Raw genomic sequence first — 127,618 nt, forward strand, 5'->3', positions numbered from 1 at the left:
GCACCGGGGCTGCCTGTCCGGCGGGGCGGGGACCGCGCACGGGGCAAGCTCTCACGGTTTATATGGTTTATACGGTTTATACGGTTTATACGGATTATTCGGTTTATATGGTTTATATGGTTTATATGGTTTATAGGGTTTATATCCGCGGTTTGTAGTGCGGCCACAGCGCCGCCCGCAGCCCGGCGGGGCGGCGGCAGCCCCGCAGCTCCGCTCCGCACCGCACGGCTCGGCTCGGCTCGGCTCGGCTCGGCTCGGCACGGCTCGGCTCCGCGGCACAGCGGCGGGCGCTGCCGGCCGCCCTTCCGCCCGCCCGCCCTTCCGCCCACGGCGGCGGCGCTCGGCGGAGCGGCGTCAAAAGGCGGCGGCGGGGCCGGCTCGGGGCTGCGGGACCGGCACCGCCGCTGCAGCGATCGCCGGTGGAGCGGGAGCCGGCGCTGCCCGGCATCGCTGCGAGCCCGCTGCTGCTGCCGCCCGGCGGGGCCGAGGTGAGCGATGCGTTCCGCGGTTCCGCGGCCCCGGGGCTCTGCGAGGTCTCGGGAGTCTGAGCACAGCCCGTCTGTCGTGATGCTCTGTCCGCCGGCGGCCCTGAGCGTTCGGTTCTGCCCGGGGGGTGGACTGGGGTATCGGTGGGGCTCCCCGGTCCCGCAATGCTTAGAGAAAACCGCTTGCAATCATGCCTTTTTTTTTTTTTTTTTTTTTGTGTGTGTGTGTGTGTCTGTGGATTTTTTTTTTTTTTTAATTTTTTTTTTACTCCCCCTCTCTCCCCTTCCCCTTTCCCTTTTTTCTTCCCCCTGGGAATCCAGCAGCTGAACCCTTCAGCTGTGTGTTTAGCCAACTCTCCCTTGGAAGCGCTGGATAGTTCATGAATATTCACGGGGAGATCGTTTCCCGGGAGGCTGCCTCTGTAACAAGCTGATTGAGCTGCGCCTGCAGCAGGGCTGCTCTCCTGGGGGAAAAGTTGGGTGCCAGAACTGAGGAGCTTTTTGTCCCTGGCTTCACGGAGGCTTGGCCGGCCTCCCTGAGGGGGAGCAGAGTCAGTGGGGTATTGGCCGTACTCAGGGCTGTTAGCAGGTCCAGCCAGGCAGGATCCACATCTGCTGTGCGTCCAAAAGATATAAAGAGTATCATGTAGCTAGTACATGTCACAGCTTAAAGAGAACCTTCCTGTTTTATACCAGCTTGTGTAGAAATGGACTTTTCCTGTCTAAAAACACTGCACCACTTAATAAGGACATTTCATTGCTTAGCAACAGTCCCAACTTAGCTTGGTCCTTATGGCTCTTGCCATTCAGAGTGGTCTCCCAAGATGTGCCAGTAAAACAGCCACTGTCCTGGAGGAAAGAATCTCTTCTGTTTCTTCCTTGGTGCTTGGTGATGACCAAGCCAAACCAGCAGGGGTGGTTGCTACTGCCCAAGAATTTAAGAGCCCTTGAGAGACTGGGAGCTGAGTATAACTGAAAAATTCCAGGCCAGACACAGCTGGAAGTGGCCGGTCCCTCAGGCACGTGTGGGACCTTGCAGCTGCCTTGTTGGTGCATCCTGTGTCTCTGGCACCTTTGTTTTGTGCACAGGCATAGCAGCATGCTGGTTAACAACCTTCACTTATGCAATGATTAGAATAGTACTTTGACAGCTGTGCAGAGCCTGCTAGTGTTTAATGTAATAAACAAATAAGTTCCTTTAAAACAAGGCTGATGCATGTCCTCGTCATCTGAGGCAAGACAGACTAGTTGAGTGGGGTGAGGACTTGTGCTTTAGAAGAGCAATTCAAATGACAAATAAACACACAGACCTTTTGCTCACAAAGCCACATCCTGATACACATAAAATTTGCTACCTTAGAAACTCAGGCTTTTAAGAACAATTTCCCCATGAAAATTTGTGTAAGCTTTTGAAACTAGCTGTCTGTTCTCATCAGAACAACTTTGCTTGGGGACAATATTTTTCCTTCTTTCTCACCAGTAACCTTGTGAAGTGTTGATAAAGATAGAACCCACAGCACCAGCTTCCTTTAATTGCTCTTTTAGACTGTGTATCTAGATGGAAACCTAGCAACACAACAACTGTATTGAAGGAAGATGTTTCACTTCTTTTATCACCCTGGATGCATCTTCAGAGGTTAGACTCATCAAGCTAGTCTTTTTACCCCTTGGAGCCTTATAGCTTGATTTCTTAAGCCTGGAATAAAACAGAACTGAGCTGCTGAAAAAGACAACAAAGATGGAATGGAAATGCTTAATGTGATAAAAGATCCATTCTTCCTTTCTTCCTGCTGCCCCTGTGAATACCTGCAGTATTCCCATGGGGAAGATATTCCTCTACAGAGAGAGAATGCTTGTCTAATAGAAAAATTATTTAAGGGGAAGCTACCCATCAGCATTTGTGTCCCTTTCACCTAGAGGCACCAGGGGAAAGCTAAGGGAGTGGCCCAGAGCAGTGTGGAACAGTGTAATATGTGAGAACTGGACTGGGAAGAAGCATCAGCATCATCCAATCTCCAGCTGCCCACAGTGGGGACCACTGTAATTCAGTTTCTGCAATGTACAGGGCAAATTCATCCTCAGGGGCAGGAAAAAACCCCAAACCACCACCCTAAACACAAGCTGAAGTCACTGACACTCTGTCCAGATTTCCCTCACTGGCTGTAGTGTAGTGTTTTTAGCTATATTGACAAACACCCCTGTTGTAGAATAGGGCACTAACAGGGAGTCAGGGTGGCAATATCTGACTGGCTCTTTGTAATTTGGGGGCACATAAATGAGGGATTTCACACTGTTGAAATTGCTGTTAGGTTTTAGATGTTTGAGGGAAATGTGCTTGCTAGGTGCTAAAAATTCTTTCAATATCTAGTGTGTCCTTGGCTGTGCCTCCCAAGATCTTGTATTTTTTTCAGCATTAATGAATTAAACATCACAAATGCCTTTGTCACACCAACAGAAGAAGCAGTTAAGTTCCAGGAAAACTCTGACCCCTTCTGTACCTGTAATTTCTGAACTGCCAGTGAAGTGTTGTTGACAAGCTGTATTTTGCAGGAGTTTATGGGGTGGCTGTGATGTGTGTGTATTGTCATCAAATCACAGAGAGCGACAGGATGGGTGCATGTCAGTTGGGCACAGGGAGAGGGTATGCACAAGATGTTAACATTTAGCACCCAAAAAAGCCACAGCACATCTGTAATCCTCTTGTGATGCCAGTGCTCCAAGATAAGTGCAGCTTATACAAAGACTTGCCTGTTGGGGATGAGTACTTAATAAATAAGCTTGAGTGAAACTGGAGTGGGATAGAAGTTCATACCCGGGTGCATATGGAAAATCTGGATAAGCTGTGATTTTTATTTCTGAAGTTTGAACAGGTCCCCCTGTGAGTCACAGGGTCTCTGGGTGATGCTGCTGTGGTTTCTGTGCATGCACACGTGCAGGAAATCCTGGCAGAAACTCTCTTCAGCACAAAGTGCTTAGCATACAATTGGTTTAATCCCCTAATCTTATCAAGCACTAACACAAATGAGAACTGAACAAATTCATTCATTCTAAAAAATCAATTCCCATTATATTTCTCAGTGTAGTGCAAAATATTTCTCCTTTTGCTTACCTGGTTGGCTTATTTTTTTAATCTGTTGTTTGTTTAGAGGTATCAGACTACAAATTTGGGTTTAGTGGTGAAACTTACAGGCAGTCGGGTCTCCCGTGGTGTGAGTTTATCTGCGATTTGAGCAGCTGGAGGGGATTTCAGGGTCAGAGCAAGTGGTGTGGCCTGAGGGCCTGGTTACTGGGAGGAAGGAGCTTCCACTGAGGGAGTGCTCCTTACCTCTCTGGCAGTGCACCGTGCTGTGCGCTTTTTATTGCGTTTGTGCCAGTCAGAAGAGAAGAAGATGTCTGATAAAAACGGGACCAGGCTCTCGGTACTGCAGTGATTTCAGCATTTATTACCATAAGAGAAAGGCCCAGAGCAGGGCCCGGGCCGGGCAGGAGCGCTCCCGCCGAGGATGCTGCAGCGCCGGCGCTGGGGCTGCTCAGCAGCGCTGGCCCCGCTGGCCCAGGGGAACGGCACAGCTTCCCTGGCTCAGGTGCCCCTTCTGATCCTGCTCTGGGTCCCTTGGATTGGTTTCTGGTTGGATCCTTCATTTGCAAGAAGGTTTTAGGCCTTGATTGGCCATGACAGCTCTGTCCAGGCTGGCTCGTGGTGCACTTCACTGAGCTGTGTTAAGGTACCTTGAGTACCGCATTTCTGATCACTGCCCTTTTAACCCCTTTTACAATATAACAACCAAGCTAACAGTACAAGCTTAACAGTTATCAACTATTTTACAACAGTTTCTAACCTATTTTGAACAATGTCCTTTGCCTTCTTCCTTTGCACACACCTCGCTGTTTCTCTCTCTTTAGAGGGGTAAGCAGTCCTCACCGAGGCATGTGTGAAAACTTTCTTCGGCTCTGTGAATGTGTTTTCAGACCTCGTGATGAAGTTGAGCAATGAAATATTAGTTTCTAGAACTCAATCTCCCCCTGCTAATATAAAATTTCAGTAGCCAAACCGAATTTTATTTCTGTATCTTTTATAAAGCAAGCAAGCAAGCGGCACTGGGTGGCCGGGGAGTCACCGCTCCTCTCATGGCACACACCTCTACAGGTTCACCAGAGTATATATACTGGCTTTAAGCCTACAAAGCATTTTCCAGTGTGCTTGTGTTAGTCCAAAATCAGCAAATATCAATAAGCTGGGATCAGCAATTTCCTAATCTTTCCAGGTGGTCGTCTGGAGGGAGGCCTTACACTGGTATCTGCTACATGATTCTTGTCAAGTGCATCAAGCTTTTTATTATACATAAGCATTTGTTGCAATATCCCTTTAGCTTTACCACTACTTCCTCTATTTTATTCTAAGCATCAGTCATCTTGCTACCTCATCTCTTTACTCTACTATGCTTCTACTATTTTATTCTAAGCATCAGTCTTGCTACCCTCTGTCTTTATTCTACTACACTTCTATTTCAATGCTTTATTTGGCCATTCAGTCAGAAACTTTAAACCCTTTCTTTGCAGTTATCCCAGGGAACTGGGAACCACTTTTGACACAGCAGATACAAGCATTTGCTGATTCCCTTGCCCATTGACACAAATCACAAAAACGTTTTTCACACCCGTGATACCGCAGGACAGGCTATCTCTTTAAATGATTGATTGAACACAGATTTACCCGAGTTCATTCATCTTGTTGTACCTTTACCAGGGTGAATTTTCTCTCAGTTCTCTCCTTGCCTTTGCTAAGGGCTGGGTCCTGCCTCTCTCCTCTTTCAGAGCAGCACCTCATTTTGTGAGTAGCTCTGTTGCCTTCAGTGAGGCTGTTAAAGAGAAATGCTGTGGTGCCTGTGACTCAGACTAATGCAAATCAATTTAAAGGACAGATTAAGTGCAGTGTGAGTATGGATTGCAGTGTCTGGCCCGTAATGAATAATTCAGGAGTATGGAGGAGACAGTGTAAGTGCTTAATCCAGCTCTAAGTGAAGTCAGCAAAAGACTTTCCATTGACCCCCATCCGGGATATGTTTCAGCAAAGCTTAACTACGTGTGAATTTGTAAATTTTCCCATTGCTAGCAGTGTGCTTCAGGCGTGGGCTACAACAACTGCCTGCATTAGCACCCAGCTGAATGTTATTTATGACTCCCGTCTGCTATACTGTCATTGACCGTCCTCTGCAGCACCTAAGGGAAGCTTTCTGAGGTCTGAGCACGGCTATTGAGTCATGCTTTTATAGCACTGAAAACCAGAAAAGATTAATAACTGCACTATTACACCATTAACAGAGGAAAATACAGACACAAAAAGGTTGGACTAAAAAGCTTCAAAGGTTTAGTTTTGGTTGTTTAGAGCTAGAAATGGTGCCCTCCTCCTGCAAGAACAAGGCAATTGGGTGTGATAGGGATCCCCCCACGACTGGACACTCTGCCTTTCACAGCTCAGGAGTCCTGAGCTGCCAGTAGCCGAGTGTGATCAACCTTCCAGGGGTGAATTGAACCCCCAGGGACTGCAGCTGCCCCCGGAAGACCTGATGTGGGAATGGCAGAGCAGTTCTGCTGGTGGGAACCAGAGGATGCTCTCTCTGCACCTGCAATTTCCAACCTCTGGGCATGACAGGCTGGGCTTCTTCAGGAGGCACAGGGCACCTGTCAGTGCCTTGGACCTGCCATCCAGCCTGGACTGGACATCTGGAGCGTCCAGTCTCTGGATGTGTTTCCCAGGGAGTGTCTCACAGTCTGATGTATATGCTGCAAGCCATTTCTTTCCACATCCAAACTGAATTTTATTTCCAAGGCCATCCCTTCTTTTTCTCCCCATCCTAACCCTTGCTTCTCAGCTCTGCCCCTTCACACAGGGCTCAGGGATGGGTGTGGTATTTTTGGGGTCCCCTGTGGCAGGAAGGAAATGATGAATCTGACTCCATGTTCTTAGAAGGCTAATTTATTATTTTGTGATATTATATTATATAAAAGAATGCTATACTAAACTATGCTAAAGAATAGAGAAAGGAGACTTACAGAAGGCTTAACAAGATAATAATGAAAAACTTGTGACTCTCTCCAGAGTCCTGACACAACTGGACTGGGATTGGTCATTACATAAAAACAATTCACACATTGGATAAACAATCTCCAAACCACATTCCAAAGCAGCAAAACACAGGAGAAGCAATCAGATAATTACTGTTTTCATTTTTCTCTGAGGCTTCTCAGCTTCCCAGGAGAAGAGATCCTGGCAAAAGGATTTTTCCAGAAAATATGACAGTGACAGATGGGCAGCTGAGCTGTGGTCTGGGCTGGTCTTTGGTCCATTGCATGCTTGTCTCTGGTATCAATGTGCTTGTGCACAGAGCCTGGCAGAAAAGCTGCAGCATGACAGAGAGCTCTAAAACACCAGTCTGTGACAGCTGGAAACAAGATATATCAGCAGGTAAATGTTTCGTCCCCTGTGGCAGTGCTTATGCCAGAGAAGCAAAGCTTCATTCCTGTAAATCTGCTGGCTGGAACCACGTCCTTGGTGCACATTTCTTCACAGTAACTGCAGAGTTCATAGCATGGGTTTGTGTGTAAGTGGCACAGGAAAGCATCTGGCCCTGTTTAGATTCCAGTAACAGAGATCTCTACTGTAAGTAGAAGACAAATAAGTTTTTTATGACGTTTCCTTTACAGACCTCTTGCAGTACCTTTTAATTCTGATGTGTTGTGAAGGAGGGAATTCCTTCTGGATCCAAATCTTGGCTTCTATGCAGCTAAATTAGTTCCTGCATATACACCAACCTGCCTACATGCTCTTTTATTTGGTTATGTTGCAGATCCTGGTACTGTTTGCATCTCCATTTCTTTGGCTGATTCAGGAACTGCCTTCAGTTACTTTCCTCTTGTACCCAGACAACAGCCTGGTTTTCAGAGGGCCAGACACAGTTCCATATCCACAGAGGGCTGTGGAGTGTGTCCCTTTGAAAATCAATTTACAAATGTCTTTTCAAAAACAGTCTGTGTTTCCTTGTGAAGGGGAATCCCAGGAGTCTTTAGAACAAGGCATGTTGTGAAAGGATAGAAGTCTCAAACTCCAAAATATGAGAGCAATTCAGAGCAGGTGATGTGCTTTGCCTCAGGAAAGCTGGGAAAGCTAACAGTGGAGCCACAAATATTTCTTTCATTTTAGTGTTTTAACTGCAGGACTTAGTCCTTAGAGATAGCACAAGAAGCATCTCAGCCTGTGAACATCTGTCTGAGAGTGTGGGATGCAGTAAGAAACAGGGAACAATTGGCTGAAATGCCTTGGTCCTTCCAGGTGACAGTTCTTGTCCCTTTGGGTTGGCTGCTTGCCACTCACAGCAGCTCCTGAGGCTGTAAATCTCTGCATCTTTGGTAGTAGAAGGGGAATGAGGACAATGGTGATGTTTGCCTCTTTCTGAGCTGCTCCAGATCACAGACTGCCAGGTCTGTGCTGGGAGGGAGAAGAGAGCAGAGAGGAGGGACATTCCTGCTGTCTCAGCTCAGTTCTGGTGGCCTAAATCTGTATCCTAGAGACGTGGCTCCACTGGCAGCTTCTGGGAGCTGTTGCAAGCAACATTTCCTTCTCTTGCACAGTGACTAACAGGAACCAGCTCGTGGGGTCCCTTGTTTGTATTGGGAAGCATCCTGGACTTTCTCTGATGTGAAAAATGCCTATTTTATGATTGGCTTTTTGCAAATATTAAAATGAATATTATATGTGTTGTGTTAGAAAGTTATGCTGTATTAATTTTCTTAAGTAGTGTGTTAAATATAGTTTTGGGTTATAACATAAGGTTAAAATAGAAACTATGCTATGTAGGATACTTTTTTTAAAGAAATGGCTCGCACTGAGATAGCAGCCACAGGACACTGAAATCTTTCAGAGAAAGAGAATTTATTGCTCCCTTATCAGAAGAAACGAACTTCTTCCTGCCTCACTCAGCCCTGGAGATGCCGTCAGGATTCAGAGGCAGAAGCTGACACTGCCCAGACAGAATCCTGTGTGTGAATGGAATTGATGCACCATGGATGAGGTGTATGAACATGCAACAGGCTGTTGCTGTTAAGGGTTAATCCTCTGGTAATGTGGGTCCTTTTTTGGGCTTATTCTGCCCAGAAAGAGGTACCCAGACTGTCCATAACTCGTTTTTATTGTCTTGTACTGTCCTAATCCCAATTGTCCAAATTATTATTTCTCTAATTACATTACTTTTTATATAACTATTAAACTTTTAAAAATTTAAAAACAAGTGATTGACGTTTTTCACATCTGAGATGGATGTGTCATTAAAACCTGTTTGCTTATTCTGAATACCTGCCCCTTCCTCTGCTAATGGTCTGCAGGGCTGTGTTTATTGAGCTGTTGTGATATTTAATGTGAGTTTCTGCATGGCTGGTGCAGCTGGCAGTAAGCTTTAACTCGTTGTACTGGCAGGGGATCTGCCAACCTGCTGCTCAGGCACTGTGGCAGCTTGTCTTGTCTTCTCATCTTCCCCTCAAGAAGTTTTCCTTCTGCTCTGAAAAACCTTGTGCTTGCCCAGGTCCTGCTCTGGACCAGTGAGCCATGTGGCACTAGAGGCTCTTCATCCTCTGGATCTTGCTCATCTGCTCCAGATTTCTCACTGATTCTTGGGAGGTGAAATAGCAGTGAAATAGTAATTCCACAAGCTCTGGGTTTTCATGGGAAGAGAGCAGGTAGCTGCATCTGTTTGGGAGAGAGAGAGGAAGTGTGGGAGGTAAGAAGGACATACCTGCTCAGATCCCACTTTTCAGCCTGCTGAAAGCCAGCCAGCTGCAAGCTGCTCTGTGAGTCCCTCCTGATCCAGCAGTTAGTTTTCCATGGGCCACTCTGACACATGGTTTGCTGCAGTTATTCTCACTCAGCTGTAGTGATTGTCAGGATAAATTCCCCCCAGAACCCACCCTCACATTCTGAGAAACAGGAGACTGTGTCTGTGCCACAGGTGACACCAGCTCAGTGCATGCAGCTGGAATGGTGCACAAGTATTTCAATATTCCTGCTGCTCCCTCATCTGGGAATGTGCTACAGATCCTCCATTCCTCTCATGATGGTGTGTGGAAAGCCCTGCTGAAAATGTGAATGTGGCTAAAATAAAATAAAATTAAAATAAAATAAAAATGAGCTGTGTCCTCACTACAGATTGCAGCCATACAGCCTCCCTGTTTCAAATCTGGCATTTTCTGATGGCAGTAAATTGTAGCAGTGAAAAATAAGACCTTTACATACATTAGATCAAAATGGGTAGCACCTGGAGTGAAACACTGTGACCTGCATGATGCCACAGGTGCAAGTGAGACTTTGTGCCTGTTCCTTCTCTTTCTGGAAGGTCAGAGCACAATGAGCAGAGCTGGCTAAGTGCACTCTTCAGGTGGAGCATTTGTAACATTTTCTTTTAACCTCGTTGTGCTTAGGGCTAGATGCTGGAGTGTGGGAATCCACATCCCTTTGACAAGTTTGTTCCCTTGGACCCCAGCAGGTGGGATCCAGGGTGCTTTTGAAATCTGTCAAGGCACCCAAGGGCACTGAGCTGAGCCAGAAGTGATCCCTTTCCTTAGCAGCAGCAACTTGCTGGGCTCCAGACAAAATCTAAGCAATTTTTGTAGTGGTTGGGCAAGTCCTTTCTGAAGCATATCAGAGCCTCAGCTTGCTTGGTACCTGTTAGCAGAAACCTGGAAGTGCCACATACCTGAGTGACAGCAGAGCTTATCACCAGCACAAGTAACTTAAGCAGTAAACAGGGCACAGGGCTGCGAGGCATGTTTTGTGAGATCATAACCAAGACGCTGCTTCTGACACCTACAATCATTAGTTACAATAACCAGGAGCAAATTGTTTTATCAGGAAATTAATTTTCTTTGGCAGCGACAAGCATGTTAGCAAAGTGCTCATGCAGGCATGCCTCTGCAGCAATCCCAGGAAGCCAGGGCACTAAATATGCATGGTTTGATGTTAGCAAATCTTGGTGACCTTTGTTCTTGAAAAGTGACAGTTGCAGTACTTTAAAGCATGTGTTTTGGGGCAATTTACTGGATTCTTTTTGGTAATATGTGTGAAAAATGCCAATCACTTGTTTTTAAAATTTTAATGTTTAATAATGATTATAAAAATAGCAATACAATTAGAGTAATAATAATTTTGAACAATTTAGATTAGGACAATATGAGACAATAGAAACAAAGAGTTAGGGACAGTCCGGGTACCTCTTTCTGGGCAAAATAAGCCCGAAAAAGGACCCACTTTAGCAGAGGATTAACCCTTAAAAGCAACAGCCTGTTGAATATTCATACACCTCATACAGGATGCATAAATTCCATTCAAACACTGGATTCTGTCTGGGCAGTGTCAGCTTCTTCCTCTGAATCCTGATGGTGTGTTCATGGCTGATCAAGGTAGGAAGAAGTTAGTTTCTCCTGATAAGGGAGCAATAAATTTTCTTTCTCTGAAAGATTTAGGTGTCCTGTGGCTGCTAGCTTGCTGGGAGTCCTTTCTTTAAAAAATATCTTACATAGCATAGTTTCTATTTTAACATTTTGTTATAACCTAAAACTATATTTAACACACTACTTAACTTCTCAACTACTTAACTTCTAACATAACACATGCAATCATAAAATACGCATTTTTCACCATGTGTATGGTGTGAATTTGGCTCTCATTGTGGAGGTTGGATATCCCTCAGCAGCACAAAGGTTACCTTGCACAGTGATGGTTATGTTTGATGATACAGCTCAAATTATACTTGCAGAACACGGGTCTGTTGCACACAGCCCCCATTTTTGCCCTCAAAAAGATTTGGTATCTTATGTGTCAAAGTAGGCACCCAAAATAAATGTCTGCTTCTCCCTTCATCTCCTGGGCTCCAGCATCTGTCAGATGCAGACTACACCACCCCCTCCCTCCCCGAGATGCTGGAGAAGATTTGGTTCAGCCCTGTTTCTTCAGCCCTCAGACTCTGTCGTGACAGGCAGAGTTAAAAAGCTCACGAGGAAATTAATAATTCTGCCTGTGAGGCAGGCGTGAGCGGCAGGCAGGAAATGAGCCATGAGACCACACGCTGAATGATGAGAGAGCAGGGCAGTGAATAACTGCTGGGTTTGGGGAGCATCATCCATTGCATGCTCTGGTGGAAGCCAGAGTCCTTGCCTTGGGCACTGAGCCTGGAAGCAAAACTACACTGCAGAGCATTTACAAAAGGGACAAATTAAGGATGCTGTATTGGGCCTGAATCTGGCATTTCCTGACTGGTGAGTGCTTGACTTTGCAGCTAATCTTTCCACACTGTTTTTGGCATGCAATTATGAGTAGATCTAATCAGTGTTTGTCAGAGCCTGGAATAGCAAGTGGGTGCATGCAGAAGATCCTCAACATTGTAGGCTGAGAGTGCTCTAAGCAGCCTTTGTCCAGTCTGGAAGCTGGTTGAGAGGTGGTAGAATCATTTAGGTTGGAAAAGATCATTGAACCTAATCACTTAAGATCATTGATTCTTCTGTTTCCAGCTGCTCTTATCTTAGCAAGGGCATAAAAGTTCCTGTAAGGTGGAAGAGGGGTGGAACAGTCAGCAGTGGAAGGGAACACCTCAGTAAGAGATGAGGGTGCATGTGCCTGTGCTTCATTTCATAAAAGCTTGAGATCAGATAATCCTCTTTGCTACATACAGCCCTGCCTATTGTCTTGCATTTTGTGGGCAAATGGAATTGTAGACTGTAGAGCTTATATATATCTATATATATCTATATATCTATATCTATCTATTTATTTATTTATTTATTTATTTATTTATTTTAAATAATTTTGTTGAACTTTCTTCCCAGCAAACACATATTTATATAATTACACTGTAATTCCAACAGCTCTGTGCTGCTGGAGCATTCTGATATCATTCTGATCTGCAAAGTGCCTGGGGTCTGGCAGTGTTTTTCTGCATCTTACTAAAGGATTTAAAGCAAGTGGAAAGGGAAAAGCAAAGCACACAGAAAGAAAATAGATTAAAGCCTTGTTGTTGTGCTGTGTTTGCAACTGGGAAAGTGAACCTGCTTAACTAATAATGGTGGAGCCAGCTCAGCCAGCAGATCAAACCAGTGCTTTGGAGCAGCATGTGCATCTCTGGGCTCGTATCCCACGGAAACAGCTTCTCTCTGTGTTGTACCCTCAGGCACAGCTTCTGGTCTGTGGCTGATTAATGTTTTGACAAGTATTATAGGAGATTCAGGGTGAGGTGTCCATGGCCTGCTTGACTTTTCCAGGAGTGCAAGACTTACAAAAGTCAGACCTCCAACTGGACAAAAATCATATCTAATTCTCCCTATTGTTTTGTTTAACAATTCATGAATGGTACTCTGCACTGGGAAAGGGACTCCATGCTCTTGGTGATAGCTGTGTTGATAAGGGAGAATGGTATTGTATTTGCATTGCCCCAGACAAAGGCAGGAATGATGCATGTGACTCCACGTTCTCAGAAGGCAAATTTATTACTTTATAATACTATATTATATTAAAGAACACTATACTATACTATACTATACTAAACAATACAGAAAGGATACTTACAGAAGGATAAAAAGATAATAATGAAAACTCCTGACTCTTTCCAGAGCCCTGACACAGCTTGGCCCTGGTTGGCCAAAGACTCCAAACTACTCCCAGCAGAATGCAATGGAACAATCACCTGTGGGTGAACAACCTCCAAACACATTCCACATGAGCACAACACAGGAGAAGCAAATGAGATCAGAATTGTTTTCCTTTTCTCTGAGGCCTCTCAGCTTCCCAGGAGAAAAACCCTGGGTGAAGGGATTTTTCAGAGACTGTGAATGCCACAGAACAGGGATTTGAGAAAGCCCTTCTTGGTGGCATTTTAGAACTAGACTTCTGGATTGGTCTCAGTGATTCAAGTGTAGAGGAGGACTGTGGTGCTGTGTCCTGGTGTCCCTGTGGAGCTCTGCTTTAGTGTGGTACATTAATGATGCCCTTCAGTTGTTCTGTGTGCAGCTCTGTGCCACAGAGATGTGGCTTTTGCCAGGACCCAGATGCTCTTAGGATAATTGGGAAGCATGAAGGCTATTTCTCTCCCCCTTAGAGGAACTTCATGTAGCTATCAAAGGGGCCTAAAGCTGCCTTTGGTAGAAACTCCAGAAGATTTCAGGAGCACAAAACTGCTAGCCCCGCTGTGAATGCTCTGCACATGGGAGAAACCAGTGTGAAGTTTGATTATTATTTTGTCAATGAGAATCTCCTATATTACAGAAATTGTCTTACCCTCCCTTCTAGTCTTGAGCTTCCTTTCCTTTTTCCTTTCTACCTTGGTGTTGCACAAGGCTTCCTTTTTCCTGTAGGAAGGAACAACTGGGTAATTGAAATGGAACACTAGTGAGGATTTTTTAATGTGAAAGTCAGCATTAATTAGTCAGGTCGGGTGTAATTAGCTTCCTCATCTGTCACTGCTTCTCTCCAACTTGCCAGTGACTTTCTTCTAGATGTCACTGAAAAAGAACTGTCATGTGGGATCTGCATGGGTGTTTTTCCTGGTTGAGGTGCAAGTGAATGACAATCCCTGTGGGGCTGTTGGGGTTTGAGCTGGATCTCGCTTGCAGGAATCCTGTTTGCTTTGGAAATAGCAGAGGGAAGCCCAACAAGTCTATATGCCTACCCAAACCAGTTGAATCAATGCCTCTTCTCTAAAGAAACAGACCCAGGGCTCCAAGGAGTTCTCTAATCCTCTGCCTCTTTCAACCTGGTGCAGGCTAAGCTTGCTCAGAAGTGAGGCAGAGCTTTAATGAAGGCTGCAGGATTAAGTTCTCTGTGTGTATCCTGGAGCTGAAAAAGTAATTGGGCCATGATTCAGTGCTGAGAGTCTCTGGATAGCATGAGAAGTGATGGAGGGAAAACAGGCCAGCCCTCAAGTAAAATTCAAGCATAAAAAAAATGCATTTCAATCCCTTTCTGGATGATTTGAGGGTTTATCTCCCCCACCAATTCAATCTGCCATGTTTTGGGTTGGATAGGCTGTCATCCTGACCCAGGCAGGATCTGAGGGAGGTGGCAAAGCCAGATGAGTCCCAAGGGCAATGCTGAGTGTGCCATGTGTGGCTCTGGAGCTGAATCAGCTCTCCTGAAGGGGGTTCAGAGCTGTGGATGCAGGGGTACCCTGCATGCAGAGGGAGGCTGGCACTGCTGGGGACAGTCCAGGTGCCACCCACCCTGCCCATGCCACTGTCCCAAACCAAGTCTTGATCCTTCCCTGACTCAGTTCTCATGTGAGTGCATACAGGGGCTTCTCCAGAAATTTCTGTGCTGGAGTTCACACCAGTGCCAGAATTTGTGCCAGTCTGCAGCTAGAGTGTAACACATGCTGGTCACCAGACATTATAGGTGCCCATGTGTTACAAATTGGGATTTGCAGTCCAGACCATGACAATTGATGGACAAGTCAGAGGGAGATGTCTTAGAACTGATCCCATCCTTGAGCTGAGGATTTAGCTCTTGGTTAAGAAAGAAGATGGTGTAATCCCTTTTCTGCTGCCTTATTATTAAGTTGCTCTCTCTCATTTCCCTTTCTTGTCACATGCAGGCTCTTCTGTCTCAGGATAAGAATCTTTTCCCTCCTTCTCCTCAGTAACTCAATAAAATGGGAAATTATTATGGCTCTTTACCTCTCTTTCTAAAGAGAGAATACATATCCTTTTTCAGATCTCACAGTAACTCCATTCCCCAGGCCAGTGGGAGAAAAGTCAGGGGTAGAGGGGAGGTAACTGCAGGTACACACCAACCTGCCCAAGTGGGATGGGTGAAGTTTACACCTGAGCTCCTGCAGCATCAATCTACACTAATGTGGAGTTCCAGCTTGGCTGTCCCTTAGAGGCTGAAGGGTAACAGTCCCTGGCAGCTGAGTGATGGATGGGGGTCACACCCCAGCCATAGGAGCATTATCAATAGATTTCCCCAGCTATTTATAGCAGTATTCATCTTCCCCACGAAGCGTGCGTGTGTGTGCACACTGAGCCAGAAGCACACAGCCACACCTGCACACCATGCTTGCAACATGTCAACCCCTCTGAAAACTCACTGGATGCCTGGCAAAGGTGAGCACTGTGAGCTGGGGCTGACAAGGTGCTGTGTTTGGGGGGGCTGGTGAGGAGCAAAGCTATAAATAGCTGGGGGAAGTCTATTGTCAGTCCTAAGGAGAGGAGGATAGTGCTCCTTTGCATTTTGTATCTGGTAGCATGAACCATTCCTGGATGTGAGAACCAGGTTAGCTAGTTAAGTGTTCATGCTGCTGCAGGGTGAGCAACATACTGTGAATCCCTGCAGTCTCCTTGCCTGGTGCTCCTGGAGCCATACAGAGCCTTCCTCTGCCACAGCACTGGGCTCTGGGACTGTCACTTGAACTTCTCCCTCTCTGGTTCCTCTGCCAGGCAGAGTGGGATGCCCCATGACAAGGCTGTTGTTTCAGTGGCTGCAGCAGATCTGTGGGGCTTGGAAGAGAGTGATGCTTTCCTCCTGAGGGAACTGGAGTGTCCTGGCTCTGCTGCTGTGCGTCTGTGGATTCACAGCTGTGCCTGTGACACCACTGCTGGGTCTTGCTGACTGCTCTATCTGTGTGCAGGTGCTGGATATGGACACAGAGGATGACCCATTGTTACAGGATGCCTGGCTAGAGGAGGAAGATGAAGAGGTGGCCTTCAGCTCCCGGAAGAGGCGAGAGGGTGCTCTGTTGTGTGGGAAAAGCCCGTGCAGAGTCAGGCCCCTGTGTGTCACACTGCCCATGTCTGGCTTCTGGAATATTGTTGGCTGGGTGTTCACCAACCCGTACTGTGCTGGCTTCATACTTTTCCTGGGCTGTGCCATCCCTGCTGTGCTGGCTGTTGTCATGTTCCTCCACTACCCTGCCCTGGATATTGACATCTCCTACAACGCTTTCGAGATCCGCAACCACGAGTCCTCGCAGCGCTTCGATGCCCTCGCCTTGGCCCTCAAATCCCAGTTTGGCTCCTGGGGGAGGAACCGCCGGGACCTGGCTGACTTTACCTCGGAAACCCTGCAGAGGCTCATCTTCGAGCAGCTCCAGCAGCTCCACCTCAACGCTTCCCAGCTCGGGGTCAGCGCGCGCGTCAGGCGCAGCCCCGCGGAGGGCAGGGCCAGCTCCCTGCAGCCCCAGCCCCAGCCCAGCCCAGCAAACCAGACCTCCCGAGTCGGGAGGAGATCCCCACGCTGGGACTACTCCAGCACTTACATCAGTGCTAACACACAGACACATGCTCACTGGCGCATTGAGCTCATTTTTCTGGCTCGGGGGGACTCTGAGAACAACATCTTCACCACGGAGCGCCTGGTCACCATCCATGAGGTCGAGCGCAAGATCATGGACCACCCTCGCTTCCGTGAATTCTGCTGGAAGCCCCACGAGGTCTTGAAGGACCTGCCCCTGGGTTCTTACTCCTACTGCTCCCCTCCCAGCTCCCTCATGACCTACTTCTTCCCCACTGAGAGAGGAGGGAAGATTTACTATGATGGCATGGGACAAGACCTTGCTGACATCCAAGGTGAGCTGAGGGCCACGGGCAAGGGCTGGCATGCTCAAGGAATGCCTCTCCTCAGGTTCAGGCAGTCAGTGGTGTGCAGCTAAGAGGAGTGACTGCCTTGTAAGGAGAGGAAGATGCTGCTGGGCTGTGCCTTGAGGAATTGTCTTTTCTGCACCAGGGCCCCTTTTCAACCCTGCAACTCCAGTCACAGGTCACACAGACCCCCACAGGCAAGGGAGAGGGACAAGTGAGGGGGTGTCATGAATGGTACAGAAGTCTTCTGCTGATCCTTGTCCCCTGTAGATGGCTGTGGTTCACTAGAGCAATGCCAGGGGCTTGGAAAGACAAATAGGGATGAGCTTCCCTGCACTTCAGAGCAGATTAAAGAGGTCCGTGGGCTGTTCTGGCAGCTTGTGAGTCACCAACTGAAAGGTTCCTATAAGGAGAGGAGGAAAAAGGCCCTGCCTCCTCCTCCCAGCTCTGTACCTTGTGCTGTGCACCTCTAATGGAACAGAGGCTCTGGGTGGTGACAAAGAGGTGACTCATGAGGAGTCTGTGGGTGTGCTGTGGCTGTGGGATGTACCCTCCATCTGTCTCCCAAGCCAGGCTGCAGAGGGTAGCTGTCCAGGAGCCACGCAGGGAGCAAGCAAAGGATTAAGTCCATCTGCTCCAGTAACAGTTCTGCTACCAAAACAGGAAGGAGCAAAGTTTCTGGTCTTACTGGTACAAACTCTAGGGAACTGGATTTTGGGAATAGATAGGCAGTGTCTCTTAGTCAGAACTAGCTGAGTGCCTCCATCTCTGCATCCCTCACACCATCAGATGGCAGAGGTGCCAGGTCACAGCAGAGCCAGTACTCCTCTTCCATGGGCATTGTTTAGGTCTTGTGCTTCCAAGTGTAATGGAAAAAATATTGTCCCAGTGTAAGAGAAGGAAGGGCGTCCAGCAGGGATTGATCAGGATGCTGTTGCCTGGGGGTGCTGTAGCTCAGGTCAGTCAGGTGGAAGATGTGTCCCTGATGAGGAAGTGCATGGGGGAAGGAACACAGGCAGTCACAGAACAGAAGTGGGATGTGAGTCTTTGCAATCCAGGTTTCCCTGGCCCTCCTTGCTCTCTGGAAGGCAGCAGCAGTCAGCATTGCTCTGGTGAAGGACAGGATGACTCCCAGTTTCCCCGCAGCAGACGAGATCCTGTGCCTTGCCAAGACAATCAAGCAGGACCCTACAAAAGTGGCACTGCTTTCTCCTGCAGGATCCCTGGAGCTGGCCATGACCCACCCCGAATTCTACTGGTACGTGGATGAGGGCTTGTCTGCTGAGAACATGAAGAGCTCCCTGCTGCGGAGCGAGATCCTCTTCGGGGCCCCACTGCCCAACTACTACTCGGTGGAGGATCGCTGGGAGGAGCAGCGCCGCAAGTTCCAGAACTTCGTCATCACCTACGTGGCCATGCTGGCCAAGCAGTCCACGAGGTGAGGGGGTGTGTGGGCAGGGCAGGTGGGAGTGCACGAGAGCAGGGAAGGGCACAGGATGGACCAGACCTCTCCGGGCAAAAGCTCTGCTGTTGTGTTTGCAGGGTTCCCAGACGAAGGAAGGAATGATGAATCTGACTCTGTGTTCTTAGCAGACTAATTTATTATTTTATGATACTGTATTATATTAAAGGATACTATACTAACTCTTATAGTCTCCTCAATCTAGGTCTAATAAGGTTTCAGAGGTCTATAACACACCCAAGATAGCTCAGCTATCCTTGGAGGCATAAAATCAGCAGGATGGCTTCTGTTGCAGTGTTAGAAACAAAAAGGTTTATTAAAATGCAAAATAACAAACAGAGAAAAACCAAGCCAGGTGCTAGAGGTTCTTGTTCCTAGTAAAACACCTTACAAAAGTGATTAGTTTCTTTGTTCACTCCTTTTTTTAGTAAATTGCCCAGGCAGGACTTTTTGGCTTTGGTTTAATCAGCTGTCCTTAAGTTTGAAGTCCCTTAGACTTATGAAGTAGCTTTTTCACTTAATTGAGAAGAGAAATTTTTGGGCTTTTTTTCTTTTTGAAGAGACAAAAGATAGTTTTGTCACTCCTTCAACAAGAGGCACACTCCTATACTAAACTATACTAAAGAATACAGAAAGGATACTTACAGAAGGCTAAATAGATAATAATGAGAACTCATGACTCTTTCCAGAGCCCTGACACAGCTTGACCCTGATTGGCCAATAAGTCAAAACAATTCATATGAAACCAAAGAAACAATCACCTGTTGGATAAACAATCTCCAACCACATTCCAAAGCAGCAAAACACAGGAGAAGCAAATCAGATAATTATTGTTTTCCTTTTTCTCTGAGGCTTCTCAGCTTCCCAGGAGCAAGATCCTGGGCAGGGGGATTTTTCAGAAAATATGACAATGACAGCTCTGCCTTAAAGTTCACACCAGGGCAGAAGTGCCTGTTCTACTCTGGTAGCCATGTTCCATTTGGCTTCCCTGGGAAGGCACCAGGCACAGAAGGCTTGACATGCTGCCTTGGACTACTGGTCAGACTTGAACAGTGGCCATGGCATAATGTTCCAGATGAAAAAGCATCTCCATTGAAACTGGGCTCAGCCACAGAGCTGTGAATGATGGTGGGGAGTACAAGGCCTGCTCCTATGCTCCCCTTTACTGCCAGTTCCACAAGCAGCAGCATGCCAGAGACACCAACAGAGACAATGAAAAGGGGACAAAGTTTGAATCTACTGCCTCTCGTTCCACTGAGTCCTTGTCTGGCATAGGATCTTTTTGCTTTTGTCTTACAAATCCAGTTCCACTAGCTCAAACAGAACTGGCTTCCTGCTCTGAATTGGGCCACTACTGGTCTGATGCAGGGGATGAAAGTCTTTTCTCAAGGCTGCTCAACCTGTGGATCCAATTCTGCTTTTTGTACAGAGAGGCGGGGAAGAGAGTTTCAGGGCAGGATGAGTTTCAGGAAGTGCAAGCTTTTTTCACTACCAGGTCTTGCTTGAACAGAGCTTTGCTCAGTGCTTGTGAGAGAGAGAGATGATAAAATAGAGCTAAAAGGGCTAAAAGAGCATGCCAGTACTCAGGCAGTTGACTGAAGGCTGTGTGTCCCAGTCTCTGTGCCTTCTTAGACTCCAGCTTTCTACTGCCCTGATTCTTAGTACTTCCCAGAATGAAGGGAGGCTGATCTTCAAAAACAGGTTGGAGTGCAGGCAGCCACAGAGCGTTCTCAGCAACGGGCTGGGAAAGCAGGTTGTGATTCTGACAAGCCAAAAAGGAATTGAGGCCAAGGCTCAGTTCCAAAGCTCAGATCCCTGATAGCCTCCTATGGTGCAGCATTATTGTAGTCCTGGTTAAATTATGTTGGATTATTTTTGCTCTGAGCCTGCTTCCAGAGGCAGAACCTGGTAAATCATATAGTTTCTGATTAATCCCTCCCTCTGCCTGCATCCACAGTGCTAATATAATAAGCAGTGATTAGGATTCCAGATGGAATTGGCTTTGAAGGCTCCAGGAACTGTCTATTAGTGCCTAAGACCCACCATGCAGTGGAGGAATTTTAAAAATATTAGACCTACTCTTGATTTTTCTCCTTCCCTGTATGAATTGCAGTTGTGGTGTGAAGCTATATCCTGTCCCTCTGGATATAGGGATAGGATATTGTGCCAACTTCTTCCTTCCCTTCCCTCTGCCCCCTTGCCCTCTTTCTAAGTGCTGTCTGTCAAGTTCCACATTCCAGCAAGGGCGTCGTGTGATTGGCAGAAGTTCAACAGATGCTTCTCAGACCTGGGGTCATTGGCCTGTCCAGGTGTCATTGTCCCCTGAGACCCTCCCCCTCCCACCTGGTTGGTGGCTCACCTATCCTCTCCCTCCCCTCTCCCTGTGGGCTTAAAAGACACTGAAACCATGTGGTCTGGATTCTGTTGGAGCTGTTACCGAGATTCAGAGCTCTGTCACCCTGGAATAAACTCTGGATTTAACCCTCCGGCGGAACCTGCTCTCTTTCTCTTCACCATCGCCTGAACCCTTTCCACTGGAGGTAAACTGAGTTTCTGCTTTGTTTGGATTCATTCTGAGTGCCTAACTGCCAGCTAGCTACAGGCGTCTCTGAAGTGAAAAACTACAGCTGATACCTTTAGATAATAAATTTCACCTCCAGCAGCAGCTTTGTTCAACCTGCTCTCACTGCTCTGTTTTCTCAGAGAACTGCCAGGTTATTAGAGCAGTGACCTCCTTTGGCTCTGGAGGAGATACTGTGCTTTAAACCACCTGGCTCTGCTCCTTTTGTGCTCAGCTATTCCTCTTCTTTCATATCTCCCCACCCTAGCAAAGTCCAGGTGCTGTATGGAGGAACAGATTTGTTTGACTATGAAGTGAGGAGGACTTTCAACAATGACATGTTGCTGGCCTTCATCAGCAGCAGCTGCATAGCTGTCTTGGTCTACGTCCTCACCTCCTGCTCAGGTATGCTGGAGTCACAGCTCTCCTGTTCTCACACAAATCCAGATGTGCCCTGGCTCTCTGTGTCAAGGCTGAGGAGAGACTCTGATGCCCTGGCACCAGTGTGGTTGTGTGGCACAGCAGCATGCAGAAGGGCAAGCCAGTCTGGTTCTCCAGAGCAGAGCTTTATTGGCAGGGTGAGGGAAAGACTCACAGGAGATCAGGAATAAGATGAAAATGCTTGTCTTGGTAACACTGGCATAAATTTGATGTAATTTTTTGCATGAACCTCATGGGAGGGAGTCTGCAAGCATTACTCTTGCAGCCCTGAACTGTTCTCTGCTACCAACACACTCATGGGAGCCACTATCCCAACAGGGCAGATGGGAGGAGTTTGTTCTGCTGGGGGTGGCCAGAGATACTATTTTTTCCGTGTTTCTTTTCTGCTGCAGTGTTTCTGTCATTCTTTGGCATTGCCAGCATTGGGCTGAGCTGCCTGGTGGCTCTGTTCCTGTACCATGTCGTGTTTGGGATCCAGTATCTGGGTATACTCAATGGTGTGGCTGCCTTTGTCATCGTGGGGATTGGTAAGCTCATCTTTACTCCAAGCCTGTGCTTTACCTGTGCTGCCTTGCCCTGCTTCTGTCTGCAGGAGAGAAGAAGGTGATGGTGGCAAATGCAAATTGAATTTTCAGGCCCTTTTCCTGTTACCTATAAATTTAATATTTGCTGTTCAAATGTCAAGGGGGAAATCAGATTTTTAGCAGGTGTCCCCTCTGTGAGCAGAGTATCAATATCTCTGCTGTCTTTTTCCAGGAGTTGATGATGTCTTTGTTTTCATCAACACCTACCGCCAAGCCACCCACCTCAAGGACCTGCGGCTGCGCATGATCCACACGGTCCAGACAGCAGGGAAAGCCACCTTCTTCACCTCCCTGACCACAGCTGCAGCATATGCTGCCAACATCTTCTCTCAGGTACCCTGCACCTCTGGAATTTGGGGTTTCAATGTCTGCCAAAGGGCCAAATAGATCCGGAGCCTGCCAACACCATCTATCCTCTCCATCAGCACCGTGGGCTGCCAGACCTGCTCCTTACAGAGCTGTCTCTTACTTGCTGTAAGGTAGTGCATTATCCAAGGAAATACTTCTGTGCTGTCACAGTACAGCTGGTCTGTAGCTGGACAAGGTAAATCTGGCCATAACAGAAATCCAATTCAGTTAGCCTGGTTCGTTCTGGAGAAGAATTAAAACAAGTCCCTGAGTGAGCAATCATTGGTTAGATGTGAACTCAAACAGAGATCTCTCAAAAACAAGGCAACCCCTGTGGCAGGGAGGAATGATGAGGAGGATTCATCTTATCAGAAGGCTAATTAATTACTTTATTATACTGTATTACATTACATCTAAACTGAATCTGCCAAGCATACCACTGCCCAGAATCTTGTGACTGTCAGTGACAGTCCTGACACACACACACACACCTGGCCCTGATAGCCAAGGAAACAAAACCCCATCACTGTGGGGAAACAATCTCCACATTGCATTCTACTTTGGCACAACACAGGCACAGCAAATGATAAGAATTGTGTTTCCTTTCTCTGAGGTTCAGAGAATGGGAAACCCAGAAATATTCTTGGGAAGAATTGTGCCTTGCTTTTCTCTGTGAAGGGAAATGTGGCTACAGAGATCTCATCCAGTCATGTTCCTTCTGGAATGCAGACATAGCACTGCTCAGGGAGCTGGGGTGGTGTTAAGACCCAGACCAATCAGTTGTCTAACCCTGGGAGTTTTAAAGCCCCTGTTTAAGGAAGCTTCCATAATAAACCATTGCTGCTGCCACACAGATCTCTGAGGGTTTGTGTTGTCTGTCTCCACGTAACACTGTGCCACTGATCAAACAGGCTCTGTTTCAGTGCTTTACCTATCAGGTTTGCTGATTTTCATGACTGAGGTCAACATGTATTATCCTCAGGTTCCTCCAGACATCTCTTCCTTGTCTGCTGTCTCTTCAGCAATCCTGCCCCAGTTGATCCCTGTCACTGATGGTGGAGACAGGAATGCAATGTACACACATTGCAAAGTTCCCGTGGCAACAGCCAACCTTTGTTGAAGCACACCCTCTTTTATGGGGGCTTTGAATTTCCTGCACTTAGAGAGAGGATTGGACAAAGGTCAACTCTGCCCAGCTAACTGGCCAGTGATGTGGGTGCATTCCTGATTCAAAGGGATTGGCTGGGGTCCCCTTGTTTAAACTTGAATTTAGCCTATCAGTATTGTGTCCAAGGCCTTGTTTGCTTCAATTCCCTAACAAGCTAGGCTGGTTGTGTAAGTGTCTGTCATGGCCAAATTATTTGTGCAGCTGTAGACCAGCTGTAGCCTTTACAGATCCCAATCCCATGTTCTCTCTCTTCATGTAGATCCCAGCTGTGCATGACTTTGGACTCTTCATGTCACTGATTGTGTCCTGCTGCTGGGTAGCTGTGCTCTTCACCATGCCAGCTGCTCTTGGAATATGGACCCTTTATGTGTCCCCATTAGAGAGCTCCTGCCAAGCCAGGTGAGCCCTGGAGCCTGTGGGTGGGAAGTTGAGGAATTTGCAGTCAAGGAGGTTTGCAAATTCCTTCCCTGTCATCTCAGTTTATCCTCATTCCCCTCAGGCAGCTTGGCTTTGGCTCTGACACAAGGGAAATGTAAGTTCTGCCATTCCAGATTGGAGCAAAATGGAAGGGTCAAGTCCCAGTCTCATTCTCTCTGTCAGTTCTCTTGGTTGAATGCCATGGAGTGAGTATTGGACCATTTGTTTCCTTGGAACACTTAATGCACAGCTAAACCTTCAAGAGGTGGAGATGCAAGCCCTGCAAGGCAGACAGGTCCCCACTGCTCCTGCCAGGATGTGGAGATTTGTGTTTGAAAGTCAGCACATTTCCTTCTCCCCTGCTCTTTAGCACTGCAGGTGACCTGGAATGATTTTATTCGTTAGCAGGGAGATGAGCTGTAGAAACTCCCATCACTCAGCACCCAGTGTCATTGTCATGGACAGAGTGTCCAGGCTCAGCCCTGCTCTGTGTATCCAGCCCAGCCCCTGCCCTCTCAGCACTGAGCAATGGAATTTGCTCCTGGCAGTTCCTGTTGTCTTTCCAAGCAATTGGAGCAGGTTGTTCCTGTGCTCCTTGCCACTGAAGGAGCCCACTGGTAACTCTTCACGGGGTATGTGGCTTTAAACTCTTGCCTTTGTCTCCTTTCCTGCTTCAATCCAGCTGCAGTCAGAAGTGCACCAAAAAGAGTGCCTTGCACCTGGCTGAGGATCTCTTCATTGCCTCAGCAGCCACCTCCAGAGCAGGCAGAGAGACCCTTCCCTACCTTGATGATGACATCCCACTGCTCAGCGTGGAGGAGGAGCCAGGTACGTGTCTGCTGTTTGTGCCTTTAGGGGATCACACTGCCCTCTTCATCCTGCAGCTCTCCCTACCCCTGACACTGGTCCTTGCCTCAGTTCCCTGGAAACTGGAGATGGTGTCCTCATGGAAGTTGTAGGAGTCAGGACTCAATATTCTTTGTAAGTTTGCTTTTAGATCTTCAGTGGGTGCCAATGCATGCTTTCTTAGCTAGTTTGCTAATTCTCTTGGGCCCACTATGGTCTGCTTTGTCTGGAATCACTGATTGTGACATGGAAGTAGCCATGAAACATCTGATCCATAACACAGCTCACCATGCAGTAAAGTTTTCCCCTCTTCCCTGCCATTTGGAGCATTGTGTTTGGGAAGCAGGAGAAAGAACACTCTTGTTCTCCAGCATCAGCCCCTAGGGCAGCTCATTCATCATGGTATGAAGAGGGCAGTGACTTGCCTGAGATCACATCAGCAATCTAGAAAAAAACCCCAGAAATTCCCTATCTGTTGTTAGCAGGAGATAATCCTTCCAGCCCAAGAAAAAGGTGCTTACAGGGTCATGCTCTCTTGTACTTGGCTTTTAAAACTTGCTGGAATCTCTTCCTTTTAAGCCCCCCACAGCTGTGGTCAGGGCAGTGAGTAACTTTCAGGCCTAGAAGCAAATTGGAACTGGAGATAGCTGAGTCAATTCCATGGCATGTGCAGAGCCCTTGCTGCAGAGTGGGCTCTGAGATGCCTTTGACAGGCAGGCAGAGAAGCTCTGGCTCTGTGCTGCAAGAGTTCTCCTTAGTATGCCAGAGCCACATGCAGTGGTGATGTATGGAAATAATCCCTCTCTTCCCTGCAAACAGCAGAATGTTTTCCTCCAGGGCCCCTGGGCGTGAGGGAGCTGTGGAGAAGCAAAGCAGCTTGTTCCAGTCACTGGCCAAGGGTGGTTTGTAGGTTGGCTGTACAGTGTGCCAGGCATGCTTCATCCCCCCACAGCAAGTGCCCTCTTCTCACACCTAGAGAAGGGGGCATTTCCCTTGGCATCCCTGATCTGGAGATAAGAGAATCAGGGAGGAGCCAGGCTGCACTCAGGAAGAGGTCAGCTCTTTGTAATTAGCAGTAAGACATATTTAGTGGGATGGGGACAAATTCTGGTTGGCCCAAGAAGCATGAAGTGTCCCTGTGACCTTATGGACAGTGTTTGTGGGGTTTGGCAGGGCAGGGAATAGCCTGAAGCATGGATTTGGACTGAGCTATGGACTTAGATGTGTAGATGTTGCATGGCAGTGACTTGACAAAGATGCTTCTTAAAACATCCTGGAGTCACTGCCTCTGCTGGGGTTTTACTCCATCTCTGCAGCTTGAGTGAGTTGTACAGCACCTTGCACAAGATTTGATAAAGGAGAGCAGAGAGCTCTGAGAGACACTCATGGCACTGAGACTGCTTTTGATTTCTCTCTATTCTAGTCTCCCTGGAAATGGGGGATGTCCCCTTGGTGTCTGTGATGCCAGAAAATCTGCAGCTCTCTGCAGAGAAGAGCAGCCAGGGTCACTTGATAACTCATCTGCAAGAGCTGCTGGAGCACTGGGTGCTGTGGTCTGCAGTGAAGAGCAGATGGGTGATTGTGGGTAAGCAAGGAGGCAGGTTGCATCTGCATGGATTTTAGAGGGCTTGACATTTCAATCACTCTCCAAGCCTTGATTACTAGTTACAAGAGCTGGGAAAAGGGACATGGTAAATGTCTTCTACAGTGGGAGAGTGCTCCCCGAATACTCAGTCCCTAAGGGACTTTTCAGTCCCTTTCTTCTCACTCAGATCTAAAGTGGCAATTCCTGATGGAGTTTTTTCCAGGCATGGAGCTTATTACAAGAAAGCCCAGCTGCCAGTGTGCTTTAGTGGCTGTTCTTTTTCCAGCTGAAAATACCATCTTTCTACCACATGCCTGTTCTCTGAGCACATCTGGAGTGTGAAGTGCATGTAGGGTCCCATGCTTAGCCAGGTTTCTCCTTGCAGGGCTGTTTCTCCTGGTTTTGCTCCTGTCCATATTCTTTGCCAGCCGCCTCCATCCAGCCAGCCGTGCTCCAGTCTTGTTCCGGCCAGACACAAACATCCAGGTGCTACTGGATCTGAAATACAACCTGAGTGCTGAAGGGATCTCCTGCATCACCTGCTCAGGTGAGAACACTGGTTCCCAAACCATGGTGGGTGCAGTCCAGCCTGGCCTAAGCCCTGGGCTGGAGGAGCTGAAACGTGAGGCAGACACCTACAATGTTCAAATCTCTCACTGGACATTGGATGGACCCTGTGGAAAAGAGGCACACGTTGGGAATAGGATGGTTGAGTTGCCTGTAGGAATGGAGTATTTAGAAAGCTATTTCCTGCTTTAGCCATGAACTGCCTGAGTATTTCTTCTGGAGCAATCCCTTCACAGACCATGAAAACTGACTATTTTTACTCCTAAGTGCTGGTCTCATGTCAGTGCCCAGCCGAGAGACTGTGGCACTGGGTTGCCTGCTCAGGGTTTGGTATTCAGCAGCTGGGTCTGTGATGTGCACAGGCCTGATACCTCTTTCCTCATGCCATTCACTCTTTCCTCCCTGACTAACCTTGTGGGACAGGTTTGTTTCAGGAAAAGCCCCACAGTTTGCAGAACAACATCCGAACTTCCCTGGAAAAAAAGAAGAGGGGCTCAGGTTCACCTTGGGGAAGCAAAGGCAGCATGAGTGATGAAGGGCAGCAAGGTGAGTGGAGCATGATGACTCTGGCCACAACTGGGGCCAGGGCCCAAGGATCCACCGGGGTACAAACTAAACCACATGCTCTCTGAATAGCTGATGGGGAATAATTCTCTTCAGAGCCTGCCCCACTGAGCCCTAGGCTGGTGCTGGATGAGTGGGGCCTCTTTAGAATCCCCCTTTCCCTGAATACCTGCTGCTCTCTAGGACATGGTCCTATAACCCAGGTGGCAGTATCACGTAGTGTCATATCCCTCTGATCTGAGTACAGGGTGAGGAACTCCAAGCTTTCACATCCCAGTCCTGTTCACAACCTTATTGGCAGGTGATGAGGAGAGTAAATTCAGTTTGCAGGGGATTTTGAGGATAAAACAGTTACTGGGCCAGGTCCCAGGATGACATGAATCAATAAGCCATCAGGAATTACTGCAGCTCAGGATGTATTTGTGATAGCCTTTGCAAGATGTACTGTGTGGTGAGAGGGCAGAGGCTGTGCCTGGTGTCTCTGAGCAGACAGCAGAGCATTGGAGCCCTCCTTTGCTCTGGCTGCATCTGTAGCATCTGCTGGATGAGAAGTACCACCAAACCTCATGCCCTCTGTTTTCCTCAGAGCTCCAGGGGACTGTGTATATCTCCAAGTCCAGGAGCAAGGGAAGACCAGCTATCTACAGATTCTCACTCAATGCCAGTGTCCCTGCGCCCTGGCAGATGGTGTCACCGGGAGACGGGGAGGTGCCTTCATTCCAGGTGAGTCAGTCCAGGATGGTGGACGCCTCTAGCAAGAGGGCAGCACTCAGCAGGTGAGCACAAGAGCCTCCTCCTGTCTCTCCATGGGGCCCTATCTAGCTTTGGGTGACATTTTCAGAGCACTGCAGTAGGGTAGTTAATACAGAAGGCATCCAGGATGATACCTTAGAGTGCCACAAGACTTCACCTGTTGCTGTTGAGAGGTGACTATCAGTGATGGGAGCAAAACTGTGGGTGTCACTAGGGCAGATGTCCCTCACCCTGGGCAGAGCAGCCACCATTCAGCCCAGGCCACTGGGAATGAGGGCATTGAGGGGCCCCTCACACACTGGCCATCACTGGGAAGGGGCAGGCTGGGGGCTGGCTGTGCCTGCACTGCTCATTCTGTGTGGCTGTGCCAGTGCTCAGGGAGGAAGGGAGAGTGTGATGCTAATGTGCAACAGGCTGCAACCCTGTGGAGTTAAGTGTCTGTTTTCATTAATCCATTGCTTAGGTGTATAGAGTGCCTTTCGGTAACTTCACCAGGAAGCTGACAGCTTGTGTGTCCACAGTAGGGCTGCTTAAGCAGATGAGCCCCAGGAAGTGGATGATGACCACCTTGTCCTGTGACACCAAGAAGGGCTGGAAGTTCGATTTCAGTTTCTACGTGGCCTCCAAGGAGCAGCAGCGAACACGGTAACCTTCCCAACCCCCTCGGGACAGGGCAACAGAAACAGCTCAGCTAGAGGCTGACCTGAGATGCCCAATGGCCAGTGCTAGTCCTGCTCTCAATCACTGACATCCATGGCTCTAGAATTTGCTTTGCTGCATTTATGCCCCATCTCTGCAGTCACTTTGCAGGCCCATTGTTGGAACCAAGGACATCCCTCTGGCTGTCCTGAGCAGCCAAGACCCCTGCCAGGGGTCTCAGAGACCCTGGCACAGAGCTCAAGATGCCTGTGGTTTTGATTATGACCCATAGAGCAAGTTACCAGCCTTAGATGAAGATCTGCAAGCCACAACAAATTATGTACAATGATAGTGAATTAATCACTGTGTGAAAAAGTAGATTTTGGGGTTTTTAGAATGGGGGTTCAGGGGGCAAGATGGAGGAATCTGGGCATGTCCAGCCTTTATCCTTCTTATTCTTGGCCTCCATCTTCTGCTGCGATGTTGGCACCTTTAGATTGGTTTAGAGTAGAAGCTCACTGTCTAACACAGGTGATAGGTATTGGGAAGTAATTCTAAATATTGTACATGTAGTTTTTAGTGTAAAGACCTAACACGGCCCCAGGGGCAGGCAGAGTGCCCTGGACTGTCTAGCTGAACGGACCTCAGCTGGACAGGAGAAAATATTTTATAGATAAGGAACAATAAACAACCTTGAGACTGAGAACTGAAGAGTTCTGGCTCCTTCTTTGAGCACTGGGCTGGGAAAAGAGACTTTCAAACTTTTCTCAGGGTCACTGTGAGCAGTGAGAGGCCTCGAGACAGCCCACAGCATCATTAACACGCAAAAGGCTTAGAGACTGTGACTGGGGGCTTCTTTGAGTGGCAGAAAGATGTTGCTGGTCTGGTTCTTGCCCTTACCCACCTGAACTCTGAATGGGCTGAATGGGCAGCACAGAATATACAATGGCTAGGGATACAGGTCTGCAGATGTTCACCTCTCCCTTTGCTTCTGTCCCTGAGAATGTCTGTTTCCATGTAATACTTGGGATGCTTCATCTTCCCTCCCTCTGTTCCCCCATAACAAACTTTCTTTGCTGCACAGGAAACTGTATTTTGCCCAGTCTCACAAGCCCCCTTACCACGGCCGAGTGTGTGTGGCACCTCCGGGCTGTCTGCTCAGCTCTAGCCCAGATGGACCCACCAAAGGCATCCTCTATGTCCCCAGTGAAAGAGGTAAGCTGGTGAGGGCCTGTGCAAACATGCCAAGAGCCAGAGAATCAGACCTTTTCTTGCCATCTAACTGTCATGGTTTGATGCTGGCACAATGCCAGTGCCCCCATGAAAATATATTCTCCCCAGTGTCTGCTGTGAGATGTGACCAGAAATAGAGCAAAGCAGGCTCCAGCTTAGGAATAAAGGAAGAAACTTTATTAACTTACAATATGAAAAAAAAAAAAAAGGAACAAACAGAACTCAGAATGAAAACCTTCCAAAAACATTCCTCCTCCTCCCCCCGTTTCCAACACAACACAGTGAGACAAAACTTTGGATTCTCAATCAAGTTACTACCCCTCAGATAACTGACTCTCAGTTCATCACCACCCTTCAGATATTCAACCCTTCCTTATCAAACCAGGACACTAACTGTAGGAGAGTGCTCTTTGTTGATGGAGTGACAAAACTCCTTCAACAAAGGAGTTCCTTTGTCTCCTTCAAAGGACAGAAGTCTAAAAGTTTCTTTGATTAAGTGAAAAGACACCTCATAGGACTCAGGAGACTTCACCTCAAACTTGAGGATGCTAATTAGACAGAAGCTAAAAAGTCTTGCTTGGGCAATTGACTAGAAAAAGGAGTGAACAAATAAACTAATCGCTTTTGTAAAGTGTTTTACCACGAGCAAGAATGTCTGGCCCCTGGCTCAGTTTTTCTGTTTGTTATTTTGCCTTTTATTAAACCTTTTTGTTTCCAACACTGCAACAGAAGCCATCCTGCTGATCATTGTGCCTCCAAAGGTAGCTGAGCTATCTTAGGTGTGCTATGTCCTCCTGGAGCTCATTAGACCTAGCTGGAAGAAGTCACTCTAACAACCAACCATCCTTTACTCTGTATTTGACAACAGCACCCAGAGCGAAGCTGTCAGCCACATCTGGATTCAATCCCTGCATGAACACGGGCTGTGGGAAGCCAGCGGTGCGGCCGCTGGTGGACACGGGAGCCATGGTGTTTGTGGTGTTTGGGATCAGGGGCGTCAACCGCACCCGGCGCCAGGACAACCACGTCCTCGGAGACATGGTACTCGGGGGGGTGTGCTTGGGGGAGCCCCTGGCAGGGAGGGATGATGGCTCTGACTCCATGTCCTCAGAAGGCTGATTTATGATTTTATGATACTATATTGTGTTAAAGAATGCTGTACTAAACTTGACTAAGGAATACAGAAAGTGTGAAAAACGCCAAGCCCTTGTTTTTTTAAAATTTTAAAAGTTTAATAGGAATAAAATGGTTATAAAAATAGCATGTAATTAGAGTAATAATAATTTGGACAATTGGGATTAGGACAGTATGAGACAATAAAAACAAAGAGTTACAGACAGTCCAGGTACCTCTTTCTGGCTAAAATAAGCCCAAAAAAGGCCCCACGTCAACAGAGGATTAACCCTTAACAGCAACAACCTGTTGCATATTCATACACCTCATCCATGGTGCATCAATTCCATTCACACACAGGATTCTGTCTGGGCAGTGTCAGCTTCTACCTCTGAATCCTGACGGCGTCTGCAGGGCTGAGTGAGGCAGGAAGAAGTTCGTTTCTTCTGATCAGGGAGCAATAAATTCTCTTTCTCTGAAAGATTTCTGTGTCCTGTGGCTGCTGTCTCAGTGCGAGTCCTTTCTTAAAAAAAGTATCTTACATAGCATAATTTTTATTTTAACATTATCTTATAACCTAAAACTATATTTAGCACACTCCTTAAGAGAATTAATGCAGCATTACTGTCTAACACAACACATTTAATAGTCATTTTAATATTTACAAAAAGCCAATCTTAAAAAACGCATTTTTCACAGCAAGGATACTTACAGAAGGCTAAAAGATAATAATGAAAACTCCTGACTCTTTCCAGAGCCCTGACACAGCTTGGCCCTGATTGGCCAAAGAGTGAAAACAACTCCCAGCAGAATGCAATGAACAATCACCTGTGGGGGAACAATCTCCAAACACATTCCACATGAGCACAGCACAGGAGAAGCAAATGAGATCAGAATTGTTTTCCTTTTCTCTGAGGCTTCCCTTCACCCAGGATTTTTCTCCTGGGCAGCTGAGATTTTTCCAGTGAGTGTGAATGCCACACTCATGGTGTGGTGTGCTGGGCAGGCCGTGCTGGTCTGGCATGCTGGGGGCTGGCAAGCGAGGGGCAGGCTCTCTCTGGATGGGGTTTAGTAAATACCCACAGCCCAGGGTGGGCCAGCAGTCTGCACAGATGGAAGGGCAGGGGTTGTAGCATTGTGATGAGCCAGTACAGTTCTGTTTTAGCAAACTGACAAAATAGTGGAGATCAGGAAGTCCTTATTGAAAAAAACACTTCAGAGTTTTCAGAAAATCCCTCTGAGTGCAATATATAACCCTTTAATTTTGAGTCTAAACCTGGCTTTCTTGAGGATTTTTGAAACAAACCCATCTTGAGTGCAGTATAAAATCTCACTACACATTCAAGACTGCGGGAACTGATATTTTTCTATAATAAATATCTTGTTATGAACTATTAACAAAAAACAAAAATCAGTTACTCTAGGGAAAGTCACTAAACGTGACTCTTCTAGAAACAACTTATCTGTGAGATCTCATACCTTGACACATGACAGTCATTGCCTAGAAAAAATTATGCTTAGCTTGGCTGCTGCGCTTCAGCTTCCTGCTGTTCTTCCTGCTCTGTGATTTGGGGGCACTGTGCAGAATCAGCCTTTGCCTGTTTCCTCAGAAGGGGCAGTGAGAAATGCAGGCAGGGGAGCAGGCAGGAGGCTGGAGTGCCAGTTGCTGTGTGTATGTCTCACGTGTGGTGCTCTTGTCATTGTGTCTCCTTGTGAAAGGGCAGTGTTATCTACGATGACAGCTTTGACCTCTTCAAAGAGATTGGCAACCTGTGCCGCCTCTGCAAAGCCATTGCCAGCAACTCTGAGCTGGTGAAGCCCGGAGGGGCTCAGTGCCTGCCCTCGGGTAGGTTAGACAACTCCTCTGCAGCCCTGCCTGTGCTTGCTTGGGGTCCTCAGCAGCAAACAGAAAGGGTGACTGCTTCTTACTGTCTCCTTTCCTTCCCAAGGCAGCTTGACCCTTCTAGAACGTGTCATTGGTTGTGTTTTTTGGGGCAGAAAGAAAGAAAGAAAGAAAGATGGGCTCTTTAATGCCAAAGACACTGGGTATATTCTTTGGGATGTAGTCCAGAAAGATAAAGCATTTGTTCTTTCTAGTATGGGTGTTGCTTGAGGTACAATCTTTTGATTCAGTAAATATCCTCTTAGCAGCTCCTGAATAACAGTGATCTCACACCTGATCTCATTGCAGTCAGGCTACTCACTCACTGTCTGTGGCTTTGCATACCTGACCAGTGACCATCTCTCCCAGCTTCAGAGGTCACAAGCTTGTGGAGCTGAGCCTAGGAAGTGTATGTTGGCTTCAGGCTAAAAGCCAATTTCATGCCTGGAGCAAATCCCTGCCAGGCCAGGCAGAGAGCCCCTCAGCACTTGCTCTTTGTGCTACTTCCTGACAGATGGGGACAAACAGCAGTGGCACTGTCCTGTCCCATGCTGGTGACAGAGTGTCCTTTTAAACTACAGCAGCTGAGAGCTGTGATGCTGAGACCTCAAGAGTTCTGGCAAACCAGAGTGGCAAGGGGAAGCAGCTGTGGACAAATGTGTCCTGTGATTCTCTTGGGGCTCTCGTTTTGGGTTGTTGGTTGGGGTTTTTTTCATCTCTTTGCTCCAATGTGCTTCCTTCCCCTGTTCTGCCCTCCATCTCTTGCTCTTTCTTTCTCTCCAGGTTACAGCATCTCCTCCTTTCTGCAGATGTTGCACCCGGAGTGCAAGAACATCCCTGAGCCAAACCTGCTGCCTGGACAGCTCTCTCATGGGGCAGTGGGGGTGAAGGATGGCAAGGTGCAGTGGATCTCCATGGCTTTTGAATCGGTGAGCACATGGCATCACCTGGGACCATTGTCATTCTGGTGACAGCTTCATCTTGTGACTTCTGGGGTTTAGCTCTGCTCTCTCTGCACTGGCCACTTCCATTTGCAGATGTAATTTAGTGTTTATTAGCATTTGTTGCAGACAGATGCCTGCCCTCACTCACAGCTTGGTGCTTACACCACAATTAGCTCAGGCAAAAAGCTGGTGGCAGATTTGCCCAAATGCCACTGCCAGTTCTGCCTGCTGCTGCCACTTGAGCTGGTTGTTCTGCCCTTCCCCTTGCCATGCATACCCTGCCCAAAGAGCAGGACGTGAGTGATGTGTTTATCTGGTTACAGACAACCTACAAGGGGAAATCATCCTTCCAGACATATGCTGACTATCTGAAATGGGAGACATTCCTGCAGCAGCAACTCCAGCTCTTCCCAGAGGGCTCTGCTCTCCGACATGGTTTCCAGACCTGTGAGCACTGGAAGCAGATTTTCATGGAGATTATAGGCAAGTGACTGCCATGTTTCTCTCCCTGGGGAACCCATGCTCTCTGACACATCTTCACAGCACACTCCATCCCATATGGTGGGCATGGGTTATATCTGCACTCCTTTGCCACTGCTGTGCAAACTCCCAAAGCCTGTTCCTGCCCTGAGCAGTGTGTATTGTCAAAATTAGGCAAAGCCCAAGGAAATAGGTAAGGGAAGGGACTCAGCTCTGCTGCTGATGTGAGATTCAAGGAACCAATCACTCTCAGAGTCTCTGTGGTCAGGATGACCCCGGGATGTGTTAGAGTCTCTTTCCCAGCCCAGCTGAAGGAGTCAGGATTCTTCTGTTCTGGTTTTCAGGGTTGTTTATTTTCTCTTATCTCTCACATTCTTTCTCTGACCTGCTGAGATCTGTCCAGCAGGTCGGGTTGTGGCACAGTCCCTGCCCTTGGGGTCGTGTTGGCTTTTTATACTAAAAGTTATGTGTACTTTGTTTACAATAATTTTCCAATAGCTATCACCTGTGTTAGACAGTCTGTCTCTACTCTAAACCAATCCAAAAGTGCCACCATCACAGCAGAAGATGGAGGCCAAGAAGAAGGAGGACAGGACATGCCCAGATTCCTCCATCTTGCCTCCTGAACCCCCCTTCCAAAAACCCCAAAATTCTATTTTCACCTGGTGATAAATTCACTGTCATTCTACTCAAACTCTTGTGGCTTGTAACTCTTCACACAAAGTTGGTAATTTTTTCCATGGGCTAAAATCAAAGGCACAGGGGTCTTGGGCTCTGTGCCAAGGTCTCTGAGCCCCCTGCCAGGGGCTTGAGCCATCCAGGGCAGCCAGAGGGATGTCCTGGGCTCTGACAAATCACCTTCTTGCCACTTTCATTCTCCCCCTCCTGTCTTCCCCAGTGTGAGTCCCTGCCTGCCTTGTTGCCAGCAGGAACATGGTGCCTTTCCCATGGCAGCTGTCACCTTCCAGGATTCATATCAGCTGGCTGTTTCCTTCCAGGAGTGCAGAGTGCCCTGTATGGTCTTGTCCTCTCGCTGGTCATCTGTGTGGCTGCTGTGGCAGTGTTCACCACACACATCCTCCTCCTGCTGCCAGTGCTGCTCAGCATCTTAGGTAAAAACACCAATTCCATTGTGTCAGGCTTTGTTGGGAAGGATGAGAGTTTGACAAAGTCTCGCAGATATGTGTGCTTGGCAGAAAGATTTCTAAATGTAGAATCTTAAGAAGGAATAGAAAAGAAAGCAAGTTTTGATATAGAAGAATTGCTGAGCCAGTCTTACTGGATAACCAAGGAGGCAAAGGGTGTGCTACTTACAAGGGGTTTTTATGGCTCAGAGCAAAGGATAAACCCACCTCAAACAAGAAGATGTTTTTACCAAGCACAAAGAGAGCACAGGCAAACAAGTCAGCAAATGTGGCAAGTAGAAAAAAGGGCTCAGAATTTTCCACTGCAAGAAAACTGAAAAACAACTTCTAGCTTAAACTGTAATGTACTGACTTTAGTGATTGGAGAACAGTACCATGAATATGGTAATTGCAGTAGTTATGAAAGGCTATAAATGAAAGTTAAGGGATAGATTGGTTCTACTGTATGAAGATGCTCAGCAAAGAAAAGTCTATAATGCAATGTAACCTAAACTAAGGGTGTCCAGGCCTGCCTGCAGCTGGAGCTGCCAGCTGTGGGCACAGCTCTGTCACCCATGACTCTGGGCTGCTGTAACCTCATGGCTGTAATAAACTGCATCTGGAAGAGCCCCTGGAGTCCCACATCTCTCATTTAGGCTCTTACAAGGCTTTCACTTTTCCTGAAGTTGATGGATTGTGGCACTGCTGGTTCTCTGGTGATTTGGTATTCTGTGTAAACCCTTTTGGCTTTCCAGGAGCCAGTCCTGGTGAACAGACTGGCTAAGTGAACAGAAGAAACTCTCAACAAATGCACAGGAACCTCATTGGGAAAGTAGATTTGTGTGTCTAATTCCCAGTGTGTTTTATCCACGCAATCCCTTCTATTTGATTAAATAAGGGTTTTAGCTACACAAATGCCATCCCTACCTGTTAGGTATAATAATGTGATTAAGTCTCACAAGTTCTAAATAACAATTGCACTACTTTCCAAGGACCTGCACCATGGCTGCTGTTTCCAAGCAGGGGAAGATGTTAAAACCTGAGTATTTTAGCAATATTTTAGTATTTGAAGCAAAATTGTAAATAGTTTCCTCTCCTGGAGTGGTGATTTGATAATATTGTGGTCTAAATGTGTTGCTAAAACCTCTTAGTTTAAAAATCAAATCTAACATTTTGAAACCACTTAGTCTCCCACGTGTGACTCACAAACTAACAGTGCTCTTTGCCTTCAAAAATGTCTGCTCAGCCTCTGAGTAGCTGTAGCAAGCAAAACAGGCTCACTTAAGTGACACCTTTTGGTGTCCCTTAATATGTACTATAGCTATCTCTTTTAGGTAATTTAATGCCTCTAAAACCTCTAAAACAGGTTCCTCATGTACTAATCCTTTTCCTCTTGAATTAAGTAATCTTCTTCCTTTCCACATTTTTAAAGGTATGTACTAATCTAAAGGCATACCTTGAATCAGTTCCTTTATTTTGGGTTAAATATTCTAGTGCTCTTTTTAAAGTATATAATTCACAAGCTTGAGCTTACTAGTTTAAGGTTAATTTCCCTTTTTCCACAGTTTGCATTTTTTTCCCATCAACTACCCTGCATGCCCTGTATTTTCTCCTTCTGCAAGGAGTTGTGTCTCTGTTAGCTGACACAAGGACCCTGTGGTCCCTGTGTGCACACATGGACACTTGTCTGGGCTTGGATTCGTTTAGCAAGAGTTAGTCTGGATTGGCATCAGTCTGTCAGTTTGTCTGGTGGGTGTTCCACCAGGCCCAGCAGGTCTGGTCACCTTAGGGAATGGTCCCTGTGCTAAGGGAAGGTGAGGGAAGTGTTTGTGGCAGGGGGACTGTGTGCCAGACACAGACCTATGGGGTATGAGCCCAAACTCCCCAGGGACTGACTTGTATCAGCAGCCCCAGAGTCCTTTCCATTTGCCTAACAGCACCTTTCTCACCCAGGGGTTGTCTGCCTCGTGGTGACCATCATGTACTGGTGTGGCTGGGAGATGGGAGCTGTGGAAGCCATTTCCCTCTCCATCCTCGTTGGCTCCTCTGTTGATTACTGCGTGCACCTGGTGGAGGGCTACCTGCTGGCAGGGGAGAACCTGCCTCTCCACCAGGCAGAGGTGAGCTCTGTTCTTCCCACAGCCCTGCACTCCTTCCTCCTGTGCCTCCATGCCACTCAGCTGGGATGCAGGATGCATGGTAGGCAAGGGGGGATGTGTCCTGGTGTGGAACTGGCAGGCAACCCCAACAAGGGAAGAGATGAGAATCTTGACTCCATGTTTCAGAAGGCTGATTTATTGTTTTATGATATAATATTAAAAATGCTATCTAAAACTATACTAAAGAAAGAGAGAGGAGACATCAGAAGGCTAGAAAAGAAAGGAATGATAAAATCTTGTGACTGCTCACAGCCTCAACACAGGTGGCTGTCATTGGTCATCAAGTAAAAACAATTCACAAGCTGGGTGAACAGTTCTCCAATCACATCCAAAGCAGCAAAACATGGGGAAGCTGAAGGTTCCCAGCTTCTCAGGAGAAAAGATCCTAGTGAAAGGATTTTTCAGAAAATATGTCTGTGACATCCTGGCACCCTCAGAGCATCCCTGGGGTATGGTATCTGCAGCTTGTCCAGCTGACTGCTCCACACTGTGAGCTTGTGTACCTGAGTGAACTCAGCTGAGGGTTCCCAACCCACATGGTTGTCCCTTTCTTGCTGGCCACAGCTGTGTCCAAAGCAAACTGTTTTCATGTCCAAGTGAAGACAGACATCTTCCCAGTGTAGAGTGTTACAGCTCTACACTAATTCTGTAACCTCTGAAAATTGCTCTGCTGGACTGACTGCCAGCTCACCTCTGGCCTTGTAACATCTTTTGTCTCACTGGGAAGATGGAGACCACAAAAGCCTGGGATCTCTGATGCCAGGTGTAGTGTCTGCATGCAGTGCCTCTGTGCTGTAGGCCCAGCAGTCAGTCTGATGTGGTGGAAAGGAGGCACAAAATCCAGCAGCCTTTGTCTCTGCTGAGCTGGCCACAAAAATCCCCTACCATGTCACAAGCTGGGGACAGTGGCTGGACAGTGCTCAGGCAGGAGGGGACCTGGGGGTGCTGGTCGACAGCTGGTTGAACAGGAGCCAGCAGAGTGCCCTGGTGGCCAAGAAGGCCAGTGGCCCCTGGCCTGTGTCAGCAATGCTGTGGCCAGCAGGAGCAGGGAGGTCATTCTGCCCTGCACTGGGCACTGGTGAGGGCACACCTTGAGTGCTGTGTCCAGTTCTGGCCCCTCAGTTTGGGAAGGACATTGAGATGCTGGAGCACATCCAAAGGAGGCAATGAGGCTGGAGAGGGGCTGGGAGCACAAACCCTGTGAGGAATGTTTGAAAGAGCTGGGGCTGTTTAGCCTGGAGAAGAGGAGGCTCAGAGGTGCCCTTATTGCTCTGTACAGCTCCCTGAAGGGAGGTTGTGCACAGGTGGGGTCGGTCTCTTCCACCAGGCAGCACTGACAGAACCAGAGGACACAGCCTCCAGCTACCTCAGGGAAGGGATGGGTTGGATAACAGGAAGAAATTTTTCACCCAAAGAATAATAAAGTACTGGAATGCTTTTCCCACGGAGGTGGGAGAATCACCAGCTCTGGATTTATTTAAAAAAAACCTGGACATGGCACTTGGTGCTACAGTCTAGGTGAGGTGTTGCAGCACAGGTTGGACTCGATGATCTTAGAGGTCTCTTCCAACCTCATCATTCTGGGATTCTGTGATTGTAACCCCATGGCTCCTTGCATAGCACTGCACTAAATGTCTGAGCTGCACTCCAGCAGCCTCTTTGTCCTGGACTGGGATTCTATCAGCTAGGCCACCCTCTCAAGCCCTAAAATAGCAGTGAGCCCGCTGTGCCTGTCACACTAACCGTGCTGTCCCCCCAGGACCCCACGGCGTGCCGGCAGTGGCGGACGATGGAAGCAGTCCGGCACGTGGGTGTGGCCATCGTCTCCAGTGCCACCACCACCCTGATTGCCACCGTCCCACTGTTCTTCTGCATCATTGCCCCCTTTGCCAAGTTTGGGAAGATCGTGGCCCTCAACACGGGAGTGTCCATCCTGTACACGCTGACTGTGAGCACAGCCCTGCTGAGCACCATGGCGCCCGGCACCTTCACCCGCAGCAGCACCTCCTGCCTCAAGGCTCTGCTGGCCGTGCTCCTGGCTGGCCTGCTGGCTCTCTGCATCTGCCTTGCCCTGCTCAAGAGTGGATTTAAGATCCCCCTCCCCAATGGGACGGCCCTGTAGACCCAATGGGACGGCCCTCTAGACCCCAGGCCAAGAGAGCCAAGTTGCTCCTTTTCTTTTTTCTTTTCTTTTTAAAGAATATTTTTTGTAAGGAAAAAAAAGAGGAAAAAAAAAAGTCCCTTTTTTCATGAAGTTTTCCAATTCCAGATGCACTTTATTTTCTAATGAGTTTTGCTCTAAACTTGTATTTATTTTAGGTAGTGATGGATGGATGGTGGAAAGTGAGGGCTGCCCAGGGAATACCTCAGCCCGTGAATAGGAGAGGAGGAGGTTTCCTTCTCTCAGTTTTCTTTCTGCTTTCTTTTTTTCTTTTCTTGTTCTTTTAATTTACTTTTAACAGGGTTTTCTGGACCCACAAGACTAAAACGGGAGAATTTGGGAAGGTCATCTGATCCCTTCAAAAACCCTTCCCTCTGTCCTTCCCTCCCTTGTCCAGGGTCAGAATTGCAAGGATGACTCTTAGGTGATGTCCTGCCCTCACACCAAGCCTGTGCCTCCTTACTTGAGCCTTCAAGAACAGCAGTGAGCTGTTGGACAGGCCTGGGAGCAGCATTGTTGGATCCCTTTGCCAGGCCCTGTACCCATGCCAGACCAGCAGTGAACTTGCTGCACAGGAGCTCTCTTGAGTGTCACTTTGGGATCCAAACCAGAGCTGTTGGGTGCCACCACCTGCAGTGGACCTGCTTTCACGATTCAGAGAGGGTGCTGGGACACAAAGCATTCCCCTTCCTTCTGGGGGGACAGTGCACTTTGCACTGGGATCTCATGTGTCTGTCAGCAGCCATCAGGAAGCAGATGGTGCCCTCAGCAGCCTGCCCTCCTCTCCCTCATCTCAGTAGTGAGGTCAAGGCAGTTTCAATGCCCAGTGCCCCCATGTCACCTCACCAGCCACTGATCTGCTCTTCCTGGTGGAGAGAAAAGAGAGCCCTGATGTCCCTGCAGAGCTCTTTGGTCACAGCAGTCAGCTCTTGGCCTGAGGACAAGGTGACCCCTGGGGCCAGGTAGAGCCCATTCCTGGTGGTTTGCACAGCATCCTCTGTGGCAGCTCACAGACACCCTCCTTAGTGGAGACCCAAGGGCACCAGAGCTGCAGCTGCTGTCTGCTCTGAGCAGATGGTTGATATTAAAGTAAAATGAAATCACAAACTGGTGCCATTAACAAGTACATTTTAAGCATCACTGGTTCTGTTGTATTTTTAAAATTGAAATAGCTAAGTGTGCATTAATATACAGCACATCTGATCCTTGGCAGAAGGGGAGGGTCAGGCCCACTGGGAGATGCATTAGTCTTTATTTACAAGGGTGCTGACAGAATAATGTGGCCAGGAAGCAGCCTGACTCAATTTCTTTGCAGATTTCATGTCCTGATGACTTTGTGTTCTCTGTCTGGATCAACCCCTCTTTTTTAAGATGAGACTTCCAGGAAGTCCAGCCCCACTGCCAGCCAGTTTGTGGGGCCTGCACTGCTGAGAGACTGAGCTGCCTCTGCTTGGCTCAGGGCATCCCTGCTTTGATCCCTGCCAGTCTTGCACCTTCACATTGTGTCATCCCTGTGAAACTGGATCACATACTTGGTTCTAAAGTCAGTTCCCCAAGGTGTCCCCAAGGTTCCCCAAGCTGGAGAGAGGAATTCTTACTGTTTCCAGGTGGACTCCAGAGTAATCTGCTCCAGGCAGTGAGGGTCATGAGAACGTGAGTAGCCTGGTTTCTCCTTGATATCCCATGGCACTTCTGAGTTACCCCTTCCTGCAAAGTGTGAAATGTTTTCTTGGCACCTACCTCTAATTTGCACCAGCTCCTTCATAATGAACCCTGTGCCCATGAATAAATGGTTCTGTATTGCATTTGCTGGGAATGCCCCAACAAAGGCAGGAATGATGAATCTGACTCCATGCTCTCAGAAGGCTGATTTATTATTTTATGGTACTATGTTATATTAAAGATTACTATATTATATTAAAGAATGCAGAAAGGATACTTACAGAAGGCTAAAAAGATAATAATGAAAACTCCTGACTCTTTCCAGAGCCCTGACACAGCTTGGCCCTGATTGGCCAAAGAGTGAAAACAACTCCCAGCAGAATCCAATGGAACAATCACCTGTGGGTGAACAATCTCCAAACACATTCCACATGTGAGCACAGCACAGGAGAAGCAAATGAGATAAGAATTGTTTTCCCTGAGGCCTCTCAGCTTCCCAGGAGAAAATCCCTGGGTGAAGGGATTTTTCAGAGAATGTGAATGCCACAATTCTGGAAAGGATTTTTGGCTATCCTCAAGCTGTGCTGCTCTGATGGCTGCTGGGCTCAGTTGAGCCCCATCCTTATCTGTAAGCCATGCTGTTCCCTATGTCAGTGCTCCAGATTTAACTCCTGGTGGTGCCCTGAGCACTCCTAAGTGGCAGTGACTGGAGAGAGCAAGAGTGCTTATGATACACATAGAGCCCCATGGCACCTGTGTGGCTGTGCAGGTGCTGCAGGGGATGGCAAGGTACCCCTAGCACTGTGGCCAAGGATTCTCTGGCCTGTAGCTTGACTTGAACTTGGCAAACACCTCAGACCTCTTCTGGGTGATTAAAGCTGATGGATATTCCCAGGTCAGCAGACAAGAGTAAGGTACTGAGGGCACCCTTAGAGGAAGTTCCTCCTTCTATAAGTATGAAGAAACCTTCAAAGGCCTTTAAGAAAAGGCACAGATGTGCTTTGAATCCTGTGAAGTTGAAAGGCTAGGCAAGCCCCTGGTATCCTGTGTCTGTGCTCTCTCTAAAGAGGCTTCATAAACGCCCCACCTCCAGTGTGATTGTGGACATGCCGTGCTGGGAACATCCATTCAGCCACTGTGGGGAAGCAAAGATTGATTTTAAAGTAGAGAGAAACCTTGTGTGTTTCTTGGCTCTGATCTGGCAATGTCTCTGATCTGCAGACAAAAATAACAAGAGTTCTTGGCCCCTGACAGGACCCATCCTGTACTCTGAAGCAGGCAGGGAAAAGGACAAGCTCTCATTGTCTCTCCTCCCCTCCAGCCAGCCCAGGCTCCCTCTGTGCAGAGGGACTGGTGGGCACTAGCAGGAACAGGGCATCACCTTGGCTTTTGTTGCCCAAAGTGATACTGGGAATGCAGTGGCTGGAACGATTCAGAAGGAACAGGGGAGACCAAGATCAGTGCAAATCATTCACAAAGGCCTGCTGAGGAGATTGTGCCCCTCCAGGAGGGAAACTGAGGCAAGGAGAGGAGGAGGAACTTACACCAGATGTAGCAGGATGGCAGAAGAGCCAGTAGAGGATGCCAGGTGATCTGTGCTGCAAGGACTCACTGGATGTTGTAACCTGAGCCCCTGATTAAACACAGTCATGGCATTGTCTTGAGATCTAACTAGACTTTTGCCCCATCACTGCCTCACCCTGCACAGCTCTGTGCTCAGGGTTGCTGGTGCTTTCTCCACATGCAGTGGAGTGACAGAGGCTTAAAATTAGAGCCCAGCCTTCTGCCAAACACTTAAAACATCCTGATCTCCCCAGGCAGCTGTGGAGACAGCAAATGAGTAGCAGATGTATACATGTCATCCTTGTGATTGCAGAGTACTCATGTAAATTATAGAGGTAAGAAGAGGGATGGCTTTATCTGAGCAATGTGGAGGTGTAGCTGACAGCCCTGCTGGGAATTGCTGCTCCAAGGCAGGTGCTCATAGCAATAAAAAGCAAGGCTTCACCTATTTCAGGAGCAGATGTTCACCTGAAAAGATTCCTCCCACATCTTTGCCTATCTTCTTTCCCTGCCGACTCCTCTGTTTCACAGGCCATCTCCTGGACCCTGTTGTCTTGCTAAACAAGGTTCAGCCTTCTCCATGGTAGGTGTTCCTGCCTAAGGTGCTCACAGAGTCTGGACTGAAAGTGGCTGCAAAAGTCTTGAGAGTTTCCTTAGGCAGAGGAAGCTAGGGAGTCAAACAGCTTCACACAAAGCTTTCAGTTTTGATGTTTCTAAACAGAAAGATCAGCCTTACTTGAAAGAAAATGGTCTGATTTTCCATTTCAAAATGATCTTTGTGCAATTAAAAAGCATACAGGAATTTCCAGTGAGCACATGGCAATGGAATGTGCCTATTAACTGCCCACCCCTTTATTTCTAGTAAATCCTGGTTTGAGGCTTACCCTCTGAAAAGTTAGGTTAGTTTTCCAGGAGGGGGTCATTCTGGAACCATGCCATCTCCTACCAAACAGAGTGGGTCTTGTCCTGCCCAGAAGTTCTCTCCCTTCCAGTGCAGGGCAGTAGCAGCAGGACACTTGGTGCTGAAGCTCTGAGATTGATGCACAGAGCTGGTGTGACTGCTCTCTGCCTTCAGTGAGCTGCAGAGTGAGTCCAGGGCTCCCCATCACTGTGGACACTCAGAGAGAGAGCCCCTGCTCACCACAGCCCTGTCCACATCAGCTCTGGTCAGGAGGAACAGAGTTGATGTGCTGTGCAGAGATCAGCATCAGAGGAAGGAAAAGATCCATGATTCCTTGCTCTCTTTGTTTCTTTATGTTGTGGTGCCTCTTGAGGTGCTGGGTTTGGGCAGCTGGGGCATCAGATTTGGCTGCTGACCCCAGCAGTGGCCAAGGCTGCACGTTCTGAAAGGAGTCCCTGGCTGAGCTGGACTGTGTTCCTCAAATCCTGCTGGATCTGAAAATATGCCAAAGCAAAGGTGGCCTGAGAAATATCCCCAAGGAGAAGGACATGTTGACACTTGGAGAGCTACTGGGACCATTGGTACAGTGGTCTGGAGGCAGTGGTCTCCAGAGACCCTGGCTTTGCCTGCACTGGAGCAGACTGGGATGTTGCAGTGTCTGAGTCTTTTAGCTTGTCCTGCACAGAATTTCTGCAGCAGAGCTGCCTGCCCTTCTGGAAGGTTAGAAAAGGCTTTTTGTTTAACCCCATGGCACAAAGATATCCTCCCACACTGTCCACCAAGGAAGCTGTGCAGACTGATTTGCAGCCAGGCAGAACAAATTCAGTGTCTTGGTTACTTCTTCCAAAATCACTCCTCACCCCAGATAGTGTGCAAGCCATAGTTCACAGATATTTCAAAGGCTTCTGCTAGCTACTCTGCCCTGGGTTAGTGCCCAGGCTCCCAGAGCTGGACAGCTTTCAATGCCAGTCTCCACCCTGAGGGCAGATGTCTTTGGCTTTTTCTTCTCTGCTCCTCCTTTGGGCAGTTGCTGAGGGGAGGTGGGGGCAGTGGCCATGGCTGGAGGCAGAGCAACAAGCAGATGGGCAGAAAGGTTTGGAGGCAGAAGCAGAACAAATGGGAGGGAGGATGGTTCAAAGTGCAAGGGGGAAGAGGGGTGAGCACCCCAGGGACAGTGGGAGGGAGGGCAATGCCATTCCACCACGCTGTGTGCAGACCTTAGAGTGTCAGTTCTCAGAGTGATGTAGCACAATTCCTTATGTATGCGTGTCACTTTTGTAAGTCGTCTCCTACCCCCACTATTTTCAGTGTTCCTTGATTTTTGGAGACTGTTGTAAATAAAAAGATTTTGACATTCGCACGTTTGGATCCCTCTCTCATCACGACATTGCTGCTCATGTACACAGCCTGACAGCCAGGCTGCAGTGACAGCATCTGTGCTGTGCAAGGAATGCAGAGGGGATGAGGCCACAGAACCAGGCCCTGAAGTGTGCAGGATTGGCTGCTCCTGCTGCTGAAGTTGGGCCTCTTGAAACCAACTGAGCTTGGAAAAGGCAGAGCAGGAACCCACACAGGTCTGCAAGAGGACTGACTAGAACAAGAGCTTGAGCCATGGTTTGTGGAAGCTTTTCACTCCTCCATTTCATGCTGTGCTTCTTCCAGTGTGTGAAGATTGCCCTGAGCTGACTCCATGAGTACAGGGCTCACCTGCCTGCTCCTGGAGCACACAGTGTCCCACAGCACACAGTGTCTGACCTGAACTGCTGGTGCAGGTTTTGTCCCTCTGTCCTGTTGTCCTGCACCTCCCAGGACCCCACTGAGCTGATGCAGCCGTGGAGGAGCCCCTCAGTCCCTCAGCTGGGTGTGCTCACACTGCACCCAGGTACAGCACTGCTGGCAAGGGCAGCACTGACAGCCCATGGCAGCAAGAACCTCCTGTGGTCTCCAGCCCTCATTTCTATGATGAGGCCAAAATTGCTGGTGAAACCTGTTGTTATTAAGGACCAGGGAGGCTCTGGGTCATAGCCTGACACCTACAAAAAATACAGCATCCCCAGGAAGGAGGAATGTGTTTCCTTTAATGAGGAGCTGGGGATTGCAGCTGGGGGAGGGTTTATGCTTCACCTTGCTGCTGGGAAATTGCCAAGGCTGGAAATGGGTTGGGTTTGGTTGCAAATTCAAGAGCAGGTGTGACAGGCACTCCCTAACACACGGGCAGGGAGCTGTGTGAGAGCTGGGGAGCACTGAGGAGACACAGGTTGCCCTTCTAGGGCTGTGGGGCCACCTGGCAGTGGTGAGTGCCCAGGGCTGTCAAACATGAGAGTGAGGGCACAGGAATGGGGTAGGACAGCTGCAGGCATGGCCAGAGATGGACAGGGCTGCCACAGCTCTTCAGAAAACTGGCCTGAGGAAGGGTTTGGGATGGGGAAGGGCCTTGGAGGAGGGATTACACAGGGTGACCATGCTTGGCATGGCTTGGCAGGCAGAGCCACACTCCCTGTGCTCTGAAGGGCAGCAGTGGCTGCAGCCCTGGCTGGGAGCTGCTCCAGGAACCTGGCTGGGGAAGGCTGGTGATGACCAGCTGCTAACCTCTTGTGCACTTGTAGCTTGCTGTCCTGTTTGTTAGCAGTTCAAACATTTGTCTCTCCTCCAAATGGAGCGTTGGCAGCATTGGCATGGACAGAGGTGAGGACAGGCCACCAGGTGAAGTGAGGGAAAGTGTGAAGGCTGACCTGGGCACGCAGGGGAGGAGGACATGAAACTGCTCTGTGCCAGGAGACCTCACCAGGATGCAGATATTATTGTACATAGTTAATTAAGCCAGCATTGTGTTCACCGACTCTACAAATCACAACTACAAATCACAACTACAACTCTACAAATCACAAGGATTATGTTAAATTAACATCAGTTCCTCTGACTTCTGGACAACCTGCAGAGTATCATCTCTTACACTCGATGACTCAGTGTAACATCCATGCAAGTGAGTAACTTCATCCCCTCCGACCTCAAGAAACAGCTTCATAGACATCCTTAGATAATAAAATGATCCAGTTTTGATAACTCTGATATGTAGTGCTGCAAACTATTGAGAGGAATAGCAGATTTGTCTTTACCAACCAGCTGTGGGGCTGCTGGTGGATAAAACCAGCACTGGGAGAGAAAAGAAACAATGGGAAGGATTGCACTGATTGGTGAATGGAAAAAGAGATTTGCTTTTACAAATAAACTTTAGGTTTGCTGATAAATGAAATGAGACATTGAAAGGTGAAAGAAACAGTGGGGAAGAAAAACCCCTAAATTCCATAAGAATTAAAAATCAAAGGGAGGGTTGTGCATTAGAGGGGAATCTCTGGGATCAGGTGTTCTGGGGAGTCTGAACCTCTCAAGTACCTCAGAAATGGGGAAAGAGAGAAGGGAAATGTGGCTGGAAATTGGGATAAAAAGGAGGCTGGGTCCTCCAAAACTTGGAGAGACCCCAGGGGAATGCCCCATGGCCTCTGCCTTGGTTGGAATGAAGCCAAAGGACTCCTCTGTCTCCTTTTGGGACAGAAACCTCTGGTGTTTGTGGATTAATTTGCCTAACACTATATTTCTAGACATAAATATATCCTGTTTTGCATTATGCTTTTGGTATTATAACTATGCAAACAGATTCTACAACTACAGCTAAATAATGCTGTTAACATTGTATCTGTCCATCAAATAAAAAGATCATGAGCAAGCCAAGAAGCCTTTGGACAGGACAGTTTACTTATGGCTTCACTCAAGGACCTCAAGAATCAAATATTTTAAAGACATTACAAACACAGGGAGGTGTCATTTTTAATCATATACAAAGTTGTGACCTGTAAAACCCGACTGAGACCTGGGATTTTTTTCTTTTAATAGTTTTGAACTGGTTTGTTTGTGACAAAAAGGTAAATAGTACTTTCAGAGAGGTTCCATACTTCACTAGATGCAAAATGATTCCTACAGCTCTAGGGTGTGTTACACCACACCAGAGCATTCCCTCTCACCAACAGGACAAGCTCAGGGGATGATGCCACCATTGTGTGCCCTGTGTCACTGTGAAGGTGGTGGCAGCTCTCTTCCATGAAGAACAGCAGCCTCTCGTTTTTCCTGCAATCCCCAAAATCCAGCAGGGTGCCTGACTCAGGCTCCTTCACAGCAATGCAATTACCATTGCATGGAAGCCACAGCTGCCCATGCTTTAACAGCATTGCAAATTACACTCATAAATTCACAGTGCACCTAATTGTTGTTTTATGGAGTAGATGTTCTTTTGGGAGAAAAAAAAAAATCTGTAAACACTCTGATGCCCTGCTGAGCAGAGGGCTATTTATCTTGGGTGAGGAATAGCCTTCCAGAGCAATCTAAGATGGATCAGACTTTTCAAGGGCACTCACATCCCCCTGATGTGGTTCTGGGCAGGTGTGATCTGCAAATGTTTTTTTTTTAATGTGGGATTTCACCTGCTGATAGAGTAATGTGCCTGGTGATTACAGTGTTATTGCTTTTTCTGGAGACTCATCTGGCCTGGCTGAGATCAGAGCTCCCCTGTGCCACCCCCTGCCCTTGTGAAGGGGAAGGGTGCAGCTGGTTTGAAGGATTACACTCAAAGTGGAAGTGACTGGCAGGGGACAGAGGTACCCAGATCCTTCTGCAGGGGCAGTGAGATGCTGGGCAGACTCTGCTTTGTTTACCAAGACACTGCTGGGTGGCATTTGTCACCATTAGGAGGTGCCATGAGAAGCTTTCTGCTCTTCATCTGTCTTGAGCCTGTCCTGAAGATTGATGGGAGAGCCAGAAATGAGCTGCTCTGGAGACTTGGCCCAGAGCCCTGATCTTCAGTGGCCTCATCCTGCACATGAGCAAATCTGTGGTGGAGCAGCCCCCCCATTTGCCTGGGAGTTGTTTCCACTGCTGGAACAACCCTAGCTAGGTTTCATCTCCTTACATGCAGACCCTGGCACTTGTGGGTCAGCCAAAACCTGCCAGCTCTTGTGGGGACAGTCCCACTCTCAGACATGGCTCTGTCACAATACGACACGAAATGACACTCACAGCTGAGATGTCCCAGGCAAAGAAAAGCACATTTATCTCTGGACCTCGATATTTATAGAATTCCAAAAGTGAGCATGGATTGGAGGATGAAATTGCCACCTCTTGGTTTGAAATTGCCACCATAAGGTTTGACCAGTGTGGTCAAACCAAGCCCATCAGTTCTCTCCTCCTCCAGAAAGGAATGTAAAACAATCATTATTTACATGAAAAGTGCGTGAGAAACTCCATCACAAAAATGTAAACCTCAGAAGGCTTAGAAGATCTTTAGGAGAACAGGGGGACACTGCTCCCCTGTCCTGCCAGTGCCATGTTCTGCATGCAAATGTAGCCTTTTAAAAAGGCCAACTGCTGACCCCTTCTCTCTCTTCCTAATTGGATCTTTGTCTAGGTTTGGAAAGACAGGTGCCTGCTAAGGAAGGCAGGAGCCTCCCCTGAAATGGAAAATGCAAACCCTCCCCACCCCTGCAAATTGCCATAAATTTTAAATTAAGGGGCTCTCAGGCAAAAAATGTGGGAGCAGGAATAACAGTTCTTTACTAGGGAAGAAAATAAAAAGTAAAAGGATAAAATAAAACAATGCAATATGCTAGAACAGCACTGCCAGAGTCAGAACTCAACCTGACACCCTGTGGGTCAGGGTGCTGGCAGCAGTCCAGAAAAGTGGCTGCAGTCCTCCTGAAGTGCCAGGTGTGGTTCTGTTGGAGCAGGGGGGTCCTGTAGGAAAGGATGTATTCTTCCTCTGAAGGTCCAGTGGAAGAAGAGGCAGCTGCTGCTCCTCTGGGAAATCCAGTGGAGAAGCTGTGCTGGTGTTCCAGAATCTCAGATTCTATCCAGGTAGGAATGCCTGGCTCCTCCCTCTGGGCTCACATCTCCCAGTGGGATGCTGCAGTTCTTATCAGCCATGCAGGGACATTCCATAGCCTGTTATCAGCAGGTGTCCCCTCCCCAGGGAGGGGTGATTGTGATCACTCAGAGAGAGAGATAAGGAGAATTGCCCACTTGACACCAGACAACTGCCCTGCAGATGGTGATAGAATACATCCTGCCTTGCAATCTGGAACAATCTTCTATACTCAGCTGTCTTCATCTGTGGAAATGTGAGTTTTCAGCCCTTTTTTCTTAGGATAGTTTACTGTATTTTAATTTTGGTTTCAGTGTGTACTGACTTGCAGGATGTACAATTTGCCAGGAGGCAGAGAGTGGGAGGCTCTATAAATAAAAACCCTGCATCTGTTCCATCTCTCTTCGCACCCAGGGGCTGATTTTTGTTGTGCCAGGCCAAACCTGGAAAGCTTTTCACTAAAATTTAGGGTAGCAACAGCGAGGTGTGGGTGTAGCAGAGATGAGTGCATGTAGCTTGTCAGGGCTGTAGTTCTTGGGGCCCCAAGGAGCCAATCTGTGTATTTTAATAACCAGCCTTTACAGCAAGCACAGTTTCTGCTGAGTGTGCAGAATGTAAACCTGCACTGTAATAGCTGGAAAGGTTGTTTGTGGTACATCTTGATACACTCTTTGGACTGGGCTTTGCTTTGCTCCAGGAGGCTGTAAGGAGACTTTGGAAGATGGTGTGCTCGTGAAGAGTTCAGCAGATAACAGCTTGTTAAAGGTCCCTATTTGGTAAGGTAAGAGATATCTCTAAATTCAACACTTTCACTGGTTAGACCTACTCAAGAGGATGTCCTCCTGCTGCACTGGGGCACTGTAATTACAAGTAATAACTGTGCTTGGAGTTTTGCAAATGCTCTTTATAATCAAAATGCTTTTGTCCCTCCCTTGTAGTGCTGAAGTGAAGCATGTGAGGACAGGGGAAGTTTTTCCTTCCAGTGCCTGCAGACAGCACAGGGAGCTGTTCTGAAAGTGCAATCTTATGCCCAAGTCCAGCTCCAGAGAAGGACTTGGATGCTGTGAGGAGCTTTGGTGTGAGAGCCAAGGCTGGCACATGCCTGGTGCTGCAGTGAGTGCTGCTGTACAGCTGCTCTAAGATCTGACACCATGCCAAGTGGGAATCAGACTTTAAGCACATAATCTGCTTTATCAGGCTCTATCACCAGGGGACTCCTATTGTAACAGCACTCGTTTAAAGGGGAGAAGTGAGCACGAGCATTTTAAATGCAAGGGTTGAGCCAGGCTTTCATGTAAACAATGTGCCTTTTCCCTTCAGTGTGGGGAGGCTTGTTTGGAGTGCCCACTTGGCTGACAGCCCTGGAAGAGCTGGTGAAAAATGGGTATTTTATGACTGGCTTTTTACAAATATTAAAATGAATATTATATGTGTTGTGTTAGAAAGTTATGCTGTGTTAATTCTCTGAAGTAGTGTGTTAAATATAGTTTTAGGTTATAAGATAATGTTAAAATAGAAACTGTTCTATGTAAGATACTTTTTAAAGAGAGAACTCGCAGTGAGACAGCAGCCACAGGACACTGAAATCTTTCAGAGAAAGAGAATTTATTGCCCCATTATCAGAAGAAACAAACTTCTTCCTGCCTCACTCAGCCCTGCAGACGCCGTCAGGATTCAGAGGAAGAAGCTGACCCTGCCCAGACAGAATCCTGTGTGTGAATGGAATTGATGCACCATGGATGAGGTGTATGAATATGCAACAGGCTGTTGCTTTAAGGGTTAATCCTCTGTTACTGTGGGGCCTTTTTCGGGCTCATTTTGCCCAGAAAGAGGAACCTGGACTGTCCCTAACTCTTTGTTTTTATTGCCTCATATTGTCCTAATCCAAATTGTCCAAATTTTTATTACTCTAATTATATTACTATTTTATAACCATTTTATTAAACTCTTAAAATTTTAAAACCAAGTGATTGGGGTTTTTCACAAGCTGGTGGTGGGGAGGTCTCCCCAGGAGGTGCAGTGCTGTCTCACTGCTGCTGCTGGGGTCTGATCCAGCTTCAGGAGAAGCAGGAGCAAGGAGGGGTGAGAACAGCAGTGGAGCACAGGGATGCTCTCTGAGTGCAGGCTTGGCTCTGCTGCTGGAGCACCTGGGGCCTGATTTCCTCTTGGAGGAGCTGAACTGGAGCCCCTCAGTTGTGCTGCTGAGCCCAGGGCTGCTCTGTCACGGGGTGAAGGAGGCAAAGGCTTCACCTGGTGCTGTGCTGGGATTGCCAGGCTAGAGCATGTGGTAGTGTGAAAATTGTAGTGCTGGCTCTTAGCAGCGAGTCAGAATGACCTAAGGAGAGAAGGGATTGTATTTGCAGGGTGCCCCCTGGCAGGGAGGAATGGTGCTCCTGACTCCATGTTCTCAGAAGGCTGATTTATTACTTTATAATATATTTAAGAATACTATACTAAAGAATACAGAAAGGATACTTACTGAATGCTAAAAAGATAATAATGAAAACTCCTGACTCTTTCCAGAGCCCTGACACAGCTTGGCCCTGACTGGCCAATGAGAGAAAACAACTCCCACCATTAATGCATTAATTATTGTGCATTATCATGCACAATATAAAAATACCAGCATGCCAACAGCAGTGATAGTGGTCTGGATCTGAACTGGGAGAGCTGCCCTCCAGTTCCTGGCAGGTCCAGAGGCTGTGTGCTACACAGGTATGTGGAAAAACTCCTTTTGAGGCTCCTCAGCCATTCTGAGTCCTTACTGGTCCAAGGTGAAGGGAAATTGAGGGCAGCACTTCTCCCCAGTGGCTCTCTCAGCAGGGCACACCTGGGACTCTGTGGCTTTCAGTGGGAAAGGTTTGGAGCTTGAGATGTGTAGCAAGAATTAAATGCAATTTATGAGGGCATAGATTTAAATGGATTGGTTAATTTATAAAATCAGCTTCTTCAGGCTACTTAGCTGTTTGATGTCTCACCAGTATTTAATTGTCTTAACTTGGTCTTAATAGAATTATTAGGTTTTATATCTCTGTAGGTCTTGATTTATTTCTCTGCTCTTAATCTATTGGCCTGTGGCAACACTCCTCCTTAGCTTTGATTTGTAAGGAGGAGGGAAACTATTAGACCAGAAAGTTTGTTCTGTATTAGTAAAGGGAACTGTTCTTAACCAAATTGTTTTGTGATGTAGGTTAAGCAAACTATGGCAATGCTTGCCACACTGGATGCACTGATGTAATATTGATGAGTTAATTATTCTCCTTTCCCCTCTTGGGATGACCTCTGTGCCTCAATATTGCATATCTGAGTCTGAGGAAAAGGACCTTTTTCAAGCATACCTGCAAAATCAAGTTTTGAGCCAAGGTGAAGTGAGACAGAAAGATAAATATTTGAAGTTTCAGGATTTGTGTTTTTCTGCAATATTTAAGTATGTTTTAAAACAAAGTCTTTATTTTCATTCTGTTTGATTCAAACCAGGATTTTCTGGACTTGAACCAAGAGGAAATTTCCCTTTTCACCTCTTTCTTGGTCAATTACTAAGTTAAAGCAAACAAAGAAATAAACTCACTGAATCAAGTCCTTCCCCAGGCCGCCAAGGTTTTGGCTGAGAAAGGAGAGATTGGCCCTGTACCCTTGGGGGGATCCTGGAGCTTTTAGAGAAGAGGGTGGCCAGCAGCAGACTGGGGAAGGAATCCTGGCTCACCAATGAATTTTGCTCAGAATAACAGCTGGGGTCAGTGACTGCCCAAAAGACCAAGCTCAGAACTGCAGGTCAAGGAACAGCAGCTGACATTGCCATGGGAGCCCTGATAATCCCCTAATAATTCCAGCATAATGCCAGCAGCTGAGGGAGGGGAGAGCTTGGAAACCTGGATTTGCACTGGGTGTGGACTGACATGAGAGAGGGCAGTGTGTGCCCAGTAAATGTGAAGGTCTCTGAGCACAGGAGGTGGCTTTGCTAGGAAGGATGCACACCTCCATGGTTTTGTAATTACTGCTGGTTTTAACTTCTCCCCCACTCCACAGGGAGCAGTAGGATTTGTGCTCCTGTTCATGCCCTGAGCTGACACTGCAGATGCCTGCAGGAGAGGAGGAATCCCCTTGGGAGCTGGGGATCTCCACACTTGGAGGCCTTGGGATGAGAGGGCTGTGTCCTCAGGCACTGCAGCTTTGCAGAAGTGGGGAGTTTGTGCAGAGCACTGAAAATAGTGCAAAAAGTGTAGCTTGGCTCTTACTGGATGTGCTGTTCCTCTGCCCCCACTTAAGAAAATATTGCCCTCCAAATTCAATCCTGTAGCCCATTATTCATGAGGTCATTACTCTTTAATTTAATCACCAAATGTCAGCTGAATCCCATTTATTCTTCCAGCTCGCTGGAGATTTACCTATTTATTTTACATTTCAAATGAATTGCTCATTATTTTGTCATTCTGGGATTTTATTCTGTAATTTATTTTGTGAGCCCTGACAAGTTGAAAATGAACCCTGGTTCTCCCCTGTCTTGCATGTTAATTGTCAGGTCCATGGCTCAGCTATTTGCTTACAGGACCAAGGGAGCTGACCCCATATTCAGGGAGGGAGGGGAGCCAGGCTTTGTAACCCCACAGCTGCTGCTGGTGATTCAACTGAGACAAGAAGGAAATGCTTTTTCTCTTGGGTCAATGTCAAAGGACAAGTTATCCCATGCAACTTGCCCCTGAAATACATCACAGCAAATCAGAGGTGTGTGGTGCCCTGATGGTGTGTGGGTGTGTGGTTGAAGTCCTGAGAGAAAGGCTGTAAAAATAAATGTTGGAGAGAAAACAAAATATGGGGTTATTATAAATACCAATCCTCTTTTAATGAGGTCAGAGTGAAATGGTCCTCAGGGAGGGATAGTCCTTACATCAGCTATTTCTAGCTGCAGGTTTTTCTTCTTTGCTCTTGGTTTTGGCTAGTGTAGGTGCTGCAGAAGACAGACCAGTGCTCAGTTCCAGCCAGGCCCAGGGTCTGTGGTGTCCCTTCACCTGGCTGAGGTCTGGCTGCCTGCAGGGACCCTGTCCAGAATGGAACTCAGAGGTCAGCTCCTTGCAGACAAGTTGTGCTTGTGTGTTTGAGGGTGTACCAGGACTGCTGTGTACAATCTCAGCCCCATCCACCTCTTCAGTTTTCCTTTTGCAGAATGCACCATGTCATGGAACACGGATTTTCTGTCAGGATTAGTTCTTTATCTGCCAGTTGAGTGATCTGTGCTTTTCCTCAGTTCCCTCCAAGCTGCTGGCACCTATGGGCCCTGCAATTTGCCCTGTTACTATGCAGCTGAAGAGCAGCTCTTCTGTGCTGGAGAGGAGACTCGTTAAGGAAATTCACAAAAGGCCAGACAGGAGCACTAGAAAGAGCAGGAGGAGGAATTTGGAGGATGTGAAGGGGTACTTCAATCTTCAGGCTCATTTCTTGGTGGGATATAAACTGAGCATCATCTCAGCTCAATTTGAGCAAATAGCTGAAAAAAAAAAAGTGACAATCCATTGTGTTTGTCTCTGGTGCTTTCCCTGTTGCTGACACAAATCCCAAGCACCTCACTGATTTTCTGCTCTGCCCAGCCTGTATCAGCAGTATGACATTGCTCCTGTTTGCTGGGCTGAGTTACTGCCTGCTGCTTCCAGTGAACTTCCCTGGCAGGTTGTGAGAGCTGTGGGACATAAACCTGTTTGATTCTCCTTGGACACAGTGTTTTCCCACCCTGCTCAGCCTGGGCAATCAAGAGCATGCTTTGGAAGTCAGTATTTACAGGACTGGGAAAAGCTTCCTTGCACCTGCCTCGCTGTCTTGGTGAAGCAAACCAGTCCTCCTGTGTTGTATTTGCTGGGAAATGTGCCAGTGAAGGCAGGAATGATGAATCTGACTCCACATTCTCAGAAGGCTGATTTATTACTTCATAATACTATATTATATTACAAATACTATACTAAAATTATACGAAAGAATACAGAGAGGATACTTACAGAAGGCTAAAAAGATAATAATGAAAACTCCTGACTCTTCTAGAGCCCTGACACAGCTTGGCCCTGATTGGCCAAAGAGTGAAAACAACTCCCAGCAGAAAGCAATGGAACAATCACCTGTGGGTGAACAATCTCCAAACACATTCCACATGAGCACAGCACAGGAGAAGCAAATGAGATCAGAATTGTTTTCCTTTTCTCTGAGGCCTCTCAGCTTCCCAGGAGAAAAATCCTGGGCAAAGGGATTTTTCAGAAAATATGAATGTGACAGTTGCTGACAGTGGGTTGTTGCCAGCTCTGTCTTTCACAAGAACCCTTTCTTCTCAGCAGATGGAAAACCCATGACCCCCTCTGCTGGCAGTCATCTCCCACTGAAATATAATTTCAGTCAAATACAAAATTCATTCACATCATCAGTGTGAAATGAAGAGGTGAGGGCTTTCCTTGGTTTTCCCATTAAGAATAAACCTGCCCTCTGAGACAGCCTTCAAGAAGCCTCCCTGTGAGAAGCAGGATCATTGCCTGCTCTGCATGGTGAGCCATGCTGGCTGAGCACCATCCTGTCCTGCTGCTCCTCCTGCTCCTAGGGCTGCTGCTGCTCCCTCCTGTCACATTCACAGCCTCTGGAAAAATCCCTTCACCCAGGATTTTCTCCTGGGAAGCTGAGGAGCCTCAGAGAAAAGGAAAACAATCCTTATCTCATTTGGTTCTCCTGTGCTGTGCTCACATGTGGAATGTGTTTGGAGATTGTTCACCCACAGGTGATTGTTCCATTGCATTCTGCTGGGAGTTGTTTTCACTCTCTGGCCAACCAGGACCAAGCTGTGTCAGGGCTCTGGAAAGAGTCAGGAGTTTTCATTATTATCTTTTCAGCCTTCTGTCTGTATCCTCTCTGTATTCTTTAGTATAGTATAGTGTAGTATTCTTTAATATAATATAGTATCATAAGGTAATAAATCAGCCTTCTGAGAGCATGGAGTAGATCCACCATTCCTTCACTGTCTGGGAACCCCCAAATACAATACCCTCCCTGGCACTGGCACCATTCCAGCCCTGCTGCTGACACTGGGACTTTTGGTTGGCTGGAGCAGGCAGATGGTGCCAGGACATAATGCTGAGACTAGCTGAGACTTCAGAAAGAATTTTTGTTGTTGTTGTTTTAGTGAAGAAAGTGATTCTGCTGCTTTAACTCGGGGGTCTGAGGGCTGTGGGTCAGACTGATTTGTGCATCAGCTGAGGGAGCTGGCAGTGTGAGATCTGAATTAGGAGCACCTGCATGGGACAAGCTGCAGGACAGTAAAACACTGCTCATCCATCTCCTCTGCACTGTGATGAGTTTGGGATTGGAATGTAGGGTTCTTTCAGAGACACTTCCGAATCTTTGAGTTTATTTAAAATAACTCATCCCTGAGGATTATTTTTAGCATGCTGTGGCAGTGAGAAGAAAGCATCTCCCCAGCCTCTGGAACCAAGACACTATGGAAACTGGGTAATATCCTGAGCTGGCACTGCCTGGGTGTAAAACACTCTTCTCTGACATGGCCAGGATTGTGAAGGAGGGTGATGCATGTTTATACCCCAGCTGTGCTGCTGACCTAGTAACTAGGAAGTTGGGGTTTTGTTTAATGGGGGATTTTTTTTTTTGTTGTCAAAGGATGGAATTGGTCCACTTTGGGCTGTACAAAGCAGCTTTTTAAAGCTGGTCTTTCTGTGTGAGTTGAAAATGTGTTGACATTAAAAGAAACCTTAACAAGGAGGAGATCTTGAAAGCTTTATGCTAATTGTATGGATGCTTTCTGCATTAAAGCATTACCATAATGAAAATGTGTCAAAGGCTTTGCTGGAGCAGCCATTAAAGCAGATCAGTGCATCTATCTGCACCATAAAAAGGTCCTTTTAGCAGGCCTGCCCATAATTCCAGCTGTCACAAAACCAGAGACTCCTGAAATGCCCTGTGAGCAGCTATTAAAACTGGAGAAGACTCAGCCACATGATCTTGCTTTGATTTCAGTGCAAAAAGTCCTTTGACCTTTGGGCTGCCATTGCTGGGGAACATCTGCCTAGAGGAATTAATGAACCTTCATTATAGCAGGATAATAGTGCCCTCATTCCCAGCCAGCTGGGGGAGGAGGATGAGGATGGAGGAGGGGATGTGCTGTCTCAGGTGGCTTTCCCTGGTCCCCTGACCTGTCCCCACCTCCCTGAATACAAATGGGAGCTGGTCAGACAAAGGCTGGTGTGACCCAGAGCCTGAGAGGGGCAAAGCTGGGGAAAAGGAGCTTGCAGAGATCCAGGTATGGTCAGGGGCACTGGTAAGGGTGGGATGAGAAACTTTGGAGCAATAACATTCAGAACACAATGTTTTCACTGCAACAACTTTGATGTCTATCCACATCCCCACCTCTAACAAAGCACAAATTTGTGTTTTGTAAAAATAAAATCCTTACTCACCTCTGAGGCTTTGGCTTAGATGAAGTTACATTTTCACAGGAAAAATATGATGAAAAGAAATATCTTGCCTTGTTGGCCATGGTTTCTCCCTCATCCCAAATGAAGTAATGAAGATTTAAGGACAGATGCACTGCAGGAGTTGGGGAGTACCTGAGACTCTAGAGGCAGGATCTATCTATTAGCATCAGTACATCTGAGTTTCTGTCCTGGTAACAACAGCTGACACCAGCCCCCAGATCTTTGTTTTGATCCTTTTGAGCTGGGAATGTAAAAGGAGTGCTCTTCCATATTCAGGAGATGCATCTGAAGAAGGAACAAAGGGGAGAGAAAGTGCCAGAACCTTTAACTTCTTTGAGAAACTGAATTAAGGGGGGAGGGGGAAGGAAATTACCAAGGTTTAAAAATACAAGAAAGAGACAGAGGGGAGGAAAATCATAATTTTAACCTTTAACTGTCCTCTCTGTTCCTTTCCTTTGCTGAAAGCCCCAGGTTGTGTGTCAGATAAAGGTGTTTGGGGTTATCTGTCTCTCCATCCCTTAACAGATGTTTACGTCATCTGAAAAATACACATTTAGTCCCAAGCAGAAAGCCATGGCTCTTGATGGGGGAAGAGGGACAGCTGTGCTCAGGTTTGGGGTCATCTGTGAGCTTGTGATAACAGTGGCTGCTCCAGCAGGGAGACTCCATTTTTCCTCAGTGGTTTGGTTGTACCCATAACTTATAGTCCAATTTTCTACATCAAGATTTGTTGGGGAATTCTGCTTTTGTTTATCAGTTCTTTTAATGACAGTGTAGGAGGGTGAGGAGCTTTTATAGCACATGCAGCCATGGAAGTGGCCACTTGGCAGCTGCAGGGATTGCAAGGGGTCAGATTGTTCTATCAGAGATGCAAATTACTGCTCCTGTATTGCATCCTAGAGCAGGTGGGATCCTTCCTCAAGAGAAATTGCCAAGAAAAGTCACATCTTATCTTCACTATCACTGCAGAGCACTGAGCAGTGACTGTAAAGTGCTGCTGCATTTTATTTTCCTCCATTTACAGTCAGTTGACTGACCTGCACTCTCCAGGAGCAACCTGGGATTAGACCTTAATGAGTTGGTGGCCAGGGGGACAGAGGCAGGTGTCTCCTCTAAGCATGGCTGAAAGGCCCATTTATGAGCCTCATGAATTCTGTGAAAATCAATGCTTATGATCTGTTTGTGCTCCTTGGCACTGCCAGGAGAGCCAAGGCCTTGAGCTCAACTGATTTGGCTCAGAAAAGTTGTCTTGTCTTTTCTCCATGCTACGAACTGCCTTTAAATCAGTGCCCTGAGACTGGAAATTGACTGGTCACTGATTGTATGGGCTGTACAGATTTTCCCTTCTTTGTTAGCACTCAAAAGTTCTGTCACAGCTAAGTCCAGCAAGAGGCAGAGAGTACCTGTAGGTAACTGGTGGAACTGGATGAAATGGGAGAATTAAGACCTTGGAACTGACAAGACCTTTTTGAACAATGACTTGTAATTATTGTCAGGCATGACTTATGCCCTCTGAACTGACTGGACTTTCACAGCATTAAACTGCTGTGCTGCAATATTGCAATGCTTAGGGCAAGCTAAAGGATGCTTTAAGTAGGTAATAAACAGAAATATTATAGTAAAGCTACAAACAAAAAGAAGTTAATAAATGACACGGTTATGAAGGTTTCTTTTTAGGTGAACCAAGAGAGGGAATCCATAAAATTCAGAGGGTTTTGGGAAAGCTGCAGAAGGCAGGCTTCAGAGACAGCAGAACCATGATTAGAGCTAAGAAGTAGCCATAAGACTGGTCAGCAGAAAAATTATGTAAGAAGTAGAAAAGCAAGGAGAAACAGAACAATGGTCTGTGTGTTAATGTTTGTCTAGAATAACTCCTTGAGCTGCAGAAAGGTATTTCTAGCAAGATATTAGGAGGTTTTAAACTTAATAATGGAGCTCTGTGCACTGTGTTTTAAGGTTTAGAAGCAGGTATTGTATTTGAAATAAGCAAGCATTGTTTTAACCAAAGGTACGTGTACTTAATGTGGTTGGATGGAACTACTGTCGATATGGTTTTGCTTTGTGTGATTGGTCAAAAGAGTTTTAAAGTAAGTTGTAACATTCAGTTCTTTGTCTGCTGCCTGGGATGCGAGCTGCTGGCATCTTCCCATTGTCATAACCATGGAATGAGAGTGATGCTGGAAAATAAAACAGCTGAAGACACGTTCCCAGCAGTCCTGTCCCACTGGGGATTTGTACACAGCCCCAGGCTGGTGATAGAAAACCTCCAAAGTGCTCTGGCATTTAAAGGTGCTCTGTGGCTGTTAATGGTCACCCAGACAGGCACCTTGGAGCCCCTCTGGGGTGGTGTGGCCTGAGGACTCAGTCCCAGTGGGCAGCTGTCCACAGCTGCTCAGGTTTGTCCTGTTTCTGTACCAAACCAGCTTGTGCATATACAGTGATCTGCTGTGGAGTGATTCCAGAGTGGTAGGAAAGTTAAACCACAAACACCAGAGGTTTCTGTCCAAAAAGGAGACAGAGGAGTCCTTTGACTTCATTCCAATCAAGGCAGAGGCCATGGGGCATTCCCCGGGGATCTCTCCAAGTTTTGGAGGACACAGCCTCCTTTTTATCCCAATTTCCCAGCCACATTTCCCTTCTCCCTTTCCCCATTTCTGGGGTACTTGAGAGGTTCAGACTCCCCAGAATGCCTGATCCCAGAGATTCCCTCTAATGTACAACCCTCCCTTTTCATTTTTAATTCTTATGGAATTTAGGGGTTTTTCTTCCCCATTGTTTCTTTCATCTTTCAATGTCTCATTTCAGTTATCAGCAAACCTAAAGTTTATTTGTAAAAGCAAATCTCTTTTCCCATTCATCAATCAGTGGAATCCTTCCCATGGTTTCTTTTATCTCTCTGGTTTTATCTCCCAGCAGCCCCACAGCTGGTTTGGAAAGACAAATCTGCTATTCCTCTCCAGAGGGATTATTCCAGGGGCAGAAGGCACTGCCACAGACATACCAAGGGTGGTTTGTGCCCTTTCCAGCTTCACTGGTGAGGAGTGGAGCTGCACCTCACTTGCAGGCTGCCTCTGTCAGGGGGAAAAGCACCAGGTACCTCCAAAGGCAGTCAGTGCATCCTGCAGGGGCACAGTGCCAGGCTCAGGGCTCAGGGCACCCCCAGCTCAGACCTGAAAGGACCTGCCCAGCCCAGGTCTGAGGGTGCTGAATGATCCCACTGGTGCAGCTGCTTTGTAACATAAAATAAAAATCAACCATTTTCTAGATGTGAGAGCCTGCAAGGTAATTAATATCCTAGCCATTAAATTCCACTGCAGTATACTCAGTGTTAATAGTCTAGCTAAGAGCCCTGCTTGAAATTAATAAGTTGCAAATGACCTAAGGGCCACTGCTTCATGCTTGCTCTTTTCCCCATGTACCCCCCAGAATTACAGAATTTAAGTAGAGAGACAATTTTCATTTATGAGCTAGTATAATTATTCAGAACTGGAGAGTTTTAAGGAATAAAAAGCCTTTCTGGTTAATTAGAAACTCCAGCATCTCAGGGAAATTAGGAAGGGAATAAAATCTGGGTTTGACTGAGGTGCACAAATATAAAGAATAAATCAAATTGAAGGGGGATGCAGTTTCTGCAGAAATTTTAAATGCAGGATCCTAAGGGTCCAGCTGTCTGTGCAGGGAGCATGAAGTGCACCAGAGGTACAGCTGCCCCATGTGCAGAGGGTTTCCCCAACTCCTGGCTGCTCTCAGGTGAGGAAGATAGAGGGGCAGGCTCCAAGGGGGAAAGGATCAGTCTGATCACCTCTGATCTGAAAGATCAAGCCCCTTTTGCTGATCCAGCCATGCAGCTCTGGAGCTCTCCTGGCACTGACCTTTAACTGAGATGTGAGAGGTGCTTGGAAGGAGCAGGAGCAGAACTGGGCAACTGCCCTTGGAGTCCCAAAGCTGAGATGACTGGGCCAAAATCTCCTCTCTCCTTCAAAAGGAGGCAATGGTGGGAGAAACTTGGAATATTTTTAGGTATAACTGGCTTTTTTCTTTCTCACATGATGGTCAGTCTGCTGTCACCTACCAGCAGCAGAATCTCTAATAAAAACAAATTAGAACAAGAAGAACCAGAAGTGTAGCAAATTTCTGCTAATTGTGTGGCTTGTTTAGCAGGAGAGCTGGGCTGTGGTTTTGTTCCTGTCTTTTCTGAGAGAAGGTGGCACTGCTCAGAGATGCTGAGGAAAGGGAGCTGGAAACTCAGATTATTTGCATCCCTTGTATGTGTGTGGATTGCCTCTGTGCCAAGTTATCAGCCTGATTCCCATTTTCCTGGGCTTTGGCAGTTCTTTCCACACTCTCTGAAAACTGGGTGCTTCTGCTGAGCTGCTGAGTTCTGAAGCATCACTGATGTGTGCAATCTCCCAGCTGCTCATCTTTTCTTCCATCCATACCCTATCCCTGAAGGAGCAATTAGGGAAGAGCTTGAAAATTCATCATTGTGGACCTTCTCAAACCTAGATTAGTTCCTCCAGTCTATCAGATGAATACATATTTATAAGTGTGCTTAAAAATGCACCATCCTCCCCTCAATGAGGTGTAATGAATCCATCATGTAAATACAAGCTCAGGTGCAGAATGGAAAAATCCTCTGGGTATTTTTTGGGATTAATAGAAGGATGTTCTTTGAGTTGCCTGGCTTCTTTCAAAAGTGATAATAAAAGTGATTTAACCACATACAGTGCACAGTAGTAAGTTAAAAGAGCTTAAGGAATAGCTCACCTGTGCTGCTGAGATCAGACTCTGAAATTTGCATCTTCCCATTATAAAACAAAACAAAAAAAAAATCAGTTATTGATAGAAGAAATGGTATGATGATCTCCCAGCTTATTCATTGCTTGCTGGTTCTGAGTTATATGACCCACTTGCAACTTTTCTTGTCTGTTTTGAAACTGTGAAATGAGGTGCAATAATCAAGGGGGGTTTTAATAACCATCCCAGCCCTGACATTTAAGTTACAGATGGCATTGTCAATTAAACAAGCACTCTGAGCAGGTTTAATTTAGCTATCAGTTCTGCTTTGTTCTTTAAGTGTTTCCTTAAAAACAGTGATGAATTTAAAACTTGCTGCAAAGGGAGAAGAAACCAATAAGGCATTAGAGCTGACTGGAAAAGGGGAAGCCCCCTTGGGGATTGCTGGGTGTGCAGGGGGAAGCCAGAGGCTGAGAGGATTCAACTCCCCCAGCACAGACCTGGGCACAGGGTGCTGCTGTCACGTTGCTGCTCTCAGGTGTCATTCTGTGTGCACAGCTTGGTGCTTCCAAATGCACTGACAGCTGGATTGTGCTGGGCCTGACCAGCTGCAGCCTGCCTGCCTGTGTGTGCCTGCCTGCCTGCACCCCTGTGCTCCACACAGGCCCTCTGTGCAAACCCAGGGCACAGGAATATTTCTGTGTCTGCTCTGGGGTGCCCTGACCCCCAGGGCAGCTCTGACTCTGACCCTCATCCATGGAGAAAGTTTCCCAGACTTCAAGAGAGACTGGAACCCACAAAAGTGTGAAACAGATTATAGAGAGCAGTGCAGGTGTGTCACTGGGTGAGACATTGAGGGTTTGGGATTTTCAGGATGTTGTGGATGGCAGCAAGGTGGAGGGCACAGGGTGCTGTCCTGGGTTTCTTCTTCATGCCTCTTCTTCCTCCTTCTCCATGGGTTTGGGTGGCATTTTGTAATTGGGCAGAAAAGTCTGCACTGCAGCTCTGTGGGATCAGTTCTTGGGTTAAAAGGGAAAATAATCCAGGTGTCAGCTCTTAATTGGACAGTTTAGTCTCATAAGCCCTTGGACCAAGAGATTGTTGGGCATTTTGTGCCTTGTAATGAAAAGCTGCTGAACTCCCAGCAGTGAGACTGTTTGACTGATAAGAAATAATAAACACCTGAGTGTGAGCATGAACTGCTGTCTCAGTGCCTTCAGTCCAGACCCAGAGGAACCCACAGCTGGGACCCCCCCAGCCCACACTTGCCCCTTCTATCCCTTTAAACATCGATGTTCCCACTTCACCAGGGCACCCCAAATCCCCTTATGCTCATGAGCTCTCACTGTTGGTTGTTTGCTTTTTCCAAGCATGGCCAAGGCTGATTGCACCTCTGTTTAAAAACAAACGTAACAAGACCTCAAAGAACATGGTGGGAATTACTGATGTGGTTCAAAATTGTGTCCCTGCTGTCTCCCCTTGCTTTCCCCATTAGTCACTGGATGTGCTGGTTGCTGAGGAGGCAGGGAGCAGCAGAGGCAGGGAGGCAGTGTCCCCCTTGTGTGGTGCAGCTGGGGAAGTGCTGCTCTCCAAAGCCTGTGATGCCTGGCCCTCTGAATTGCAGTGGCCTGTGGGCACAATGATAACCTGCAGGGCTGCACCTTCCAAATCACTTCCTGATCTCCAGGAATGAAACCCTGCCTGGATTTTCCTGAGACAAGTGTGTTTTCAGTGCTCTATGGCAGAGCTCACAGTCCCTCGGGTCAGAAGCTCCTCCTGTTACCTCCATTCCCAGGTGAAACAGCTGGAGCTCTGCCCAGCACAACCTCAGCTCCATCTATCACTTGTGACTCTGAAGCCAAATTCAACAATTCCATTTGGGAAGGTCCTGCCTGGGCTGGAGCTCACCAAGGGAATGAGGGGCAGGGGGATGAGTTGCCTTGGGCAGGGCATTTTCCATCTGCCACTGCCAGGTGTTTGGATCCAGTGTGGTCCCTGAAGGCACAGAGGGAAGTGTGGGCAGGAGCTGAGCTCCCTGCTCTGCCCAGCCCCCTGCTCAGGGGTCCTCAGTGCTGTGTGCCCTGGGGGACACGAGCATCTGGCAGGGGTAACTGGGGATGCTGCCTGATTGCTCAAAAAGTTGCCTAGAACCTGAGAGGAGCAGTGGATTTGTCTTTCCAAACCAGCTGTGGGTCTGCTGGGAGATAAAACCAGCACTGGGAGAGAAAAGAAACCATGGGAAGGATTCCACTGATTGATGAATGGAAAAAGAGATTTGCTTTTACAAATAAACTTTAGGTTTGCTGAGAAATGAAATGAGACATTGAAAGATGAAAGAAACAATGGGGAAGAAAAACCCCTAAATTCCATAAGAATTAAAAATGAAAAGGAGGGTTGTACATTAGAGGGGAATCTCTGGTACCAGGTGTTCTGGGGAGTCTGAACCTCTCAAGTACCTCAGAAATGGGGAAAGAGAGAAGGGAAATGTGGCTGGGAAATTGGGATAAAAAGGAGGCTGTGTCCTCCAAAACTTGGAGAGACCCCAGGGGATGCCCCATGGCCTCTGCCTTGATTGGAATGAAGTCAGAAAGGACTCCTCTGTCTCCTTTTTGGACAGAAACCTCTGGTGTTTGTGGGTTAATTTTCCTAACAAAACCAAACTCAATATTGCTGAACTTCAACAGGTCTGCAGTGCAGAACTTGCTGCACAGAGAAAAGGATTTTTTTTGTTTTTATTATTATTTCCTACTTTTTTTTCTCTATTACAAGAAATAACTCACTTTTCAGCTGCTGGAGAAGGGAGTAATTGATCTAGAGCTTTGCAGTTTGCCTTCCGGAATGGTTTTATTCTTGATGTAGAAATAAAATTCTGTTAGGTCAAATACACAGCAATAAATACAAGAAGCACATTAACTTTAATATATTAGATTATTCCACTTGGTGGTGACAGGGAAAAAAACAAGATTTAATTCCCCTGGCAATGCAGGCAAAGAAAATCACTTTCCCTGCCCATGTTTTTTTCTGTTAAGTCATTTTTTCTGTCAATGCTGGTGCTGCAGGCTTTGGTGGGGTTTGATTTTACTTTTTTATTTTAACCTGGTGTGAAAGTAGGAAGTATTTTCTCCAAGTAAATTGTTCACAAATTCCCTCAATGCCTTTCATTTCTAGCTGTTGCAGGCTCCATCCCTTCTGAGCTGTGTGGAGCTCTCAGTACTGTCAGAAAAGGGGGATCTGGCAAAGCAGGGTGTGTTTTACTTCACTCTGCCTTAGGAGTGGGGCAGTGACTTCAGCACAGGGGGTCTCCTTTTTCCAGGTATGCTGGTGTTGGTTTCCTTCCTCTCTTGAAGCCTCTCAGCTAAAATAAGGATTTGCTTTTCCATGCCAACTATTTCTGTGAAAAATCACCACCCTTCAGTGCCACAACATCTGCTGCAGCTTTCCTTGTGTCCCAGTGATGTCTTAGGGCTGCCATGCAGTGCTGGATGTACCCAGCAGTGCATGAATGACTCCCAAGTGATATTCCTTTCATCAGGTCTCACAGTCAGTCCTTGTGCTGAGTCTTCCCTCATTTTTCTGGGAGAGCAGTGACATTAGAAACTTTTCCCACAGTCCTGGCCTTTTCACAGATTTCTGTTCTATATTGGGAAAATGGCAGATGAGAAGAGGCAGGAATTACTTCTCTGCTTGTCATCATGGCAGACAGGTGGAAGATGGCTCTGCTGTGGACCAGGCAAATAGCAGACAGACTGCAACAGGGATTTTGGGTGAGAGAGGAAACATCTCAGCGTGGTGGAGCAGGGTAACAAAGGATTTGCAAGGGTAAAGCCTTTCTAGCCAGGGAGCTTTGAAAAAAGACTGGACAAATCTGTGTCAGGAGAGATGCACAGGTGGGAAGGGATCTGAGTCAGGCAGGAGAAGGGGAATTGGAGCAGACAGGCTGGGGTTGCATAGCTGGAAGTTTGTGTGTTGGTTCCAAAGCATCTCTCTCCTACGTGCATGTTAGCAGGGGAGACTGGGGAAAAGCAAGGTGGGAGAGTCTGTGTGGGTAACTGAGTCTTTGCAGGGTTTTCATCTGCCCTGGCAGAGTTACCAGCAAACCAGTCTCCTGCACCAGCACACACACTCTGTCTGATTGTATTTGTCTGAGAGAAGAAAGACTTCACAATAATCCTGCTGACAATTAATTGGCTTTTGTTCAGCAAGAGTGAACAAGATCTCATCTTAATCTGTTTCATTATTTCTCCTTGTATAGCACAGTCAACACAAGATTAGGTTTAATTTTCAAACAAAATGCAAAGTCATTACTCATATCTGGATCAGGATTTTGTCTGCTTCATTTTGCAGTGCTTGGTGTGTCAATATTAACGAGAGGAGCAGCATTATGTGAGGTGAGGTAGAAATATCACTGCTTGACTTCAGGACCTTCTGAAGGATTGCAAGGAGCAGAGCTCCAATACCATCCTTGCTCTACTCTCAGCTCTTCAAAGAAGAATCTTCATGCTTGGGGAAACTTGGAGAGATAGATATAGATAGATATAGATGAAGGTATAGATATAGATAATGATATAGATATATATATATAGATATAGATATATAGATATAGACATAGATATATATAGATATATAGATATAGATAGATACAGATGATATAGATCTATATAGATATAGATTATATAGGTATACATAGATATAGATATATAGATATAGATAGATTATAGAGATATACATAGATATAGATTATATAGATATAGATAGGTATAGATATAGATTATAGAGATATAGATATACATATAGATAGATTATAGAGATATAGATATTTAGATATAGATTATGTAGGTATAGATATAGATTATAGAGATATAGATATAGATAGATTATAGAGATATAGATATTTAGATATAGATAGATATAGATTACCTAGGTATAGATATAGATTATAGAGATATAGATATAGATAGATTATAGAGATATAGATATTTAGATGTAGCTAGATATAGATATAGATTATATATAGATATAGATATAGATTATATATAGATGTAGATATAGATATCGATGATATAAATATATAGTTACAGATAGATATAGGTATAGATAGATATAGATATATAGATATAGATAGATTATAGAGATATAGATATTTAGATAGATATAGATTATGTAGGTATAGATATAGATTATAGAGATATAGATATAGATAGATTATAGAGTTATAGATATTTAGATATAGATAGATATAGATTATATAGATATAGATGATGATATAGATAGATATAGATGATAGAGATATAGATGATACAGATATATAAATATAGATAGATATAGATACAGATTTATAGATATGGATATATGGATATAGATATAGATGATATAGATAAATAGATATAAATAGATATAGATAATATAGATGTAGATGACATAGACATAGATATGCCACTGCATTTCAGGGCTTCTGAGCATGGTACAGCTGCAGGGTGCTCTGTGGGAGGCATGTCTCTGCCAAAGCTCCCTCCCCTTCCTGTCAGTGCCCAGCCAATGTCACCCTGTTCTTCCAAGCTTTCTGATGTTTACATTTTTGTAATGGAGTTCTCATGCATTTTTATATAAGTAGTGATTGGGTTTGCATTCTTTTCTGGAGGAGGAGGAATTTGATGGACTGTTGATTTGACCAGTGTCATTGGAGAGGTGGCAATTTCATCCTCCAATCCAGAGTCACTTTTGGAATTCTATACATATCAAGGTCAAGAAATAAACTTCCCTTCTATTTTACCTTGGAGGTTCCAGCGTGCATGTCGTTTTATTTCGTCTCCTATTGCAACAAGCCCCTGCTCCTGCTGCAGTGAGATGTGTTTCCCCACCATCCATCAGCCCAAAGAGAGCTCTTATGGCTTTACTGCAGCCTCTCTGGCAGCACTGATTGCACTGTGCTTAGTGGCTCTGCACAGATACAGCTCCAGATGAGTTGCTCTGAGTGCCTGCAAGGGAGGTCAGCCAAGGGCATGTGTGATCTGTCTGGGACTCCTGCCTGCTTGGGAGGGCTGCAGAGCTCTGCATGCAGAGGAGGAGGGCAGAGGGGATGTGAGTAGCTGGGCATGGTGCACTGTGAGACACAGACAGCCCTGCTGCCCTGGGTGAGGGTCTATTGTATTTGGGGGGTGCCCCAATGAAGGAAGGAATGATGAATCTGACTCCATGTTCTCTGAAGGCTGATTTGTTGTTTTATGATACTTTATTATATTAAAGAATACTAAACTATACTAAAGAATACAGTGTATGTATACTGTGTATACAGTATACATATTCTATACTAAAAAATACAGAATACTATACTATACACAGTGCTAAAAAGATAAAAATGAAAACTCGTGGCTCTCTCCAGAGCCCTGATACAGCTTGGCCCCAATTGGCCAAAGAGTGAAAACAACTCCCAGCAGAATCCAGTGAAACAATCACCTGTGGGTGAACAATCTCCAAACACATTCCAAAGGAGCAAAACACAGGAGAAGCAAATGAGATAAGAATTGTTTTCATTTTTCTCTGAGGCTTCTCAGCTTCCCAGAAGAAAAATCCTGGGTGAAGGGATTTTTCCAGAAAACATGAATGTGACAAGACTCTTCTGAGTCTTGTGGGTTGCATTAAGGTTAGAAAATACTCTGCAAGGAAAGGCATGTTACTAATTTGAGTGATACTTCAACGCTCTAGGATAGTGTTGAGCAAATTGTGCTGCTTCCACTTGAAGTTGAAAGGCCTTGGTCTGTGTTCAGGCAGCTTTCACTGCTCTGATTACTCATTGCAGTTTAAAAGGCTGCCTGCATCCAATAGAGGGGTGTTGTGTCTGCTGCCCAAGAGGAAACAATCCTTCCAAAATGTGTATAGGTGTCCCAGATGGCAGCAATAAGCATTAGGGTCTGTGCAGCAAAGTGTCTCCGTTTGGAAAGACAGGTGTGTACTGAGGAAGGCAGGAACATCCCCTGACATGGAGAATGTAAACCCCCTCCTTCTGAATTGTTATAAATTTTAAATTAAGGGCTCTCAGGCAAAGATATGGGAGCAGGAATAACAGTTCTTTACTAGGGAAGAAAATAAAAAGATAAAATAAACAATAGAGTAAACCAAACCAACCCTGCCAGAGCCAGAGCACAGCCTGACACCCTGTGGGTCAGGGTGCTGGCAGCAGTGCCATTGGAATTGTGGCTCAGCCCTCCTGCAGTGCCAGGGGTGGTTCTGCTGGAGCAGGGATCCTGGAGAAGGGTGCAGTCTGCCTCTGAAGGTCCAGGGGAAGAGGCAGCTGCTGCTCCTCTGGGAAATCCAGTGGAGAAGCTGTGCTGGTGTTCCAGAATCTCAGATTATATCCGGGTAGGAATGCCTGGCTCCTCCCTCTGGGCTCACATCTCCCAGTGGGATGCTGCAGTTCTTATCAGCCATGCAGGGACATTCAATGGCCTCTTATCAGCAGGTGTCTCCCTGGGTGTGGAAGAGATAAAGAAAACTGCCCACTGAACAGAAGACAACTGCCATCCAGATGGCAAATAGAATACAATCTGCTTGGCAGTCCAGGACACAAAGGCTGCACTGCAAGCCAGGCCAGCAGGCACTGCAAGAGAATGAGAAGAAAACATTCACTGGAGCTGAAGCTGCAGCCAGAAAAAACGAGGTGCAGGGCTCAGGAGCAGAGCCAGAGGCAGCATCCGGAGCGGTGTGATTGCATCTCTTGTGTCTCTTGGCATGGAGAGAGCCAGCCATGGCTCCTGCCTGCAGCCCGAGTGCCCTCTGCTGTCACCACCCAGGGACCCGGCCTGAGGAGTGATTTGCAGAACAAACAAACTCCACAACTCTGTGAAAGTTGTAGAGCCGGGGTGTTTATCCCAGCGCTGGATGCATGTGGGGATCGTTGCCCTTAAATGACATGCATACCTCTGGGAACTCCAGACCCTTTTTAATCTCCCTCTCTAATCCATATGCATGCAATTTCTCAATAGGTTCATACATATTCATTCTACTGATTTCGTGTTATATTTGCTGCTAGTTTTTTAATTAGAAAGAACTCCTGGGTCATCCTGCCCTGTCTCCTGCAGCTTTTCTGTGTCTGTTTCAGAGTTCAAGGGGCCCTCCCTTGTCCCTATAGGACATGAAATAACACAATGCTGCTCCCTTCAAGGTAAAAAAGGACTTTTTAATTTCTGACTCCAGCATTTATAGATTTCTAAAAGTGACCCTGGATTGGAGGGTGACAGTGCCACCTCTCCAATAACACTGGGCAAATCAACAGTCCATCAAATTTTTCCTCCTCCATAAAAGAATGCAAAACAAGTGTTATTTACATAAAGTGTGTGAGAAAGTTCGTTGCAAGAATGTAAACATCAGAAGGCTTAGAAAAACTTAAAAAACCAGGGTGACACTCCCTTATCTCTGTCCTTCAGCTGAAGCAGTTTCTTAGAGCATATGCAAGAACAGGCAGTCAGAGCAAACAGCTATATTTGCAAGCTACAGACTTAATTCAAAGATGTACATTTCACCTAAATCCAAATGGATTTCTACTCTGGAAAATTTTTACTCTGTCTCAGGAGGGTGACACAGCCCCCAGCTGTGCCTGCCCAGCTGTGTCTGGCTTCTCTGTGCCTGTGACATTTCTTCCTCAAGTGTCAGTCTTGACCATGAGCATGTTGTTCTGGTTGTCTGTGAACCTTTGATTCACACACAGGCTGCTGTGTAAGGAGCTCAGCTCCCCGAGCAATCCTTGTGCTTCCAGGTCCTGTGAGACTTTCCAGCTGAACTCACTGTAGCTGTTCTCTCTGCAATTCCAAAGTGGGTCCCAGTATGGCATTCACATTTTCTAAAAAATTCCTTCACCCAGGATTTTTCTCCTGGGAAGATGAGAAGCCTCAGAGAAAAGGAAAACAATTTTTATCTCATTTGCTTCTCCTGTGTTGTGCTCACATGTGGAATGTGTTTGGAGATTGTTCACCCCCAGGTGATTGTTCCATTGCATTCTGCTCTGAGTTGTTTTCACTCTTTGGCCAGTCAGGACCAAGCTGTGTCAGGGCTCTGGAGAGAGTCAGGAGTTTTCATTATTATCTTTTTAGCCTTCTGTCTGTATCCTTTCTGTATTCTTTACTATAGTATAGTATTCTTTAATATAATATAGCATCATAAAGTAATCAATCAGCCTTCAGAGAACACGGAGTCAGATTCACCATTCCTGCCTTCATTGGGGCACCCCACAAATACAATACCCCGGTGGGGAAGCATCTTTAGGTCCTTATTTCCCTACTAGGTAAGGAGACTGAGGCCAGGGGAGTCACTGCTCTGAGGACATCAGAAGGAACGAACTGGATGGAAGGAGAAGCAGGAATCAGGTTAGCTCAGTGCCAGGGCTGCTGACATCTGGATTACTTTGTCCCCTAAGGTACCTGTATGCTGTGGGACAGCAGTGAAGGAGGTGTGGGGGTGTCATCTTTTTCAGAGCAGTGAAAGGGTTTTGTCACCCAGTACTGTTCATTTTGTGTGCTGGGGGGTGCTGTGCCTGTTCAATAAACAGGTTCTTTCTGCTTCTCTCCCAGGAATCCTTCCCAAACCGGCTGGGGGGAGGGTCAGTGTGGGTTTGCTTTCTAGAGGGGCTCCCTTTGGAGGTTTTCTCCCAAATTCACCCTAAACCAGGACAGGGGGGTGCTAGCATAAAGAGAGAGTGCCAGGAGAAAAGACCTCAGGCAGCTCTGTTCATTTCAACAGAGCTGCTGGGGAGGCTGTGTGAGTTTAGAGCTTCAGCCTGGATAAACCCAAAGTGGGGACCATGGTCCTGCCTCATATGTACAAGGGCCACAGGATCTGAAGGCTCAGTCCTGAGGTTTATCCTGCCTGTAAGATGGTGACTTGGAAGAGGTTCAGTTGAACAATTGCAGGGAGGTGTGAAATATTGGTGCCCTCACTATACTGATTCCTTAGGGACAAATGGAGGGATTGCATCTTCTCCCCGTGGGGCAGGGAGCTGGCAGTGAGGGGAATATTACCTAAAAGCTGCTCTAAAGGCTAAGGGTGGGTAAAGCAGCACTGCATGACAGTGTGGGCAGGGGTAAGGGAAGGGGAACAGCTACATTCTGAACTAACTCTGGTGCCTCCTGGGTCAGAACTAATGTTGAACTCACAGTAGAGCTAGTGACAAATGACCTGGAAGGTGTGCAGCAGGGCTGCACTCTGTAGAAGCTTTCCTGTACCTTCTCTGTGCCTTGAATGAATTCCAGCTATGTTCGAAATGCACTTCTCTTGCTGCTACACTGCAGACCCACTGCACATTAAGTGCTTCCCACGGGTCCAGGGTGCTGGGGAACAGAGCACATTCCTCCTTCAGGGACACCCATGGAATTACACACAGCACAGTGATTCCTGCTTTTGGAGAGAACTGCCTGACACCCTCCATGTAACAGAAGATGGATGCTTGAGCACAGGGGACAAATACCCAGTACAAAAGAGGAAATCCACACACAATTGTGTCACTTTATTATGTTTGCCTGGACTGTGGCGTGTGTGTGGCACCCAGGGGCAGCTGTGCAGAAAGCCTGAGGAAGCAGCATGCACAGTGTCCAGGTGGGAGCTCCTTCCTTTGGCTGCAGGCAGTAGCAGGCACTACATGTGCAAAGGGGCACTTAAAGGCAGCCCAGGGAGGGAAGGCAGACACATGGACACAAAAATAGACTTTCTTTAGGCAACACCAGCTCTGTTAGGGGATGCTCTTCTGAGTGGAATAACTAGCAGTGTAGCCCTGTTCTAAGTTCTTCTGAGCCTTCTGATGTTTACATTCTTGTAAGGAACTTTCTGACATGCTTTTCTCTAAATAATTATTGTTTTGCATTCTCTTCTGGAGAAGGAAAAATTTGATGGACTGTTTGTTGGTTTGTCCAGTGTCATTGGAGACGTGGCACTGTCATCCTTCAATCCACTGTCACTTCTGGAAGTCTATAAATGCTGGAGTCAGAAATTAAATGCCCTTCTTTTAACCTTGGAGATTCCAGAGTGCGGGTTGTTTTATTTCGTGTCCTCTAGTGACACTAGCAGGGACAATCCTGGTTCAGGAAAGCTTAGGGGTCTGTTCAGGATGGGGCACACAGCCCTGAGGGATGTCAAGAAGCTCAAGTGGGAGACTGAAGTGCTGTCATGTGAGCAAGCACACAGCAGAGGCAGATGTGTACTTCTTGCAGACATGGTCAGCAGAGGTGGAGCAAGGCCAGCAGCTTTCTGTGTCCTGCCAGCAGAGTCACACTGGATGACCAGGATGCTTGTTGCCTGAAGCATGCAGAGGCCAGGAAGGAGTAAATGAGTTTGTTTTCATTTTTTTCTGGACCCTATCCCAAATTTTTCCTAACCCAGTTCTCTAAGTTGTTGTCATCTCTCTCTCTCTTTGCCAGCAATTACTCTCAGATGCCATCTCTCTGAAGGAGCCAAATGAAGCCCCAGGACTGGACACCAGACGTTTTTCTTCCCAACACTTCCCTTGATAAATGGATGCTGGGAACAGTGTAAGAGAAAAGGATTCACCCTTTCTTGCTCTCTTTTACTCTGCATTATCACTAAAAATTAAACTAATAGTATTGACAGCCAAGCTAGAGCTCCTCTTTGGTAAACAATGTTATCTTTTTATAAATGGAAGAAGCCGAGGTTCTCACTGCAGGTCATGGAAACAGCTGGGGACAGGACTCTGGGTTTCACTGGTTTGTTTTGAGACGCAGGGTCTGTGGTTTTCTTTATTCTTTTCTTCCCACTCTAACTTCCAGAAAATATACTTTAAGTACCCCTTCAAGTTAAGGAGTGCCCAAGTCAGGAGAGCAGGCAGGGGAGACAGCTGCCTCAGGCAGGGTGCTAGGCATTAGAGACTAAGACAGGAGCTCTGCAGGATTTTTAGGTGATCTCCTGTCTGACAGAGGACATCAGTGCAAGGGGTGAAGTGCATTCCCAAATTCATTCCCATTCTTTGCATAGTCCTCTTGAGGCAGGATGGGTGGTGGCTCCTGGCATCTCGCACACACATTCCTATGCAGAAAGGCCAAATGCTCTACAGCCAGCAGCAGCACCATGCAGAAACCATCCAAAGGCTGGGGGATGCCCTGAGGGAAGTCAACTGCAGCATGCAGGTGCTGGCTGAGCAGAGCTATGGCTCCACTGTCACGCTGCTGCTGGTGACGCGGGCGCCGTACCAGCCCTGCCAGAAGAGCGTGTCCTGGCCGCCGTGCTCAAAGCGCACAAAGCGCACCCCGGGCCTGTAGCTGGAGAAGGTGTGAGAGATCTGTGGGACAAGAGACAAAACAGTGTTAGTAAGTGTCAGACCACCACAAAGCTACTGTTGTTCAGTGCACAGAGCCTTCAGCCCCGCTGGGCACGGTCAGACCTGCCAGGCTGGGTAAGCGTGGGGGCATTTACAGTGGGAGAAGCTTTGGTCCCATTGTTCAGAGGGCACTGAATCACTCCCAGGTGGACATTGTGTGTGTCCAGTTGTGACCCCTCAGTTTGGGAAAGACATTGAGATACTTGAGCACATCCAGAAGAGGCAAGGAGGCTGGAGAGGGGCTGGGAACACAAACCCTGTGAGGAACCACTGAGGGAGCTGGGGGTGCTCAGCTGGAGAAAAGGAGACTCAGGGGTGACCTTATCACTCTCTGCAGCTCCTGAAACGTGGCTGTGCTCACCTGGGGCTGGGCTCTTTCTCCAGGAGCACTGACAGAACCAGATCACACAATCTCAAGCTGCCTCAAGGGAAATATAGGTTGGATATTAGGAAAAGTTTTTCACAGAAAGAGTGATAAAGTACTGGAATGGTCTGCCTGGGGAGGTGGTGGAGTCACCATCCCTGGGTGTGTTTAAAAAAGCCTGGATGTGGCACTGGGTGCCAGGGTTGAGTTGAGGTATCAGGGAACAGGTTGGACTCAATGATCCTGAAGATCTCTTCCAACCTGGTGATTCTGTGACATCTCCTGCATCTTACACCTGCTAGTGTGAGTTTCCTGTAAAGCAGCCTCCCTTCTCCTTTTTCAATCATAGGATCATGGCTCCAGAGAACACATGACAGAGCCTTCTCCTCCCCTTGGAGAATTCTTCTGCTTAAAAATATTCCTGATTCATGTAGGTCGGGTGTCACCTGCTGAGCCCATACCTGTAACTCACCTCAGTCCAGCTGGCATCATTTCCCTGTGGGATGGTGACAGTCTCACTCTTGTACTCAGCCAGCACATCCTCGTTCTCAGAGAGCAGCTTCACACACAGCTCATAGAGACAGCCAGCATCACTACGTCCTGCATACCTACAAGGAGACCCCAGGTGTTGGCATTACCTGTAAGAGCTCTGCAAAGGCTCCACCATGCTCACCAATTACAGCAGCCTTGCTTGGAGATGGAAATCTGCAATGGTTCTTAGCCCAGCCCACCACCTCCCCTCACTGACCACAGGAACCTGGGCTTTGGAGTTCATGTGCTCCAACAGTTTAAAGCCCATGGGAGCTGCCTGTGAGCTCTGTCCCACATCCAGGGTCCTGGCAGCTGAGGTTTTAAGGGCCTATATATATATATATATATATATATATATATATATATATATATATACATATACATATATATATATATATATATACATATATATGTATACATATATATATATACACACATATATATTTTTAATATATAGTTTTCTATATTTATCTATTTGTATTTCATCTATTTGTATATCTATTTTATCTATTTTTAATAATTTTTAATATTTTAAAATATTTTTATATTTATAGATTTATATATATCATATATATATATCTATATATGTAAAAGGTCTATGCCCTCCCTCTCTTCCTTATCTTTCTTAACCCTCTGCCTGTCCTCAGAGCCTTCCTTAATACTTACCAGTCTCTTACCATGATTTTAGGCTGGGTTGTATCCATCAGCTCTTCCCAGTAGCCCTCAGCCCTAAGGTCAATGACCTGAGCCTTTCGACACCACCTGAAACACAAGATGCCAATTGGGATCACAATCCCTCCTGGGAGAACCAAAAATGCCCCCTTTCCTGAGCAAGAGAAGAAAGCAGCCTTACTCATAAGATGTGACAAAGTATTTATGGACTTCTTCACTAGGAAATTCTTTTCCAAAGTCCCCTGGGAGCTCTTCAATTTTCCAGCCATCACCTCCATTCTCTACCTCTCCCCAGTGCTCCAAGCCTTCTGCAAATGGCAGAAAAGAGACTTGGATGAGTCCTGTGGATGTGGGGAACTTGACCATCTCCCACTGGAACCTTCCTCTGGCTTGTGAAAGTTTGATATCAGACACAGCACTGATTTCACATGTAGACTGTGGATATGTTTGTTAAACAGAGGTCAGGCAAAACCCTTCAGCCTGACTGAGCCTAATCACACCAAACTTGAACATTCCCCAGCAAACTGGCTGGGTATGTGTGGCTCTAAGAAAGTACTCCAGGGAAAGAATTTAGGTATTCTGAACAGTGCCACAGCACACAAAGACTCTGGGGACAGATGCTGATTGCTTTATTTCTAAGTTTTCTAAAGCACTAAGTGGTGTTTTCTGAAGTAGTAAGATCTTAAACATCAGGGTTTTTAAGAGGCAAACCTGGATGTTGGAAAAGCTTGCAGAAGGTCACTTGTAAACCAAATGGGGAAGCTGTGTTGATACTGCTTTGGTCTATGATGTGTGAAATTGTTGCTGCTTGGGTTGTGAGGCTTGGTTACTGCTGCTTATTGCTGAGCAGCTTATAGCTCTGGCAAGTGAAGGTCACATATTCAGAATAATGGCACATGGGGTGTGTGCCCAGTCTCTAACATGGGCTGAGGTGAGGAGAGTAAAAACATGATTGGCCTGAACTGCTCCAAGGAGAGAAGCCTGAAGGGCTTGGGGAGCTGAGGGCAGACTCACCCCTGAGCTGGGAAAGGCTTCATCTCTCCTGTCATGGCTTAGCAAGAAGCAATACAGAAACAAATGGCACAACCATTACTGTGTTGGATGGTTTCTACAAAGGACATCTTTCAGTCTCAAACATGATTTAGATCCTTGCAGAGGTTAGATAAAGTTAATGTTATGTGAAGCCCTTTGCAAAGGCTGATTATCAAGGGCCTTTGTGCTCATTAAATGATTTGGCTGCATGGATTGAGTGACTCGACTCTTGGGCAGGGGAAAATTTTGCAACCTGACAGAAACTAAGATGTATTTTCAAAGACTAGAGAAACACAATCCTCAGTGACTGTCATCTCTCTGACACCCTGAAGCTTCTTGTGATGTCTCTCAAGGGCTGATTATCAAGGGCCTTTGTGCTCATTAAATTTTTGGCTGCACAGATTGAGTGACTCGACTCTTAGGCAGGGGGAAAATTTTGCAACCTGACAGAAACTAAGATGTATTTTCAAAGACTAGACTAACACAATCCTCAGTGACTGGTCATCTCTCTGACACCCTGAAGCTTCTTGTGATGCCTCTCACCTTCACCACATGGGTTCTTGATGAGATTCTTCCTTTTCTTACTCAGGAAGTAGAAGCTTTGCCAGTTCTCTACATCTGCCTCTGCTCTGGTGAGGCCTTCCTGCTGACACTTCAGGATCCAAAGTGCAGCTCCATCGACCAGGTTCTTCCACTGGCAGCAGACCAGGCGGCACACCAGCACCAGCTCCACCGCAGGGATGGAAGCCAGGATTTGGATCAGGACTGCTTCAGGGAGGGACTCCATCCCTGGGGCTGGGCACAGCTGTCTGAGAGAGAGAGGAAAGCAATGGTGAGGGTTTCCCACCCTCAGCAATGCCAGACACTGATGCAGTAGAAAAAAGGGAAAATAAATATGTTATCTGAAGGATTTTTGATTCCTAGCCTCAAGGTCTCCTGTTCCTCATTACATTAATAGCCTGAAGCAGATTACTATTTTTATATTCCAAGTAAAAGCCCTGAATTAAATCTGCCCACAAAACGTATGTATTTGACCACTGAGTTTGTTCATTATCCAGGCTGGAACCAGTCCCTCCAGAATCTCTGCTGCTGCAAAAATCAGCTTCCTAGTACAGATTTCCTCTGCAGAGGAAGGCACATGGATGCTTGTTCTGCCTTTAAGAACATCCCTGATAACAAATGCTGCAAAGCAGTACTCAAATATCAGTGTTTAGCTTCTTGACAGCCACTTTTGCAATGGTTCATTCTATGTCTGACAGTCTTTCCCCCAGAGTGCTGGCACTTAATCAGGAGCCTGGATGAAGTTAAGGCCTGAGCATAACTGAAAATACCTCAGCTGATATTCTCTAATATTCTAATGTCTATGGCCTCATAACTGGAGGAATAAAGTCAGAAGTGTTTGCTCTAACTTCATGTGCTAATTCTAAACTCCAAACAGCTCTCTGCTGCCCTGAGGCCCAGGTGCAGGTGCTGCAGGGCTATGGAAAGATGAGTGTGCAGATTCAGAGCCCCTGGCACCCGTGAGGGATGCACTGTCACACTGCTTTTATGTCAGCTGTGTCCTGGTGCTGGAAGCTGCTGAGATTGCAGCACACCGGATGGATGCAGCCAAACTCCTCAGGAATGACTCAGTGAGCCTGGGAGAGCACTAAGAACAGAGGTGAAATACCCTGGCATGCAACTAAACAAAACACAGGGGTGCCAAACCTGGCAAGGAAGGGAAGAAACTGGGAGTCACTGCTGTAGCAGCATCCTAAATCTAGAGGTTCAGATGTGTCCTCTATCTGCACTGCACCCAGCAGGGGCAAACTGTAATTTAAAATTCCCTGGCTTTTATAGAGACAGCATTAGTGATTTCTTATTCTCCCCACACTTCCAACCCTCATGCACAGTCCCAAAGGCCAAAACGTAATTTTTTAAAAGTAGGAGGGAGGGATCATGCTGGTTTCATCTCGTACAGGAATTTCAGAAGCCTCTCCTGCTCCCTGCCTGCTGACAGAGCGCTGTTAGCCAGGCTTCCTCCCGCACTCGGGAAAGGGACGGAGGTGCCTCTCCTTTCCCACCCCAGCTAAGCATCCAAACCGGGAGGGCTTTGCATCACGGACACGCTCCCGGCAGCGCGCATCCCCTGACGTGCTCGGGGCACACGCGTGTCCCTCCTCCTTCCCCAGGAGCCAGCCCGGAAAGCCCGCGGAGGCTCAGGGGAGGCACCGAGCGCTCTTACCTGAGCCGCTGCTGCGCGGGCTGGCCGGAGCCGAGCCGCCCCGAGCTGCGCTGCGCCGGCCGCGCCACACGGGGCTGGGCGAGCGGCCCGGGCGCTGTCAGAAGGGACCGGGCCCCGCCCTGCGGCCCCGCCCCAACGCGGCCCCGCCCCAACGCGGCCCCGCCCATCTCCGCCCCACCGCGGCACCGCCCCAACGCGGCCCCGCCCATCTCCGCCCCAACGCGGCCCCGCCCCAACGCGGCCCCGCCCATCTCCGCCCCAACGCGGCCCCGCCCATCTCCGCCCCAACGCTGCCCCGCCCCAACGCGGCCCCGCCCCGCTCCGGGGCCGCGGCCCCGCCCCAGGACGGCAGCCCCGCCCCGCGGCCCCGCACATCCGCGTCCGGAGGCGCAGATGGGCGGAGCCAGGTGGGGCCGGGGCGCGGGGCTGGGGCCGGGCGGGAGTTGCGGCGGGGAGCGGGGCTGGGGCCGGACGGGCTGTCCGCGGTTCTGTTAGTCACGAGAGGAAACTGCCTTCGCTTCCGGCAGCTCGGCCCCTCGTGCCGCGGATTTCCCCTCGCCCTCCTGCGGGCCGCGGCCTGCCATGACAACCATCGGGGACCTCCCCGAGGATGTGCTGGTGGAGCTGCTGTCGCTGCTGCCCGCCCGGGAGCTGATCCGCACCTGCCGGCTGGTGTGCTCGCAGTGGCGCTACGTGGTGGACCTGAACACCCTGTGGAAGCGCAAGTGCCAGCGCGACGGGTTTTATCATCAGAGCCTGGACAGAAGCATCTCTGACTGGAAGATCTTCTACATGCTCTTCCACATGAAGAAAAACTTAATCAAAAACCCTCGTGCTGAAGGTTGGTTTCATTATTTATAATAAAGGACTAAGAGTTTCCGAGCAGTCTGAATGAGTCATGCCTCAGCTACTGCCAGTGCTGTGGGACTGTCCAGCTATTGGGTGTAGCTCTGCTAGGTCAGACTTATAGCTCAGCTCCTGCAATTTGTGGTTTTAGCCAGAAAAATCTGGAGTCATAAGGCCCCAGTACGACAGGCAGTGACAATTGTGGTATTGAAACGATCAGGGACTGGGATTAAACATTTGGGGAGCTGGAGAACTTTTGTTACTAAAGACTTGACTAATATAACTACAGGGATCCTACTTTATTGCTGCTGCTGATTTTCTGATGCAGTCAGAAATCTGCTACCTGCTGTCCTAGATGCTGAGAGACACAAAAAGGTAATGGCAGCATAATGACAGGAGTCACAGCTGTAGGAAAAATACAGTGGATTTGAAAGATCAAGTAGCTTCCTAGAATTCTCCTGTTGCTGATTCTAACAAAAGCTGAGATCCTGCTGGTAGCTGAAGTCCTAACCCTGACCTTGGCCACCTGTGTTTTTAGAGAACTTCCAGCACTGGACAATTGATCACAATGAAGGAGATAAGTGGAAAATTGAGGAGCTGCCTGGAGCTCATGGAAGTCATATGCCAGACCCCAAAGTACAGAAATACTTTGTCACTTCATATGGGTAAGAACTGGATACCAGTAATGTGGAACTGGGAAACCTGCTTCCTCCCATCTGTCTGAAAAGGCACCATGGTTAGAAGGCTGGTGGCAGGTCCTGAACCTTAGATCACCTGTGGGAAGAGGAAGAAGCTTCATTAACCCTTTATGCCAGTTAATCTAAAGAGATGGGTACTGCTGAGAGAATTGATCACAGTAGGTGCTAAATTTCTCTGCCTACCAGGAACTTCCTGTAATTTTTATACTTAGGATAATCCACATGGGATCCCTGCTTCTCCTCTCCCAAAGGTGGTAGAGAAAGGTAAGGATCTGGCAAACTCAGTCAACTGTACTTACCTGACAAGGTCAAAGCTCTGTAACCTTCAGGAGTGGTGGGTGTGTCACACAAACAACTTGTAATAAAAGCTGTCACCAGAGGAGGATCAACAGCTTTTACAAGCACTAGGCACTAGTTTCCTGTTACCAATACATCAGTACAGAGACCCCTCTTCATGCAGCTTGTAGATAACTATTCTTTTTATCTTGGGGTGAAGCTAATTCAGTTCATTTTCTTGTCAGGTTCTAGCTATGGATAAGGCAGGGTTTAGCCAGGTCAGCTTTGAGGGCCTTCAGGATCTGGGTGGGTATTAAAGCTGTCAGGGAAAGGACAGCAAGCAAGAGAGAGGTGTTCTGTAGAACTTTGAGTATCTCTATGTCTGTTTCAGGCCATGCTTCAAGTCTCAACTCATTACCCTGGATAAAGAAGGCTATTGGAATCAGCTGATGGATGAGAAACGGCCTGAAATTACAGTCAAGGACTGGTGAGTGGAAGCACTGAAAATTAGAATTTCTAGTGTTGGTCTAGAGGTAAGCTAGGCTTCTAGAGCTTTTCATGCCATAAAATCAGTTCTTTATTCTTTGGGAGTTGTAGTTCTTGAGTAAGAATAAGCTAAATCTAAACTTACTCAGTGGACTACACGGTGGCAATCCTGTGAAGGGTGGGATAGCTGTAAGTTCTAGAACTTCTCTATAGCTATGGGGATGACACTCCTTCACTCCTTTTCCTCTGCAGACAGGGATCCCCTTGGAGCCTGCTTTTGAAAAATAAAGACCACTGAATGCTGTATATACAGCCCTGCTCCTTGATTCCTCCTGCCTCTCCAGGTACGCTGCCAGGTTTGACTGCGGGTGCCGCTACGAGCTCACCGTGAGGCTGCTCTCCAAAGACTACATCGTCCTGGAGGAATTCCGTCCCGAGCCAGTGGTCATTGAGCAGTGGAGTGATGCCCAGTGGAGAGAGGTGAGCAGCAGCCAGGGGGGCAGGAGCTTTACAGCAGTGTTGTGACACTGGTGTGTTGCAAGTCTCACTTGGCCAAAAGTGCCAGTGGACTTTCTCTGCTCCACAGCCTCCTCTGCTCTATAGAGAAGGTGAGTCAGCCCTTGCTGTTGATGATGCTGAAGAAGCAGTAGTGTCCTGAATGAGACAGATACTATTTTTAGGTGCCCAGCATTTTCTATAGAGTATCCTGTGGGCTTCTGTGTTGTTTAATGCAGTCTTTTTAATTGTTTTTTAGCTTTACTTAAGATTCTGTCTAAATAATTAAATAACAAGAGCAGATTTCAGGGTTTTTTTTATCAAAAAACTGTTTTAAAACTACTGCATGGATAGCCAAGTATTGCAGACTTAACTTTTCTTAAACTGTTACAGGTGTTTAACTGGTTTGATTTGCTGTACATTCTGCATTAGATGTTACTTAAACATGCACTTAAAAATCAAGCTTAATGTTAGCTTAACACAGATAGGATTTTGGGGAGGAGGCTGAGTGAGAAAGACTTCTTTCCTCCCCCTACCACCCCCTCCTCCCCAAAAGAACAGGGTAGGTGCACTTTCAGTGAAAGCTATCTAGGCTCAGGAAGAGCTCATTCTAAGATTCACACACTGTAGTTTTCTGAGCTTCTAAGTGAGCACTGGTTTATTTAGGCAAATTAAGAGGAATTCTCTTTTCTGTGCAGATTTCTCACACCTTCCAGAATTACCCAGCAGGAGTTCGTTACATCTGGTTCCAGCACGGAGGCCACGACACCCAGTACTGGGCAGGATGGTATGGCATCCGTGTGACAAACAGCAGCATCACCATTGGGCCCCAGACCGCGTTGTGAAGCACTGTGGAAGGGTTTGCTGTTACCTCAGGACTGTAACCAAGTGGCCTCAGGTGCACTGTTTGCTTGTGCTGTCTGGGTCTGTCCTAGCTTTGTCTTGCAGCTCTTGTTCACAGTAGAACTTCAGCAGGCCCAGCCCTTTGGAAGGGTGTTCTGTCTTCATCTTCCATTCTCTTCTACCAAGGATGCTACTGCAGTTACTGGTGCCCTTCCAGAGAAAAACTGGGACAATTAAATATGAGATCTATCTTTTCTAGTTAATACATTATTATGCTAACACAGACAGTCTTAAAGACACTTTCTTGTTTATGGAACATAGGAAAGATTAGGCTAAAATGCTTAATTTCAGATTATCAATGGTATCTACAAGGACTCTGCCACAGCTTGTTCTGTGTGATATTTTCTTTCCTGTTTCAGTGTTAAGATTTATGATCTGCATCAGACCCTCCATAGCATCAGGAAACTGTCACCTCTTGTTCCTAAGTGCTGTGTCACTGGTAGTGAATTCCTTACCCTTTCTCTAAGTGTCTATGTTCAAAATGATCCAAAACAGTCGCTTGGTGTTTGAATAAACAGGTAGAGAAAGAGGAGGTAAGAAGTCCCTTGAGGCAGCTGCCTAACAACACAAGTGCCTTTTGATTGAGCTGGGCTTTTCCCACATCACCTTTGGTTTATACTGAGCAGTGTAACCCAATATAAAATGTTAAAGCAGTGCCCAGACTGGATCTATAATGTTCTACACTTGTTACTTGGAGGAAGCAGGAGGTACTGGACAGGCTAGTGTACCAAATTCTCTGACAAACAAGCTCAGCTTGTTTGAACTGTGTCTCCCACCCTTTTACACCCAGAAATGATGTGAAGGCCATGTTCCATCTGCTCTGAGAGGTGCAGGATTATTAGTGCTTTCCTTGCTTATTCTGGGTTAGGAGTAGGATACTTGGCAGGTGTCCTTGCTGGACAGACAAATTCCATGTTGCTAATGCTGCCTCTGAGTGAAAGGGGTACAGCCTTTCATAGGAATTGACAGAGTCCACATACAGGCCAGAAAAGCAGGGGAAGCTCCACAGAAAATAAAAATACTTCTTCACTGAAGAAAGGAGCCTGGTTTTGACAGAAATCAGCCCAGTTCAACTGGGGTAAAACTTGGTATTTATTGAAGACTGCTTGGGATGGTCACAGTGGACAGACACTACATAAGGCCTCACTCCCCCTTAGCACAAGTGTTGCTCTCATGGATTGTGTGACAGCTCCTAGCTGTCTATCACTGCCTGTGTGCACTGGAGCTGCCCTTTTCAGGTGAGAACTGGACTGGTAATAAAGCACTGACTCCCCAAGGATGCACTGTATCAACACCTGTACTCTCACACAAGATGGGAACAGGCTCTGGCTCCCCATTCCAAGTCAGTTCTTTATACAGTGGTAAGAGCACTTGAAATAAAGAGGCAGCAGCTGCTCTACATTCACCCAGAAGGCCAGCTGAAGAGATGGTTATCAAGATACAGTTTGTGACAGATCTCACTCCACTGGAAGATCAGATGAAGCTTGAAGGCAAGGAAGATTTGAAATCAGGTGCCTTTGTGAGCTCGCTCTTCTACATAGAGCTGCATCTGGAGAGAGAAACAAGCAACAGTCCTGTTGGTATACAGGTAGGTGAATGGAAAAAAAAAAAGCCTGCAACAGGCTGAACAGGAAGTGCTTACACCTTCCCCCATAACCAGGTTTCCTTTTTTGTTATGAGGAGTCTTGCCCTGCTTTGATTACTGGCACAGACATCTACAAGACTAAGCTACTGCTCAGCAGTATGTTTAAAGTTGTTACACCACAGAAAACTGCAGAGCTGATGTCAGAGCATTCAAAGTTCAGAACCACAGCGGGTTCAGCACCTCTTGGTCAGAATGCCCTGCTCACCTTTAAGATGTCAGATGTCATGGTTTTCAGGGGAATGAGCCGGGGGTCGTGCATGTGCACGTCTTGCTCATCAGCGAGGATCCAAGGGAAATCCTGGGGGCAGGAACACAAGGTGTTACTGGCAGAACCCAGCAGTGCTGTAAGGTGAGCTCCTCCTCAGCACTTGTTTTGTGTTAAGTTGAAAGAGAGACAGAGTGGCTGAGGGAAGGAACAGTCAATTCAAACCTTCCACAACAACAAAACTTAACACTTACACACTTGTCCCTGACGCTCAGCATAATTGTCTTCAGTTACAGCATCAAAGTGATGCCCACCGCACTTACTGCAAAGGTGACATCTCACTTCTTTAAAAGATACACTCTCAGCTGTACTGAGCTACCATGCCCAGTTCATTACACCAAGATTTAACTGCAACTCCGGAATGCTTAGGGCATGGCTTTCCATCCTGCCTTGGAAGTTTAAAGGTGGGTCTATTAAACCACAAGTTTCTGTTACTAAGCAGTGCAGAACAGACTTTCATTTTGAAACAATTTTATACTTTGCTAGCTTTATTTGTTGTGCCGTATGACACCTAAAATAACTTGACTCAGGAAAAAAATTTCCCTGTATCTAAGCAAGGATTTAAAAATAATGTTCCTTTAGAAAGTGTTCTGCACACAGTTTCCTGTAAAATACAATGTATTTGTGCCCCCAAACCTACTCATTACTTTAATCTTAGTCTTTCTTGCTCTTTATACAAAATGGATGGTGGGTGAGGGCTGCTATTTTGCTTGATTAAATTCAAGTACCTATTCTACACGCCTGAGTATTTTTAAGTGTCTGAGCAAGCACTGGACAGTGAGTATTGTTACAATCTATTTCAATTGAAGTGTCTGCAGTGGTTGCTGTGTGTGGCTAATGTGCTGTCAGCTCACCACCATAAACCATTTCACCACATTTCAAGTACAGTTATGATGTGCCTCATGTGAACCTACATGTTCAAAATAATCTCTCAGCCTTAACCTTAAAGATGCCAAAACCCTGCACTGCCCAGTCTTTGCTCTGCAGCTTCTCACACACAGTCAGGTGCCCAAGGATATCACTCACCTTTATCACCTGGATCTTTTCCATGTTGCGTGTGGCAGCCTCCCGTGTGTGAACCAGAACTGTGAAGGTGCAACCTAAGAGAAGTGTCAGGTTCCAGCTCAGGGAACAGCTCCCAGAGGATCAGCCAAGCCAAACAATGCCAGGCATGAGGCTCTTTGGATCCAGGTGACATTTACCTGGGGGGTTGTTGTCCAGCACAGCATCACACACGCTGATTTTCAGGATGAAGGCACGCAGTAACTGCTCCACGTGGGACAGCAGGGACTCAGAACTGTGGAGGAGACAGCAGTTGTTACTGGCATGCAGCAAAGGCCTGAAGTTGCTCCCAGAATATCTCTCAGAGCTGGGTGTTGGATGCCAGGGGGAAACAGGAGTGGAAACCTCACCTAATGGAAAGAAGAGGTGGCTGTGTGATCTCAAAGACAAATCTCTCCACGGGGTGGTGCTCTTTATCCAGAATTACAACCACGACTTTCTCCACATCGTTCTGCAGGAACCAAGACAGAAAAATCCCTTCCTTAATATGAGTTGTCTGATGCCCACAGCGTGCTTCACATTCTTTGATGCAGTGGAGTACACTCAGTTGTTGGGGCTCACAGCACAAGCCCTTATCCAAAACCTGACTTCAGATTATTCTTAGCAATCAGAAAAAAAATGTTTTTGCAAAGCCATTTCTTGCTGGGTGTTAAGCTGCCAGCTTGTGGCTAAGGCTGAGGGAGATGAAGTGTGCTAAATTGTATGTTCCTCTAGATCCTGTTTTGGAAATGCACAGCCATCTCACTGCATCACTCTGGGATGGACACTGATGAAATTAAGAAACATTCAGACCATTGTCCAAACAGAGCAGCTTTGTACAACCCCAATTTAGAACAGACCCAATTCCATTTTCTACATGTCCATTAAAATTGTCTGTAAAGAGCAAGGCATACAAAACCTGCCAGCAGCCTCCTGGAATGTTTCATTGGTCACACCCTTCTCTCACAAAACCTGGAGTCCAGGCCTACCTTTGCTTCCTGGTTCACAGCAAAGCATTCAAACTGGTCTGCCACAACAGGGCCTTAAACTCAGATGGATTGTAAAGCAGAATGGTAAGATGATGTAACTGGAAATACACAGACATGTGTCCTTGTGTGCTGTATGAGACAAGCAAGGCAGGGTCTTAACTGCCAGGAAAGGTTATGATGTTTTCAGTTTTGTTAGGAACTTTTATCAGCTAGTATATCGTGTATGGTAAATTTGTAAACAAATGTGGCAATTAAGATAATATTTATGTTCTCTTATTTTCTATTAAATCTACTTGCAGTACTTCTGCCCAGGTCCCCAGGCTGAGCTCACCTTCTCCAGCAGAGGCTTCACACAGTGCAGCGTGTCCTGGATGTACTGGTTCAGCTCTGGGTGGCAGGACATCTGCAGCAAACACAGGGAAGAGTCAGAGCTGTGTTTGACATGAGCCAGGACAATGCTACAAGGGAAGATTTAAACAGAAGCACCAGTGTGTACAAGGCATTCAAGTCTTGCTTCAAATAGTGCTGGAAAATGCTGAGTTGCCCATTCAAATCAGCAATTCTTTCAGGGAAGGGTTAATCAGCTGAGGCAGATCACTGCACCCATACAGTTGTTGTGTATCTGGAATGTCTAGCAGAACAGCATATTGGGAATAGCATATTCCAACCATCTCTACTTCCTAGTAAACATCATTCCTGTTACCTCACTGCACAGAGCTGGGGCAGCCTCTACTACTGTTATCCATGACCTGCCTGTCCCATGAGCATTTGCTGTATCCTCTCTTATGACAGGAATTAAGCTCTCCTCAAAAATAAGTCTGTACATTAAACAATCACTTTGCAGAGTGTAAGTTTTTTCTGCTGAGTGTTGATTGATCCTTGCTATTTTGCTTGTCCACGTGGCTGTCAGCTTCCAAGAAAATCTCCTACCTGGACAGGTACATTGTATTTTTTCCTCTTCTGAAAGATCCCAATAGGGTAAACTTCTCTGACATACAAGATGAGGTGAACAGCCACTTCCAGGAATTCTGAAAGAACATCTGCAACAACTGAAAAAGAGAAGTAAAGGATGCTGGAATAGGGTGTGGGACAGCAGAGCAATACCAGAGACTCAGGGGACCTTTTTTACAGGTTATTTTTTTTTCTGCATAAATTTCACCTGCCTCCTCTTAGCTGCAGAGAGTTTAGGGACAGAGCAACCCTACAACACTCCCCCAAGCTCAGTAGCCAAGAGGAGCCTCACCAGGACACCAGCTGCAGCTTTGTACAACACATTACCTTGCCCAAAGTTAAGGTCCTGCCGTGTGAGAGTGGTCATCTTCCACAGACCCTGGAAGTAAGCACAAAAGGAATGGTTATCCTCTGGCTCCTGTTTTATTCATCTAGTCAGCCCATGGAGCTGTACACCAGAAGACCCTGTGAGCCCACAGGAGAGGTGTGAGCACCCCCCATAAGCCCAGCATGTCCTCAGGGATTACCAGCAGTGCACAAACCAGTGCTCACACCTCAGGATGAGAGATTATCCATAATTTAATTCCTGGGGCTTTCAGTCTCCCTTTCTGGGATACAGGAAAGTTCAGACAAATACTTTTTAGTAACACAAAAAAACCTGGTTTTTTAAAGCTTCATAGTCCTTGCCTTTTCTAAGCCCTGTCTCTTAATATAACACAAGAACTTCTCAAGCTTTTGAGTTTATTCTATTATTTGGGTTTATTCTATTATTTCACCTCCATGAACCATTGCTTGTCCAGGCTTGGAGCTGCATCTTCCACTGACTCACCACCACACAGGTTCTCATTTGCTGCCACTGCCAACAACTTCTGAGTTTCTCTCTGCAGTCCCAAGGAACCCAACCCCTGCAGAGCTGCATAATTAAGTCAACTTTGTGACACAGGATTAAGGAATTCCTCAGGTTGGAAGGCACCTATAAGAATCATGGAGTTCAGCTCCCTGCTCCTCATAGGACCACCTAAAACTAAACTATGTGACTTAGAGCATCATTCAGCTGCTCCTGAAACTCTGACAGGCTTTGGCTGTGACTGCATCCCTGGGGAGCCTGAAATCTGTGAGCAAGAAAGGGCAGCACATTATTGTCACAAACTGACTTTCATGTGCAAACAATCAAAGAGCAGATGCTGGAGTTCAGGTCCCCAACAGCTTAGCAGACTCCATGCCTTACATAATTTAAGTCACAGTGTACATAATTATCTATTAGAAACTTTATTTTGTTTAATTATTTTATCTCTGCAAGCCAGTAAATTCTAACCACTAACAGCAGCACCATTCATGAACTGTAGAGGTCTTTAAATGCCTCGGGAGCACTCTGGCTCCACCAGTAACTCAGGTGTTCTACAAAGACTTTTGACAAACCACAGAAGTTCCAATAAGCTCTACAGACACTCATTTTCAAGCTGTTTCAGCTGTAATAAAACATGTTTTTCAGACCTATGAAGAATTAGTCCAACCTGCACAAAACAGGGAGCTACTTGCATCCCCAGTTTTTAAAACAGAGTTATACCCCTGTGTACAAGGGCTTGCTGGAATATTAGTGATCTGATACACTAAATAAAGTTAAGATAGTTAAGCATCTCTCTAGCACCCCAGCCACAGTGGCGCTCAAATTAGTACAAAAGATCTACAGAGTATCATAAACAATCTGTGTTTTTAGAGGTTTAGGTTCACATCCTCACTTAAACTTCATTCCTTCTTAAAGACACTCCCAAGCAACCCAAGGGATCCACCCTTCCACACAGTCACAAAGCAGGAACTAGGCACTGCACACTCCAGGACTGTGCAGGCTGGGAGATCACGGAGTCACAGAACAGTTTGGGTTGGAAGGGACCCTAAAGCTCATCTTATTACAACACCCTGCCAGAGGCAGGGCCACCCTCCACGATCCCAGACTGGTACAAACTCCATCCAACCTTGGACATTCCGGGGATGGGGCATATCATGTAAGCATAACCCAGAGCCCTCCCCGTGCCTATCACGGGAGCTCCCGCACCAGCCCAGCGCAGCCCGCACAGGCCGCCCCAGCAGCCCGGACGTGCCGTGCCCGTACCCTGGCTCCCCTCACCGCCGCTCCCTCGCCCACTCCTCATCTCAACCACGGGACCAGAAGGAACGGCGGACGGGGACAGACCCCTCGAGCGCCCCGCTCCCACCCACCGCACGGCACCGCCTTTCCTCAGCCTGGGAACCGAGCCTGGCAACCGCCTGCTCGCCGGTGCTCCCTCCCGCAACGGGGCTCCACTGCCGCCCAGCGCCCCGCCTCAGCACGGCCACCTGCCCCCGTGTCTCCCCGTGTCCGCCCGGTGCTGCTCCCCGCCCCGCTCTCCCCCTCCCGGTGTTCCCTCTCGCACCGGCACCCCCCGCTCCCGACCGGGCCCGCCGCCCCTCACGCCGCCCAGCGCGGGAAGCGGCGGCAGCGCCTGCGGATGACGTCATGGCGGCGGCGGCGAGCGCCCCCCGGCGGGCGGGAGGAGCGGGAGCGGGGCCGGTCCCGCTGCCCCGCGGGGTCCCGGCACCGCCGCAGCTCCCCCGGCACGGCGGGGCCGGGGCTCGGCGCGGGGAGCGGGGCGCGCTGAGCCACCAGCGCCTCGCCCTCCTCGGGACCATAACGCGGGGGAAGCCCGCGGGAGAGCGGAGCCCGCCCCACCGCGCAGGTGAGCGGGGCTCACCGGCTCACCCGCTCCCCGCCTCCCCGGGCTGCCACGCCTTTGTCTCCGGTCTTTGTCTGTCCCGTCCGTGCCCGGGGCAGGGAGCGCTGCTGCCAGCAGCATCCTGCGCTCTCGCACCCACCTCCTCCGTAGCGCCGGGCACCCCCGCAGCACGCTGCCCTGGCATGGCCCTGCACTCCTCCAGTGACCCCCGCACGCCCAGAGCCCCTCCGCCCCTCCCAGCCCCACCTCCTCCGGCACCATGCACCCCAGTCTCCCCCGGGATTCCCCATGTCCCCGATTCCTCTCCACATTCCCCCACTGCTTTCCCTCTGTCTCCTCCTCCTCTTCCTCCTCCTCCTCCTCTCCTTTCGGGTTTGAACACCCCCTGCCCCCCGCAGACCTGCCTCCCCTCCGCCGCTCGCACAGCTCTGCCCTGCCCTGCCCTGCCTGCCAGGCTCCGCCGGACCGGCACCTTCGGACAGGTAGGCAGCGCTGCCCGCGCCGTGCTCACCCGCCCCGGGGCCAGCGGTGGATGCTCCGCCGAGCTGATTCCCCTGTGCTGTCGCAGGGACTGGGGAGGAGTGGGGAACACCTTCCCACTTTACGTGCGCCCCGGAGCAGACAAAGACACGGACTGACGGGGATGCCCGGTCCTGCCGCCGCCGGGAGCTTTGGTTACGGTGGCATCGCTCCGCGGTGCCGGCGAGCGGAGAGCTCGGACAGCACCGGTACCGGGGCGCGGTGCCTTCGGCCGGACCTATTGTCACCCGTGCTGGGGAGCGCGCTCCGGACTCCGCGGGTCCCGCCGCGGTTCTGCCACACGGGTCGCCTCCGTGCCCTGCGCCGTGTGCCTCGCAGGGATGCGCGGTTCGGGTCTGGGACTCGACCGCCCCGCTGTGGGTCACTCCTGCCACCTTCCTCCCCAGATCGCTCTGGGAAGCAAAGTCGCCTCGGACAGAGGCACCGTCCCTCTCTCAGGGTCTGAGCCCCTCGCACACCCCAGGGGAACGTCCCGGCTCCGAGCCAGCGACGCCGAGGGGCGACAGAAGCTTTTCCCACCGAGTCATTGTGTTTACAGAGCCGTGCGCTGCCATGCACCGAGCCCCTGGCTACCCGCGGCTTGTTGTCTGTTCTTCCTCTGTTGATAAAAGTGAGGTCTCATTTCTGAATTAAATCAACTTGGCATCAGTTAATGGCTTATTGCAACTAGGAATTAATCACACAGAATTTAAGTGGCACTTATCCAATTCACACCTGAAGTTTTCTGTCAGCTGGAGGGTTTCATGGAAGTGGTTTTGTATTGCCATGTCCTCTCCCTTGAGGAAGAAGGCACTAATTCTATATATACGGTTCAAAGTGAGAATGTCATGCAAGGAAGAATGTTGAAAGCACAGCCTAACTGTTTTGCCAGTCGAGACAGATCCATGTCTCCCTCCCAGCAAAGATCAGAGCAAATCTGCCCCGTTCTTCCCTGTAACACTGGTGAGTACTTTCCAGCTGGGTGAGCAATGACCTTTCCTATTGATTGTGTCCCATTTGTCACCTGGCATCACACATGAAACCGAAGAGTCTTCTCTGCCATGCTGACAGCAAGCAACTATATCTTGGGTGTGAATCTCAGGCTCGTTGCTGTTTTAGTCTCTTTATTGGGTAGAGCAGGCTCTGTTTGATGGCAGGTCGCCTGTGATGGCTGTGAAGTCCCAGAGGGAAGCAGAGCAGAGGGTTCTGCATATTCATTCATGGGCCCCTCTTACCCTTCAATGCAGCGACTTGCTGGGCTGGCTGTCCCTGGCAGATGTTGTGTTGGGAAGCTCTCAGGGCGGGCTGGGCTAGGCTCAGGAGAAAGAGTGGCACAGCTGTGCCTAGGGGCATGTATTGACTCGAAGGCATCCAGTGACAACCAAAACCAGGGTGATGGAGCTCAGCAGGGACTCAGGCTGCTCACAAGCCTGGGCTGCAGCAGAGGGAGTTCCCTGGGCTGTGCTGTGTGAACAGATCACTTCTGTCCTCATCAGCACAGTAGAGCACAGAGAGATGGGTCAGCCAGAGGTGATGGGTGAGGGGAGTCCCAGCTCCAGCCCTCCAACTAATGTTGAGTGAATCAAGTTTCAAGTGGTCACTGGATACAAACTGCCCCAGGGAGAGGCTTTGTGAAGGCACAGGGGTAGCTACAACTACTACTTAATGCCTTGCAAGCCTGAATCCTTATGTCCTGTCTCTCCTGCCACTAATGCAATTGGTATATTACTGAATTTGGCCCTTTCTATTCTGGAGTGCTGTCTGGGGATAGCAAAAGTGAGAGAAAACAGCACAGGTAAAGGAACCAGGTGTTTCAAGGGGCAAAGTGGAGGGGGTGTTCAGGTAGCCTGAATATCTGCAGAGAGGAAATGTCTTGGATCACAGTCAGGAGGGACAAAGAAACTTTGGAGTCCAATAAGTATGAAAGGCAAGATAGGGAGGAACGGTGATGATGGAAGCAGGAAACCTAAAAAGCAGGGCAGCTCTGAAAAGGAACACAAAAGGAATGAAAATTTGTGAGCAGGGAGCTGTTCTGTCATCCCAAGGATGTCTGGAACAACTGCAAAAACAATTGAAATTCTTTACAAATCTAGTGTGCAGGAAATGTTGGAAAGAATAAAATGTTAGTACTTTTGCCCTGGAAAGGAAAAGAGAAGGGCAAATATTACCTGCCTGCTTTGGGAGACCCTACAAAGCTGGGACTGAGCTTTTAGAAATAGGAAAGTCTCTTGGCAGATTGTTTATGAACCTTCCCAGCATTTGCCTCCAGAAACAGAAAAACAGATGGAAAGAGACCCAGCAGGGAAGTCAAATCTCATTTATCTGCACAATGCCATCCTCATGGCTCCAGCCAGCTCTCTGCATGTCAGCCACCATAGAGCCTACCCCATCCATTCTGCCCCAGGCCTTCTCAAGCCCATCCATCACCCCATGGCTCCTTATTTACAGGGAGCCTGGCACACAGAGAGGGTTTATTGTCTGCCATCCCTGCCACACTGGCACATACACACAACACCCATGCAGATGCCCATACATTTTGTGTATTGCTGCAGATTGGGGTTGTCTGGAGTCCAGGAAATCTTTACACATGTCTGCCAAAGTCTGAGCTTGTCAGAGCCAAAAACAAATCTAGCCCAGCACACCTGCTTGGGTCCAGCTTGGTTCAGCCCTTGAGCATAACAAATGCACCAAAGATCTTGACAGTCTCTCAGTTCAAGGGTTTTGTTCCTCTTGGGTGTGACATGAAGAAATGTGAAAGCTAAAGCTAGGACTGTCAGATATCATGTTTTAAGTGAGACACGTGAATGAATGTAGATGATCTAATGTTCCTGTTTTGTCAAATCCAAACCAAATATACTAGGAACATTTTCAGAGTCTATTTCAGAACCAAGGTAACACAACTGTATTTATAGCAGAAAAACATGAGAGAATTTCCATGTACCTGCTCAGTCCATGGCTGCCTTGCAGGATTACGAGCAGAGAGCAGAAAAATAGCAATTATATTAATGAGTCCAGAGAAGACTTCCCACAGGGAAAATGACCCAAGATGCAAACCCCCACCCCCCCTTGATTTCACTTAGGGGATTGTAAACATCCACTAACCCAAATGGATCAGAAATTGTGGCTGGAAAACAGCACTGCAACTCACTTCCCAGCCCTGAGTCCATACTCTGGGCAGCTCTTTGCTGTACATATGTTCATGTGAGAGGCAGATTTGCTACCTCAGGTGCCTTATAATCCTGAGGGTCTAAAAGGCAGTGCAGGAAGAGGGGTGGAGCAATAAGGATGTAGGTCTGGTGTTGTGAAGAACTACAGGGGCAGCTTAACGTGGCAAATACTCCATCTACTTCCCTTGTTAATATATGAATCCTAAGAAGATGATGAATTCTGGGCTTTGTTGTAACATGTGTGTTTTTTTATAGCAATTTAAAGGCATTTTAAATAGAAAGGCAATTCCTTACAAGGCCAGACTTCTTCCTGCCTGGTGTGTGTCTCAGGCAGAATTTCATCCTTTGCAGGCTGCATCAGCAGGGTGAGAACCTTGCTGTCACCTGCATCAATGAGCCCAGGGCTAGCATGGGATTCTTTTTTGGACTGTGGCCCTGCTAGAAAAGAGGGAGAAGTTTATTTTGGTGCTCAGCCATCTGTGTGGCATTCACATTCTCTGAAAAAATCCCTTCACCCAGGATTTTTCTCCTGGGAAACTGAGAAGCCTCAGAGAAAAGGAAAACAATTCTTATCTCACTTGCTGCTCCTGTGTTGTGCTCACATGTGGAATGTGTTTGGAGATTGTTTACCCACAGGTGATTGTTTCATTGGATTCTGGTGTGAGTTGTTTGGATTCTTTGGCCAATCAGGGCCAAGCTGTGTCAGGACTCTGGAAAGAGTCAGGAGTTTTCATTATTATCTTTTTAGCCTTCTAAGTATCCTTTCTGTATTCTTTAGTATAGTACACTTTAGTATTCTTTAATATAAAATAGTATCATCAAATAATAAATCAGCCTTCTGAGAACATGGAGTCAGATTCATCATTCCTGCCTTCATCTGGACATTCCCAGCAAATATAATAAACCTGAGCACTGAGAACTAGGGATACTGTTGTGTTATCTAACTGTCTTTTGTAAGGGTGAATTCGACAGGGTAAGAAAAATGAAGGAGGTATGAAGAGTTTTCTGGAATTAAAGGTAGATCAGGACATGGAGACAAGTGGTTAGGAGAAGGCTGGGACTGCTTTCCCTCTAGCACAGCAGTGTTGCATTAACCCAAAACTTGTCCATGCACTGGTTTGGTTTAGCAAACAGCTCAGACCTCCCCTGACAACAGTGTAGCAGTGTAGGTTGTCAGGCAATGCAGGTAATCTCCATTATTAGTGCAAGACTCCCAGTGACAGTAACACCGTGACGTTAACCTGGCAGTGCAGAGATGAGGCAATCTGTGTTCCTACCTGCATTTTCATCCTGGTTTGTGCCAACAAGACAGCTGGGCTGCTTAAATAAACACCCCCTATGCTTTGAAGCAGACCTTCTGTTTAACTGCCCTGCAGCATTTAGCTGCCTCCCAGCTCCCACTGAAAATCAGAATGTGTCTGTCAGATTCACCATCAAAGGGACACGTCTGTGAGAGTGAGATTGGAGACACCCTTGCATTCTCTTTGCACTTGTTCCCTCCTCTTGGTATTTTGCCTACAGATGAAAAGGTAAGATGCTCTTTATAGCTCTTTGAGTTGTTCTGAGTGATGTCTTAATCCAGCTGGTTCGCTCTGGTTCTTAAAAAAAAGGAAAATCCTAGGAAAAAAGGAAAGACCCCATGGTCTGGGGAAAAAGCAAATGACCCCATGCAGAGCTATGTGTTGCTATTTGTTTTAGTAGTTTGGAAGAAGATCTTAGTTTTTTAAAAAATAGGTTTAGCTGTCAGTCTGGTTTTCCTTTGTTCCAGGTAGCTGCCAATAAAATAGCATTTCTAGTGTTATGCCTTTGCAAGTGAGCTTCCCAGTGCCTCCTAAATCAGTCCTCAAGGAACAGTTTATTGTCTTTTATGGCCACTAGAAAGACCTGCTTTTTGAAAACTGCATGAAAAGAAGGCCCCTGTGCTGCCTGCCTCTTTCAAGGGAATGGCTGAACTGAAAACATGTTCCCAGGCTATGAACAGCAACAGAGAGGAATCTTGGAAAGGCAGGATTGGCTGGTGAGTGCATGAGCAGGGTTTGGAATCTTGGAAAGGCAGGATTGGCTGGTGAGTGCATGAGCAGGGTTTGGAATCTTGGAAAGGCAGGATTGGCTGGTGAGTGCATGAGCAGGGTTTGGGATCTTGGAAAGGCAGGATTGGCTGGTGAGTGCATGAGCAGGGTTTTTCAATTAACAGCATGAAGGCATCTCTCTCTTAACTCCAGGATGCTGGGCTGCTGTGATGGCAAAGTTTTCACTGACTCAAAATTCTCCATATCTGTCTCTCAGGCTGGAAGAAAAGGGCAAAGGAAGAGCCCAAGCTACTCCTAGAATATCTTCTGCCAACTCCACAAAAACTGGAGTCAGAATTGGCCTGAAAGGCTGTTACCTGCTGCCCTTCACAGGTCACAATGGCTGGTGTCATGGTTTGATACTGGCCAAACACCAGGCACCCACAAAAGTTGTTTGCTCACCCTCTTATTCTATAGTTGGGCAGATGAGAGGGAGAAAAAAATTAACAAATTTAATTGAGATTGAGATAAGGACTGGCAGGAAAATACTCTTAAGGGCAAAACAGGTTCAAATTTAAAGGTATAAGGTAAATTCATTATTAACAGAGTCAGAGAAGGATAATGAGAAGTTGAAGAAGCCTTTAAGACAACTTTTTCCCCTCCCCAGCCCTTCCCTCTTTCCCACCAACAGCACAGGGAGACAGGGCAGGGGGTTTGGTCAGTTTGTCACTCAAGGTCTTGTTCTGTTCACAAAGGGAGAGGAGTCTCCTCTGCTCTGCCCTGGGTTCCCTCCCACAGACAACAGCCATCCCAAAACTGCTGTGGTGTGGGTCACTCGTCCACAGGGTGAGTCCTCAGAGGACAGGCTGCTCTGCTTTGGGAGCAGGGCCCTCTCCCTCTCTCTCTCTCTCTCTATCTCTGAAAGCAGGAGCCCTCTCTCTGTTTGGGTCTCCTGCTGGATCACAGCTTCCTCTGCCATCCACCCACTCCACCGTGAGCACTTTTCCCACGGGCTGTGAGTGGATCTCTGCATGCCCTGTGGACTTCAAACAGCACAAGGGCACAGTTTGTTTTACCAAGGTCCTCACCACAGCTTGCAGAGGAATCTCAGTTCCAACGCTTGGAGCACCTGTTAGGAAAATTAATCCACAAACACCAGAGGTTTCTGTCCAAAAAGGAGACAGAGAAGTCCTTTCTGACTTTATTCCAATAAAGGTAGAGGCCATGGGGCATTCCCCTGGGATCTCTCCAAGTTTTGGAGGACACAGCCTCCTTTTTATCCCAATTTCCAGCCACATTTCCCTTCTCTCTTTCCCCATTTCTGAGGTACTTGAGAGGTTCAGACTTCCCAGAATGCCTGATACCAAAGATTCCCCTCTAATGTATAACCCTCCCTTTTCATTTTTAATTCTTATGGAATTTAGGGGTTTTTCTTCCCCATTGTTTCTTTCATCTTTCAATGTCTCATTTCATTTATCAGCAAACCTAAAGTTTATTTGTAAAAGCAAATATCTTTTTCCATTCATCAATCAGTGGAATCCTTATTGTGGAGTATTTCTTTTATTTCTTTTATTCCTTATTATGGAATATTTCTTTTCTCTCTCGGTGCTAGTTTTATCTACCAGCAGACCCACAGCTTGTTTGAAAAGACAAATCCACTGTTCCTCTCACACCTCCTTCCTTTCCCTTTGGCTCTGTCGAACATGGTGGAAGCTTCTAGCAGCTTCTTACAGAAGCTACCCCAGTGGCCTCCTCCCCACTACCAAAAACCAGGCTGTGCCAAATCAACACCCTGGGCAAGCAGAAAATCACCTGGAGGAGGGAGTATGAGCCCTTGTGATTGAGCAGCAAAGTGGTTCTCCTGGTGAACAGATGGGAATCAGGTGCAGCCAAGTGCTGAGGTGCAGAAAGACTGAGATGAGATTGAGTGAAAAGCTGTGGCTGTAACTCTGTGACAGTGTTTCTCTAATGTAGGAACAGGCCTGGTTTTGTGGCAGTCAGTATCCCAGGGAGCTCTGTTTTTAAGCATGTCCTCATGCTGCCCAGAGAGAGAGGGACAGTCTGGAAAAGCTGCACTAGAAATGCTGCAAATTCCTTCCCCCATTTTGTGGGGAAGGAGAGGAGAGAATGACTAAATAACTTATTTAGAGAATGCTCTGACTTGTACAGAGCACCAAGCCACAGTGTCCCAAAGCCATGTCTTGTAACACAAACAAAAGGATGAAAGAAGACCCTCAAAAATATAACACTGAAGCAGAATGAGTGAGAACAGTCTGCAGCCACTGTGCTGGTGGACTCAATGAAACTTGGTCTCGATGTTCTTGGGACTTAAATTACCCTCCCAGTGACAGCCTTGCCTGGTGACCTGTGCAGGATCAAGGAGGGGAAGTGGGACAAGCTAAAGAAACCTCAGTCTGCCTCTGCCCCTTGGTCCTTTAGACCAGCATACCCTGCTCTGCTGACAGCATTTTATTTCCCTGCTATGCCATGGGGTATCAGCACAAAACCTCCAGTGTTTTTTCCTTCTTTGACCAATTTCCACCACCCTGAAGCAGTATGCAAGCACGTGAGGAAGTCTCTTGTCTTGAGCTGCTCAGGGCTGTTACTGGTCCTGTGTGGCCACCATCTGCCTCCAGTTCTGTTCATTTTGACATCTTCATTGCAAGAAAACCAGCTGTGAGGAGGGGCCAGTGCCCCTAGCCCAGGATGCCAGCCTGGCAGCTGGTATTGTGCCAGGCTTAAGAGCTGTGGGCAGGAGCCAGCCCCCCCAGCCCCTCAGATGGTGGGCTGTGAATAGGAGGGTAGGGGGGCTAGTGGGGAATCAAAGGGAAGTGTCCTGCTGATTGATGACCTCATTTGCACATGAAACTGGGACCTCTCAGCCCTGCAGGCCCTGCACATGTGTCTCAGCTGCTGTAACCAGGGCTGGGAGAAGAGGAGATAAGCAAAGAGGGAATAACTTGCTTCCACCTCCGGATACCATAATGGTTTTTATCTAAGTGTCCTAGGACTGAATCTTGATGGCCTTTACAGTTCCTAAGTGTTGGTTGCTTTTTTCCCCCCCTCTTTTTTAATTGCAGGTGAGACAGAGCACCCATGATTATGGAAAATTCTTCCACCTTCTCTTCTTTCCTTTTCCTGTGTGTGCTGGTTCTTTCAGACATCAGTCTTGCAATCTCCCTGAACCCTGGCACAAAGCTCAAAAATGCCCCAGAGAACAACCACCACCTTCAAAATCAAGAGATGTGGCTGCAGCAGCCCAGGACTGGGCGACATCACAGGCAAGGCTTGGCCAAGAAGGAGAGGGTCCACACCATGCCTTCAAGAGGGCAGCTGGCTGGGGAAGAGACCCTCAAGATGGGCAGTGGAGCTTCAGCTGTGGAAGAGCTGGTGGCAGAGGGACAGCCATCAGCCCTGAAACAGAATAAAGATGTGTTCCTGGGGTTTGAATTGTCATATCCTGAGAGGGAAAACCAGTCCCCAGGCTCTGAGAAAGGAAAGAAGCAGAACAGAGAGCATCGTCGGCACAGCCGCAGGGACAGGCCCAAACATCACCAAGGTATTTGAGCTCCAAGGGAAGCTGGGGCTGTTCTGGCACTGGGAATGAGCATCTCTTGTGTGAGGGCAAGAAGTTGCAGCTGTGGTAGAGCCACATGTGTGTGTGGAGGGTGTGGAGTGTGTGCCTGCTCTGGGGAGAAATCCGCCAAACAAAAGAGGCACAAGAAAAAAGGGGAACTGCAGACCCAGAATTTTAGTGCTGGCTGCAATTTTGTGAAAATGACCTAGTTTGTCTTACAGGGGGAGCTTTGAGAGACCCTAAGACTTGAGGGGCTGTTTTAGGGTGGTCTGTTTTGTTTTTATTTTCCTTTGTAGCAAATGGCCCAATTTAGGAACAAGTATGTCCAAGCCATGCTCAATCTCTCCACCAACTTCAAAAAATAATGAGAATTAGAAAAAACACAACCCCCTTATTTTGCTTTGGAGACCAGTTTCTTCTCACCAGAGCTTGTACTCTTCTATGTTTATGCTGAACAACAACAACAACAAAAATTCAGATTTTGCCTATGTGAAATTGCAGTGATAACTTTAAAATGTTGCTTGATTTTGACTGGGACTGCTTTCCTTTGCAGGTCACGTTGTGGGTGGGTGTTGCTGTGGTATGAGCTCAGTGTGGTAAACCTTGGGTTCTGTTAAAGCGAGGCAATTTGTGTCAATCTAGACTATGTGACAAGCTGGGTGTCATGTCCTTGAGTTCCATCCTTCACTCCTCCCTGCCTCAGTAAGAAGAGCTCTGTTGTTTTTTCAGAGGACTGACTAAACAGCTTGTGTTAGCAAGATGAAAGAGTATGCAACAAAGCTGGTTTGAAGCAATATTTGCAGACTACAAACAGGGCTTATTTCTTGAGGTTAACTTAAGGTCTATATTTAAATTAATACTTATGAAGAAGAGGGACATATCTGTGAAGATAATTTCAAGTTAGGTAAGTCCTGACTTGAGCTAAATTGAAATAACTCACTACTAAAATCAAATAAAAATGTATTCACAGGTATTTGCAATAGCTTAATCCTTTGGTTTAAAAATGGTGAAACAGGTACATTTTGTACTTTTGATACCACAAAAAACATGTTTTGCTTCTCAAACAAGAGACAGACATTCAAGGAGGTGTGATTTTGTATGTCTTAAGCATGCAAAAATCAAGCTGCATAAACTCTGGACCTCATTTATCACTGTAATAGCTCATTACTCTGTTATACAGTGGTTTAAAACAGCAGCTCAGGATCATGGCACAATGGTTGGCAACTGGATGAAACATGAATTCCTTTGATTCAAATCTGTCACATGGAGAAAAGGGATGAGAGAGGTAATGCCACTGTACCTGTTGCCCTCTGCAGGGAAGACTCCTGGTGCTGGGCCAAGCTCCCTGTACAAGAAACCCAAAAGCTCTGAAGAACAATTTCAAAATCTTCAGGCAGAGGAAGCTACAAGTCTGACTCCCAGCACACTCCTCATTGCTGCACTGGACACAGCTGTTTCCACAGAAGAGCCTCCTGTTCTTCCAGCCACTTCACCACGGTCACAGGTAAAGAGACAGCTGGGAACTGTTCTGTACCTCCAAGCCTTGCCTCTCCCTCAGCTATCCAACTTCACTGAGTTTCAAGGACCAGAGAGACAGTAGGAGCACTTGACTGAAGTGCCAGCATGTCCTAACACTCCTTGCTCACCTTTTGTTCTCACACAGAAACAGTGGAAACTTCCCTCTTGGCTTCAGCCTCAACAAGGGAAAGTTCTTTGCTTTTGAAAATGAGATGCCAGGAATCCCCAGTGGATAAGACAGGAGTGGAGGAGGGGAGGGGCAATCATAAAGCCTTTTTAATGTAAAAGCAACATGAAAATTTGCAAAGACTTCAATGTCTCTACAGAAGGGTAATTCATTGTCTGTCTGGTGTTTTTGTGGTTTGCAGGCTCGCCTCAGGCAAGATGGGGATGTGATGCCCACCTTGGATATGGCACTCTTTGACTGGACTGATTATGAAGATCTCAAACCAGAAATGTGGCCATCTGCTAAAAAGAAAGGTGCTAAACCTCCCTGTCCTCTGTCCCAACAGTCATCCTGTAAGGCTTGTCTATGGTTAGTATTCAAAGATGTGCTGAAGGACAGGAGATCACAGTAGCGGAGGAAGAGAGAAGCAGCATAATGCTGATTGAGTTTTGTGCAAGGTTACAGACTGTTTCTCATTTTGGATGCATATTTGGAGGACAGAGTAAAAATGCTAAATGGAGAGTGGAGAAATAGGGACGAGACTAGACTATGAAAGTTTAGAGTTCAAACTCTTGAAATTTGAGGCTGTTTTTACCCTGGAAAAATATATTCTCCAAAATGAAAACACTAGCGTGAAATCTTCTATCAGCATTTTTTTTTTTTTTCCCCACAGAAAAACGCCGCAGTAAGAGCCCCAACAGTGGAAATGAAACCACAACAGCTGAAGGAGAGCCATGTGATCACCACCTTGACTGCCTCCCAGGTCAGGATCAGCTTGGCAGAGTCATTTCTCCAAACATGGGGTGTTTGCAATCTAGCCCAGGTTTTAAGATTTCCATGCATTCTGATTTCTGCTAGGGATAGGAGGTGGTATGCAAGGGAAGGGCAGAGGCTCTCTAGGCGTGCTTTGGGACCAGGTGATGTCTGTACAAAGAGACTGTCATGGGTGTCAGTAGCCCTACAGGTAAGGGGATACCTGAGCTGTGCTGACCCCTGGTCCTGTGTTGCAGGCTCTTGCTGTGACTTACGTGAACATCTCTGCAAACCACACAATCGAGGCCTTAACAACAAGTGTTATGATGACTGTATGTGCACTGAAGGTGAGTGCAGCTCTTTGCTCCCTGCCTTGGTTTAAAAGACAGGTGCCTGCCAAGGAAGGTGGGAACCTCCCTTGGAATGGAAAATATGAACCCCTTCCCTCCAAATTATTATAGCTTTGAAATTACAGGGCTTTCTGGCAAAGATATGAGGAAAGGAATAACAGTTCTTTACTATCTATCTATCTATCTATCTATCTATCTATCTATCTATCTATCTATCTATCTAGTTGTTGCAGGCACATGGCCTGCAAGGCTTCCGTGGAGGGCAGCAGCCTAAGATAGGAAATGCTGAGTCATGATGGCTGGACCTAAGAAGCCCCTCTTCTGCCTTCAGACCCTTGCTTATCTCTCTGGAAGACTATAGGTTACTTTCCTTTTGACCCTTACTATTGGACAATTTCTAAAACTCTTGTATCCTATATAAAGAGCTATTTTTGTCCAGCTTGGGAGAAGAGCTGTCCCTGAGACTTTCGCAGAGGCTGCAAATAAATGCATCACTGTGGAAACTCACACAGCCTTCTCCTCTCTCTCCCTGCGTCTGCCTAAGGCACTTAGCATAGCAAGTGAAAGAGCTGAAAACACAAAATGAGCTGATAATCACTAAGAGCCGATCTCACTTAAGAGCTGAGCTTGCTAAGGTAGCCAGCAGCTGGGAACTGCCTGGGAGCCCAGGCAAGCTGTGCTGAACAAGGCTGTGCCATCCGGCCAGCTGGGAATAGCCTGAAACCCAGCCAGAGGTTGCATTATATATCTATATCTATTGATAGATAGATATAGATAGATATAGAGATATATCTCTTTATCTATATCTATCTATAGATAACTTTATATATCTATATAAATTGATCTAGATATAGATAGATACAGATAGATATAGAGATATCGATATCTTTATAGAGATATCTATATCTTTATAGATATCAAGATTTCTCTATATCTTTATATCTATATCTAGATATATCTATTTAGATAGATACATATAGAGATATAGAGAAATATAAAGATATATCTATACATATTGATATATATTTATATCTATATCTATCTATATATAGAGATACATATATATATTTATATCTATATCTAGATATATCTATCTATATATATAGATACATATATACTTTCATCTTTATATCTATATGCATATAAATCTATATGTATAGCAAGACAAACAAGCAGCAAGGATGGCAGCAACACCAACCAAAAGCAGAGCCCCAGTCCCAGTCCCAGTCCCAGTCCCAGTCCCAGTCCCAGCCCAAGTCCCAGCCCAAGTCCCAGCCCAAGTCCCAGTCCCAGTCCCAGTCCCAGTCCCAGTCCCAGTCCCAGTCCCAGTCCCAGCCCAAGTCCCAGCCCAAGTCCCAGCCCAAGTCCCAGCCCCAGTCCCAGCCCCAGTCCCAGCCCCAGCCCCAGTCCCAGCCCCAGTCCCAGCCCCAGTCCCAGTCCCAGTCCCAGTCCCAGTCCCAGTCCCAGTCCCAGTCCCAGCCCCAGCCCCAGTCCCAGCCCCAGCCCCAGTCCCAGTCCCAGTCCCAGTCCCAGTCCCAGTCCCAGCCCCAGCCCCAGCCCCTCAGGCTCCTTCCCCTCGGCGCAGTTCCGCTCACAGCCAGCAGGGGCGCTGCTGGCTCCCGGCCGGGCGGGGCGGGTGCGGTGATTCCCCCGCGCCAGCAGGGGGCGCTGTGGCGGCTCCGGGTCTCCCTCCCGGGGCTGTGGCGGGTGGGCCGGCAGAGACCAAGGGGCTCCCTGCAAACTCCCGGGGGCAGCTGGGCCCGGGGCCCTCTGCATGGCCAGAGGGACTGCAGCAGGAACCTCGGAGCCGCAGGCTGCCACGGCAGGGGCGGGCAGATCCCCGGGTGGCAAATCGATTGTAGCATTAAGCCCCAAGCAGTGGCAGAAGCTGAAGCAGTGTGGGGATCTTGGTGGACCCTGGGTGTTGCCCTGAAGTATAACAAAATGCCCAAAGCAGTAGAAAGAAACTGCAAGAAATGAGGGACGGGGAAAGCTGCTTGGCACAGATCACTGGTGAAAAGGACCCAGATGGGGTCCTGGCACAGCACACACCAGCTCTGGGCTCCTAAGTGGCAGAGGAGCAAGCCAGCAAGCCCTAGTTACAGTGCCAGAGGGGGAAAAAAAATTAAGAGAGGGAAAAAAGAAAAATGAGAAAACCACAAGGCAGCAGAATCTTAGTCAGACCCACTGTACTGCATGGCTGCCAAGCCAATCACCCCCACTGGAAGGGAGTGCAGTCCCTGGTCCTCAACCCTCGCAGGATCCTGGGCTGCCCCTCACCCATCGTGATATTCCTGGAGCTGGGGAGACAGTGACCATGCTGGACATGAAACAAAAGCAAAAGCAAACATGGTTATGGGCTATAAACCATTCCCAAGACACTCCCCTGCTTTGTAGCGTTGACTTGGAATAGTGGTTTGTATGTGAAAGCAGGAGCCAAGCTTTCCTGCTCCTAGCATCTCTCTGCCACTGACTCACAGTGTGACTATTGAGTCTTCTAGGATATCTTGTTTTCTCTCTTGAAAACAAAGATCCTGATGTCTACCAACCCAACAGAAGAAGCCACAATATATTAACATTTCAGTGGTACTTTCAAGTATCATAGACTATGTAAACACTGTTTTGTATGACCTTGTGCCTAATATGACTTTCCCAAGTTAATTTCAACTGAGCTTGTAGCAATTTAGTAGATGTGGAAAGGACTCAGGCTTTTGTTTCTTAAAACTGTTTCTGAAGAATCCACAGCAGTCTTTACTAGGCAGGTGCATTATGAAAGTGTTAAAAGGCACTCTTCTGGTCTAAACATGTTCAGGATCAGCTCCAGGCACTGAGTCTTGCCTGCCAGAAAAAATTCTGTTTGCCAAGTTTTGTGACCTGCATTAGGTACCCAGTGATTTGACCAGGCTGTTTGCCTACTTCTTACCCAGTCCAATGGGCAGCTTTCCTGGAGCTGCAGTGTTAAATTATAGTCTTCACCCTGGGCGTGTTGTGTAACACCACAAGGTCCTAATCAGAGATGACCTTCTGATAGATTAGCCCAGAAACATGTTTCAGCAATCCTTAATGAGGCTGCCCCAGGCCCTGCTTTATCCTTAAGCCAGTCATAAGTTGATAGCAAATGTGCATCCTGTGTAGCATAAAAAAGATCCCCAGAGAGGGAAGATCCAGGTAAAATAGACAAGAGGCTTAGATAGGAGTAGAGCTCTGATCTTGCATGCTCCCCTTTTAGGAGGCCACTTTGCCCTGGGGTGATTGGTAATGAGGGGCACAAACCCAGCTTTTTAAGGTAGCTGGTCTCAATGTAGCCCAGGGACATAATTCCAAAGGACTGCTATGTGACATCATCTGGATCTCTAGTGTACAACCAAGGAAAGTTTTGAGCTGTCATATTACAAAAGCTATAAATCCTCTGCTGCCTGCTCTAGAAGTGAAAAGAGCTGCAGTTTCTAGAATGATCAAATCAGCTCCTGCCAACCCCAATGACAAGATCCTGCACTACTGAAAAGCAGGGTTTTCATGAGAATTATTTACCCTGTTTGGCCCAACTAGCTACACATTCTGGTATAAAAAAGTCAGACAAGAAACACCATAAAATCAACCTCTTGAAGTCAGAAACCAAGTAGTTACCATGACCAGAGGCTCCCATTACCTTCCACTGCCATGGGAGAATATGTACTCATGTTTTTTACAACTAAAATGTCTTTTTTCCCCTTCATACTCACCCATGCTATATTAGCTAGCTTCCTTCAGACCGTGCACATTGAGCATCTAAAACAGAGAAATTAAAGGAGGTGAGCAGCAGGCTTTGGATTGGACCTCCCAGTAATAATACTTCCAAGTCTCTTCCCTTCTCTCTTGAAGCTTCAAAGAAATAAATAGCAAGGGGAGGTCCCTAGTCATTGCTGCTGCACATTAAGTCTGTAGTAATTTCCCAATGGAGAGATTATTTAGACAGTAATGGGAAGTAACAGGAGGAAACCAAGCAGGGCTTCCATAAAATCACTGGAAACAATTGGAATAATTCATTGGTATTTCAAGAATCCAGGGAAAGCTGACTGAACAATGAATCCCAAATCAGAACAGTGAGCCAAACAGAACGGCAGTGCCCAGAGAGCAATAGGCCTTGTCTATGTGAGGCATTTCTCTCCCACCCTCTTTGACACAGCACCAGGATTGTCCCCAGTGCAGCAGTATCTGAGGCAGAGAAATAGTTGGTGCTACTGCTGTAGTGAGCCCTGGTCCCTCCTCACTTCTACACGTTGTGAAAATCCCCAATCACTTCTTTTTAAAATTTTAAAAGTTTAATAGTAATGAAATGGTTATAAAAATAGTAATATAATTAGAATAATAAAAATTTGGACAATTAGGATTAGGATGATATGAGACAATAAAAACAAAGAGTTAGGGAGAGTCTGGGTACCTCTTTCTGGGCAGAATAAGCCCAAAAAAGGACACAGAGGATTAACCCTTAAAACAACAGCCTGTTGCATATTCATACATCTCATACATGATGCATAAATTCCACTCAGAGGATTCTGTCTGGGCAGTGTCAGCTTCTTCCTCTGAATCCTGACGGCATCTCCAGGGCTGAGCAAGGCAGGAAGAAGTTAATTTCTTCTGATAAGGGAGCAATAAATTCTCTTTCTCTGAAAGATTTCGGTGTCCTGTGGCTGCTACCTCAGTACGAGTCCTCTCTTTTAAAAAAGTATCTTACATAGCATAGTTTCCATTTTAACATTATGTTACAACCTAAATTATGTTTAACACACTACTTAAGAAAATTAAATTTAATACGCTACTTAAGAAAATCAACACAGCATAACTTTCTAACATAAGACATATAATATTCATTTCAATATTTGCAAAAAGCCAATCATAAAATCCACATTTTTCACAATGTCTTTTCCATAGGGCTGCGCTGTTACGCCAAATTCCACCGGAACCGAAGAGTGACCCGGAGGAAGGGGCGCTGTGTGGAGCCTGACTCAGCCAATGGAGAGCAGGGATCTTTTATTAATGTTTAGGAGGGTGGGACTCCTGCCTGGATGGTCAGGAGCTGGGGTCAAACTGTTTATACCTAGGAGTGGGAATTAGAGGGAAAAGCTGAGCAAATGATGGAAGCTGCAGGCTCTGAACATGCCAGGTCCCAGCTAGACTGAAACTCATGTTCATTATAAATACTCTGGCATCAGCCTTTTCCATAGCAGGACTGCACTCCCTGTCCCTTCCTTCAGCACATTCCTGCCACTGAATTGAGTCCCCCTCTCCTAGTTAGCAAGCAATGATCATGACTCCCATTCTGATGGTCCTGGCAGGAAAAGGCTCTGCAGTTTCATCTTCTCTCAAGAGAGGAAAGATGTGGAAATCCTTCAGGGCCAAGGGGATATGAGCTGTAACTTTACCCCTTAATGATTGCTTGAGAATAAAGGTAGACAGATCCTCTTTAAGGACTGGAAGTTCCTAGAGGAGAGGAAATTTGTAGCATCCAGGTGGAATCAAAGATGGGAAATGGATCAGCTGCCTGCCTAGGTGAGAGAGGACCCTCTGGCAGACCTCTTGCTCTCTCCCTTTCTCACTGCTCCAGACATACATTTTTTAGCTGTTACACACTACCACTGCATCTTGGGACCTGTCATCTTTGGGACCATCCAATCCCACTCCATCATTCCTTCATTTCAGAGGACCACCTGGTTTCTGCAAGGATGTGGCAAGACATCCCAGCTTGTAGGTCTCACTCATTTATCTATCCTGCCAGGTCTGTTATTTTTAATTATTATTTTTAGGAGCTTTCTGGGGAAGTGATAGTTTTCCTAGTGAGCCAAAAATAAAGTTTTTGGTAACAGGAGATAGGGACAGGCTGTTCCGTTGTAGTAAAACCTGTGACATGTTGCATGTGTGTTTCCGTGATATGTAAATAAAGATATAATGGATATCCTTTGTGCAACTCTTCTGCTTTTGGACTGTACCCAAGGATGTGGAGGAGCCAGAAAAGCCTATAAGGAAGTTGGTCAGCAGGTAACACTGGTAATCACTTGAGGTTATCACACAGAACAATTGTGCCACCGGTAGAAAAATTTCTCTGCCCAAGGTTGCCTGTATTCTCACTCAAATTGAAGATAACTGTTTCTACCTAATGTAGCCAGCCAGATGTTTTAAACTTCTTTATATTAACACTTAATTACTGGCTTCAGTGATATATTGGAGCAACAAAGGCTATGTGTGTTAACCTGGAGTAGTGGTAGCTGGTGAAGATGTTCTTTGCTACTGCTAACACCCCAATACCCTGACTTCTGCAGGGAGACAGCTATGATGCTTTTTATATCCAAGAGCCTGGAGATGCATAGCACTTTCTTTAGGAACAGAAATATTAATCATGGTGCTGTGGGCAGAATCCTCTTTACACAGCTTCCCTAAACCCCCTATGTTCCATTTAGTTCGTCAAAACTCCAATTTGCAATCTTGTTTATGCTAGGGTGCCACTTTGCATTGTGCATTCACTCAAAGACTGTGAGCGTTACACTTTACATCTCTAATTTGAGTGCCCACTCATGGCCACAGAGAAATGCTGTGAATGTCACAATGTCACTTCTGACCTGTGCACACCTGCTAAAGGAGGAGTTTGTATGGGAGCACTTCGGCAAACCTACCACAGAGCTGGATGTAGCTGTTTAGATTTCTGTTTACAGCATGACAGTCTTAGCACGAAAGGCAGAAGTAAAGAAAGGTGGTTTGCCTTCAGCTCCATGCCACAGCAGCAAGGCTTCAGTTTATTAACCCAGGGAGTGCAATGTAGCCCCTCCTTCAGCCCAGATGTGAATAGTGGGTGGTGCTGCCAGAGCCATTGTCAGTGGAAGCATAAAGGGAAAAAAGGCTCCTAATTGATCACATTCAATTGCAGAGCTCTCAGCCTCTGGTCTGTGTGACACTGATGAGAACCACATGCACAGGCACTATCAAAACCAGGTTTGATATCACACTGCTTTTTAGTGTAGGAGCCAAAGTCTGGGGGGAACAGTGCAACTGAAAGTGAGAAGGAAATTTTGCAGGGGTCTTTATCCTTGGTGATGCAGGTATTCCTTGCCTCTTACACTACAAATGGGATCCTTGTAGGATCATGGACAGTGTTTTAGGCAAGACTGTTGCATATCATGAAATACAAGCAAGTCTGAATTTTTTCTGAGCTTTTAGACTCTAAAAGGAGACTTACTCCTTCAGTTCTTGCTTTTTCAGCCTTCAGTCTGCTATTAACTCTGAATATAAATAAAACATTATTCTTATTGGTGAGATTAGTTAAGGTCAGTGAAAATTCCATTAACTATTACCAGTCAAGTTTACTGATAAAATTTACAGATTACTGGATTGATTGCTCACATTGGAGTTTCGGAAAGAGAGCCTGTGACCAAGTGTCATTCCTGCTGAGTCAAGCTGTGGTGTCACAGAGGTGGAGCAGGAAGGGTGAGCAGTGGTACAGGCACATGCTGCATAGCCACAGCAATGTGAAAATAATCAGTCTGAAATATGGGTCAGCCAGATCAACTACTGACTTCACAATTGCAGTGCAAAGGAAAGCTGTTGAGTAAATAACATGCAAAGGCGTGGGATGCAAGAGCAGCCTGTGGTATAAAACCCCAGGGCAACATTTGTCCAAGTCCAACCCACTTTTGAGCACAGCAAAACTTCCTAGTGCCGCTCTGTGCTGTCTCAAAGGTGTGACAGCAGCTGCAGAGCATCACCATCATGGGTTACTTTTAGCAGCTTTCCCCTTTCTTCCCAGTGTCTTGTAGTCACAGTGCTGTCAGTAACAGTTTTGCCTTTGGGGGCATTAGGTCTGAACAAGAGAGAGATACAAATGTCAAGCAAGACTTGATTTGTATGTTCTTCTCAACTGATTGTTTAAGAAACTCAAATTAAGAATTCACACAAGCTCAGCTTCTCTGCTGCCCCCAGAGAATTTAAGTCAGAGCTCTTGCAAGATTGTCTATTGTCTTGAAAGGACTTTGGACCCAGCCCAAACCAGCCATAGCAAGACTCTGTGCAATAATTTCTAAAGTTAATCACAGAGCATGCATGCAAGAAAGGTGAGTGACAAAGTCCCACCCAAAGCCCTGTTCTACAGCTACTGCTGTTAGTAGCCTCTCAGAGTCCAAGGGTTATGCATCACCTTAAACTGCTTCTCCAAGGGTGAGAATCATTAAACATTGAAAAGAGAGAACAGCATGCTGATTTGACAATCATTTCAGCAGCTGCCTGTTCTGCAAATGCTGTTGAATCTCAGGGATGTTGCTGGTAGTTGCCAAAATTATGACTGCAAGAGAGGCAAGGAGTGGAAGCACAAATTAAAACACTTGGGAATCATTCTGTCTCAAGTCTGTAATAGTCTGCATTCATTTTTGCTTGGAGGTGTTTTATTGAAACTCTCTCTCTTCCCTCCCTCCCCCAGTAATTACCCTGTTGTAAATCCACAGTGTGTGAAAGTGCTTCAATTTGAAACCCATGCTGTACCAAATTGTTCACATCCATGCCAGTCATTCTCTGCTACATGAAGCCTGGAAAAAACATTTCTTTCATACTTTTTATCAGAAAAAAACCCGAGGGCTGTTGTTTTCTTGGAATGTTCTGAGTGAGCATATGTACTCCATAAAACCACTTCTGGTGTGTCAGTTCATTTTCTGGAGTGCCAGTGAACCTTGAAGAGTGGTCTCTTAATGACATCTCAAAGCTTTAGTTAGATTTCAGAAAATCAGAGGAGCAGCTCGTTGCTGCTGAGATGGAAGGACTTCCAAGTGCATTTGTCAAGACACCACATTAATGTGACCCTCTCCACTCCCCAAATCACCTTGCCAGTGAAATTGCAGTGAAATTGCAGGAGGAGGCTTTCCACCAGCATTATAAAATGCCTTCAGTTTCCCCTCCAATCCAGACAATGATTTTGATTGCTGACTTCCCACTGGGATTTAAAAGGGAGTTTATAGAGCCAGGCAACTTCTATATGCCCTTCCTCACTATTTATTCAGAAAGGCTCTGTGGCTAATATATATGTATTTGTGCTGAGGTGGTGCCTTCACTGCTCTCAACTCCATAACCAGGGGCAAAACTCAGAGATACTGGTGTCAGCTGCAGCCTTTAGTTGTCTTCAGACTAAACCCCTAGAGAGGGGAAGAAAGGCAGAACTATGAGTGGTGAGCTTGTCTCCACATCCAAGGGCCAGCAGGAGCAGTTGCATTAACTCTATGGAATTAACCCTATGGAACTGCTATCATGTTACACACCAAAGGTACAGTGTCCTGAAAATGCAAAGGAAAGCATTTCTGCCTTATTAGCCTCACTTTTATGCTATCAGGAGGGGATCCAGCTGTGTATTAGGCTTTTACTCAGTCTGCACAAGGCAAACCAATAGATTTTTAAAAACAACACACTCTGCATAAAGCAGCTAATTGCTGGGTATTGGTTGCAGTGAGCTGAACTCACCTGGAACAGTCTTCTAGTCACAAAAATCTCTGCATCCAGTCTCCTGGGTAACCTGCTTCTCCCTGCAGGCCTTCTTTAACTTGCTGCTTATCTTCCTCACCATGTTGTGTTGCTTTATCAAACCTGGGGAAGGGAAGAGAGACAGTGGGTTACACAGAGGGGCAATTTACAAGGTACACCAGCACAAAGTAGAAATAAAAAACAAGCAACTCCCAGATCACACAGGTGTGAGAGACATATAAATGCATAATGTCAGTCATAGCTCTCATTGTTTTCACATCCATGAGATAATTCCTAAGTCCCTTGAGTCCATGACATGCAAGCCCAGGATATAATAAGCAGGGATGAATTAGCTGCATGATACATTGATGAACAAAATGAAATCAAGTGCTTTTATTGTACAAGGGGAAATGCTTTGCATTAAACAGAGGACACATCAATTCAAATTATGGCTCACACTGCATAAATGATAATGAGACTGTCTCAGGCTGAGTGAGAATGCTGAAGGGACCTTTGCACACCCACACTGTCACTACAGGACACAAAATAAAATGACACAGACACACAACTCTCCAAGGTATAAAAGAGGGAAGTTTAATTTCTGACTCCAACATTCATAGATTTCCAAAAGTGACAGTGGATTGGAGGGTGACAGTGCCACCTCTCCAATGACACTGGACAAACCAACAGTCCATCAAATTTCTCCTCCTCCATAAAAGAATGCAAAATAATAAGTTATTTACATAAAGTGTGTGAGAAAGTTTGTTACAAGAATGTCAACATCAGAAGGCTTAGAAAAACTTAAAAAACCAGGGCAACACCCACATGATGCTGCATCCTAACAGTGCTTCTCATTCACCTGGGACAGTGGAATTTATCTTCAGAACAAACAGTTCTCCTTTGATAGATCCCTGTCTTGGCAGAAGGGCATCCTAGTGCACTTCACACACAGCACCGAGCCAGCAATATGGCTATTCAGTCTCTCTGTCCTTCCCCCCATCCCAAGTTTCCTATATTTTTGTCATTTACATTGAAATTCGGTCATTCCTTGACTGTGGTATTTTCTGGGTCCCCAGGACGAAAGAGGAATTGAGAATCTGACTCCATGTTCTTAGAAGGCTAATTTATTATTTTATGATCTTATATTACATTAAAGAATACTAAAACTATACTGAAGAATAGAGAAAGGATACCTACAGAAGGCTACAAAGAATGAGAATGAAAACTTGGGACTGCTTCCAGAGTCCTGACACAGCTGGCTGTGATTGGTCATTAAGTCAAAACAATTCACATGAAACCAATGAAACAACCACCTGTTGGATAAACAATCTCCAACCACATTCCAAAGCAGCCAAACACAGGAGAAGCAATCAGATAATTATTATTTTCATTTTTCTCTGAGGCTTCTCAGCTTCCCAAGAGCAGAATCCTGAGCAAAGGGATTTTTCAGAAAATATGACAGTGACACTTGACAGTACTGGAACCACAAGCATTGATCTCATTTGACACCACTACTTCTGCAGATGGAGACAAGACTTCCCTGAAAGACACAGTAATGTGTCCATGCAAGACACAATAATGGAAGTGAAGGCACAGCTCATGTGTCATGTGGCAATAGATGAGTTATATTTCAGTCTTTCATTTGAAAGTGACATATTCAGAGATTCCTGAGGGGACTTTCACTGCCTTTTTGGGTTTTTTACTGTTGTTCTGAGCTATGCAGCCAGTCAGTTTTACTTTGATGCTTCCTAGAATTTTCTAGGTAATTTCATTTTGGCATATAATGCTTTGCCTTGGGAAATCTTGAAGTGTGCTGCTGTAAGCAGTCACTAGCACTCAGGACAGGTCAAGGACAGGCTGGATTGCACTACATTTGTGGCTTGTTTGAGAATGTCTGACAGTAACTTCAGCACTGCACAGTTCCCACTGCTTGAACTGGAAATGAGACTGAAGGATGACTCATGCATTTCCACATCCAACTTCTGCAATGAACCTCTGACCCAGCTGCTTTCTTAGAGGCCCCATCTTTTCTTTAAGAAGGAATAATGACAAGAAAGGAACTAACCTAGTAAGACATTGCAGCCTTACACTGCAGACAGCATACATTAGGCAAGGATGGGGAGGGTTTGAGAAATGTCATCCTGACCTCTGGGTTCTGTTATTTCATTTGGCAGACCTGCAGAGAAGGCTGCTGGTATGAACTGGACAGGAAATGGTAAGTTACGGCTGAACTGAGTGGGGTTGAATTGGTCACTTACCAACTTCCCTAGCTCTAAACTGAAACCAGATTTCTTTTGGGACAAGAAATGAAGAACTTGTTATTTGTACCAGGTTTTTAGGCAGGGGGTTCAGTCATCTAGTTCTAAGGAAAAATCCAGGGCCAAAGGAAGCAACTAAGGACCTGCCAGCCATCCTAGCTACCTGGCTCAACCCCTAAGACTGACTTTAACTTGACTTAGCCTGTTGGGTGACATAGCTGAGCACAGAGAGCACCTTAAAATAACTTTTTTATTGGTGTCTATCAGCAGTTTCTTTGTCACTCCTTACTTTTTGGTCACACCACTGATATATGCACAAAAACTCTCCAGCAGAAAGCTGCAAAGTCCTTTGCACACATTAGCTTACCCAGACACTGATTACAATCAAAGTATAATGTCCAACCTTGTCTCACTACACTGCATGTGCAAACAGATGGAAGAATTTGGCTGGGTTTTTGGAGGCAACAAACTGATCTGTGCACACTTTGGCTGGGTGTTTGCAGCCAAGAAACTGATATATGCATACTTTTAACTTAATGGTGGCTTTTGAAACAAAATCACAGAATTGTTAGGGTTGGAAGGGGCCTCTGGAGATTATCTAGTCCAGCTCCTGGCCACCCCCTCCCCCTGCCAAGGCAGGGTGACCAGGAGCAGGTGACACAGGAATGTGTCCAGTTGTGTTTGGAATGTCTCCAGAGAGACTCCATGCCCTTCTCGGGCAGCGTGTCCCAGTGCTCTGTCACCACCAATGTAAAGAAGTTCTTTCCCATGTTTAGCTGGAACTTCTGGTGTTTTAGTTTATGCCCACCATCCTGTGACTGGGTACCACTGAGAAGAGTCTGGCACCATGCTCGTGGCATTAAGGAGATCAGAAGCCCTGCAGTTCACATCAGGCAGGCAGAGCAGCCAGGCTGCCTGCTCTGCTGGGACACCTCTAACCAGCTGCCACTCAGTGAACTCCGAGAACCCCCTGTGTCACCACATTTCTCTTCACAGAGAAAAGCAAGTCACAATTCTTCCCAAGAATATTTCTGGGTTTCACATTCTCTGAACCTCAGGGAAAGGAAACACAATTCTTATCATTTGCTGTGCCTGTGTTTGTGCCAAAGTAGAATGCAATGTGGAGATTGTTTACCCACAGTGATGGGGTTTGGTTTCCTTGGCCTATCAGGGCCAGGTGTGTGTGTGTGTGTGTGTGTGTGTCTCGGGACTGTCACTGACAGTAACGAGATTCAGAGCAGTGTGTGCAGAGGTGAGTGCTTGGCAGATTCAGTTTAGATGTAATATAATATAGTATAGAATAACACAGTATAATAAAGTAATTAATTAGCCTTCAGATAAGATGGAGTCAGAGGCATCATCCTCTCCCCTCGTAGGGGGTTCCATGCGAGTTCCACACCCGGCGCGCCCCAGCACCGCCGGGCACCGCCCGCCGTGTCCGGGCCGGGCCGCGGGCCGGGCGGGGCCGGGGGCGGTGTCCCGGCTCCCCCCGCCCCTCGCCGCCCCCTCGCCCGGCCCTGCCGGCGGTCCCGGGGCTGCTGCCATGGAGCTGCCGGCCGTCAGCCTCAAGGTAGGGGCTTCCCCTGCCCCGGGGCTCGGGAGCGGGGCCAGGGGAGCGGGAGGGCGGCTGGGGGCTGCTGCGGCGGGCTGAGCCGGCCCCGGGCGCTCGGATCGGCCCTCCCTGTACCCTTCTCCTCTCGCACGTTCTCCGGCCGTATGCCTGCTCCACATCCTGGCTGAGGCCCTGCTCAGAGCTGCGGAGCCCTCTGAGGAGGAAAAACTGAAGTTTCTACTTTTTTTGTCACATGGGCAAGGGATGCAGAAGTTCTGAACGCCATGAATCCGAGTCGGGGGGAGGTTTAGGTTGGCCGTCAGGGAAACGTTGTCCCCAGAGGGTGATCGGGCATTGAACAGGCTCCCTAGGGCAGTGGTTACAGCATCAAGCCTGAGTTAAAGGAGCATTTGGACAACGTTCTCAAGCACAGGCTGGAATTCTTGAGATGTCCTGTGCAGGGGCTGGAGTCGGTGATCCTGATGGGTCCCTTCCAACGCAGTTTGGATTCTTGGTTAAACCCACCAGGTGATGACTCCAAAGTTTGCCCCTACTTCATGGATATTGCTAAAGTGGCCAAGGACTGGGCAGAGACAACAGCTGGCTATTATCTAGTGTCCATGGAGGTTTCTAGATCAGCTGACCAGAGCTAAGCCAAGATAAACACTGCACAAGATCCTGAGGAGACAAAGCTTTTGCTTGTCAGGCAAAGTATCTTAGAAAAATAAGTCCACTTACTTGGGGCTTATCATCTGATACATAACTGCAATTGCTTCTCTGCTGGGTAGGGCAGGCTCCACTTGTGGGCACTTTGGAAATTTCAGTGAATATCTGATAACCACAGAAAGGAGATATAAGAGACTTAACCAGTAACATAACAATTTTCATTTTTGGAAGAAGTACTTCCTTGCTTCTGGCCAGTGGATGTTAAAATCACACTTTGTTTGCTTATGATGTTGAAGTTTGATTCTGATGTCTTCTGTGCTACCAGACACGTGACATATTCCTCTCTTTTTTGTCTTTCACATTTTCAGAGCCCTGAGATTTCTAGGTGTTTGTGTCCTTTCCCAGTTTCACTACTTTGTGATTTCATTTAATACAGCATGGTTCAGGTGCTTCCTTTGGTTAAAGCTTTGCCCAGAGACTGAAAGCATCACAGATCACATCAGGGCTTTTTTTGCTGATTCATTAAGCTGTGAGCAGTGGCCTTGGACCAGGCTGCCTATGGGTTGGATAAGAGAAAAGTATTATCTCACCTACCATTATTAATTCAGCTTTGTACAGGACAGCTTTCATGTGGCTGTATTAAAGAAAAGATTGGTGTTCATATAATGATGAATACCCCTCTTACTAGTTCACCGAGAAAAGCAACTTCCCTCATTAGAGGCAAGTAAGCAAATGGATTTTTCAAGGCCGAGCTTGTGGATTATATTACATTCTGGAAACTAGCTGATACTTTGCTCTGACAAGTTTGGACTACTGTGTGATTCCCAGGGCACTAGAAAGATCAAAAGTTCTTGCCTTCTGCTTTGTTTTTTAACTTGGTTTGATTATTTTTTTCCATGCTGAAACAACAGTAAAAACTAAGGACATTTAATTAAGAAGTTTGCCAACACGAAATACGTGTTCTACTGTGGGAAATGGAGATAGGGGAGCTGAAAAACACTGTCTTTTCAATGAATGAGTCACAAAGACAACAAAACTAAAATGTTACCTTTCTTCCTTGTTTCAGACAACCATTCCCCAATCTCTTGCTAGATGAGTGTGATTTTGTCCTGGGCAAACTGCTTTCAGCATTAAGAAATTCCTTGTTGTCAAGTCTGCCACTTCTGCTCTGATCTGCAAAGACAGGAATCTGGAGTTAATAGCTGTAGCTACACTTCATTCTGTTCCTGAGTTAGGGCCTGACTCCCTGTAAAATACCAGAAAAGTGGGGAAGGTTCTTACTCAGAAGGGGCTTGGAAGTAACACACACTGCTACTATTCATTGGCATGATCTGCTTGCTGGTTCTGTGAGATTATAAAGATGAGCCTTGTGACAGAAGTAGTTCCAAGAAAGCTGCATGACTGAGCTGTGTTTGTGCCAGAATGTAGCAGTATCTTAGCCTTGGGGAAGCTCTAAGCTACTTGCAGAGCTATGAAATTAAGGTAGCAGGCTTTGCCCTGCTGTGGGTGGGGAACATGCTCACTGAACAGGATCCACTGGCTCTGTTCTAACAGCCATGCTCAGCAAAACACGGGGGAAGCAGCACAGCCATGCTTTTGCCATGACAGCTTGACACCTGTGATTATTGAAATAATCATGCAGAGTCTTGAAATACAACCTTTGACTTTGATCAAGCCTGCACAATGCCCTACAATTCATGTGCCTGGAAACACACATTTTGTGCTTAGGCATTTTTAAATGCTAAGTCACAGAATCAAGGAATAGTAGAGATGTCTGTATGCCATGTGATTAAACCTCCTACTCAAAGCAAGGCAAACTGCAAAGTTAGATCAAATAGCTCAACTCAAAAATCAGCTGAGTTTTAAAATTAGAACAGAGCCATGTCAGCCCCATTGGACAGCCTGTCCCACTGCTTAAGCACTCTCATTATGATCACTGTTATAATAAAGAGGAGCATCCTCACAGGTAGCCACTCAGATTCATATTTTGGTTTTGTGTGTTCTCAGTGAATGTCACTCATAGAGTAAGTGAGCTCACTCGAAATTAGAAATTTAGATACAACAAAAAAATAATTGTAATTTGGAACTGTTTCATTTTTAACTTGGTCAAAATTCAATCTTGTGCTAAGCTCTGTGCTGAAGCATGTTTAAAGGAGTTCCTATTCCAAGGAGTTTCCCATCTAATGAGACCCTGGCAGACCTAGGCTCTTTTTATGCTTGGCAATTAGTTCCATCACATGCTGGGATTTGCAAAGGAGGTAGGAATTCTCCTTAGCTCTCCCCAGTTTCCAATGGGGTGCTTTTAATTACATAGCCATCCTTTTTCCCAGAAGAGATGGAGACAAAGGACCCACCTTTCTTATTTTCTGCTCTCACCACTAGTCATCACTAACTTTGGAGTTATTTTCTTCAAAGAAGAAATGTATGTCTGTCTTAGCTACAGACCTAAGTCCTTGGATAGATGGAAACATTTTAAATTCCTCTGCTGTTTTATCAGGAGACTGCCTGCAAATTAACTAATCTCACACAGTAACTTGTAGTTTTTCATTAACACTATATTTTTTATGTTAAAGCACACCAACACCACCAGCCAATTCCATAGTGTGCTGAAGAACTGTCAGCTAAATTGGACTAATAACTAAAAAGGGAATATCTTGGTTTTATTTCAGCAGTCATTCATAGTATCAGCCCTAGTTTACCTGACTTTATTCTGATGACTAAACATACTTCATAATTTAGTAACTGCAGTATTGATCTAGACAGCTTTAAAAAAAAACCCACCCTGCCTAATTATGTTAACTGCTGAGCCTTGAGGGGTCTTGAGGGTATGTAACATGCAATTAAATACTACCTAATTAAGAATTTTCCTGATGTTGTGATAGTCTCTTGAGTAAATGCTATTTGCATGTCTCCATTCTTATCCAGGAACATCTTGTATTTTACTGATTAACAGCTTTTCCAGTGTGTCTGTGGTACAGTTTGGGAGAAGGGGAAGCATGAGAGGTGGTGAAGCATTTTGTAAGCTTTCATGAACAATTTAAAAAATTTAATTAGTAAAAATCTGTCTACGTGGTGTTGGAAGTTACAGCAAAGTCTAGTGAGTGCTCAGCAGCTGTGACAGGGCACTGCAGTGAAGGAAGAGCAGGAAGTCACTTGCATTGTGGTGTCCTGGCAGAGCAGTGTGAGCCGCAGCAGCACGGCCACCCCTGTGCTTTCCTGACTGTGCTTCACTTATGTCACAGCCTCACTCTCTTCTCCAGCAACTTGTTTTGTTATAAGTTAGAGCATAGAGAGATGTTTTAAGTCAAGGAATCTAGCAGGGTGTCAGTAGATCTTTTTTTTGTGTGTGTGTCTTAATGCTTTAATGCTCCTATCTGCATACAGCTTTCCTGTGTCCACTGAGTAACTTAGGCTTTTGCTGTGGACTCATTTCCCAATTTTCTTTTTTTTTCCTTTGGTGGGGGTGGGGGGAGTATGCTTAGAGGGGTTTTAGTAATGTAGGTTTGGTTTTTTTTTAATACCAAGGTCAGCAGAAATGCCAATTTGAAGCCTTTCTCACAGCTAGGAAAAAATGAAAGTCCACCTGTATCCCACGGATCCTCTGCTATGTCCAGGCTTCAGCCTTTCTTTAGCGAGGCTGTTAACAGAGCCTGTCTTCCATATTCTTGCTTTCACAAACGTTTAGAGAGCAAATATGAGTGATCTCCCTTTGTTGGAGTGACCAGCAGGCTATAGATGTAGAAAAAGCCTGAAGTGATATATTTTTGTTCCCATATGCTCTCTGAATAAACATGTAGAGTATGTTTCCTTGGTTACAAAAATGGCAAGTGGTGGTGAAGAGAATCCTTGGATCACTTATTACAGTATGATCCTTTGTTCTTGGATTTGTCCCATTAGGCACAAGGACCAGGATCATTAAGGACATTTGCAAAGTACAGAATTTGTGACAGCATTATCTTACTGCTGCTCAGAGCACTGTTGGCAATTGGACCTTGTGGCTTCACTGGGAGTGAAAAGAGCTGTGTGCTCTGGCAGGATCAGGTTCACAGAGTCCTGGAAGAAGCCTTCAGGTCTGTTAATACTGCAGTGAGATTGGACCATTGCTCTGAACAGACTGGAAGGAGGTAAAAGAAGGATTTGCTGAGGACTGGAGGGAAATTCTGGGAGCTCTAGGCATGGCTATCTATGGGCTTTTTGGTGATGGGATGCCAGATTGGTCATGTATAAACTGTGCTAGCACAGTGTTAATCAGATTGCCTGGCTTTCTGTGCAAACTCTTTTGGAGTTCCAAAATTAATAACCCATTCAGAAAAGGCTAAGTGGTCCCTGAATCAAATATTGACAGAGATGACAAGAAGAGTGAATGACTACAGTGTAGCACCACAGGACATACTCAGCAACAGATGTGGAGAAAAATAGCTTTGTCTTCACTGTCCCAATTGCTTCACCATCTTTCTGCACTGGTTCATGGGTCCAAGCCACTCTTCCACCCAACCCTTGGGAACAAGATGGTGCCATTTCATAGTGATCCTCCCAGAGTTCTCCCAACATGCTAACCTGTCTTCCTGTTTGTTGTTTTTTTTTTCATAGGCTATCATTCTGGTACATTGGCTGCTCACAGTGTGGTGAGTGATTAGTGTCTGGCCTGGGGGAGAAGAGGATATTCCTTCAAACTAGGAATGGGATGTTCCCTGGGAATCAACACTCCCTTTTTTGTTTGCAAGAAAATCCTAAATCTAAGAGTGAGGTGTTTGTATGGGAACAGGGATGAAACCAAACTGTTGCAGGCTTATTGTGAATGTGAGCTGGATATTTTTTTTGTCTCATTTGGCAGGGGATGCATGAATTACATGTTGCCACTCTCCTATGCCTGGGGAAATTTCAGTGTCCTTGCAGTGGGGATCTGGGCCATTGTGCAGCGAGATTCTCTTGATGCCATAACGATGGTGAGTGTAAGAGTACTGGTCTCCCCCAGGCTGCTCAGGAAAAGGGTGGAGGGCAGAGTCTTTGAGCCAGTGATGATTTTCAGCTGTTCCCAATACAGAAGCTCCCTGTTTGGATGGGTTTGTTTGTTTTTTTTTTTCTAAGAGAGCATATAAATCTATGAACTCTGTAAACCATGGTGAGAAGCATTCACTGTCAATTATTTTTCTTCTCAGAGATGAGACATGCTTGATTCTTCCTTTTTTTCACAACCTGCTGTTGTGACTTATAATGCCAGATGAGGACTCAAAGTGTTTAATATGCTTCAGTTGGAGGGGCTCTGAACATTGAATAGATTGGCAAACAAAAATAATTCTAGAATATATTATGAGAAGATATGTGACAGGAAAAGGCATGAAATACAAGATCATTCATCTAGGAGTATCTGTTTGCCTGGGGCCATACCAAGAGTGCTGTGTGATACTGGGGTGCAAGATGATTGTGCAACATAGATCTTGCAGGAAACAGATACCGACTGTTACTGTCAGTGGTTAAACCCTTGTTCTGTTCATGTCCCATTCTCTGTCCTTGTTTCCAGTTCCTGACTGGCCTGCTGCTCACAGTCCTCACAGACATCATTCACATCTCTATCTTCTACCCTTCCCACGACCTCCTCAGTGATGCGAAGCGTTTCAGTATAGGCATGGCCATCTTCAGCCTCCTCCTCAAACCCGGGTCCTGCTACTTGGTGTATCGGATGTATCGGGAGCGTGGAGGAGAGTACACCTTGAACATAGGTAGGATGCTTTTTCTGCTTCCATGTCATTGTGGGCCACCTCCTCAGGACTGCCTTGCCCCTTGGACCCTTCAGCCTGGGCTCTGTGCAACTGGATTCTGCCCTCCATTCCAGGCAGACAGGGTGCTTGGTCTGTCTTGCTCATGTTTGTTATCCCATTTTGTTGTTCTGGTGTGTCTTTGGCCTTAAATTTATATTCTTCCTCTCTCCCCTTGCAGAACTGAAGTTTTTGACATTTTGACATCTCAACACCATTTTGCCCACAATGGTGTTGAGAGGCTTTTCCTCTCTTCCTCCTCCTGCATTTGTTGGAAACTTTTGGGTGTCCTTTCTTTGTCAACCCTTTTTTTTCCATCTGGGGGAAAGTAGAGGCAGTATTTCCTCTGGCTGGATTATGAACAAGAGGGAAATAAAGCTGGATTTCTAACTCCATGTGGGCCTCACATGTCCTATTTACCTTGATTGCTTTGGACTTTGTTCCTCACATGGAAAATGGCACCAATGTTTACCTGATGGGAGTTAGCTTGGAGACATTTAATTTTTCCCCTGGTTATATTTGAAAATGATAATGTGGAAGATTTGCCAGAGAGGATGGGCTGTGGCTAGATGTTCTGGGTCTTGGTCAGCTTTGCCAAGCATTCCTGGTACTAGCTCATGCCTGGACAGCTGCCAGGGATTGATTGTTTGCCAGGGATTGTTGTTTGAATTCATGCTGGCAAAACCTGCAGCCTGTCACAGTTCTTTTTGTCATCCTGAGAAGGCTGTGCAGGACAAAAGATGGTGTACCTGCATTACAGTGTCTGGAAGCTGTCTCTTATCCTGCTTTGGTGGTAGCAAGTATCACACTCCTGTGAAAAGAGGTGGAAACCTGCAGGGGAGGAGAAGCCATGGAAAGAAGCCATGGCTTAGGGCACTGTGTGGTATTTGCACCTCTCTGCTAGTAGAGTGTGGATGTCATCTCTGCCAGCTACTTGTGAAAATCCAGATGGATATGTCTTATGCCTCCTGGGTCAGGAGGCATGCTAGTCACCTGCAGTGCCTTTTTTGTGTCAGTTTTTATTAGCTGCTCACTGTGCTTCTCATTGGGATTCAGTATGTGTATAGAAAGTATTGGTACCATTGAGAAGTTCATCTCTTTGCTTGGAATTTGGCAGCACTTCTTTTCAACCACACTATGCCAAACCGAGAGTCTCCTCTCAGGCAGAGGTGGGAATTAAGACACTTTGTACTTTCATATCCTCTCCTGAACTGTCTTTCTTAAAAGATTTTCACTACTGTGTGTTGCTTTGTGATGAATGTGCTTGACAAATTTCCTCTTATTTTCCTGCTATGTGGCATTTTCTTTTGAACCCACCAGTGTTGAAATTTTCCTGGCCTTTTCTGTCATGCTTTCCTTCTACACTAAGTCCTTCTTTGTTGCCTGGGAGCATCCTTGCTGCTTAGAACAAATCCCTCATAGTCTGATGGCTGTCTGTGATTCAGTTTGCCTTTTCCCCATGGCTAATGCCTGGACCATAGATGAAGAGCTGTCCATGGATATTCTCTGCCTCCTCTTTCCCTGCTCATCCCCTGGACAGTAACGTGATTTTGCACAGACAAATTGTTATGGTGCAGTGAGGAGCACTGTTGGACTCAAATTTAGTACCACACTTGAGGCATAGCTGCATTGTTGGGAAGAGTCGTTCATGGATGTATCATTCCTTTAAATCTATGCTGTCAGCTGGTCACAGTTCCTGCAGCTTCTGGCTCTGTCTGTTCATTTTTCTCATACGCTTTATCTTGCTGATGTACAGTTACAGGAACCTGTTGTGCTGCTATGGGGTATTGTGGGTTTTGCTTTCCACACAGCCATGTGGCTGCTAAGAGAGCTGTTCTCAAAGAAAGAACAGGCATGTTGGAAGGATGACTTTTCTTACCTCCTGTTTAGTGAGGATCACAGACCACAGGTGCTGGGGGAGCTGGTAAAATGTGTGCTCCTGTGCTGTTAGTTTCTTCTAGAGCATTCAGTTCTTATGCTTTTGCCTTTGTGCTGAGCTTGTTCTCTTCTATCTCCATTCAGGTGTCACCAGTGCAGGCCGGGACAGCAGCACCTATGAGCCCATTGATCAGCCAGATGCTCCTCCACAGTGGCCTTCCTCAAGCAAGGCAGCCCAGCCACCATACTGAGGCACCCTGCAGCCAGGACAGACACTGCCCTTGCCCAGCCGAGCCTTCCACTCTTCCCACTGAGCAGCACCTGCTACTGGGAAAATAAGAGAAGATCTGATATTTCTTTTGCCTACATAAAGGTTAGGCAGATGGGTTCTGCAGTAAGTCCAGAAGATCTTGGAGGTGTCATGTTAAGCACTGTGTAATCCCAGTACTCTCCTTTCTTCCCTCCCCCTAAATCCCTCCTCTGTACATGTGACTGGATGCACGTTCTGCAGTCTTCCAGTCTTCCATTGTGCTTCCTCTTCTTTATAAGAGAACCACTCAAAGTACTCCTGGACAAGCAATCTTTAAAAGGCTTATGGACTGCCCTAAAGCAATACAGTACAGCCTGATTTTATGCAGCTATATTTCCAGGAAACACCTGGGAGTTCCCAAGAGCTGTTTTTGATGGCATTATTTAACTTCTTGTGCTCCCAGTATCTGGTATTGGGTTTTATTAAATGATGCTTTTATGCAAGTTGAATGTCCTTCAGGATACTTAAAATGACTGTTGAATGTTGATTACAGATCCTTTGTGCCTTGAAATATGCTTTTGCCTTAAGCTGCTTGTCTTAACAGAACTTGAAATGTTAGACTTTTCTAAGAAAACTATAAAATCAACACAGTTTTTCTGTGTTAGAAAAAGTTACACTGGTCGCTTCTGTCTCATTTGAAAATGTAGCTTTTCCTGAGGGCTCGGGACTGTAGCCAGGCAGTCTGGGAGGGTCATTATGGGGGAAGGTCTACAGGGCTCTCATGGCTTTTAGCCTAAGCTTTACTCTGAGGAGTAGAAGATACTGCATATAATTTTGTGGGTGGGAAGATGGGCTAGTAAAATGGGGATTGAGGAAAAATGGACTTATTTATGCTTTAGATGTGAGTTCCATTGGGTGTAACAAACTACAGACTCTGTTATGCACGATAAATCTGTCCTGCTGTGGCTTTCAGGTAAGATTCTAAAAAAAAAAACCAAACTAACAAAACCCCAGAAGCACACAAACAACCACATTTCAAAAGGATTAATTTACAGAAGAAAATGAGTATGTTAGCTTTGGCAGAATTCTAGTCCTAGGAAGATTGGTATTTTTCTGAAGCAAGTTCATTGTCAAAGTTTCTATCTGTTATTTTACAACTGCATTTCTCCTGACAAGACCTTCTGCTGCGTTGATTCTTCAGAAACCAAGACCCCTGTTGGCTTTGCTCTAAGCTCCAGAAACGTGCCATTTGTATTATTAAAACCAAACAGTTTTCTTCCAACTTCAATCACTTAATTGTAAGCAGGTGCTTCTGCTCCTCTGCTGCACAAGCACGACATTGACCTCTTGGTGTACCTGATCCAAGCACATGGGAAATGCCATACAAGTGTTGTACATTCTTTTTACAGGCTTTACATATAACAGGGCACAAGACTAGGAATTGGTCTGTTCACATGATTAGATGGCAAAGGAGGAAAGAGTAGGCAGAAATTGCTGGGGCTTGTGGAGTTCCAGAGCCTTTATGTGAATGGGTTTTTTCAGCTCTTTAGAACTGTACAGTGACAGCACACAGCCCTGAATAAGACATTTAAATGCTCAGGGTTTTTTGGTTTTTTTTACCTAGATCCAGGTAACAAAGACTGAAAATCATGCTTTTAATGCTGTGGGGTTTGGGTGTTGGCACAGTCAGTTATATCTAGGGAGGCCTTCCCAGATGTTATACATTGGAAATACCCATCTAGCTGACCTGCCATGTGTTTTTCTGTGGAAAATTTGGTACATTTGGGAGCTCCAAGAAGTAGAGCAAGGCATGAGAAACACTGATCTTACAGTGCCTCAAGAATACCTATTTTGGGCAGTAAAGCAGAGGTGATGATAAAAACAGACCCCTCTCCTGGCTGAGGAGGGCGTGAGGGGATTCACGGAGCTGCTGTGCCAGAGC

General features: G+C 46.7%; 6 protein-coding genes across 14 annotated transcripts; 4 read left to right on the forward strand and 2 right to left on the reverse strand.

Moving 5' to 3' along the window:
- The first annotated feature begins 371 nt into the window (after window positions 1–371).
- On the forward strand, window positions 372–45,609 carry DISP3 (dispatched RND transporter family member 3). The gene is made up of 21 exons (XM_059866676.1): window positions 372–488; window positions 16,145–17,081; window positions 18,312–18,531; window positions 21,384–21,520; window positions 21,949–22,083; window positions 22,313–22,473; window positions 23,916–24,055; window positions 24,756–24,901; window positions 26,343–26,504; window positions 26,890–27,051; window positions 27,495–27,617; window positions 28,222–28,358; window positions 28,852–29,033; window positions 30,112–30,242; window positions 31,129–31,301; window positions 33,093–33,219; window positions 34,039–34,184; window positions 34,523–34,682; window positions 35,678–35,791; window positions 37,757–37,923; window positions 39,722–45,609. The coding sequence occupies exons 2-21, from the start codon at window positions 16,154–16,156 to the stop codon at window positions 40,082–40,084; spliced, it is 4,014 nt and encodes a 1,337-aa protein (XP_059722659.1). The 5' UTR covers window positions 372–488; window positions 16,145–16,153; the 3' UTR covers window positions 40,085–45,609.
- A 28,205-nt stretch (window positions 45,610–73,814) lies between these two features.
- Window positions 73,815–83,135, reverse strand: FBXO2 (F-box protein 2). Of its 3 annotated transcripts, XM_059866964.1 has the most exons (7): window positions 82,935–83,135; window positions 82,010–82,103; window positions 78,803–79,068; window positions 77,409–77,535; window positions 77,222–77,317; window positions 76,497–76,632; window positions 73,815–75,621 (listed from the first exon to the last, which is right to left on the reverse strand). In XM_059866964.1, exons 3-7 carry the CDS (start codon window positions 79,044–79,046, stop codon window positions 75,487–75,489), a joined length of 738 nt encoding a protein of 245 aa, XP_059722947.1. In that variant the 5' UTR covers window positions 79,047–79,068; window positions 82,010–82,103; window positions 82,935–83,135; the 3' UTR covers window positions 73,815–75,486. The 3 variants fall into 3 exon arrangements, with proteins under 3 accessions (XP_059722947.1, XP_059722949.1, XP_059722948.1); XM_059866966.1 differs by lacking the exon at window positions 82,935–83,135 and having other exon boundaries at window positions 76,486–76,632; window positions 82,010–82,699; XM_059866965.1 differs by lacking the exons at window positions 82,010–82,103; window positions 82,935–83,135 and adding an exon at window positions 80,484–80,587.
- On the forward strand, window positions 80,857–84,410 carry LOC132337926 (F-box only protein 44-like). The gene is made up of 6 exons (XM_059866960.1): window positions 80,857–80,890; window positions 81,011–81,324; window positions 81,868–81,994; window positions 82,695–82,790; window positions 83,134–83,269; window positions 83,983–84,410. Exons 1-6 carry the CDS (start codon window positions 80,877–80,879, stop codon window positions 84,127–84,129), a joined length of 834 nt encoding a protein of 277 aa, XP_059722943.1. The 5' UTR covers window positions 80,857–80,876; the 3' UTR covers window positions 84,130–84,410.
- On the reverse strand, window positions 83,915–91,594 carry MAD2L2 (mitotic arrest deficient 2 like 2). 3 transcript variants are annotated; one of them, XM_059866961.1, is made up of 9 exons: window positions 89,406–89,457; window positions 89,058–89,176; window positions 88,459–88,530; window positions 87,510–87,610; window positions 87,300–87,394; window positions 87,124–87,197; window positions 86,038–86,130; window positions 85,649–85,736; window positions 83,915–84,351 (listed from the first exon to the last, which is right to left on the reverse strand). In XM_059866961.1, the coding sequence occupies exons 1-8, from the start codon at window positions 89,443–89,445 to the stop codon at window positions 85,695–85,697; spliced, it is 636 nt and encodes a 211-aa protein (XP_059722944.1). In that variant the 5' UTR covers window positions 89,446–89,457; the 3' UTR covers window positions 83,915–84,351; window positions 85,649–85,694. The 3 variants fall into 3 exon arrangements, with proteins under 3 accessions (XP_059722944.1, XP_059722946.1, XP_059722945.1); XM_059866963.1 differs by lacking the exon at window positions 83,915–84,351 and adding an exon at window positions 91,510–91,594 and having other exon boundaries at window positions 85,262–85,736; XM_059866962.1 differs by lacking the exon at window positions 83,915–84,351 and adding an exon at window positions 89,855–90,896 and having other exon boundaries at window positions 85,262–85,736.
- On the forward strand, window positions 90,937–109,780 carry DRAXIN (dorsal inhibitory axon guidance protein). Of its 4 annotated transcripts, none has more exons than XM_059866956.1 (7): window positions 90,937–91,081; window positions 100,565–101,043; window positions 102,378–102,565; window positions 102,948–103,059; window positions 103,419–103,508; window positions 103,756–103,845; window positions 108,760–109,780. In XM_059866956.1, exons 2-7 carry the CDS (start codon window positions 100,581–100,583, stop codon window positions 108,870–108,872), a joined length of 1,056 nt encoding a protein of 351 aa, XP_059722939.1. In that variant the 5' UTR covers window positions 90,937–91,081; window positions 100,565–100,580; the 3' UTR covers window positions 108,873–109,780. The 4 variants fall into 4 exon arrangements, with proteins under 4 accessions (XP_059722939.1, XP_059722940.1, XP_059722938.1 ...); XM_059866957.1 differs by lacking the exon at window positions 90,937–91,081 and adding an exon at window positions 91,667–91,792; XM_059866955.1 differs by lacking the exon at window positions 90,937–91,081 and adding an exon at window positions 91,905–92,271.
- Window positions 109,781–117,047: 7,267 nt separating this feature from the next.
- AGTRAP (angiotensin II receptor associated protein) lies at window positions 117,048–126,350 on the forward strand. Of its 2 annotated transcripts, XM_059866761.1 has the most exons (5): window positions 117,048–117,144; window positions 122,383–122,417; window positions 122,627–122,738; window positions 123,314–123,512; window positions 125,571–126,350. In XM_059866761.1, exons 1-5 carry the CDS (start codon window positions 117,118–117,120, stop codon window positions 125,675–125,677), a joined length of 480 nt encoding a protein of 159 aa, XP_059722744.1. In that variant the 5' UTR covers window positions 117,048–117,117; the 3' UTR covers window positions 125,678–126,350. The 2 variants fall into 2 exon arrangements, with proteins under 2 accessions (XP_059722744.1, XP_059722745.1); XM_059866762.1 differs by lacking the exons at window positions 117,048–117,144; window positions 122,383–122,417 and adding an exon at window positions 122,510–122,534.
- The last annotated feature ends 1,268 nt before the right edge of the window (window positions 126,351–127,618 follow it).

This window comes from Haemorhous mexicanus, chromosome 23 (assembly GCF_027477595.1).
Source record: "Haemorhous mexicanus isolate bHaeMex1 chromosome 23, bHaeMex1.pri, whole genome shotgun sequence".
Classification (NCBI taxonomy): domain Eukaryota; kingdom Metazoa; phylum Chordata; class Aves; order Passeriformes; family Fringillidae; genus Haemorhous; species Haemorhous mexicanus.

Coding starts and splice junctions, on each gene's coding strand:
- DISP3 (XM_059866676.1), top strand. CDS start 16,154: ATGGACACAGAGGATGACCCATTGTTACAGGATGCCTGGCTAGAGGAG. Junction 21,521..21,948: donor CGTCCTCACCTCCTGCTCAG/GTATGCTGGAGT, acceptor TTTCTGCTGCAG/TGTTTCTGTCATTCTTTGGC. Junction 31,302..33,092: donor ACCACGTCCTCGGAGACATG/GTACTCGGGGGG, acceptor TCCTTGTGAAAG/GGCAGTGTTATCTACGATGA.
- FBXO2 (XM_059866964.1), bottom strand. CDS start 79,046: ATGGAGTCCCTCCCTGAAGCAGTCCTGATCCAAATCCTGGCTTCCATC. Junction 77,536..78,802: donor CAAGAACCCATGTGGTGAAG/GTGAGAGGCATC, acceptor TGCCATTTGCAG/AAGGCTTGGAGCACTGGGGA. Junction 76,633..77,221: donor AAAATCATGGTAAGAGACTG/GTAAGTATTAAG, acceptor GTCTCCTTGTAG/GTATGCAGGACGTAGTGATG.
- LOC132337926 (XM_059866960.1), top strand. Junction 82,791..83,133: donor GAAATTACAGTCAAGGACTG/GTGAGTGGAAGC, acceptor CTGCCTCTCCAG/GTACGCTGCCAGGTTTGACT. Junction 83,270..83,982: donor GTGATGCCCAGTGGAGAGAG/GTGAGCAGCAGC, acceptor TTTTCTGTGCAG/ATTTCTCACACCTTCCAGAA.
- MAD2L2 (XM_059866962.1), bottom strand. Junction 88,531..89,057: donor AATACAATGTACCTGTCCAG/GTAGGAGATTTT, acceptor TGTTTGCTGCAG/ATGTCCTGCCACCCAGAGCT. Junction 87,395..87,509: donor CCACCTCTTCTTTCCATTAG/GTGAGGTTTCCA, acceptor TCTCCTCCACAG/TTCTGAGTCCCTGCTGTCCC.
- DRAXIN (XM_059866956.1), top strand. CDS start 100,581: ATGATTATGGAAAATTCTTCCACCTTCTCTTCTTTCCTTTTCCTGTGT. Junction 103,060..103,418: donor GCCATCTGCTAAAAAGAAAG/GTGCTAAACCTC, acceptor TTTTCCCCACAG/AAAAACGCCGCAGTAAGAGC. Junction 103,846..108,759: donor TGACTGTATGTGCACTGAAG/GTGAGTGCAGCT, acceptor TCTTTTCCATAG/GGCTGCGCTGTTACGCCAAA.
- AGTRAP (XM_059866761.1), top strand. CDS start 117,118: ATGGAGCTGCCGGCCGTCAGCCTCAAG. Junction 117,145..122,382: donor TGCCGGCCGTCAGCCTCAAG/GTAGGGGCTTCC, acceptor TTTTTTTCATAG/GCTATCATTCTGGTACATTG. Junction 122,418..122,626: donor CATTGGCTGCTCACAGTGTG/GTGAGTGATTAG, acceptor CTCATTTGGCAG/GGGATGCATGAATTACATGT.